The 144,179-nt window shown below is 35.4% G+C and overlaps 12 protein-coding genes, 1 non-coding gene and 2 pseudogenes across 15 annotated transcripts; 8 read left to right on the forward strand and 7 right to left on the reverse strand.

Annotated features, from left to right (window-relative positions):
- The first annotated feature begins 8,275 nt into the window (after positions 1-8,275).
- LOC106386151 (ethylene-responsive transcription factor 9) lies at positions 8,276-9,841 on the forward strand. Its single transcript, XM_013826040.3, has one exon. It carries the CDS (start codon positions 9,038-9,040, stop codon positions 9,617-9,619), a length of 582 nt encoding a protein of 193 aa, XP_013681494.2. The 5' UTR covers positions 8,276-9,037; the 3' UTR covers positions 9,620-9,841.
- An 18,274-nt stretch (positions 9,842-28,115) lies between these two features.
- LOC106384717 lies at positions 28,116-34,533 on the forward strand (annotated as a pseudogene).
- A 15,944-nt stretch (positions 34,534-50,477) lies between these two features.
- LOC106387391 (non-specific lipid-transfer protein 13) lies at positions 50,478-50,896 on the reverse strand. Its single transcript, XM_013827239.3, has one exon. The coding sequence runs from the start codon at positions 50,847-50,849 to the stop codon at positions 50,478-50,480; it is 372 nt and encodes a 123-aa protein (XP_013682693.1). The 5' UTR covers positions 50,850-50,896.
- Positions 50,897-54,573: 3,677 nt separating this feature from the next.
- On the reverse strand, positions 54,574-57,630 carry LOC106389904 (probable serine/threonine-protein kinase At1g54610). Its single transcript, XM_013830255.3, has 7 exons — positions 56,888-57,630; positions 56,538-56,822; positions 56,150-56,467; positions 55,865-56,092; positions 55,575-55,775; positions 55,139-55,477; positions 54,574-55,043 (listed from the first exon to the last, which is right to left on the reverse strand). Exons 1-7 carry the CDS (start codon positions 57,248-57,250, stop codon positions 54,906-54,908), a joined length of 1,872 nt encoding a protein of 623 aa, XP_013685709.1. The 5' UTR covers positions 57,251-57,630; the 3' UTR covers positions 54,574-54,905.
- A 3,981-nt stretch (positions 57,631-61,611) lies between these two features.
- On the forward strand, positions 61,612-65,617 carry LOC125581704. 3 transcript variants are annotated; one of them, XM_048747609.1, is made up of 6 exons: positions 61,612-62,305; positions 62,394-62,795; positions 62,896-62,994; positions 63,079-65,160; positions 65,244-65,249; positions 65,329-65,617. In XM_048747609.1, exons 1-4 carry the CDS (start codon positions 61,622-61,624, stop codon positions 63,262-63,264), a joined length of 1,371 nt encoding a protein of 456 aa, XP_048603566.1. In that variant the 5' UTR covers positions 61,612-61,621; the 3' UTR covers positions 63,265-65,160; positions 65,244-65,249; positions 65,329-65,617. The 3 variants fall into 3 exon arrangements, with proteins under 3 accessions (XP_048603566.1, XP_048603567.1, XP_048603565.1); XM_048747610.1 differs by having other exon boundaries at positions 63,079-63,126; positions 63,204-65,160; positions 65,244-65,617; XM_048747608.1 differs by having other exon boundaries at positions 65,244-65,617.
- A 29-nt stretch (positions 65,618-65,646) lies between these two features.
- Positions 65,647-66,884, forward strand: LOC125581705. The gene is made up of 4 exons (XM_048747611.1): positions 65,647-65,672; positions 65,800-66,053; positions 66,141-66,222; positions 66,344-66,884. The coding sequence occupies exons 1-4, from the start codon at positions 65,661-65,663 to the stop codon at positions 66,749-66,751; spliced, it is 756 nt and encodes a 251-aa protein (XP_048603568.1). The 5' UTR covers positions 65,647-65,660; the 3' UTR covers positions 66,752-66,884.
- A 983-nt stretch (positions 66,885-67,867) lies between these two features.
- Positions 67,868-69,464, forward strand: LOC125582403. The gene is made up of 4 exons (XM_048749087.1): positions 67,868-68,401; positions 68,512-68,739; positions 68,823-69,236; positions 69,372-69,464. The coding sequence occupies exons 1-4, from the start codon at positions 67,868-67,870 to the stop codon at positions 69,462-69,464; spliced, it is 1,269 nt and encodes a 422-aa protein (XP_048605044.1).
- A 1,759-nt stretch (positions 69,465-71,223) lies between these two features.
- Positions 71,224-74,131, reverse strand: LOC106407937. Its single transcript, XM_022706696.2, has 3 exons — positions 73,948-74,131; positions 73,130-73,305; positions 71,224-73,035 (listed from the first exon to the last, which is right to left on the reverse strand). Exons 1-3 carry the CDS (start codon positions 74,129-74,131, stop codon positions 71,224-71,226), a joined length of 2,172 nt encoding a protein of 723 aa, XP_022562417.2.
- Positions 74,132-82,949: 8,818 nt separating this feature from the next.
- On the forward strand, positions 82,950-84,822 carry LOC106407608 (probable tetraacyldisaccharide 4'-kinase, mitochondrial). Its single transcript, XM_013848482.3, has 7 exons — positions 82,950-83,234; positions 83,306-83,666; positions 83,732-83,881; positions 83,958-84,167; positions 84,242-84,301; positions 84,388-84,468; positions 84,586-84,822. Exons 1-7 carry the CDS (start codon positions 83,062-83,064, stop codon positions 84,745-84,747), a joined length of 1,197 nt encoding a protein of 398 aa, XP_013703936.1. The 5' UTR covers positions 82,950-83,061; the 3' UTR covers positions 84,748-84,822.
- A 15,150-nt stretch (positions 84,823-99,972) lies between these two features.
- LOC125582556 lies at positions 99,973-100,079 on the forward strand. The gene has a single exon (XR_007320013.1). It is a non-coding gene; the product is annotated as a small nucleolar RNA R71 (small nucleolar RNA).
- A 3,219-nt stretch (positions 100,080-103,298) lies between these two features.
- Positions 103,299-104,309, reverse strand: LOC125581707 (dormancy-associated protein homolog 2). The gene is made up of 3 exons (XM_048747612.1): positions 104,103-104,309; positions 103,789-103,978; positions 103,299-103,602 (listed from the first exon to the last, which is right to left on the reverse strand). Exons 1-3 carry the CDS (start codon positions 104,242-104,244, stop codon positions 103,566-103,568), a joined length of 369 nt encoding a protein of 122 aa, XP_048603569.1. The 5' UTR covers positions 104,245-104,309; the 3' UTR covers positions 103,299-103,565.
- A 592-nt stretch (positions 104,310-104,901) lies between these two features.
- LOC106389900 (late embryogenesis abundant protein 1-like) lies at positions 104,902-106,708 on the reverse strand. Its single transcript, XM_013830252.3, has 2 exons — positions 106,447-106,708; positions 104,902-105,895 (listed from the first exon to the last, which is right to left on the reverse strand). Exons 1-2 carry the CDS (start codon positions 106,600-106,602, stop codon positions 105,170-105,172), a joined length of 882 nt encoding a protein of 293 aa, XP_013685706.1. The 5' UTR covers positions 106,603-106,708; the 3' UTR covers positions 104,902-105,169.
- Positions 106,709-116,281: 9,573 nt separating this feature from the next.
- Positions 116,282-117,127, forward strand: LOC106389899 (SKP1-like protein 18). Its single transcript, XM_013830251.3, has 2 exons — positions 116,282-116,822; positions 116,966-117,127. Exons 1-2 carry the CDS (start codon positions 116,337-116,339, stop codon positions 117,047-117,049), a joined length of 570 nt encoding a protein of 189 aa, XP_013685705.1. The 5' UTR covers positions 116,282-116,336; the 3' UTR covers positions 117,050-117,127.
- An 84-nt stretch (positions 117,128-117,211) lies between these two features.
- On the reverse strand, positions 117,212-118,452 carry LOC106384715 (annotated as a pseudogene).
- Positions 118,453-118,688: 236 nt separating this feature from the next.
- LOC106389898 (tubulin beta-4 chain) lies at positions 118,689-120,538 on the reverse strand. Its single transcript, XM_013830250.3, has 3 exons — positions 120,011-120,538; positions 119,644-119,913; positions 118,689-119,564 (listed from the first exon to the last, which is right to left on the reverse strand). The coding sequence occupies exons 1-3, from the start codon at positions 120,402-120,404 to the stop codon at positions 118,891-118,893; spliced, it is 1,338 nt and encodes a 445-aa protein (XP_013685704.1). The 5' UTR covers positions 120,405-120,538; the 3' UTR covers positions 118,689-118,890.
- Positions 120,539-144,179: the final 23,641 nt, after the last annotated feature.

A 144,179-nucleotide genomic window follows, 5' to 3' on the forward strand; every position in this document is an offset into this window, starting at 1 on the left:
TAAATAGCAGTGGTGTGAGCAAAGTAATTGCTCGGTTGATTGATTGGGGTTTTGAAACAGATATGAAAGGCGTTAGACTTAGGGTTTCTATTCAGTCAATCATGATTATAGAGATATAGAGACTAAGTGTATGTTGGATATTCTAGAACTCAAACTTAAAGAATAGTCTATCAACTTCTGTATTTTTAGACTATCTATTGTCATATGTAAGACCTCAGCAATCGCTTGTTGGTTTTGAGAAAGTGTCGATCAATTCCAATTATGGATTGTCGATCAATACACTTTTCAGCCCGTCGATCGATGCAACTACTGAGTTTTCTATCGATGTTCCTTCCAGCAAGCTTTACCGCACGGGTTTGACTTTTTCACTAGGTTAAACTAAATCAGATGTTGATTTTTTCTAGCAATCCTAGCACAATGTAACTAGATCAGACAAAGGACTATGCTTCCTCTTGCGCCCTAATATCTATGGACATGGTCCTAATTAGCCACTCTATAACACATGCATTAAAGAACAGTTCAATTGATTGATATCCTAAAAACTTAGCAATTCTATATTTTGGGTTAATCCCTCATGAATATCTGAACCCTAAATATAACAGAGAACTACTCAGACATAGCTAAGCAATTCATAACAAGGTAATGAATAAACTGCATAAATATATAGGAGTAGAAAATCTTGGAGTTCCAATCACAAATCTCTGAAGGAGTTCTTGGATCTTCTCTCCAAACCTAAAACACTAAGTATTTTGCGGTAAAAGAAAATATGAAATCATATGTTGCCTAGAACAATGGCAGAGCACATAAATATAAGGCTAAAACTCGTCAGGGGCAATTTGGTAAATCTTGTGGGACTTGGGCTTTAAATCGGCTGGAACCAGATCCGGTATTTGCGCGCTTCGCTGTTGATCGACAACACAAGGTGTGTGTCAATCGATTATCATCTTCAATCATCGACCGCTGAACTGTTCAATGGTCAACAACAGGTCTTTCTCATTTTATCTCCAAAATGCACCAAAATCACCACTTTCCTCCAAAACATGAAAACATACTAAAAAGACTCCAAAAAAAACTACAATGATTTTAAAAACACCTATATACCATGGCTAAATATGGGTAAAATTCATGGTATATCATAGATACTTCTTCTGCCATTCCGCAAGATCATCATCCACCACCAACGAGGAGGGACCCACCAAAGGTGGAATCAAAGGGGCGTAAGACAACGGAGCCAGAGCCAAAAGGTCATGATCAAATTTGTCGTGCGGATCTGACGAACTATCGGATTTGGAGATAGGGGAATCCATTCTCCTCTTCGACTTGGCCTTCTCGCCCGTTAGAGGAATGGAAGAACCAGAGCGGTTCGACATGTGTGAACAGTATTCTGACCAATAAATTAGAGGATGAGAGAGGACAAAATTAACCTACGCACCTAAACGACTAGAAAACGTCGATCTACCTAATCCTAGTGAGAAAGAGTCAAGAAATAAAACCTAAAGATGAGGAAGTTAGGACCGAGCTGCATGATTATGGAGTGAGAAGAGAAATGAGGGTATTTAAAGGAAGAGTCGTTGATATCTTCTCGAGAAAACCGCTAACCTCGATCTCGGATTCAAAAAAAAAGAGAAAAAAGAACGGGAAATTTTGAAATTAAAATCAAAACCCCTTTTTTAGGAAAATTAAACGAAGAAACAGATTCGGCCGGTTTACAAATAAGGAAGGAAAATAAGAGACATTAAAGCTGAGTTGACCAAACCCCCGACTCGTAGAAGTAGAACTCCGACGGAGCGCATCCCTTCTGCATCAGGTCCAGGGACCTGGTCGCTGAACATAACAAACATCTTACGCTCATTGAAGTAGAGGATATTCTCCCAATGGGTCCTACGACAGTCTGAGAGGGTCATTCGAGTTTATAAACTTTGCATGTTAGTCATGTCATCCATTGAATTAAGAAACCAAGGCCCCAAGCCCTACAAGATCATCTCCAAACAGGTTCAGTACCTACGGATTCCTACTACAGATCCTCCGGTCTATCCAGGGGAAGCCGAATTTCCTCCAGGTTCAAACACGGTTCAGGCCTAAGAAGAACCAGGAAAAAGGAAAAACAGAAGTGTTGTCCTACCTAAGGGAAGCCTGCTGAGATAGAGCAACTCTGGTTGACTCAAGTGCACAGATTATCTCCCGAATCCGATGACGAAATCAAAAAATAAGGGAAAACTGTTGGGAAAAAATACTCCGGTATAAGAATTCTCCAGGCCTCGAGCAGGACACCGGCCTACAGGTTCCTACTAAGAGAAGACCTGGTTCCTACCCCTGCTTCCATCTCCGCCTCCGGGTAAAAAGAAACTTTCTACTTAAGGGATCCTTCCATATTTCTGAATATCGAAGAGTTAAACATGTCTAACCGACGTCTCCACGACTATATAAGGGGAGCCCATATCCTGAAATAAGAGATCGACATCTAGAGACTAAAAGATTAGAGCTAGACGGGTAGAACTAGGGTTTATACGCCAAACGTTATAGTTCCTGCTCAAATCATCAATGAAATCATCTTTAGTCTCAATTATAACTTGTCTTTCAGCTCTTCTATTGTTTCGTTGTACTCACAAAGATCCAACACAAAATACCCTAACACTCGCCAAACGAGTAAGAAAACACTCACGGCACAAAATGAACTACGAGACAGCTTGATCCTCAAAATGGGTAAGGCAACTCGCCGCAAGACGAGTTCAGCTGTCCCCTGTCAAAAAGAGGGAGGAGTGGGTATGTATACTCATATACTTCCACATTTTAAAATACTCGTTATTGTACTCGATATTTTTAAAACGTTTTTGATAATGAGAAAACGCAAAGTCTCTTTTTATCGCATGTTTCATCTCCTAAACTACTTAACGGCTACTTGAGCAATCCATGATTCGCTCAAAAAATGCCCAAGTACAAAGAAAAAAATAATGGTATAACCCGTAAACGGGAATATTACGCAAAACTAACTTATCACAATCAAATCCCGGATACTTTCGAAATATTTCGCGGACAGCATGAAAAACTTTCACAACACTAACTGTCTTCAAAACCTGCAAACGTTTCATCTTGAAAAGCGGTACATTAAGAAAAACGATTCCTAGCAAACTGGTTTGGCCGCGTCTTCTAGACCATATCCTTAAAAAACATGAAAATCAATTTACACAAAGGAAAAACATATTTTTAGAAAAGCGAAACGTCGCAAAACTTCCGAAGATATACTTCCGAAAATCAAACAAGTCACTAAAACAGTCCGTTCGCGACTATAAGCTAACAAATTCATCGATTGGCCCCGACGAATACATTAGCCGTCTTAAACAAACACAAAAAACCTTCCTTTTGCAGGATTTGTCACTCATACATCCGATAATAGCGATATAAAAGAAATCTGAAATTTTGGTCATCACTTCCAGACGACGTAGAAATTGTCTTTGGAGAGATACTTGATTCCTACTAGACAAGTCGTATAAGCCGAGAACTTATCGTGGACTTTAAATCGGGACAAATCAAGTAGAAATTGCATACGGGATACGTAAGTCGAAGTAGTCATTGCACACCTTAAAACCAACGGTAAACCTAGGTCTTACCATAAACCCATCACACTTGTCTCAAATATCTCAAAGCATAGTATCTAACCGATACGAGATCCAAAAAATTTGTCTCTCTGTATATTCCAACTTTCACGATTTTTTGCAAAAATCAAACTTTTCAAAATTCTTCGTCTAAAAACGAACAAGAAATACGACGATCTATCAAAGAGTTAGATATGAGATGACAACTCATATTTTTTTCCTCTACAACTATGAAAACACACGAACTCTTTAAACATAAAAGCATAGTTCATTTAATAAAAAGCCACCAAAGCGGCGGGGGTTCGAAGCCACATATGTCCAGTCTTGATAATATAAAACACGGCCACACTTGGACAAAATTAAACATAAAAACGGCCACACTCGGCCTAAGTAGAAATAGATCAAAAAACATAACATAAAATAAGGAACACACTCCCTCAGAATATCGGCTAAACTTCCCCATGCAAGGCCCCAAGGTGATGTATCCTCCAGATCAGGAAGAACCAGGCACAACGAAAGACCAACCCAGACAACCGCTCCGCCCCTGCACATGAGAGCTGGACGGGATGGGATCCTCTACGGTCGGCTCCACATCTTCCTCGATTGAAGAACCAAATCGCGATTGATGAAGCACCACTGCTGCGCGGACTCTTTTCGGAATGAAGTGACCCCAGAAAACCGGACCTCCATGTAGGATGTTTCCTATGACGAACAGATCTTCCGAGGATGAAGGAATGGGATCATAAACTGAAAATCAAACGTAAGTAAGATGCCCACAATTATAGAGTGGTAAAAATGATCTATCACATTACCTCTCTTCACCTATGATTGCCCAAAAACAGGAAGGCACTTTTCAGCAACCGAAGCTTCGTCTAGGTGAACGAAAAAAGAAGTAGTCCCTCCAGCAACGGTCGTTTGTAGAAAAACCTTTGACTATCTCCATATGATGGTGCGGCTTGAAATTGTACAAATGCTTGACTCCCGTCCGAGACAAACCAAAGAAACTTTCAAGGTAGTCGATGGTGAGTTCCATTCGCTCGTAGCCCATAACTAACGTCCCAGCAAGATGTTTTAGACCAAGGGGAGAAATCTGGCTTATCGAGACACTGAAACGGTTCAGAATCTCCATTATGACTGGCGGTAGGCCTGAGACTTTTATCTGAGATTCGGATTCGATACGAGATTCGATCCGGATCCGATCCGAAAATCCGGATATCCGGAGGGGCCGAATCCGGATCCAGATAGTAAAATGTTGGATCCGTCAAAGCCGGATCCGGATCCGGATACCTTAATTTTTCAGTCCGGATATCCGGATCCGTAAGTTTTATTAATAACTATTTCAAAAATAGTAATATCTATATTCAAAAATAAATTTATTTAATATATTTTTATTTTTATAATAGTATATATAAATTTAATGTAAATTTTGTAATATTATACATAGAAATAATTAAAAACATTATATATTTTTTTATTTTTAAATTATTTTTTAATATTTTTTATATATTAATATTATTTTTTATTTATTTTAAGGATCCAAATCCGAATCCGGATATCCGCCGGATATTACAATTTTTCAAAGAATATCCGACACTTGGATATCCGAGAACTCCGGATCCGGATACCTTAAAATTGCCCGGATATCCGATCCGTCTCAGGCCTAACTGGCGGTATGGGGAACCACATACGACTTTGAAGCATGTGCGCCTCGTACAAAGTAAAATAGCCTTGAGGGTCATCAGCCCTCTCTCCCTCACGAGGCAGGCGAAACACCATGTTTGTCGGAACCTTACAGAAACAACGTACGTACGTTGTCAAGGAATGGGTAGGTGCTCCTGCTAGGCATGCCAACAATTTTCTCGGCGAAATGTCGGATGGGACAACATGGCTCGGGAGGAGGAACCTTCATATTACATGTGGCAATCCAATACACATCAGCTTCATCAGGATCCAAAGAATGTGCAACAAACTCGATCTCCGGAACGGTCTCATCACCATGGATACGAGAACTCTCAGGGTCAGAACAAGAAGACAAAGCACTCTCTGAAACTCTGTGGCCTGGACATGATCAAGAGTAACAAAAGAAGAGAATGGGAGATAAAATTTCTTCTTAAAAGTTCTTGTGGAAGTGAGCAAGTGAACATCTTGAAAACTTACTCCACATACTTAAGGAAAGGAAAATCTACTATTCACCTTCGGACTTCTTGCCATTAATTCCTCCTAACTTGCCTAACCTACCTAACCGCATGCAAGAATCGAACTCAAAACTTGCGAGCTGGGGGGTAATATTGGGGTCAAAATCGGTAACGACGAAATCAATGTCGAAAAAATCCCGAGAAAACTTTCTAAAAAGAAAACAATAAAATGGAAAACTAAAACTTCGTATTTTTAAAAGTATTGCACGACAAGTTCCTCAGGGATCATTCAATCTCTCGGACAGACAATTCCAAAGCATCGAAGCAACTAAACCAACGTCGTCCGACCCGCCATCAGGAAAATTAGATAAACCACATCCAACTCGTGTTATGGCGAGTTGGATCGACAAATCCAAATCGCCATTGGGCGAGTTGGACGAACCACATCCAACTCACCCAATGGTGAGTTGGATCGACCAATCCAACTCGCCATTGGGCGAGTTGGATGAACCACGTCCAACTCACCTGATGGCGAGTTGGATAAGTCTTGTCCAATTCTCCATTAGGCAAATTGGATCAGTCCCACACCATGCAATCTCGTCTCCGGAACTCCCTCCTTTGGGTCTCGATCAAACTGTCTCTTGTTTCATCTCGCAGTTACAGTTGAAACTTTACGATAAAAATGACAAAAACTTATTTTCTCATATAAGTTTCAATCGATTGTATAAAACGATAACGTTTAACTTAACACCATAGTTATCTCGGCTATACGATTGGTTTCACTGTTTCGTGTAAGCGACATCGTACATAAGGCGATTTCTCCGATAGAAATCGTAAAAATGTTTTAGTCGGTAAATGGCCCAAAGAGTCTAAAACGCGACAAAAGGCCACTTACGATCTTTTACGAGAATCGGCCCAAAGCCACCATAAAGGTTTATCGAATATTTGCGAAAGAAGATAAATGTCAAGTCCGAAGATAAATGTCAAGTTTGAAGATAAATGTCATGTTTCAAAGGATAACTATGAAGATCGAGAAAAATAAAATATTTTTGGGAGAAGATAAACTTGACCCATGGGCGGAAAGGATAAGCTCAAACCGACCTAGGAGGAGTATATAAGGGATGCCAAGGCGAGAGGCGCAAGAGAGAGATAACTTTGGACACACAGCAAACTTAGCACTTAGAGCAATAGACAACTTTTCGGTTTTGTTATCGAGCTGCAGCTCAATTAGGTTTTTGCAGTCTAAGGTTCCTAGAAATAAGGAACTCGCCCACAGCTCTTGTGGCCAACGCTATTACCTTCTTGTACACTCTTATATGCAGATTCAGAATAAGACATCTTTGTTCTTTTTTCGTTTTTATTGATTTACTATTTTTGTATGTTTATGTTATCTGATTGCTTTACATTTGGCTTATTAGAAATCCGGGACCTTTGGAAAAATTAGGATTTTTTAGCTTTTCTAATTTAATGGAAATTGATAGTGTGAATTTCGGTGCTCACAATACTTGCAAGACTTCTTGGGCGATGGTTCAATGTCACAAATTAATAGTTAGGATAATACGGTTATAGAGGTACTCTTTTGTGTTTTATTCTTATGTAAATGTCATTCTTTTTTTGTATGGTTCAATAAATATGAAATTTCATTAAAAAAAAAAGCTCAAAACTAAATCAATTACATCATTTTGATCCATTCAACAAATTGTCATTGAAAATCAGAAACCTCCAATCTCCAAATTCCCATATTCCGTTTTGGAACGAATAAACCATCACGAAGTCTTAAAACTGTCTGTGTTTCAAAATTAATTACGTGTACATTTCTAGATGACATGTAAGATATATAGAGTGTGATGAATGGCAAGTTAGCGTAAACTTTTTTACTCCCAGTTGTGCTGAATTGTCACCAATTAGCTAAAATTGTATTTTTCTATATTTACTCCATTTACTGTTTACACAAGAGAATATACACACCTATTATTACGCTGGGTTATACTAGAGTAACTTTGTTTCTTTTACTTTTATTGTTTTTTCCATTTTCTTATTTACTCTCATTTCCACTTTTTATATTTCACCATTTTACTCTAAATATTACTAATCACACTCATAATTGAACTGTGTGAATGTGTGTGTCTTGCATATTATACTGAGATTCAAATACTATAAGAAAAAGTCTCTTGAATAAAATTGATTCTTGAACTGATAAAACAGGAATTTAGTGAAATCTACTAAAAATAAATAAAAGATCAGCCCATATATGATGCCTTTAAATAACAAATCGGAATCTTAGAGCAATATGATATGTGATATAATGACACTTTGATTTGATAGTGAAATGGATCCTTAAAGTACTTACCATTTTATTTAAAAAAAATTAAAAAGATATTTCAGCATACCTACTTAGCAATTTTAACTTTTTAATAAAATTTATTTTAGTTATTTCGATCTTTAGAACTATTTCTGTTATGAAAACTTTTAGTGGTATCCTAAAATATTTTCCAAAAGTAAAGCTTAGTAATGCGTTTTTAAATGTAAAAAGGTTCTCATATACATCTTCGGTTAATAAATATTATTATAAATACTAGGAGAGCGTGGAAGTCACGGATATTAACGAGGGAGCGTGAGCTAAAACAATCAATTAAATACGCAAACTCACGCCGCATCGAGACCGTCTCCGATGATTTACACTATTTTTTTCTTTAACACCGTATATTCTCTTATTTTTACCTCTAAAATAGAAGATTTCTATAATAGAGATATGTTTTGCTACAATGTATTTCTCTAAAATAGAAATCTCAAAATATAGAGCAAAATATAGAGGATTGCTATTTCTTCCTCTATAAATAGATGAAAAAATAGAAATCTCTATTTAAAGGTATAAATAGAGGTAGATTGGAGTGATTTTGTCTTTAAATGCTATTATAGATATAAAAATAGGGGAAAGTTGGAGATGCTCTAAAATAAAGTAACTTTATAATAGAGTTGGATGTTGTTTCAATGATACTCTATCTTAGAGTGATAAACAAAAATAAAAAAAAATATTCTATATATTGAGTAAAAATTAGTTTACACTATTATAGATTAGAAAATAGAATATTTTTGAAATATTTTTATTCTAAACTCTATTTTAAAGTGGTAAGTAGAATGGGGTAGGAGAAACTGTCCGTGAAGGCAAAAGGCCATCACAAACATAAAGCCTCACTGTCTGTTTTTGGGCGGTGCATTTCAGTCAAACCCTCGTTGACCCATCTCTCTCCCAAAATAAACTATTTTCTTTATAAATTTACCCAACATCACTTCTGGTTTTCATTACCAATGGCTCCTCCAAAACAATTGAACGCAAGTAACGCCGCCATATGTGAAGGTAGCGGCAGTGGATGCAAAACAATGTTGAAGGAAGTGCGTTTTAGAGGTGTGAGGAAGCGGCCGTGGGGGAGATATGCGGCGGAGATCCGTGACCCGGGAAAGAAAACCCGGGTTTGGCTCGGGACATTTGATACGGCGGAGGAAGCCGCTAGAGCTTACGACACCGCCGCTAGAGAGTTTCGCGGCTCCAAAGCAAAAACTAATTTCCCTCTTCCTGGTGAGTCTCCGACGAGAGACGGTTCCATCGGCGGGTCGGAGATGACAACGCGCCGGATAGAGATGGTGAGGAGATTCCCGTTTGCATGTAACCGGCAGAATAATGTCTCCAGCGGGTTACCACCGAATGTTGCCGGTTTTTTCTTCGATCCGTCAAGGGCTACTGCATTGAGGGTTGAGCTTTCTCAAGTCTATCCGGTTCAGTTTGATCCGGTTAATATCGAGCTGAGTATTGGTATTCCAGAGACCGTAAAGGTCAAACCGAGAACTGAACTAAACTTGGATCTTAACCTAGCTCCACCTTTGGACGTTTAGATTTGTTCTTCTTTCTCTTATTTTGTTTTTTTTTGTTTGCTGCAGGAAAAAGAAACGTTCGAAATTTTCTTCTGATACTTTTTTGTAGAGGAGAAAATATTTTTAGATTAATTTTTCTTAGAAATTTTTTATTGTAGTTTCTCTATGATCTTAATTTCTCTATGCTTCCTTCTAATTATATGTGGACGTAAATTATAATCAGATTGTTATCTATTTTCTCCCTTTGATTGTTCTTGTCAAATTTTGAAATTACATGGTGGTTGCCTGGTTGGTCCATCAAATGGCAGATGATATTACTCCATTAAATGGCTGTGGAATATGAAATCAAAGAAACATCGAACGTTTACATTGTCTGTCAACGTCAAACAAATTAATATCGGGGAGGTGTACAAAAATCATCGTCACACAATACTATTACACAAAGCAGTTGCCTTTTCATTAATGTTCTTCTCGTTATATTGAATTTTTGTTACACGAAGGGTTTCTAAATATTATTAGCTCGCTGTATGGAAAATCCCTTATATATTAATTAAGAAACATTACAACATTGTTTTGTAACTACGTATCATCGCGAGAATGAAAATCAGAATTTTAGAAAAAATAGTTGGTACATCTTAAATTATAATATACTTTTTATTAAACTAACTATTAAATTGATAAGTAGTGTACAAAAAAATATTCTCGCATTTTCCTTAAATAAAAGCTATGTAATTGCCTAATATGAATAATATATATGACAATCAATGATTATAAATAATAAATATTTGATAATAATTTTTCTATCTTAGTTCTTTTTTGTTTAATTTTATATTATTAAAAAAATTAAACAACCATATTAATCATATAATAATAATAATAATAAATTTTTATATGTTATATTTTGAATTTTTTAAACGACTATTAATTACGAAAAACGTTAAATGTGTCATACTAAAATTTTGTGATCAATGGTTTAATTGTTTTTGGTAACACGATACAAATGACCATAAATCGTATGAATATGAAGTCTTATTTACTAGACATTCATATTATTTATTAATATAGTTTAAAATTAAACTAGATAACATAGGAAAATACTTAAATATGATAACTTTTAAATTTGTATTAAAAATATATTGAAACCTTAATATTTTAATTTTAAAATTTGCATTCAAAAAATCACACATTAGAAATTTTGTGTTATCATATGAGTATGAATTCTCAATAATAAATATTTATGTTAAACTACACTATATATTTATGTTCATGTCATTGAAATTTAGTTATGTACCATATAAAATAAATAAAATAATTGTTTTAATTAATTTACCAAAAAAGTATCATAAATAAACAAGATGTACTGTTTTGATTTATGTCTTTACTCTAATTTAATTATATACATAATACATAAATGAATAAAAAATTATATTATAATGATTGAGTTTTTGCTCTCTCCTCAGCGCGCCACGTCAGCGTTTTATGGGCTCCACTTTTAAAAAGTGTGAAAAAGTGTCAAGGCTATGGCTCGAACCCAGGTTATTTAGATTTAAACACCAACATTTATACCACTAAACAAAAGGATACTTTGTACATTGATGGCCGAAACTAATATATTTTTATGAAGGTCGGAAACCCTTGGTTTTTCGGTTTTTTTTGTGGGTCAGGCCTACAAGTGTATTATGAGTTTCATTTTTAAATGCGATTCATCACGTTATATGGAAAAAGCAACAATTATAGTTTTTTCCCTTTTGTAAATTGTCTTCGTTTAACATGAGTTAGAGTTCTTTTTATCATTGTCTCAGACAAGTCTGAGTTACAGAGTTACGCCGTGTGTATGTTCGTAATCTATTTTTCACCGGTGAACTCTTCATCTCCCCATCTTGAATCGCTTGAGCATAAATGTTCATAATTTGTAGCCCTTCTGTAAACCCTATAAATATGATTCTCATCTTTGATGAACCCAATCTGCATCTCCACAAAACTCATTGATTCCTCTTAGTTTTAACCATCTTCTAAAACATGTCTCTCTCTGCCTCTCCTGTTCCTCAAACCGGCATCCCAGGCGTCCGTCACTCAACCTTCGAGTCTCTCCGTCTTGCTCGTAGTAGTCAGAGCATAGCCTCAAACCTCCTCGCTTCTGGGATTCCCTAAACTTCAAGAAAGACAGTGAGTTTATGGGAATCGCGGTTCTTTTCCTTGATGAAAAAGTAAGTTAATCTTTGATTTATCACACTTATTTAATATAATTGTTTTTAATTAATTTCCTGATTCTTTGTTGAATAATATTATTTGCAGATTCCGTGATTCATGGTTTTATTCCCGTCGGACGTGCTAATCATTACATGCCATCTTTGAAAACCGATTCCATTGTGAAAGTCGATCGATTTGAGTTTGTTAGGTGCTCAAGCATGTACAAGATAACTGACCATCCATTCCTCATTTGTTTCATCTCATCAACTATTATTGATGAAGTCATCACGGGTGCTCCTGAGATCAATCTCCAGTCATAATTAGACTGTTCGACAATTTGCAAGTGATTGCGAACACAAACTTAGAACTCCCAGGTATATCATCATATTGCATCTGGGTTTATATTATGTTTCGATATCATAACTGATATTTAAACTCGCAGATGTGGTTGGGCAAATCCGTTATGTCCAGGGCTCTGGTCTTACCAAAGAAACAACTCGAGTCGTTATCCGTCTCTTCATTGATCCGTAAGAAAAAATCAACACACAATTCCCTTTATATTATTATCTATATTGTGCTAACATCAACAATCAAAAATATTTCCTACCCAAAATATGTGTTCGTCTATTTATCTCTTTTACTTATCAAACTAATTTTATACAAACCTTTCTTTTATAATTTAAAAGAAACCACAACAACCCAAACAATCAAAACACCAAAAATTAGAATTCCAAAAGAGATGAATCATTAATGATCACCTCTCTTTTTTGTTTAATCTTAGAAATAAACTTCAAAACAAATATACCAAACCAATCACTTCAACTAAAATTCAACGACACATACATCGAGTCAGCTAAACAAATAAACACTACACGACCAGCTATTTAACAATTTACAAACTTACTTTCGCAACGAAGAAAACGACAACCAAGATCAGTGATTACCTAAACAAAAAAGGAGAGTAAGTTACGAATTCTGATAAATACAACTAACAATGATTTCTGTTTACATATTACCCATCAATAAAAGATAAACAAACACATGCACACCAGGAGATGCAAGAGACAATCCCGACAGACACAGAGGCGGCAACAACATCTCTACCTGCTCACTTATCTTGTCTTATAAAAATAGCTTACATGCCCAATGTCAAGAGGCCAATGTTATTGTGTTTTTATGAGAAATACATAAATCCGTTTAAAACCCATTAAGGCCCAAATACTCAGAACTGTCATTCATTTTATAGTTATTTCTACAAGTTTTCATGTATTTGTTTTAAATGTCCGGTAAGAGCAACAAGTTTAAAAATAAAATAAAAACATATAACAATAATAATAAGGATAGTAAAAATTATTACTTAATACATGCAACTTACACAACTAAACCAGAAAAAAAATATCCAGAAACAAAATGTATTCTCAACAATTTTAATATAATTTATGTTCTCTCAACAGTACAAAAAAACAAATTAAAAAGACAAACAAACAATAAGTCTCAGTGACACAACAAACAACACCACGAACTATATCAATCACATTACTAACACAGTTTAGTCCTTCGTAAGTGGAGAACAATGCATACACAGTTCATCATCACAACTCTAACCCTATAACAATAAAAAAAATTTGAAAAATAACTCAAAAAACAAATTCACAATTACAATAACCCTAGCAAATATTAAGATGAAACAAGAACTCTATCTACAACGCAATGCCCCTAGTAAATAATAATAGATAAAATTAGTTTTATATATAACATTAGTGCATTATTAAACTCCCTGTCAATCAATAGAAATGCCGAACTTTAAGATCTTTAGTGCATCCGCAATGAGAATCCTTAAGTGGGAGTCCTTAGAGAAAAAATAATTAAATAATTAGTGGACTCCACCAAAAGTTAAGGATTCAATCTTTAAAATTCTTAAATAAAGATTCTTTTTAGTGAATTTTTGCACTATTTACGGGTCCCCGCGACTACGTAGCGGCCCGTAAATGGTTATCTTTTTTTTTTTTTTAAATCCAAAATATCTAGGATTAATCCGAAATGTCTTTATCGCTAAGGACTCCAATGAGTCTCAACGTTGCGCATGCTCTTAATTTAGGAACATTTGAAAATCATGAATTTTGAAATGTCAAAAGATGTAAGGTAGAGGGATGGCATCATCTGTCCAATCTTCGAGTTTCGTGTAGACTGGGATGATGACATAAGTGTCAGGTGGGAAGCACGTGTGTCTTAGCCGTCCAACCAGGCGAGTCTTCTTATTTTTGTTTGTTCCGACTTAATCTAGGAAGTAGTAATCTAAAAAATTGCTTCACATTTTTGGGTATTTTAGGTTAATTCTAAACGTTAATAGGCGACCGTGTTCAACAAACTATTTCCGCGAGACCTACGGTACTCCACGTATTCTTGAGATTTAACCCTAGCCTGGATGACCAACGCGAATCGAACCTGCGGGGAGCGTATTGGTTCTGAGTCTCAACTACCACTAGACCAACCGCGTTGGTTGTTAATTCTAAACGTTGACAAAAATAGGGTTAATTCTAAACAAAACTTTATTAGCGGAACGGAATTTTTTTGTTTTTTTAACTTACATATTTGTTTAAGAAAAAACATTATTTTTAAAATTAAGTCTTGAATTATTATATTTATCACAACTTAGATATTTTATTTTAAATTGATGAAAGAAATCAAAAGATTTATTTTAAATCTAAACCTATAAGAATATGTTATCAAATATTTACCTAATATTTCTATGCAACAACATATAATTTTTTCTGTTTTTTAACTTTTATAATGACTTTAAAATTTAAAGAATTCTAAGTACGTGAAAGTAAATAAAAAGATTCATCATGATTTTGTAATTTTTGATGGATTAATTTGTTAAAATACGAAACAATTAAATCCAAAGATTTAATAATTTTTATTTAAATTTATTTATTGTATATAAAATTTAAAAAATAAATAAATAAATAAAATAACATCTTCTAAGGATCAGAGAAATAAATGTCACTAGTTTTTAATTTATTCAGTGTTTATTATTTTTCCTGTTATCATATAAAACTTGCAAATTAATATTTTATTTGATTTATATATTAAAGGTTTTGAAATTTTTCTAAATAAAAGCATAAAATTTAAAATAAAAATGTATAAAATTAAAAATTATGTTTAAAATTAATGTTATATATGTAATTATATATATATATATATATTAATTTCACTCATATATATTAAAATTAAAATATTCTGAAAATAGTTTCCTATAAATAGGAAGATTTTAATTTTTATAAATATAAAATAAGATAAAACATTTCTTTGTTTAAAAATACATTAAAACATTTTATTTTTATTTTATATCTTACTTTTTTTAGAAATACTGAGTTGAAGTATAAATAGTGTAAATGATATTATAGATGGTCAAAATATTATGCCATATTTCTTTAAAGATATTATGCCATATTTCTTTAAAGATAGTATGCCATATTTATGGTCTATTGGTATTATTTTGAGAGATTTCACATAATATATATAAAAGAGGATGAAATTCGGAAAGTATAGCCGTAAATATAGAAGGAGAATATAGTGTTCATTTAGACAAGGATTGAACGTTTCTGCCCCTAGTAAAACACGTGCAAGCGGTGAAGTATGATGACGTGGGTGGAGAATTGTTTTTGCTTAAGAGTGTGTATCTTATATATTAAAACCGAAATCTCAACCTTGATTCATGTGTGATTTTTTTAAAAATGAATCTAATGTACATATTCCTAAAAAGTCATGTTACATTTAATCTCTAATCTTATCATTTAAATTCTGGGCATACCAGAAATTTTTATTGAGCTATCAATAATTAGATTTAAACAATAGATGATCCATTAGATTTATAGATAGTATAAATTAAATAGATATAATTTAATGTTGTAATACTATAACTCCATATGTTAATTATTTAAATATTTATCGATGTTAATTTTTAAAATTATAAATATTTTTTTTTAAATAACAAAAATCATATTATATAACAATGATTAATCTTTACTACCTTAAACCAATAAAAACAAATGAACTATATAGTCTATTTTAAAAATTAAACAAAAACTAAATGTTTAATTATTTACTCGATAATATAAATCTATGAAGCGAAAAGTTTAATCTTTTAAAATCTTTCTAAATTTGTGAAATGTTACAATATTTTTGAATATGACAATAAAATAATATTTTACTAATCTATATATATATAGTTACGATTTTAATAATGAAATAATAATCCAAAAATATATATATAGAAGAAGATACAAATACATGTGAAAGTTTGAAACAATCTATTCAATGAAAAAATATATTGTATATTTATTATGTTTTAAAAATTGATTGACACATATATATTATAACATATACCAATTTAGAATTGAAAACAAAATGTTTATATAAAAATAAATGAAAACAAAAAACCGCGCGGTTGCGCGGATCGAGATCTAGTTGAATTGAAATTTGAAGTGATTTAATTTTAGTGAATTCTTAGATGATTTTAGGTGAATATTAGAATTTGGGGTGATTTTTGTTAAACACCACTAGAATCTCATCTAAAACCATGTGATTTGGATTTTTATTTTTATAACTATGAAACTCTTCTCAAACATCCTAAAAATATTTAAAGCACTCTAAAATCTCTAATTTAAATTGTTCAATAACAGTAGATTTCAGAGTATTTTATAAAATGAAAAGTTCAATAACACTGGATTTTAAAGTATTTTTTTTAATCTTCGTTTGAATAACAGTTACAAATCATCTGAAACTATTAGTTCATTCCTTAAGAATACATAGGTCGATGTTAAACAACCCTTGTTGGTAAGCTCTTAACCACACTTTATTTCCGGGTTTTTTGTTGACTATGTGCACGATTTCATGAATTTTTCTTTGATAAGCGTTTGCATATGAAATATACTTGCGTAAGTAACTCTTACTAGGGTTAACAGTGTTGAATATAAAAGTTTAAGGGGTGGTGACAGGTTTGTTGGAGAAGAAGAGTGAAAAAGAAAACTCTGATTGAGTTGATAAGAAAAAACAAACTCTTTTGTCAGTGTCTATTATCACTTAGAGATAAGGCCAGCATCAAATTATTTATGTTTGGTTGAAATCGATTTGGATTTTACATTTACTAACTATTATAAAATAGAAAAGAAAAGCTTTTAGTGGTGGAAATAATTGCAAATCTATGTTCAACCAACATAACTATTTGTTCTATTGCAAGAACTACTTACATTTTGTTTATTTTGTTAACATGTTTGGAAGAAACTCTTCGGGATAGGGCAGCTTGTGCGACCGGAGTTTGAGAAAGGCTAGGACTAGGCGCATGAAAGTTCATAACTGATAATACATAAGTGAAATACGATGTGGTGATAAAGAAGAATGAACCTACGACTCACTAATGATTCTGGTCCGCAAAAAGCATATGGTTGACATATGACTTTCTGGATTGGACTAAGTTACATGGATATTACATTACCACCCGTTGACATACTGAGGATGGTGATTTGGAGATTTTCATGGATGTCCTACTAGATTGCATGAAAATGAAAAAAAAATGTGTGTCTTCCAGACACGACGATGTCGAGTGTTACCAAACACAAAGAAGAAAAGACTACGGTGACGAGGAGGACGAAACAAGAAGTGTTGCACCGTAACCAATACTTTGGCATGGTCAAAGAATCATTGGTCATTATTTAGATGTTATACTATTTACATAGGTTATCGATTAAATATAATGGTTTTCTATAGAGAAAGGCATGAGCAACGGTGGATCCACGAGCGAGGAGGTTTTGATGGATGTCTGAAATGCTGAAGAAATTGAAGTGATCAGGAGGTCTTCACTCTGTTTGACTAGAGGTCAGGTAGCCCCACCTATAACATTTGGCGAGGAACAAAGTCATCAATTTACTCATCTAACGAACATGTGATGATGCCCTGGTCCCATAAATGGAATTATTTGAATCAGTGAGGTTGCTGAAGATGCTCCCTTTGACACAAGCATGACCTTACTGTAGGTATTTAAATGAATTTTTGATAGTTATTGTTACTCATAATAGATAAATGGATGGGCCAAGCAGAATATAGAGTTGTAAACTAATTATTCTAATGATAAAGAATCATGTAGCTGTTACTGTGGAGTAGTATGACGCCCCTAAGGAATTGACTGATAAGGGCAAAGGAAATATGATAGTTTAGGTCGTTAATGAAAAACATTCTTAACCTTGAGCTTGGCTCCATTTCGGGCGCTCCAACATTGCCTTTTACTAACACCAAAGCTTATGAAGTTGCGTATCAAGATTTTGAGATACTAGGTATAGCATTAATCCATGTGTACATTATGTTGTAATGTATACATTATTTATTAACGGCTATGCATGTATAGTTAAAACATTTAACAATATGTTTACTAAATCAGTTGGTGAAGATATGACAAACAAGGACCATCTGTGCGTGAGACAGGTGTTTGTAGACTAGGACACTTTCAAACTACATATGTCTCTTTATACAATAGCGAACAAATTTTGCTATTTAGTTAAAAGGTCAAAACCATGAAAGATAGTGTTCAAGTGCAGTAACGTGAACTTCAGGTAGCATGTGTACGCATCCAAAAATAGAAGGCTGCCCACGATATGAGATTAAAAGTATGGAGAACCCACATATGTGTATTTTTATGAACGTTGGAAGTTTTGAAGGCACACTACTTCATCCATTGTCGGGGACATGATGAGGAACAAGTACGTAGGTACGAGGAGCGGGCCACGACCGAAAGCATTGTGTGAGATGATGAGAAACGATCACAAAGTTCATGTATCCTATTGGAAAGCTTGGGGATCAATAGAAATTACAAAGGAAAATTGAAGAAAGTATGATTCAGATGCATACGGTACCTTCACTCATATCTTCAGCAGCTAGAAATTGCCAAATCATAATCAATAATTTTCCGTTGATACAACAAGAGTCACAAATAGTGAACATCGCTTCAAGTATTTGTTTTTAGCCATGAGTACAAGTGTTAAGGGTTACACCTTCATGCGCAAGGTTGTCATCATTAACGGCTGATATGCTCAAATTAACCTTAAACTACTCTTTCAAATAAAAAGTATGATGTAGCACATAAGAATTGAATCCGAATAAATCTAGATGGTAAATTATGAAATGAAATAAACAGCACTAGAAAACAATACGGTTTAAGTTATCAAGATGAGAGGTGTTAGACTCAGGAAAATTCGCAGGTACAAAGGAATTCAAACTAAATAGATTATCGGGATTTATTAATGAGCCGTTATCGAACTCAAAACTCAAAGAAATAATCAATCAACTATCGCTGAAAAGATTATATAATATCTAAATCCTAAAATTTTCAACTCACATTGTGAATCCAATTATTTCAGACCAGCTGTAAACTTAGTTTGATTTGTTCACTAAATACCTAAACCAACTCTTGTTGTAAATAGCTATTTAGTTCATCTAAGTACAGTTCAGGTAATCAACCATGCTCTCGCATATCTCAATTATTCTAAGATCTAGATTTAAGAGGATAACTCTTGAACTATCATTAGTATCAACTTAGATGAAGAAAAAAATGATTACCCTAACAGTACTATTAAGTTTAACAATCCATTTAGTAATCTTTGAAGAACCCTAAATCTAACAATTGAATTACTTAGACATAATTAGGAAGAAAACAAAAATAATATGTATAAAATGTATAAATAGAATAGAGTAACAAATGGAGTTCATAATCTTCTCTCTAAAAGAGTTCCGATCTATATATCCAACACTAATCTATCTTCTCCCGTATTCAAGCGTAAGATACAAAACTCTAGAAAACCCTAAGATAGTCTAAAACAAGTCTAGGGACTTCTCGAATAATTAATGGAATTTATGGGCCAAATCGTAATTTCCTTAATCATTATTAAACTCGTCATGTAAGAAGGGTGTCGAGCAACACAAGTAATGGTGTCGATCGATACACTACGCGAAACAGACTCCGACTTCAAGTTTTCAGTATTGTTTTCCTCAAAGCTCCAATATACTCCAAAAGCTTCACTCTCGTCTAATGAGTACCTAGATCTAAAAAGACTCTAAAACTACTCCACATGTACATAAAAGACTCTAAAAGGACTTATATAACGGCTAAAAACTAGTAAAAACTATGATATATTAAATCCCCTAGACTTATCTTTTGTTTACCCTCAAACAAAACAAAGATTAAACTTGTTGAATAGAAGCTGGTAACCAAAGAAGAGGAATAAAGTAAGTTTCTCAATAAAACATAATTTTTCCTTTTCAACTTTTATATAAACGATATATTTTTTATTGTTATAATGTTTATCCTCTTTGCAACTCAATTTCATAAGGAATACTAATACTTTTTTTGTAAAATTTATCTCTATATTTCAATTTTTTTTTCAGTACATAAAAAACTCTGATTTGTATTCATGTAATAAATTATAGATATTATTTTGTTACATTTTTAAATCCTTTTTTATTGGCTGACATTTCTAAAGTCTAGATAATATTAAGAGTGTTACATATACAGAAATAAGAAGAAGACTAGAGCTGGACCCGCGCGACCATGCATGTGTTTTTTTTTAATATTTTTTTTGTGATGTAATTTTATGTTTTTACACCCTTATATCCTCTATAATGTAATTATATGTCATATTGGCAACTAATGAGTGTATGTTTTTTTAAAAGAGAATTTATGTGTAACATAAGTAACCTATTAGTAGTCATGCTTTTTTAAAAAAAATTAACAGGTGCAATTGATAACACAAATTTGAAAATAGGAAAAAAATAATATTACAATTGTTTTAATTTATTGAGAAAAATTTGTGGGCAAACTTTGTAAACAATTCTAAACCAAACTTATATTACGCTTAAATATAGAAGTTGGGCCATATATCGGCTCAAATGGTCCAAGTCATCCAAACTCTTTGTTTTTGTGATTGGCAAGTTATGATCGTTCGTATTTTGAAAAAAAAATTGAATAGGGAAGTTAAAAAAAATAAAAAATCTATCCATCTTTCTCTGTGAAAAAAAGGAGCGATTACAATGGAGAAACTTTGTTTCAAAGCTCGAGATAAGTTGTTCTTTAATGGGATATCTGATTCCATGGGGCAATATTGTATTTGATGTTTCATTTATGGATGAATGTATTGAATTTTACATCTTCGAAATATATCTGAATTTTCTTTTTAGAATGTTTTTTAATGTGTATTTTACAATGTTTTAAAGTAAATTGTGTGTGATTACATATCCAAACATGCTGAAGTTGAGTGGTTGATTTGCGGGGTCAGAAAAGAGAACCGACAAAAATCAATTTTCTTTTTGTTCTGATAAAACCAGAGTTTGAGATCTGCAGTGAGAATTTTGATGTCTATCAAATGAAATATGCAAGGTTAGCTTTGAATTAAATACTCTCAAAATTTATGGTATCTAAAATAAAACTTTCTTGTGGTGATTTTGGATTTTTCATGTGTTTAGCTGGACAAAAACACCAACGTAGAGTCAAAAAAGAATTCGGACATAAGATGTGAACTCCACCAATATCTATAGCTTGACCTATTATTTCTGTCATAGATAAAAACACTCACGTTAGTTACAATTTGAAGTTTACAAAATATAAACATAATCTATAGTAATAGCATATCAAAATAATATACCAATTAGAAAGTAAGTATCAGGACTTCCTTTCAAGATCTCTTAGAAACTTGTTAGAGACAAAAAGTTGTTATCACATGGTGGTCTGAGTCTGTAAAAACAGTCTCGTTTGTGATAGTCATCTTGTGGTTAAGTTTTGTTGGTTTGTATTTGCCACCGGTATTAGACATCTTCATGTTCTCCGTAACACGCCATTTTCAAGGAAGAAGGTTTCGTTGAACACGCTTAATGTGAGTTCTCTTGCAAGTACACTGAATTTTACCACCCTAAAACAACAAATGACTGTATCCGAAACGAATAGAAAAAATATAGAAAATTGTCAGACTATAGAACTAACTGTTTCATCAACTAAAACCATTTCTAAGATTTCATCAGCGTAAGATGGGTTTTGTATCCATGAGTGACTCAGTTTCACTTGAACACACTACGCACTCTTATATGGTTTCAGATCTTTGAGCAAATGAAAACTTTTGTTAGTAGACATATTTTTTGAGAGGTGCAAAAGAAGTGAATCTGTAAAAAATGAGTACATGTTGGGTAGAATATATAGTGGAGATACAATATCCTAGAGTAGAGGAAATATCTTAACCACATTTCCAAGGCTTATCCTGTCGAAATAAATTTGTAGTTTTGTTTATTATGTGTTATGGTTAAAAGCCCATAAAATAGGAAAGACTAAGATTTGGTAGTTGTTAGTTCGAATTATGTGTTGAATCATATATTTGAATTGACTTCATTGTTATGAATATAAATAGGGAAGTCTAAGATTTTGTGCTTGTTCCGAAATTGTAGGCGTAAAAATGATAGAATACGCAAATAAAAAAATCAATTCGAATTCTTTGTAGAAGATTTAAACTAACGAAATAGGAAAGTCTAAGATTTGCTAACTTTTTGTGATTAAATTTCGGATCATACAACCCTGTGTTTAATTATATATTCTAATTGACTTGTATAACTTTGTGGTTATGATTTGAAATCAGGAAAGGCTAAGATTTTGCTTTACATCCCCCGAGATTGTAGGTCTCATCGAGTTGTGATCTGCCAAATTAGTACACTAAAGAATTAAATGTATAAGATTTTGGGTGGGATGAAATATAGAAAAGTAATGAATTGTACATATAAATTATGTATAATTAGCATATAATAAGTTTGTCACATTGGCAGATAGAAGTAAGAGATTATTCAAATCGATCCTTGTTATAAGTTGATCTTTTTCAACATGTTGAATTATAATTTACATAATTTTGTCGTTGGTGCAGGTTAAATAAACTTAGAGGAAGGATTATCATGATATAAATTATGGTTTGATAATGATATTGGAGGACAAATCATTTGGTGGTAAAGGAAAATATTGACTACCTATGAAAGAGAAGCATTGCCGTTACATTATTTGTTTCTGTCGTTTTTAGTTAGTTTTAATTATTTTAGGAAAACATTGATTACTTAGAAAAGACAAGTATTATTAATTGATTAGTTCATTTAATTTTCAGTGGCATGTGGTTGTAAATAAAAGAGAACTCTAAGAGTTATTTTATATGTGTACTTCTGTTTTAATAAAGTAGACCAGATTTTAAGAGTTTTTGTAGATTATAATCAGAGTTTGATATGAATTGATATTTTGAGAGTATTGTTACAAAATTGTATTGTACCAAAGTAGAGAATTTGTTTTAAATTATGTAATTTATGATTTAGATTATTTAAGATTTTGTATGTACATTTTTTACGCAACTATCTCTTAAGTCTGGACATTTATCTGGATCCAAAAACCGACCAAAAAACACAGGTTTAGTTCAGATCCATAGAAAAGTACATGTTGGGTATTTATTGGACCCGCGGTCTTGGTTCAAGTCCACATCCTACTCGATTCTATAATGTTAGATGACATGGTATAATATGTTGTATGATATATGCTTTCATTTTAATAATTGATATCTAGATATTATACATCCATCTTTGAGCATAGTATATGATGTATATAACGTTATTGAATAAACAACAATAACATTGGTCATTGGATGATAAGAAGAAAAATAATTAGAGAAATGTATTACACGGAATGAGAAATAATAATAGGATTTATTTAAAATATTTAAAGTATTTATAGTTATAGTAGTTAATGGTAGGATAAAAAAAGAGTTATATATAGATGCAACAACCTTTTTGTAATAGATTTTTAAAAAGGTTTTATTTTAATAATATAAATTTTCAAAATAACATCTATAATATATTCTTATCAAAAATATCCTAACAATATATTTATAATATATTGTTAAACTAAAGTAGGCAAAATTACCTCTAACAATATATTTGGAATATATTGTTAAAATAAAGTATGCAAAATAACTTCTTTTAAAATCAACTCAAAATTATAAGAAGTGTTAGTCAAGGAGAAGCTATGATGTATAAGCTTTGTAGATAAATTTTCAGAAAAGTCAACATATTCATTTTAAAAAACACATTTCGATCAACGAACAAATGATAGAGTGGTACAAAAAATGATAGTGTGAAATGTTGCAAAGTTGATGGCACCAAAGAACAATATAGTTTTGGTATTTAAATTTATCAGTCACGTTTTAGTTATGGATTCATGAGACACGTTTTGGTAAGATGATATTTTAGTATAATGTAGTTATGTATAAATCTTTGGTGTATCATAGTAAGTTGAGTAATAAATAAGAGCATTAATTATTTTATAGTTAGAGAAATATAAGATAATTGATTATTGTATAGTTAGAGAAATATAAGGTGAGACCAAAAAAATAGTTAAATCTAATGAAATGGTCCAAAAACTTTTCATAGGTAGATTTTTTAAGACTCATTCCCTTTTAATAGTATAGATTACAAACTTTTTATAAATAGATTCAAAAAGAAAAGTCCACCTCATTAATTTATATTGGGCTTATAATTCATATAAGTTAAGACTTTTAGACCATTTTTTAATTTCATTTGTAAAACATTAAATGAGCTTCAAACATATTTTAGGCTTGTAGTTTTGTGCCCGAATATATCCAATGTTTACAAATTAAAAAAAAAAATTGTGGTCTGAATAATCAAGGTTATCCAGAAGAAAAAAAACAGACAGAAAGTAATGTCTTTAGTAAGTAAAAAAAACAAACGAAAGATAGCAGCTCTCTTCGTCCAAATCGACGATTCTGGAAAAACTAAAGAAAACTATCCTTCTTTCAGTTCGTAGAAAGGAAAACAGTCGGTTAAGGATGGATTGAGAAGATAAATGATCAAATCTTTCCAGAAAGAGATCTTTCAAACATGAATCCTCTTGACAATCAGTAAGTTTTTTTTATTTTATTTAAGAGTTCTAATATCATCAGTTTTTTTTTTTGCTCTTACCCAGCTTAAATATGAACTTTTGGGATGCATGACAGCAAATGTAGTTTTGAGATGCAGGACAATCGGTACTCACCGCCTTTTTGTTAGTTTATTTAAAAATATTATTATAAAAACTGAGTCGTAAACTCTAAAAGAGCTACGTATAAACTTTCAAGAGTCAAAATAACTCACATTTCTTTCAATGCAGCACTCTCCTCTATTGGTGGATTGATCAATAATTGAGAGATTAAAAGCATTTGAAATTTGGAGTTTACCTAAAGAAATTATAAATCTATACTTCTAAATGATCCAACTTTTGCAAATCAGATCAAACATACAACCACTCCCAACTGTTCCTCTTCTAGATATGATTCCAAAGTATCAGCAAAGTTCCCCCAATGACAAAATGATATGCGTTCATCACTACAAATAAACAGAAAATAGTTAAGTAAAAAAACATTGCGATTCATTAACTATAAAATGTGACCACTTTCTTTGTTATAACTTACTTTATGTCTCTGAGAGTGAATTCAATCTTTTTTATTCTTTTCCATTACTACATTGGAGAGTTAACTTTGCTCCAATATCTATGGCTTGCCCCACAACATCTAGATAAAACCAAAACAAACAATATATTAATAAACAATAACTAAACAAACTACAATACAAAACGTTTAAAAACATACCAATCAAGAGATTGTTGTCTAGCTGTCCACTCAATATAGTTTCAAACTTCACTAAATCCAGAAACATATCGTTATTATTGTATTCATATGGATCAATTGAGGTGAACTTCATGAACGACAGCTTATAAATTGGTAGGTCGGTATCCACCTGCTGCTTGAGTTATCACAAAATTTTCTAGGTTTTTCCATTCACCCACAAGGCATTCCGCACCCAAACTAAGCAAGTACTTTTTTTTGCAAGATGCTTGAATTTTGTTTCCCTAAAATAATGAAAACAGGGTTTTATAAGTAAAAAATGTTTAATAATAATTTGTTAACAATCTGGAAATATTGTATATTATAGAGACAAAGAAGATCAAAATCGTTTACCTTCTTGTCAGCAAAAATGATTTCCATGGTTTCACCGGATTCAATGTGTTGTTTCCAGGTATGAAGAACCTTGACTTGGACGCACCATTCAGGTTTGTACAGCCTGATATCGGACATGTGAGATAGCTTTGGTGTAGCCTTCATTTTCTTAAGGTCTGTTTTTTTTTACCGCGGTGCAAGGTTGCTTATGTCGAGTATTAGGTAAAGGAATGAAATATAGAATGACTTGGGAATTAGGGTTTGTTATAAATTCGAAATATATTATCTTTGGATTCCGCCAATATGTTGGGATTGTGTTTTGAGAATATACTTTGAGAATATTAACTTGGTTGTTATTGTGCGAAGATATATTGGCCGGAACAATGCAAGATATTAAGCCAACTAATTAATGACGTATGTTGCGTCAGTGTCTGAGAGATGTCTGAGAGAAGATGCTTAGAAATTTTTGAACTGTTATTGTGTTGATAGATTTTAGATAACCGATTGACAATAAATTGAAGTGAGACAAAATAAGTTTTTATATATAAGGAAAAATGATTGCTGACTACATGAAGTATTGGTCATCACATGACTAACCATACAAACTAAACAAATATATACTTAGCTACACGGAGTATATATTATGCATGACAACATCCCTCAACTTTATGATGTTATGTAGTTGACATCACGAGTTTAATTTCATATCAAAAAAAGATGTGTATGTCAGAGACCGTTTACATCTCTCGTTACATCAATTAAAATGTGACGTATCTGACGGTAATTTGCCTAAATTAGATTTTGATCCGTATTTTAAAAGCGTTAAAATATTTCTAACAAAATCTAATTTACAAAATCAATATTTTTTATAAATTTTGATAAGTAGTGTTTTAACATTTTTATTTTAGTGTATTTGAAAACAATATAATTATATTATTTTTATTTATATAAAATATAAAAGTTATATAAGATATTTTTAATTCTTTTAATCTGCTTTGGTATGAATTTTTAATAAAATTTATGTAATTCATTTGATTAATTGTGTGATATATACTTATTTGATAAAACAATTTACTATAAAACTTCTTTGATGTCAATTTATTGACTCTAACATTTTATTTATTTAATATAAAATTATTAAGTTAATGAATTATTTTATATATTTTTTCATAAATAAAAAATTTCATTCAATTAAATTTAGTAAACCTTTCATATTAGATTCTTTTTCTTTGATTATTTTTATTCTTAGAAGTATATAATTTATAATTGTATACGCAAAATTATGTTTGGTTTAAGTTGATATCAAATAAGTTTTAAACAAATAAAATGTTAGAGTTAGAAAATTTACAGAAAATAAGTTTTATAATTAAAAAATTATCAAATAATTATATATCACACAATTAATCAGACGAATTACAAAATTTTTAGTAAGAGTTCATAACAAAACAGATTAAAATAATTAAAAAAAAACAGATTAAATAAAAATAATAGAATTATATAGTTTTAAAAGACACTAAAAAAATGTCAAAACACTGAAATAATTTTTTTTAAACATTACTTATTAAAATTTCATAACAAAACAAATTATATAAATAAAAACAATACAATTATATAATTTTAAAGTACACTAAAATAAAAATGTTAAAACACTACTTATCAAAAAAATGTTAAAACATATTGATTATGTAAATTAGATTTTGTTAAAAATATTCTTACGCTTTTAAAATGTGGGTCAAAATCTAATTTTAGTTAAATTATAGTCGGATCGATCATATTTTAATTGTTGAAACAAAATATTTAAAGGAACTCTAAATTCCACATCAGTTTTTGGATAAATGAAATTAAACTCGTGATGTTAACTACATAACATCATAAAGTTGAGGGATGTTGTCATGCATAACATATAGTTCGTGTGGCTACGTATACATTAGCTTAGTTTGCATGGTTAGCTATGTGGTGATCAATACTTCATGTATGCTAGTAATCATTTTTTCTATATATAAGCCCATAAATCGTGGAACATAATAATATTTTTATAATATTTAATAATTAATATGTAGTGGCAGTCTGCTGTAAATATTTACAAAGTCCAAGGGGATGTCAAGAAAACGGCCAGAGTTTTAATTGTATTGATAATATTAAGAGTCCAGTTTCAAAAAAAATATTAAGAGTGTGAAAATTGTGGTCACAAGTCCAGAAAGACGTATATTCGAGATGCAAGAGCATCAAAATTTCGATGTAAAGTTTTGTTCCAACCTACGTCTCATCTAAACAGAACGTGTGCCGGTTTAAAGAAGAAAAACAACTCACAGAACGTGTGTTTAAAATTATTTTTATATTTTTTTGTGTCTCTTAAATAAACATAAACGGCAAAGGAAAAATTCTAGGGAGAACGCAACGTCGCTGCGGATCACACTACCTCATCCGACTGATTCAACAATTAACAGAGGAATCTCAGAACCCCTCCGTGTGATCCACACAAGGTAACGTCTAGCTCAATCTCCTTATATGACGACTATAGAAATCAAAATCACTTGATGTATCGAATTCAATCAGATTTAACTTGCGATTCTGATAGATCTCCAGGGCGTAAACTTGAGGATGAAACTGTAGAAGAAGAAGAAGACTTTTGAAAAATGAAGCGTTTCGTATACATTAACGATGATGAAGCTTCGAAGGAGGTTTCTTGTGATAACCGTATCTCTAATACAAAGTATACATTGTGGAACTTTCTTCCCAAGAACTTGTGGGAGCAATTCAGGTGATGAACCAGTATTTTCTGTTGATTGCTTGCCTTCAGCTATGGTCACTTATCACCCCTGTAAACCCTGCTAGTACATGGGGTCCGTTGATTTTCATATTTGCCGTCTCCGCTTCCAAAGAAGCTTGGGATGATTACCACAGGTTTCTCTCTGATAAGATAGCTAATGAGAAACAGGTTTGGATCGTCAAACATGGGATCAAGAAACATGTATGAATGAATCTCTTTTGCTAGATTTTTTTTTTTTTTTGTTTCTTCTTTGGTGATAGTTTGGCTTAGCTGCATTAGTATTTTGCTTGTAGATCCAAGCGCAGGAGATACAGGTTGGCAATATTGTGTGGTTGCGTGAGAATGATGAAGTTCCTTGTGATCTAGTTTTGTTGGTCCTTCTGATCCACAAGGTGTTTGCTATGTTGAGGTACACTTCCCCTCATGCATGTAACTGATTTGTGCTACTATCAGACTTTTCAAATGCGGTAAAAAGTGGACTCATACATTGCAGACTGCTGCTTTAGACGGTGAAACTGATCTCAAAACAAGAGTCATACCTTCCGCATGCGTGGGAATTGATCTAGAGTTGTTACACAGAATGAAAGTAAGATGTCTTGTAAATAATCATGTTGTTTCGCATAAAAGGATTTGATGTTAAGCTATCTATATTTTCAGGGTGTGCTTGAATGTCCTGTACCAGATAAGGATATTCGAAGATTTGATGCAAACATGCGCTTATTTCCGCCGTTTATTGACAATGACGTCTGTTCGTTAACAATAAAAAACACTCTGCTTCAGTCCTGTTACTTGAGAAATACGGAGTGGGCATGTGGAGCATCTGTTTATACAGGTAATGTTTTCGTATAAAAGTGGCTTGATTCTGGTTCTTGAAATAAATTTCTAAGGTTGAGGACCATGCATTGTTACTATCTCTGGTTAGTCGTATGATTTCAGTTGATATTTTATAAGTCTTTAATGATTTTTCATCTTTTATAGGCAACCAAACTAAGCTTGGTATGAGTAGGGGTATAGCTGAGCCAAAACTTACTGCTATGGATGCAATGATTGATAAATTGACTGGAGCAATATTCGTTTTCCAAATTGTCGTTGTTCTCGTTCTTGGTGTTGCTGGAAATGTTTGGAAAGATACAGAAGCAAGGAAGGTTAGATTCCTCATACATTGTCATGTGCATAATAGATCTTCAACACTTGTTTTTGTATAATTGGGCGTTCTGAGCTCTTCGTACTTGGTTGTTGTGTTTCAGCAATGGTATGTGCAGTATCCAGCGGAAGCCCCCTGGTATGAGCTGCTTGTAATCCCTTTGCGGTTTGAGCTTCTATGTTCCATCATGATACCCATCTCCATTAAGGTAGTTATAACTTCCTTGCTATACTATGTTGAGATCTGGTAACATCATTTCTAGCTCTCGAGTGACATATATAATGCAGTAAGAGACGTCTTGGCATGTGAAAGAGATATTGGATTCTGAATCGCGGCTTGATGATTTATCTTTTATGGAACAACACTGGGTTTGAATCATATCTGGTTTGATGTGATGTGGCAGGTATCACTAGATCTGGTTAAGGGACTTTATGCAAAATTTATTGAATGGGATGTAGAGATGATAGATCAAGAAACTGGTACAGCATCTTATGCAGCAAAGTTAGTTCAATATATTGGCAAACTACCTGATATTCACCCTGCGAACACCTTAATCTCACGATTTGTGTTTGCATTTATGTGTGGCAGCACAGCAATAAGTGAGGACCTTGGGCAAGTAGAGTACATTTTGACCGACAAAACTGGGACCCTGACAGACAACAAGATGATTTTTAGAAGATGCTGTATTGGTAGCATTTTTTATGGGAATGAGAATGGAGATGCTTTAAAAGGTTTTCCTGGTGTATTATGTTGTCAATTTTATGCGTACCCGATTTGTGTCAAAAATAATTTTGTATACATCATTTAGAGCCTCTGCGTCAATGAGTATTGTTTCTAAATTATTCTGATCTTTATAAACAGATGCACACCTTCTTAGTGCTATCACCAGTGGCTCTACAGATGTCATCCGATTTCTTACAGTTATGGCCATCGGCAACACAGTTATACCTGTGCGGAGGTAATTTTCAACTTCTTTGTGAATGTTCTTCAGATTTGCATGATGTCTGTTTTTCTCAGTCAAGTATGGGAAAGAAACTTCACAGATCGTATATCAGTTGTGCATATTTATTCTATTACCAAGGAATTTTCATTTCATAATGTTTTCTGGGGATTTTCATCTGATAGCAAAGCTGGAGATATTGTATACAAGGCCCAATCTCAGGATGAGGAAGCTCTTGTAATTGCTGCGGCAAAGTTGAATATGGTATTTGTCGGCAAAAATGCCAATCTTCTAGGTAACGATGATCTTATTTCGGTTTGGCTCTCCTTAGAATATGTATCTAAAAAGTAATTCTCATTTGTTGTTTGCCCTCTTTACTGAACGCAGAAATCAGGTTTAATGGTTTGACGATTCGTTAGGAGGTACTGGAAATTCTTGAATTCACTTCAGATCGGAAAAGGATGTCAATGGTAGTGTAAGATTGTCAGAATGGGAAAATTATTCTTTTGTCAAAAGGTGCAGATGAATCAATCCTTCCCTATGCGTGTGCTGGTGAGTTGACGTATCTCCTATCAATATGAGACGAGGAAGCACTGTACTTCTGAATGTGCTCAGAGCTGATGGCCAATTTTCCTACTGCTATTAGGTCAGCAAACCAGAACTATTACTGAAGCTGTAGAACACTATGCCCAGCTGGGGCTCCGAACATTGTGTTTGGCTTGGCGTGAACTGGAAGAAGATGAGTATCTAGAGTGGTTAGTGAAGTTTAAAGAGGCTAGTAGTGTTCTGGTCGATAGGGAGGTAATTGAAACAATTCTTCTTTGTTTCGGTTGTTCGCTTAAAGCAATTATGAAGTATGCTCAGTTTTGCGTAATTAAGTTTTATGCACTTGATTGCCTGTCAAATTCATGCTTTTTTCATGTCACAGTGGAGAATTGCTGAGGTCTGTCAAAGGTTAGAACACGATCTTTATATTCTTGGGGTCACTGCGATAGAAGATCGCTTGCAGGTAAAAGTGTAAATGTCGAGGACATAGTGGTTCACAGTGTACTATAATGTGGCATTATAAGTAGGAGAGGATTGTCTTATAAACATTTGCCTGTTTTTTTTTAGGATGGTGTACCAGAGACAATTGAGACACTTAGAAAAGCAGGGATAAACTTTTGGATGCTGACTGGAGATAAGCAGAATACAGCTATACAGATTGCTCTTTCATGTAATTTTATCTCCCCAGGTAAGCTGGGATCATTTCCTCTCTTTGTCATTTGTGTTTGCCACTTGTCATGCCTTTTAACCATAAATAATCATATTTGTTTATATCAGAGCCTAAAGGTCAACTTCTATTGATTGATGGAAAATCTGAAGAAGATGTTTCTAGGAGTTTGGAGAGGGTTTTGCTTACAATGCGGAATACAACTTCTGAACCTAAGGTTTACCTTCTCTTGAATTTCTGCAGTCTTTGAACAATTTTCTATAACCTGTATGTATGAGAGAATAATTTTATGGGCTCGAACAGGACGTGGCATTCGTTATTGATGGCTGGGCTCTAGAAATTGCTGTGAAACACCATCGCAAGGATTTTGTTGAACTAGCTATACTTTCTAGAACAGCCATATGTTGTCGTGTTACACCTTCACAAAAAGCTCAGGTATCCCTCCCAACGTTAGGTGCTACTGTTTCTTATTATTATATGATAGTATAATTCATCCTGTTACCAAGTGGCCCTTTCAATGTTTTTCTTTCCTGACCTTACAGTTGGTTGAAATATTAAAATCCTGCGATTATCGAACCCTAGCAATTGGTGATGGTGGGAATGATGTAAGAATGATACAGCAAGCTGATATTGGGGTCGGCATTAGCGGAAGAGAAGGGCTGCAGGCAGCAAGAGCTGCAGATTATAGCATTGGAAGTAAGAGCAGTAGCTAGATCTTTGTTTTCTTCCTATCAACTTGAAGATGCATAGCATTTACAGTTTTTCCTCGGACTGCTTCTGAATTGGTTACTTAGTTGATCAGACTTTTCTAAAAAAGGCAATAAGCCCAAAAAAATAATTATATAGTAATTTTGCTGTACAGATAAAACTGTTTTAGCCTGTCAAAGCAGATCTAATTGGTTCTTGTTGGGCTGATATTTGCGTGCAGGATTTAGGTTTCTGAAAAGACTAATTCTTGTTCATGGGAGGTATTCATATAACCGAAGAGCATTTTTGTCCCAGTATTCCTTCTACAAATCATTGTTGATATGCTTCATCCAGATTTTGTAAGGACTGATCTCCTTAGATATGTTTTCACTTTTCAGTACATAGCATCCATACCATTCCTGAATACTGACAATAGAATCTACCCAGCTTCTCGTTTATTTCAGGAGTTTCTGGAACCAGTCTTTTCAATTCGGTTAGCTTGATGGCTTATAACGTTTTCTACACCAGTGTTCCCGTCCTTGTTAGTGTAATTGATAAAGATCTTAGTGAAACGTCAGTAATGCAACACCCTCAAATTTTGTTCTACTGCCAAGCTGGAAGGTACGCGTGGTTTGATTTCCTTGAGGGTTTCACTTAATGTGAAGCTAACTGTTCATACGCTAATGCATATCTGTGGTTTTTCTCCCAGGCTTCTTAATCCGAGCACATTTGCGGGGTGGTTTGGTCGATCCCTTTTTCACGTGAGTAACATATAAATGTATTTTTTATACTCCACACACTGAGTGAAAATGGTTAAAGTACTTTTTTCTATTCTTTTAGCTCATATTTCCTTGTATAAATCTGGAATCTGGACTTTTGTAATTGCAGGCAATTGTTGTATTTGTAATAACTATTCACGCATATGCTAATGAGAAAAGTGAAATGGAGGAGCTTGGAATGGTAGCTCTCTCTGGGTGTATATGGCTTCAAGCTTTTGTTGTGGCTCAAGAAACCAAGTACATACTCTCTTTTTTTTTACACACATCTGGACTCATGCATCCCGTTTTTATATGTGCATGTTCATGATACACACACACAGATGCTTAAATACTTTTCCTTTATTTTCGTATTGCTGTTGGATACAGTTCCTTTACGGTGTTGCAACATCTTTCAATTTGGGGAAATCTGGTCGGTTTCTATGTCATAAACTTTCTCTTCAGCGCCATACCATCATCGGGAATGTACACCATCATGTTTCGCCTCTGTTCTCAACCTTCTTACTGGATAACAATGTTTGTGAGTATCAGAAGAGCCATCTCTCGTCATCTGTCTGTAACAAACATCGATTAAGGAATAATATTCTTTTTCGTGTTTTCTTCTCTTGTGCAGCTCATAGTTGGAGCAGGGATGGGTCCTATTTTCGCATTGAAGTACTACCGTTATACATACAGACCCAGCAAGATCAATATACTCCAACAAGCTGAACGTACGGGAGGACCAATAGTGACTATAGGAAACATAGAAACGCAACCAAGGACCATGGAGAAGGAGGTGTCTCCATTATCCATCACTCAGCCCAAGAATCGAAGCCCGGTCTACGAGCCTCTGTTATCAGAATCTCCAAACGCAACACGACGCTCATTTGGACCTGGAACTCCGTTGGAGTTTTTCCAGTCACAGTCAAGACTATCATCATCATCTGGTTATTCCAGAAACTGCAAAGATAACTGATTAAACGAATCATCTTTCTTTACCACAAAGTTTTACATTTCAATGGCATTTGTGACTCTAAACTCCACTGGAAATGCAGATAAAAGCAGAAAAGGAAGATTGAAGGATGGAAAAACAATAGAATAGGTGTATATACTTTACTGAACACATTCTCTTGTTCTGCAAAATGGATCTTATTTACTTATTAGTGCAAGGATCTGTTTTGAAGAAAACAAATGCGTCTCTGTAGCCTACAGTCTTTTGATCTACGTATAAACCTCTTCCCATGTTTCCTCTTAGACCGCCCGGTGGTTTCCGACAACTTTATATCCCAATCCTCGACGTTCTTGGGGATTTAACCATCAAACAAGATTTGGCCAAGACTCCAGTAGGCTTTAACAGTGTCATTGGTTTGACTAGTGGACAAATGAATCAAATCTTTGTTTATGTTCATCTTGTCGTTGCCCACGTAGTAACCAACTGTGCTACTAGGTACGAAGAAATGTGATAGAGCACGACCTATCGAAACACACTGTATATTGATGTAACACGAACCTCTTACTCATACAAGTACAAGCAAGCCCAAACCCTAAGGTTTACACCTCAAGATCCCAAGAACTCTTTCCCAAAAGCCAACCCTCTAACAAACTCTTAGACTCCATATATATAGTCGAAACTATACAGCCCAAGACTCAACAAACTTTCCCGCCTAAAGTTGTTGCTCCCCTCCACGTCATGGTTCAGCTCAACCTTGGCACGTATCAAAATGTTCTGTTGTGACAAGTGGAGTTCCGTTGAAGCTCCTGTTATGACCAGAAGGTTGATTTTCCAAAAGCTTTGAGTTGGCTCTGATAAAAGGACGCTGTTTTTTAATGTCTTTTGCAAATAAACGGACGCTGTTTTTGCAAGAACTCTGAATCTCTGATACAGCAGCTTTATAGTCGACTTGATTATGCCAATAATGACCTGAAAACAAATGACATTATGCATATATGTATGTTTACTCCGATCATAAAGAATTTAATTTGGAGACAGTGAACACCACAAAGTTTTTGTATATACTATATACTAACTAACAAAAATGAGGATAATTATTCCATTTAACGAGTTTACATTTCCTCCTAGTTCTTGGAGAGGTGTGGAGAAATTGTGTATAAGGAGCGAGGTCATCGTTTTCAAAGCACAGAATGAGATATGGAACTCTCATGATCTGCAATATTCAAGAATGCAATGAGATGAAATGTAACAACCGAGACCAAACTCATCAAGGATTTCATAATATGTAAAGAAAACATAGGCTGCTTACTATAGTAGAGTAAAGAGTCTGCCCGAACGCGGTTCGCTGTGATTCAAACCTGTTGAGGAAAACATAGTTGAGACTCGAAGCATTACTGTTTGATCCAAAAACGGTGTTTATGCTGGTGATGTTTGTTGGAATCAATCAATAAAGAATCTAAAGACAAAAGATTAGATTCTTGAGGTTTAGGAGAAATCTTGAAAGAATCAAATGAGAAATGAACATCAAAAGGAGTTTATTGATCAAAGATTGTATTACAAGAATAGTTTCTAGTGTAAAGTAATCTAAGAATCCATAAACCCTTTATAATAAGTGTTTAATATGTCAAATGGGAGAAGATAGCCCTTTTCTCATAAGGAGGAGCTCCTTATTTATAGAAAGATGAAGCCTAGAGCTTCCTAGCAATATGAGCCTAATTATTGTCTAATGGGCCTTGAGGTTGATGTAAAATCCACCCCCAACAGTAAGCCCCCCATGTTCGTAGAGAGAGATGAAGTCGATCTCTATGAATTTTACGAATAGGGTTTATTAGACAATTAATTAGACACGTATGCATATGACGATTTAGGCGAGTTTACTTTGAATCTGTGCCTAATAAAAGGCGAATTTGCTTTAGACTCGTGCTTAGCAAAAGACGAGTTTACTAAACTCATGCTGAGACAAGGGCGAGTTTACTGAGAACTCGTGCCTAGTAGAAGGAGAGTTTTTGTAAACTCATGCCTAGCCAAAGACAAGTTTTTGCAAACTCGTGTCTAACGATAAGCGAGTCAACTGCAAATTCATGCCTAGTAACAAGCAAGTTCAATTTAAACTTGTGCCTAAAATACATGTTTACCGAACTATTGCCGACCCGAAGTCTCGTGTTGAGATCGTGTGTGCCGAGCAAGTTGTTGGCTTGTATGTTCGTCAGGCTGTGGTGACGAGAAAATTCTGGCTTGTTCCGCTTGTGCCGCTTCCGAGAAGCTCGTAGCTGAGCCGTCCTCCGAAGGCATTCTGCCTATGATCTCGAGATGGTTTGCGACAAGATCATGCAAAGACCAGTGCGAGGGGATGGACAAAGCTTCAAGAAAATTAAGTCTTGTTAGCAACCACATGTCATGAACATTGATATAATCAAATACAGTGACTTTGAACATAAGTCAATACGTTGTAACAACCATTATCGCTTCTTTTAAATATTTTATTATCGTGGTTAGATAATAAATTATTAAAGAAGCAAACTACAACTTGACTACATCTTAAAGCTTGTAAATCCGTAAGGATAATAATGATTTGATAAGGTTGTTAGGAAAACTTATCTTGTCAATTAGTAGAGCTTGCTTGATGAAGAAGCAAGAGCTCTATGCTATGAAGTTTGCGTTCGTAGCAGAGTTCGGAGATGAGAGCATCGAAGTCTTGATTTTTCCTCATCACATCGCTTTTGCCAAAATTGCATGAAGTCTTGGATCGAGAAGGGAGCTCTTGATCGGCACTTAACGAAGAAGTGGATGAGAGGCCTCCAACTTGATGAAGAGACGCAGACGGTCATGACACGTGAGGTAGAAGCATGAGCTTTACGGAAGTGCGGTGACGTATAAAGGTGCAGGTAAAGCCATGTCTCATACCTCCAGAGCAAGACCAGAATTGTATCTGTGATGGCAAGCTCGGGCTTCTCGGTGACGACTTCCTCAAACCTTTGAGCTGCTCGAAAGATCGTGACTGAGCTTGGGCTTGTTCCCATCTGCGAGCTAGTGGAAGAGCCGTGGGGAGGAAAGCTTATAAATTTCAGCAGCAACCCTGAACCGCATGTTGTGGAAGGAAACGATCCTAACTCCAGGTTTTGTTCTTATCAAACTCTTCTCGTCTCAGGGTCGTCTCTGTTCATCGAGCTCACTACTGTCCAGGGTCTCGTGCGGATCAAGAAGAGACTCGTACGCTTTATTCTTGACATCACAAGACAAGACCGGAGCTTTATTTGAAACTTCACTACTCCACATCTGACTCCAACTCCCTCACCGCGACGCCTTTGGTTGTGGTGGACTCGTCGTTGAGCAGAGAAGCTCTGTCAAACCGATAGCGAGCTGGTGTGGTGTCGTTTGTAAGCTCCACCAAAGTTCGAAAGCAGCAACTGTTTGATCCACCAATCGGAGGTGACGATGCTCTCCGCTAAAACGATATCCAGAGCTGACGTGACCACGCTTCTTCATCTTCTTCTTCAAGTCATGACCACGCTTCTTCATGTTTGATGAGATCGTGCAGAGAACTCAGGATCGAGATCGGTGTGGCGAGGTGAAGATTGAAACGAACTCAAGTTCGAAACTTTACTCCTCTGGTCATGATGAACTCGTCGTCGGGCAAAGAAGATTTGCTTCTCCGGGATCTAATCATGGTCGTCGCCATCGATCTTGGCTCAGACACACTTGAGCCATCGATTTGTCCTCTTGCGGAGATATCCTCGACAGCAGCAGATGACGATTTGGGGTGGGCTTGGAGCTTCGTTTTAATCGTAATCAGGAACTCTCCGCGTCAAGGGTAGGTGATGACTGCCGCGAACAGATTCGGCGTCAGTCTTGAGGAGTCCGCGAGAATGTCTCGAGGCTGAATCATGGTCGCCGTTGAATCCGAGTATCGTCTTGTTCGTTTCCCAGAAGTGACCGTCATTGCCAATCGTCGTCCCTAGCCGCCGAAGACCTTGTTGTCGGCGATCATGGAATGGAACTCCGCCGATCTGAGTTTTGACCGGCCTCTCCTAGATGAATTTTTGGTGGGCTCTTGTGTGGCTCCGTCGTCCAAAGCAAAGCTTTGTCATTGGTGAAGAAAGCTTCGACCTTTTACCCATATCTCTTCTCCGTCGAACCAAACCCGTGTGTTGGTGAAGAAACAAGACGATTTTTTTTTTCTCAAGTTTGATAGATTTCAAGATAGTTCTCCTTAGCCCCCTCCTTCTAGCGCCAACTGTTTGATCCAAAAACGGTGTTTATGCTGGTGATGTTTGTTGGAATCAATCAATAAAGAATCTAAAGACAAAAGATTAGATTCTTGAGGTTTAGGAGAAATCTTGAAAGAATCAAATGAGAAATGAACATCAAAAGGAGTTTATTGATCAAAGATTGTATTACAAGAATATTTTCTAGTGTAAAGTAATCTAAGAATCCATAAACCCTTTGTAATAAGTGTTTAATATGTCAAATGGGAGAAGATAGCCCTTTTCTCATAAGGAGGAGCTCCTTATTTATAGAAAGATGAAGCCTAGAGCTTCCTAGCAATATGAGCCTAATTGTTGTCTAATGGGCCTTGAGGTTGATGTAAAATCCACCCCCAACAATTACCATTCGTTTCCCGTACAAATGGTTTAGGTGGTTTAGACATTCTGGGCGTAGTTGGATGAACCGGTAGAGCGCTCCCAAGTCGCTGGTGAAATCCACAGGACATCAGTCATAGATAAACTCTGAGATGCAGTTTCTAGCCCATCCTGATAATACATAGAGAGATGAAAAAAGCCAAAGAGCATTACTACACATTAACTAAGACTCATCGTTGACAAGAATGACATATGATGAAGTAACAAATACCTTATTTAATCCTGTTTGGCAAATCCCTTCAAGTATATGCATAAAGCTATGTATATACAAATGGATCTGAGTTTTTTTCTTCTCTAAAGACATCATCATCATATACTCAGGTGGAGTAAAGATGTATATTCATGTGAGCGATTATTGGACTAAAGATGGTATACATATTTGAGAATATCTTACTAAATTTACATATAGTTCAAATTCAGTAAGGTATTCATAAATGTATTTAGGAAGAATTAATTATAGGAAAAAATCAAATGAATTTGTTAGTTTTTCTCTCACAAAAAACTCTCCCAGGTCCACGTTTTGAGCAAGGTCTTTAGCCTCCGGTCCCTAGTCTCCAACCCTGCCACCTTTCCCCAACTTTTCCCTCTCCTAGGAAAAAGGCGGTACACCTTTTAGAATCTTTTTCAAATTATTGCTACTTTGGGTTATATCCATCAGACTTTTGGAGGAGCTGAGACAATACTCACCGGGTTCTTTCCCCCGACCCGGGTCGGAGGGACCGCCGGACGTGATCTAACACCGCAATGGCATCTCCTCCTCCCTTAAAACCCCTCTTACAACTCATTGTACTGGAAGCTAAAGATACCTCAAGCTGCTCGATTTCTCAGATCCAACATCTTGATACATTTACCGCTGCATAGCTACCTTTTTCTCAAAACTCTCTCATTAACGTGAGAAGAACATTTGCACCTGCTGTCACCTGAAAGCCATACTCTGTAAATCCTACTTGGTAAAGAAGCTTCATCACTTACTCCCCCCCTCCGCTAGAAGGATGAGCAGAAGGCTCTCATATGCAGAGAAAGGAAAAGCACCGGTGACGGGAGGCGACCCTCCACGTACTGCAAGAGTCAAAGTCCCCTCCGTTGATAGCTCTGAACTTATCAAGAAACACTCACTCACACTTGTTGGAAGTCTCACAAACCCTAAATACCAAAGGATGTGGTCTCTTATCCCCTTCCTGGCAGACCTCTGGAAACTAGAATCCAGACCAATCGGAGCAGATCTAGGGCAAGACTGCTTTCAGTTCCAGTTTGCTTCTGAAAGAGACATCTTAAGGGTTTTGGAGAACCGACCTTACCATTTCGCTCACTGGATGGTAATCATCCAAAGATGGGAGCCCTCAATCTCTCCTACGTTCCCAAGCCAGATCCCTTTTTGGATCCATGTCCAAGGAATCCCCCTCCACCTTTGGTCTGATATTGCTCTCGCCGGGATAACAAGAGATATTGGAATCTTGGACAAAGTCGAAATCACCTCAACCACTGCAAAAATAAAAGTTGAGATAAATGGTCTCCAACCTCTGATAAAAAAGTCCACACTTGAGTACGACAATGGGGACGAAGTTGTTGCTACATTAGTGTACGAAAAACTTGAGAAGCACTGTGGAGCCTGCTTCAGCCTGTGCCATGAGACAGACCTCTGTCCAGAAAACCGCAGAAACCAAGAGAATAACTCCCAAGCACCGCATAGAAACAAACTTGAGAAAGGGGGAAATACGAGGAACCTACAAATCCAAAGAGACTCCAGACAGCACAGCGCATCCAACCGTTCAGCTCAGTACCACCCTACTACCCAGCGCTACCCCCTCACAAACCGTGAACTGCCCAGAAGATCCCCTTCCGATCTTTACCCTCCCAACAGAGAAGGAAACTATCATAGAGACGATCAAAGGCGTGGGGCCTCACATCTCTACAAATTTCCTCCCCCGCCGGAGAGAACCGTGGCCAGCCGATACACAAATAGTTACCATCACAGAGAAGCTAATTCTCAACACTCTGCTGATCATACACACTCATACCACTCGAGAGAGTACAGACGCCACCCGGTAACATCTGATGTCTCTCACTCTGCAAACTCGGGATTTAAAGGCCTAGCAAGATCAATATGGGTGGAAAAATCTCCACAGCAAAGAGAACCCCTTCCACATAACGCAGAACCTCTTGAAAGATCCTCCTCGTCAAAATCTGGAGCTGAGCTGCATGAGCAGAACACCCATCCAGTAAGTGAGCTCCCTACCGAAGCTATAGATGTGGCGCTGGTTGAGCTCATAGACGTCATGATACAATATACTAGCTGCCCTGATCCTACTGAGAGTGCAGCTAGAAGGGAAAGAATGAGACAGGCTGAAGAACAAGGTGATTTTGAGGAAACAGCTGCAAGGATGGTTAGGGCCTCTTTGGACAACCAAATTCTTGTTCCACAGTCTCCCAACAACCCCCAAATCTCAACTCATGAAAGGATCTCTGCTCTCCAAAGACTGGGAACATCAAGGTTGCTCATTTCAATTTGGGGAAATCTGGTCGGTTTCTATGTCATAAACTTTCTCTTCAGCGCCATACCATCATCGGGAATGTACACCATCATGTTTCGCCTCTGTTCTCAACCTTCTTACTGGATAACAATGTTTGTGAGTATCAGAAGAGCCATCTCTCGTCATCTGTCTGTAACAAACATCGATTAAGGAACAATTTTCTTTTTCGTGTTTTCTTCTCTTGTGCAGCTCATAATTGGAGCAGGGATGGGTCCTATTTTCGCATTGAAGTACTACCGTTATACATACAGACCCAGCAAGATCAATATACTCCAACAAGCTGAACGTACGGGAGGACCAATAGTGACTATAGGAAACATAGAAACGCAACCAAGGACCATGGAGAAGGAGGTGTCTCCATTACCCATCACTCAGCCCAAGAATCGAAGCCCGGTCTACGAGCCTCTGTTATCAGAATCTCCAAACGCAACACGACGCTCATTTGGACCTGGAACTCCGTTGGAGTTTTTCCAGTCACAGTCAAGACTATCATCATCATCTGGTTATTCCAGAAACTGCAAAGATAACTGATTAAACGAATCATCTTTCTTTACCACAAAGTTTTACATTTCAATGGCATTTGTGACTCTAAACTCCACTGGAAATGCAGATAAAAGCAGAAAAGGAAGATTGAAGGATGGAAAAACAATAGAATAGGTGTATATACTTTACTGAACACATTCTCTTGTTCTGCAAAATGGATCTTATTTACTTATTAGTGCAAGGATCTGTTTTGAAGAAAACAAATGCGTCTCTGTAGCCTACAGTCTTTTGATCTACGTATAAACCTCTTCCCATGTTTCCTCTTAGACCGCCCGGTGGTTTCCGACAACTTTATATCCCAATCCTCGACGTTCTTGGGGATTTAACCATCAAACAAGATTTGGCCAAGACTCCAGTAGGCTTTAACAATGTCATTGGTTTGACTAGTGGACAAATGAATCAAATCTTTGTTTATGTTCATCTTGTCGTTGCCCACGTAGTAACCAACTGTGCTACTAGGTACGAAGAAATGTGTTAGAGCACGACCTATCGAAACACACTGTATATTGATGTAACACGAACCTCTTACTCGTACAAGTACAAGCAAGCCCAAACCCTAAGGTTTACACCTCAAGATCACAAGAACTCTTTCCCAAAAGCCAACCCTCTAACAAACTCTTAGACTCCATATATATAGTCGAAACTATACAGCCCAAGACAACAAACTTTCCCGCCTAAAGTTGTTGCTCCCCTCCACGTCATGGTTCAGCTCAACCTTGGCACGTATCAAAATGTTCTGTTGTGACAAGTGGAGTTCCGTTGAAGCTCCTGTTATGACCAGAGGTTGATTTTCCAAAAGCTTTGAGTTGGCTCTGATAAAAGGACGCTGTTTTTTTTATGTCTTTTGCAAATAAACTGACGCTGTTTTTGACAAGAACTCTGAATCTCTGATACAGCAGCTTTATAGTCGACTTTATTATGCCAATAATGACCTGAAAACAAATGACATTATGCATATATGTATGTTTACTCCGATCATAAAGAATTTAATTTGGAGACAGTGAACACCACAAAGTTTTTGTATATACTATATACTAACTAACAAAAATGAGGATAATTATTCCATTTAACGAGTTTACATTTCCTCCTAGTTCTTGGAGACGTGTGGAGAAATTGTGTATAAGGAGCGAGGTCATCGTTTTCAAAGCATAGAATGAGATATGGAACTCTCATGATCTGCAATATTCAAGAATGCAATGAGATGAAATGTAACAACCGAGACCAAAGTCATCAAGGATTTCATAATATGTAAAGAAAACATAGGCTGCTTACTATAGTAGAGTAAAGAGTCTGCCCGAACGCGGTTCGCTGTGATTCAAACCTGTTGAGGAAAACATAGTTGAGACTCGAAGCATTACCATTCGTTTCCCGTACAAATGGTTTAGGTGGTTTAGACATTCTGGGCGTAGTTGGATGAACCGGTAGAGCGCTCCCAAGTCGCTGGTGAAATCCACAGGACATCAGTCATAGATAAACTCTGAGATGCAGTTTCTAGCCCATCCTGATAATACATAGAGAGATGAAAAAAGCCAAAGAGCATTACTACACATTAACTAAGACTCATCGTTGACAAGAATGACATATGATGAAGTAACAAATACCTTATTTAATCCTGTTTGGCAAATCCCTTCAAGTATATGCATAAAGATATGTATATACAAATGAATTTGAGTTTTTTTCTTCTCTAAAGACATCATCATCATATACTCAGGTGGAGTAAAGATGTATATTCATGTGAGTGATTATTGGACTAAAGATGGTATACATATTTGAGAATATCTTACTAAATTTACATATAGTTAAGGTATTCATAAATGTATTTAGGAAGAATTTTTTCATAAATGTATAGTTCAAATTCAGTAAGGTATTCATGAAGTTCTTCCTAAATGCATAATTAGGAAGAATTTCATGATATAAGATTGTCTCAAAAGTGTTGTGCCAGAGGCTGAGGAATTGCCTAACGAAGTTAATCTCGGAGACCCAATCAGCCTATGTCGCGGGATGTTTATTTTTGGATAACATTTTGATAGCACATGAAATGTTTCATCGATTAAGCACAACAAGTCATGCAAAATAAATCTATGGTAATCAAAACGCATATGAGTAAAGCCTATGATAGAGTAGAATGAGCATTCATGCAGGCACTGCTCACAAAAATGGAGTTTGCTCCGCAATTGATTCAGTGGATGATGGAATGCATCACTTAGGTGCAGTGAAAAGTTTTACTGAATGGAGAAGCAAGAGGGCACATCCCTTACAGGGGATTGAAACAGGGAGATCTACTCTCCCCCACACTTATTTATCATGTGTAGAGAGGCTTTGATCACAAATATCCGGCAAAGCAGAGAGAGGAAAAAAGTTAACGGGTTTTGCAGGTGATAGTCTTTTCTTTTGCAAAGCGCAAAAGGAAGAATGTCAATCAATTCTACAAATCCCAAAAGACTATCAAACAGTTTTTAGTCAGCAAATAAGTTTTGCAAAATAATCCATCCAATTTGGTAAAATCATCCATCCAATTTGGTCATATCCAATTTGGCCATAGGATTAACGAAACAACTCGTATGGAGATGCACATGACATCTTAGGGATTCAAAAAATTGGAGGGAAGAGACATATTTCGAAAATCCAGAGAGTTTTATAGGATCCAAGAAACTCAGATTTTTGGGTTCTTACTAGGCATGTTCAGGTCCGGTTTCGATTTGTTTTTTTTGGTTTATGGGTATTTCGGTTTATAAAAATTAGCTACCATATTGAAACCATATCTAATTAGGTTTGGTTCGGTTTTTATACTACCGGTTTTCGGTTTATTCAGTTTTTGGTTTGGTTTCATATTATATGAGTTTTAAAGATATGAATGTTAAAGAGTCATGTTGTCAAAGCCATCATTTTTTTTTAAATCCCGGATTTAGCATCGACAGAAGGTTCTGTTAGTTTCTTCCTCTTTTGTCCTGAATATTGGTCTTATTAGCCATAGAATCTCCCATCTAAAATAAGTATAAGAGGGAATTAGTTGATTATGAAAAAGAGAAACAAAAAAAACGGTCAATGACTCGGTTTTTTACAGTTCTTCTTGTTCTCCCCTGTTTTTCCAAAGAAATTTCATGTTACTATGTAATTTCACAATTTCTAACAGCTTGTAAATTCAATCAAATCTAGATAATAGTTTAAGAAAAGAAAAAAAATTTATTATGACATACTTTCACTCCCAGTCAATAAAAGGAAGCAAAAAAGGTAAAAGAAGAAGGAAACTATTCCAAGAGAATAAGAAGTTTAGAGCCTTCCGATGCGGTGAGTTAAGTGTTTTTCAAATTAGGGATTATTTAATGTAAAATATATGATATTAATTATTAACAAGAAAGCTAACTTATATAACAGATCAATTATCATGTATCGTTATATAATGTATATATTTATATGTTTTTATTTTGATCAGTTTTGTTTGGTTTATTCGGTTTAAGGTTATAAACCTAACCATATCCATATCCTACAGTTTTTATAAAATCATAACCATTCGCTTTATATGGTATATACCAAAATTTAACCAGTCTATTTCGGTTCGGTTTAGTATTACCATATTGAATAGGTCTAGTTCTTACAGGAAATAATGCATAATAGAGTGAATCGATGGACAATTAAATTTCTTATGCAAGGCAGAAAGGAAGCAAATCAGTGGCAACAACAATGTCAAACCATGTGATGTCTTCGGTTACCAAAAACAAAGCATCAAAGTTAACAAGCATTGTATCTCAGTTATTGTGGAATTCAGAAGGGAATGGAACAGACGTACACTGGATTCCTTTGTGATAAGTTATGCCTACATAAAGATGATGAGATAACAGGAATTAGGACTTTGATGGACTTTAATACGGCTGTGTTGGGAAAACAATTTTGGCGCCTCATAGGAAAACCGGATTCATTATTTGTCAGAGTACTTAAAGGCCGGAAGGAAATTTTTTATAATATTGAGTATAGTTATCATTTATCTTTCTAAAGAAATATATTTTGCTCATTTTGACCTTTGAAGGCAAATTTGGAAACAAAAACTTGTTTTGGAGCTATTTGAAGCAATTTATCTTTAATTTATCAAAAAAAAATTATAAAATGTAGCACGAAATTAGTTAAAGTTATAAATTAGAATTTGATTTTGTATTACATGCTAGTTAAGATGATGTTATTTGATTTTGTAATCGGATTTTGAGTTATGCTAATTTGCAGAATCATATATCATAAGTTAAAAATACCGGTTACAATACTAGTAGTGATCATGTGAATAATAGTGTTATAAGTTATTTACGTGTTTACGCGAATGTTCTCAATGTTTTCCTGAAAGGCAACTGAAACTATGGTATTATGATGGGAAATGCAGTTAGGTTGTTTAAACAAAGGAGTTTTTGCAAAATTGACTGAAAACTAACCATGACTTTTTCGGATTATTCATTCCAAAAGTTTGGATTATTCACGAAAATGCCATAATTTTTTTTTTTTTTGAAAATACTTGTTTACTCAATCATCCTCATCTTCCTCTTTTATTTACAACATTATCATTATTATAAAATACACCAACCACCATGAACAACCAATTTCAATATCTAAATGCACCTAAAATCAACATCTACATCTTCATATTCTTATTTCTTACACACACAAACCATTTCCCTATCATTTCTTCGTCCTAAAATCCCAACTTTTTTTTTATTTCAAAAGCCTATAAGAGTTACTCAAGTTCATGATTATTGGTCAAGAATAAGTGGGTAACTTTCATTAAGAAATGATGTGTAATTGGAGAAGTTAAACATGAACCTCATTCGATCTAAGAATGATTTTTGAATTTTTTTCGGATCTGTTTGTCAGAGAAGACTTCCGTATAAGTATTCTCGCCGTAGAAGACTTATATGAAAGTTTTATGGTCAATGCATAAGTTAGTTTTGGAATTGACTTTATGTGTGTGTTTTAGAGACGAATTCCTGTAAGTCTTCCAACTTTTCTTTGTTAACAAAAAAAATCTCAAAAATACCAGAGGAGACTTACCGGGAAGTCTTCTCGGATAAACATGTTAGTTTTGAAATTGACCGAATTGTGTCAGAAATTTAATTTTCTCTCTCTACATAAGACTTTGATGGAAGTCGTCTCAACTGCCAGTGGAAGTCTTCTCACACTCGTTAAAAGTCATTTTAGATTACTTATGCAATTAAAAATTAAAATTAAAATATTTAATTTATCCAGATCTAGATTTTTATTCCGAGATTCTGGTCATACCTTTAGTTACGACTGAAGACTTCATGGAGGTCTTCTGGCTAAAACTAAATATTTAAGTTTTAATTTTCAATTGCAAAAGTAACCTAAGACGACTTTCAGTGAAAGTGAGAAGACTTTCACCGACAGTTGAGACTACTTCCATGGAAATCTTATGTAAAGAAGACTTTCATGTAAGTCTTCTAGAGAAAGACAAATTTCTGACACAATTCTATCAATTGCAAAACTAACCTTTTTTATCCAAGAAGACTGCTTCTCTGGTATTTTCGAGATTTTCTTAAAACAAAAGTAAGTCAATATTTACAAAGGAAGACTTCCACAAAAGTCTGATGTAGAGTAGACTTCTCTAGAAGTCTTCCTTTGTAAATTTGCAAATACAAAAGTGACCTACTTGGAATACTTCGTAGAAGTCTTCTACTGGAAGACTTCCTGGAAGTCTTCTACTGGAAGACTTCCTGGAAGTCTTCTACGTCAATGTGTAATAAACTTTCATTTTCTCTAAAATTAAAAAGACTTTTTAATATTTTCATGTTAATTCATGTATATTAGTCCATATTGGGGCTTTTGAATGAAATTTACAACTTAATTGGTGATAATTATGAGGTTACCAACATTCATGTTTATTAATGTCTCTAGCTAATCCTAGAATGTTTATTAAGAAGTATTCTACGTTAGTTTTTGTAAACTCGTATTTTTAAGAGTGTTAAGTAATTTTAATGGAATTTTTTAAAAATTTCAAAAGCGTTAAGTAATTTCAAGAATATCAATTCATGTGGTTTAATGTGTCTTCTTAGATCGTAAAATATTCATAAGATTTAATATTTCAGTTTTCACTTAAAATTTAATTTTTTCCGCTTAAATTTTAATTTTCCGCTTAAAATTTTCTGTTTATATTTTCAATTCTCGCTTAAAACTTAAGTCTTCCGAGAAGTCTTCACAGAAGACTTCTATTGAAAGTTGTATATGTTCTTTTCTTATGTAATGTTTGATTTTTTGTGAATTTAACTATGTTTTTTTAAGTCTTCTCGCTTAGTTTAGTAAATTTGACTAAATTTTTTTGTTATTGTGTTTTGCTATTGAAGTTGTATATAACTTCAATAATGTCAAGTACTTTTGACCAGATAATATGGTAGATATGAACATATTTGCCAATTTCTTTTCATTAACATCTCTTCAAATTTACAAAAAGAATCCACAACTAAAACAGTACACACACAAATCACATAACAAACCATTAACAAAACTATTATACTTAAGTTAGAGATCATTCCTCCACATAAATAAGCTTGGACTGCACTTGACATACACATCGTAAACTTTGATAGTCCTCTTGTTTCAGGTTTTTGAAGACTTCGTGGAAGACTTTCAGGAAGTCTTCTAGCTCATTATATGTTAGAATACTTCTGAGAAGACTTCTCTGGAAGTCTTCCAAAGTCTGACTCAGATCTGAAAAATATGCATATTCCAAAGCATTCAAATGGTTTCAAAATAAAGAAAATTTTCAAAATAAGATAAAAGTTTTAAGCAACAAAAGAATTTTTCAAAAGGTAAGAGCTTTAAGCACCAAGAGGTTACCAAATAAAGAAAATCATATTTAAAAATTTACTTTTAAAAGACTGGAAGATGACAACCATGTAATAAAAAAACCAGTAAAACAAGATAAATCAGTGAGAAAGACATGAGATAAAAATGAAAAAAAAATGATATAAAGTTTGGTGTTTTCAAGTTCAAAAAGATTACAGAAAGGTTTCAGAGTTTCAGAGTGAGGAACATTATATTTTTGTTGCAGCCGTTTAAGAGGAAGAGATAATATATAAATTTTTACATAGGGAGACAAAATTCAATAAGATTAAATATTTTCGATTCATAAGTCTTTTAGAGAAGTCTTCTAACCTAAAAAGTCTTATAGACCCTAAATTTACTATTCCCCAGAAGACTTCCGCATAAATCTTCTAGTGCATTATTTATTGGAGACTTACTTAAACCCTAAACTCAAAATAACTAACTAAGTAGAAACAAATACTTCATTGAAATTAAAATCAACTTTAAAGTGTTTAATATATACAAAACTAAACACATTGGTCAAATTTAATATTTTAAAAAAAAAATTAAGCTTCCAAAATCTAACCCTAAAAATACAAACAATACTACAACATATGTTACCAAACCATAAACCAAAGAATATTATGATACACTACATTCACTCATCTATGTTGAAAATAATTCAATTTTACTAGATGTTAATTTATATCATTTATTAATGTTTATAATTACATGATTTCAATATTTAACCCATCAAAATATTTTTTTATAAAATTTCTAAATTATTTTTAGGATCTAATTCTTGAGAAGACGACTTACAAAAACCACAGAATACTTACCCGAGTTATATTCGTAAAAATACATTCTGTTTTTATTTGTTTTTTTTAGTCATAATGAGTTGGTTGTAATTTCACTAGGTGTTTAAGTTACTTTTTCATTTGATTGTTAGGATATACTTTTGCATTTAAAATCAAGTTTTTAATCATTTTTCGAATTCCCATTAAACAAGAAGTTCTTTTTCCTGGATTTGTTCATGAATATTGGTTACATGGCCGGCTCGCATGAAACAAAAGTACTCTATGGTTTTCTTTCACTTTTCTTCCTAACCAAGTTTTGCATTCATTAGGAAAGAATGATATCTTTTGTATACATAATAAGAACATGCAGTATGAAAGCATCATTAGTTATAATATTTTGATTTTGATGTTTTCTGATTCAAATACTAAAATTTAGAAAACTGGGAAACATATTTGATTCAAGTGTTCCAACATATATGTTGTTTATAGATGTAGTCTAGTTTTATAAAAAGACTTAATTCAAAACTGAATAAAAATTACACCAAGACTAAATTCAATATATAATTTGGCAGTCACATTCTCTAAACGAAACCTTGAACCAAAATCAATTAGAAACAAATAAAACTGAATACCCATACACATTTTTGTTGGACCTTCCAAAACAAATTAGCCACTCAACCTCTCTAAAACTTAAACCCTGCATAAAAAGTACCAAAGCACATGGTATATTAGTAAACGTTTAATTTTGACTATATACTTTAACTAATTTCAAATTTTCAGAAGATGTTTACATCTTTAACCAAACAAATCCTAATACCGATCGATAACCCCCCGGACTTTTTTGCCATTTAAAATAAAAAGTAATGTTGTACACTTACGTGGAACAGTCCATGCTAGAGGAGATAGGGAAGCTGAGATGTGTGTTGCAAAGAGGAGGAAGCTCTTGGATCTTATCAGCCAACATCGGAGGCGTATAACCTCTCGTCATCATCTCAACACAATTACACAGAAGTCTCGGATTCTCTTTTTTGTGCTTGGCAATTATGTTAAGTTTTGCGATATGGACACAACATTTCTTACCGGGTTTGTAATAATTGCCCGTGAGAAATTCAAGACAATAAGAGAAATAATCATATGTGTATGCACAAAACGGTACGTACGAGTGAACTCGAATCATTAGCCTTGTATGATCGGAGACCACGAGAAGTAGTGAAAGTACGACTAATGTTGTCGTGTGTCTATTCATTTCTAAACTTTGAATTGATGTAAATGAGACACTGTTAGATTAGTTTATTATATAATTAAGAAGCAATATATGTATAGTGTTTAGTATTAGTCACATTTATTTCATGAACTTTTGGTTTTGCTGATGGTTAGATCATCGTTGACGTATATGCCATTGAAAACAATACAAATCGAATGAACTATATATAGAGGGAACGATAATTACTTGTATTATATTCGTAGTCTCTTTTAGCTCTAGAATATACCAGTACGTTTAGCATTTTTGGGACAAAGTTTATAATTCAAATTGTCATAAAGCCTCCAAAATATTAGAATTTTGAATTTTTAAAATTATGTGAAAATACTAAAGTTGGTAAAATAAATATACTCCTTCCAAACGCATATAAATTTACATACAAATAGCATTAAATCAAATTTTTGTTCAAAAAATAGCATACAATAGACAAAAATAAAAAAATAGCATTAATTAAAATCACTACAAGAAAACATATTTATTACAAGGGTCATATTTCTTGTTAATTCGTTGTAATAGAAGGGTTACAACGAATTAACAAGGAATAGCGTTTCGTTGTAAAACGTCCGTCGTAATGCAAGATTCGTCGTAACTTCCATGTAACATTTACGACGAAATAAATTCGTTGTAAAAGCGAAAGAGAGTATTTTTGTCGTAGTTTCGTAGTTACGCTTCATCGTAAAAGACTCGTATAGTTTCCTTGTAAAGTCGTCTTTAAGTACTTGTACAATTTACGACGAATTTACAAGTCTTTTAATGTAAAGTCCTTGTAATATTTACGAGGAATTTACAAGTATTTCCTAGTAAATTTTCCGTAAAGATTACGATGATTTTACAAGGAAATACTTGTAAAATCCTCGTAATCTTTACGAGAAATTTACATCTCATTGTCATATTATTGTATTATTATGAAATATTCAAAATCAAAATATATAATTTATAAAATAAATATTGAAAATTAAAATATTTTTTTAAAAAAATATATAAATATCATAAAATAATATTCAAATTAATAATAGAAAACAAAAAAATTGAAAAAAAAAAAGCTAAGGGAGAACGCCGTCGAAGTAGTTGTTGGAGGTGTTTCTTCATGGAGAGTCTCGTACTTCATCTATGGGTTCCGTCTCGAAAAGTAGGATGAAGTCGTCCTTGTGGCTTCATTGATGAAGCATATTCATACCGTCAGTTCCATCTTTTTAGGAGCCACCTTGAAAAAATAAACATATTAATATAATTAATTACATAAAATTATAAGAAAATAAAATATGTTTAATTTAAAAAAAAAATATCTAATCAGTCGTTTAAATGCCTCAACCTAATATTTGAATATAGTTTTGTTACCTAAAATTACCACCTAAACTAACCACCTAATCTAATTAACTAAACTAATCACCTAAACTAATTACCTAAACTAACCACCTAAACTAACCACCTAAACCTAAATTAATATTAAAAACAACATACCTTTGAGAGAAGGAGAGGAGTGGTTTGAGATGAATGAAGGACGCATTCCTCATTCATGTGTCGAGTTTATATAAGAAAACAACATTCCTCGTAAAGTCGTCGTAATTTTACGAGGAATCTACCAGGCCCGCGTTTTTATTGTTACGAGGAATCTACCAGGTCTGCGTTTTTTGAATTACAACGAATTTACAAGGAATATTTACGACGAATTTACAAGAAAAATTTTACGACGACTTTACAAGGAAAGCTTTACAATGAAATTACAAGGAAAGCATTACAACGAATTTACAAGGACACATGTATTACGAGGAATCTACCAGGCCCGTGTGTTTTCTATTACGACGAATTTACTAGGACTATATCTGAAACCCCGAAAATCAAATCCCTAAACCCCAAAATCACTTATCTATTTACACCATACCCTTTTACCACATCATCCCCTTTATCATATTTTTTCTTAAACCCTAAACTCCAATTGAATCCTTAAAACGCAAGTTATAAGTACTATAATCAAACAACCACTTGATAGCAAATAATCAAATTATTTTGTAATCTCTAAACCGAGGGTATGAAATGAAGTTAACTTGCTTGGCTTGAGAATGCTTACAACAAAATCAGTTTGGTAAAACAGCTTAAACACGTTTTCACCAAAAATAATGGTAACATGTTTCGTGAAAAAAATCCTTGTAAAGTTACAACGAATTCATAAGGAAAGCATTACAACGAATTTACAAAGAAAGAATTACAGCGAATTTACAAGGACACATGTTTACGAAAAATCTACCAGGCCCGCGTTTTTAGAGTTACAACGAATTTGCAAGGGAGCATTACAACGAATTTACAAAGAAATCTTTACAACGAATTTACAAGGAAATGATTACAATGAATTTACAAGGACACGTGTATTACAAGGAATATACCAGGCCCGTGTTTTCCATTACGACGAATTTACTACGACTATATCTGAATCCCTAAAAATCAAATCCCTAACCCCCAAAGTCTCTTACCTATAACCTCATATCCCTTTTACCCCATTCCCCAATTCTCCCATTTATCCTATTTTCTCTTAAACCCTAAACTCCAATTAAATCCTTAAAAGCCAACAAATAATTATTATAACCAAACAATATACACTTGCATTAAGTCTTAAACTGATTTATATATTTTTTTAAAATATTTAAAACATATATTACATCATTCTGAATCATTCGAGTTTTCAACAATATCAGTACAATGATTATCATCGCTTGCATCGAACTCTTCTTCACTTTCTTCATCCGTCATATCGTCGAAAAGATCTTCATATTGACGGTTATCCACATCAATTAGAAGGATGTCATCAGTTTGTTGTTCAGATACTTCCACTTCAGTGATACACACTTCTTCTTGCAAAAGTGATTCTTCTCTAGCAACTATTCGTTCACGAGGTGTAACTTTGATAGCAGCTAATCAAGTTATTCCAAAATCTCTAAACCGAGGGTATCAGTTTGGTAAAGCATGCTTAAAATACGTTTTCACAAAAATTAATGGTAACATGTTTCGTCGTAAAAGCCTTGTAAAGTTACAAGGACTTTACAACGAATTTTCTCTTTCCTCGTAAAATCGACGTAAATTTACATGTAAATTACCACGAAACATTTTCCTTGTAACTTTACTACAACTTTACGACGAAATTCAGTTTTGTCGTAAAATCGTAGTAATTTTCTCGTAAAATCGTAGTAATTTTCTCGTAAATTTACGAGGAATATATTTTCTCGTAATTTTTCCTCGTTATAGGCATGTTTTCTTGTAGTGAATGTAAAAACAAACATATTTATATATTTAAGTTTATAATTTAGTGATTAGAATTTAGGATTTAATAATTAAGAGGCGGGATTGTGGTTAATGGTTTAAGATGCAGGGTAATTTAATGTTTTTAGTGATTAATAAATGATATTTTGGGTTGTCAAAAAATGATATTTTGGAGATTTTTATTCTTTTAATGCTATTTTTTGAGAAAAGATTTAAGAAAAATGCTATTTATGAGATTTGTCCAAAAATTTACTTGATTTGTCTGTCACGTTTGACAAAAATATCCCAAATAATTTGTTAATATGAATTGATTAAGTAATATATTAGAAATGTTAAATGGGTCATATTAATAAATGGACTGTTCAAATCATTATCCAAAAAACATTTTTTTTGTGTAGAGAGTGTAATATAAAGTCTGTATTGCCTCTGATTAAATGGATTTCATTCCTTGGCAGAAGAACAAATAATGGTTTCTTAAGTAATCCAAATCGTTTAAACACACAGAAATGTATAACATGTATGTATGTACACATCTATAATATATGAAGAAATGTACATACATGTATGTACTACACAAAGATCAAACTCTATCATGAGTCTGTATACATGTTCTATATAATCACAGAGCTGCGCCTTTTTATAAAGACAGCGACTTTAAATCTCTATTACAATTTTTTTTTTCAAGAAAACTCATCAGACTCTTCTTTGATACAACAAGACTCGAACTGGTTCTCTGTTTTTGTCCATTCCGGGCAAAATAAGCAAAAATCATTCAGACACATTATGCTATCAGCTTCTGGAATGTTTTGCTTTCTGTCTGGTGAATTCCTGGAGCTGCCGGTCGTGTTCTTCCAGCATCTGATCCACTTTTCTTGGCTGAGCCAGCAATGGACCCGACATGTACATTTTGTTATCCCCAGCATCATACTGTATGTAAAAACAACATAAACAGAAAGAGATGTAAAAGACAGTTTCTTGTCTGCAAAAGTAAAGGAAGAAAAGAATCTGTGAGAATAACTTACCCAAGACGGGTCATTTGGGATTTTGATTTGCCTCTTACTATTATCCATAGTGTCAGCTCTGTTGAATGCTCTCAAATTCCTCCTTTGCTGATCCATGATTGTTTGATCTGAGGAGCCAGTTGTGTCTACACGCGAACCGCTTTGTCCTGCTAAGTTAGCCCTGCTTGAAGGTGCTGCTGCATTGTCCTTCATGTAAGTAAACCGGCTGTGATTCCGGTTCTTCATCATGGGACCCGAGTGAGAGACTCTCCCACTCGTTGGATTGTTGCTGGTCATGTCCTTTGTAATCTGCATTTGCCTCGCCGAATGACCAGGAACACATTTTCTTAGATAAGGGTTCTGTATTGGACCAACAAGTATCTTTTTTTTGTTAATATTCTGATGGATCAGAGGCAACAACACCAAACCATAGCAGATCAAACCAATACTCTGTTACCTCCATAGCCGCTGTGAGTGATGGATTAGCTCTTAGCGGCGGGATAAGTTTTCTTTCATGTGATTGTCTCGTCTGAGAGTCTTGTCTTTCGTTCTTCTCTTGCCTCTTAGCATCGTCGCGGAGTTTAGCATCGATCTCTTTGCTTGGAGGATATTTCGGTAGAGAGGATGGATCACAAGCAAACGGCTCTGTGTTAAAGTACTGCTCCACAACAGCAACTATGTTGTGTTATCATCAAATCACAATATACTTGAATGATCACAAAAGTACATTAAAGTTAAAAGCAGCACCTCGCTCTCAAGAGCTTTAGCTGCAGAGCCTCTCCGGTCAGGATCTATAGAGAGTAAAGCCTCCAGAAGCGAGAGTACATTAGTAGGCAAGTCCTTAAACATCTCAGCTACACGTCGTCCGTAAGGAAGCGCGGGTCTAAACGCAGCTGAAGGTGGTAGCTTCAGTTTCCTCCAGTAATCTTCTGTTGGTGAACCACACAGCTTGAATATTTTATGCAGTTGCTCCACCTACAAACAGCTTATGAGAAATGAGTTCTAGATGGATTCAAGATTGTTTTATTCTACCTCGGTTTTGCCAGGCAAGATGGGTTTCCCAGAATATAGCTCGCCTAAGATACAGCCAGCGCTCCACAAATCAACACCAACACCATAATGACAAGCTCCAAGAAGAAGCTCTGGTGGTCGATACCATAGAGTCACAACACGGCTAGTCAAGGGAACAGTGTTCTGCGGGTCGAAAAACGTTGCTAACCCGAAGTCTGCTATCTTCAAGATCCCATTACTGTCGATAAGTAGGTTTGATCCCTTTATATCGCGGTGCAGAACACCGCGACTGTGACAATGATGAAGCCCGCTTAGAAGTTGTTTCATGTAACATTTAACCTTACATAAGAAGAAGAAGAAGTTTGAGTTTGATGAAAAGAACTGTGGTAGCGAGTTAGTGAGTTAGTACCTGAGGCTGAGAGAAGTTGATACCGGGAATGGAAGCAAGTCCAACGAGATCATGGTCCATATACTCGAAAACCAAGTAAAGAGAAGATGAAGCAGAGGCAGTGATCAAGCCTTGTAACTTGAGTACATTAGGATGATCAAGCCTCCTCATTACAATGATCTCTCTAGCCATAAACTTAACACTCTCTAAATCGCTGAGATCAAACCGGACTCTTTTAAGCGCAACAATCTTGTTATCCAAGAGATCACGAGCCTTGTAGACACTGCTGTACGTACCTTGTCCAATCTACAAAGAAGAAAGAAACATTCATTAAAACAAAGTTCACCATAGGAGCCAAATTGTATACTTACTTTCTCCAGTTTCTCAAAGGTGCTAGCACGACGTGGAGTCCAACCCACAAGTGCTTCACCAGCCACCGAGACTAGCCAAGCAGGCCATCCTGCAGCCACCTCTGGTTCTTCTTTAGCAACAACAGTACTAGGCTTTCTCTTTAGTTCCTTATCCTTGTCTTCGTCTTCATCTTCATCCGTGTCACCAATCTCTGCAATCTCCGGAGACAACCTAGTTGAACTGAACTTGGATCTGTCTTGTTGCTCTTCTTTACTCTGGCTCGAATCATCAATCCTCGAAGAAGAACGCTTCTCCGATGATTCTTTCCTTTGATGATGATGGTTTCTCTTTGGAGACTTCTTCTTTGAGATTATGCAACCCATGAGATGAGCCCCGATTCAACTCTTTATTACTTACTGTAGATACCCTAATTCATCCTTACCAAACTCAACTTCATTTTCCCGGCACCATCGAATCGAAACCAAGAACCTGATGTTTAACTCAATCCAAAGGGACCAAAAAAAAAAACGAACTTGAGTGGAAAAATCAAAACCCAGGAACCCCAATTTGAATTCAGGCTAAAGTGAAGATGAAACTATGTGAAAGAGGGAGAGAGTAGGAGGAGATGTGTACGCAAGATTTGGATTTTTATTTTTCTTCTTTTTTTTTTGAGATTGGTATCATTTGACCAAAGAAGACGCAGAGACAGAGAGATGTGTATAAACTATGTATACATACATAATATATCAAAAATACATATATATGTATTATTGATGTGTATTATTTTACATATTTATATGCCAACAGCTAACACCGTCTTCGTCAACGGAAGGTGGGACTTTCTCTCTCACTAATTTTCTTGCCTAAATTGTAAATTACACCTTTTTCTTTTGTGAATTATGCATAATTGATTCTTACTAACTTTTTTAAGGGGTGAACGCGGATCAAATATCCAAATTTTTGGAGTTACTAGGGATTAACCCGGGCTACGCCCGAGATTTTTTTTTTTTTCTAATTTAAGTTGTTAAATTATTTATATTTAGGTTATGATATATATTTAGTTAAGATGCATGTCATAAGTAAACTTTATTTTTAAATTTTAACACGTTAAATTAACATTTTTTTACTATTTAAATATTTTTTTGTAATTTTGTTGGCTATATAGTTATCATATTTAGCAAAACTATCTCTTGAGTGTTGCAATAAATGTTTTAGATATTTAATTAAACTGCAGAGTATTTTCGGATCGACCACATGCTCAACAATCGATCGATCCGTAAAAAGATGGTCGATCTCCTTGGCCAGGTAAGTACAATTTTAGCAAAAATATATTTGATTTTCAAATATTAAGTATATAATTCTTTTGAATAATGATTTTTTGAATTGTATTTTTTGATTAAATTATTGTATTATAATGTTTATGTAAATATTTTTTGTGATGTTTGAATTTGTGCTGTTAGTATACTTAACCTAGATGATATTGATGTTTAACAATTTATTTTTTTTCTGGAAATAGAAAATAATGATATATCAAAACATATCTAATACTTGTTAAATGATAGTATAATGTAAATTACATCCATTATTTGAAAATAACCATTTGTTGTTTTTATTTTTTTTAAATCAGAAATTATTTTTATTTAAAAACATTATTCATATATAATATAATAGTTTAAGTTTGGAAGATTAATCTCTATATATAAATTATGTATATTTTAAAAATAATAATAATTTAAGATATTATATATTGAGTAATTGAATAAAAGTTGAATTTATTATCTTGAAAATGGAATATTTATATTTTTGTCTTCATGTTATACTCACCAATCCAGCATTGATATTTATAACTCAGTATGTTTTAAAAAAACGTAGTTTTAAGTAATAAACGAATTTAATAAATTAAATTCATCACCTATAATGTTTTGTAAACTATATTTGAAAACTCTCTAAAATTATATTTTAAGCATAATATTACTATTATTTAATTTAAGTTATTTTAAGCATAATATATGCTAAACCAAATTAAATTATATTTACAATAGGACCATCCTAAACCATTAATAAACCAAAAACAAAATACTAAACCAACATGAACCAATACCTGATTCGGCGAAGAAAGAACTGTTTCAGGATAAACGCTTGAATGGTTATTAAATGTAATGGTTTGATCATGAAAGAGTTAGTATGAATATTAACAATAAAATTATGGATTAGATTAATTTAAATTTGTAAGAATACCTTTGAGTCTATGAAAACCAATTCAATTTTCATGAATAAATTTGGCTTTTGTAAGTTGCGGGTTTTCCAACAATGAATCCACCTAACAAAAAGTTCGTTGTTATAAAAAATCTCCTTTAAGGTCATTAAAGGTTTTTGGGACGGCAAGAGTTGATGGTGAAACCATTTTTTTGCTCGAGTGCTTTGAAGTTTTCGTTGATAGTGTGAGGATGATGTTGATGGAATAATGAATTTTATAGGAACTTTCTTGATGTAAAACTATACATTTTTTTTTGTTTAATGTGGTATTTTCATTTTTATATAATTTACTACCATTTTAAGATAAATGTACATTTTAAGATAGATGTTTAAATCTTAATGTACATTTTCCATTTCTTTAAATTATATATTTCCATTTGTTATACTTTCTATTTACGTAATATCTATATTTTAAAATTTAAGATATATTTTTAAATCTTAATATAATTTTCCATTTTTAAATTGCATATTTACTTATATTATATATTTACTTATTATTTATTTTTCTTTATATCGTGTATTTCTATTTCTTATACTTTCTATTTACTAATAATTTTATATTTTAAGATAGATTTACATTTTAAGATTGATGTTTAAATACTAATGTACTTTTTCCATTTTTTTAAATTGTGTATTTCCTTTTCTTATACTTTCTATTTGCGTAATATCTATATTTTACACTTTAAGATAGATGTTTAAATATTAATATATTTTTTCCATTGTTTTTAAGTTCTGTATTTCTTTTTCTTATACTCTATATTTACTTAATATCTATATTTTACATTTTCAGATAGATGTTTAATATTTAATGTACTCTTTCCTTATTTTAAAAATTGTGCATTTACATATTATTGTATATATAATTTATATATTTATAATATTTACTTATTATTTACTTATACTTTATGTTTAGTTAATATCTATATTTTATATTTTAATATAGATGTTTAAATCTTAATGTAAAACATCAATGTTTAATAGAAGAACTTGGACAAATAGTCAAATAGTTATATTTATGTTTTTTTTATAAAATGGTAATGTTACATTATGGAGATAAGCCTTTTTTAGTGAAAAATTGTAATATTACATATGTTTAATGTAGTTTTTCTATTTTTTTATGTTGTATGTTTACATATTATTGTTATTTTTAAATGTAAAATGATAATCTTAAATATTTTTAATGTAGTATTTCCATTTTTTTATGTTGTATGCTTACATATTATTTATTATTTTCGAAATTATATATAATGTTTTTTTACAAAATAGCAATGTTACATTATGGAGATAAGCCATTTTTTTTAGTGAAAAATGGTAATCTTACATATGTTTAATGTAGTTTTTCCATTTTTTATGTTGTATGTTTACATATTATTTTTTAAAAATAAAAATGTAAAATGGTAAGGGCAATTGTCCAAAAGAACACATTTCAAGTTTATGTCACAAAAATGACACCAGGAAATGAAAGTCACAAAAATGACATTCATTAAAGGGCAAAAGGTCACTACTACCCTTGTGTTATAAGAATAAAAAAACAAACAATTCATTTCCTTCACTCACGACTCTTCGAACCGTGTCGTCTCCGGCTCGGGAATCTTCAAACCCTCACCGGCACTGTCGTCTCCGGCTCGCGAATCATCTTCTCCGGCTCGGGAATCATCGTCTCCGGCTAGGGAATCATCTTCTCCGGCTCGCTAGTCATCTTATTCGGCTCGCTAATCATCTTCTCCGGCTCGCTAATCATCTTCTCCGGCTATCTAATCATCAGCGTCACACTCTCTACTCTCAAAATCGGACACAAATCACTATGTAACTTTTTAAAATTAGGGTTTTTGAATTAAAATTTGTGAAGCTTGCGTTTTGATTTTGATTTGTTTGTTACTCTTTCTTATTACCAGCGAAGCAAATAAAAGACTTTTGAATTGTGGGAACACAAAGTTGTTGGAGCATAATTCATCTCTTTGAGGTATGTTGCAGATTCAACCTTCTGTGTGTTTGTACAAATTTATAAAATAAAAGTTTGTTGTCTCTTGCTGCATCTATTGAATGTTTTTAGAAGATTTCCAGAAAGCATTTGTTGCTGCATCTATTGAATGTTGAATATTGAAACTCGTATGGTAACACATTTTGAAACTTTTTTGCTTAGAGTCTTGTTTTGATTAGGAATGATGATATTTTTGATAGGTTCTTGAATTTGCTTATGAGTCTTTTGTTGCTTGTGAAACTGTCTAGTGTTTATAATAATTTCAAGAAGCATTTGTTGTGTTATTTCAGGAAAGCCTTCCAGAAAAGTTTGAAATTTTTTTTCCTTGTTTACGCAGGATAGAAACAAGATGGGAGATTCAGTACCTCTAAAACTAGCACTGCCAGAGCTGAAGTATCCTATTGGTTCACAGCCAAAGCAAAAGTCAGCAATCAACCAATATTCCGGCTCAGAGTATATCTCTATCGTTGACAGCATCCTAAAACCAGATGAGATGATAAGAGTCCGAGGATCATTTATGGGACCTATAATGAAGCTCAGTGAGAGAGGATTGAAGTTATCAGCAAAGATGGTCTACGCCATTCTCACTAGAAGCATCGTTTCTGTCAAGGAGAATGAAGCCTGGTTCCATTTCGGTGCGCAGCCAATGAGGTTCTCTATAAGAGAATTTCATATGATGACAGGCTTGAAATGTAGCGGTGCATTAGAAGGACCACGAAGGGAAACCGATAGATTTAATTGGGAATTGCTAAAGGGGCGTAGTCATAAGTTAAGTGACGTGGTGGAACAGCTCAGAAACACAAGAGAAGATGCTTCTGAGGAGAGAGTATGCCTCGCAATGCTCATCCTGGTAGAGAGCATATTATTGCGGAAGAGCAAAGGAGGGAGTTTTGCTTTGGAATATGCAAAAAATGCACAGGATATGACATATCCATGGGGGAAAGAGGCTTACATTGTGCTCCTGAAGTCAATTCAAAACGCTGTTGTGAATCATTTGGAGAATAAATCCAAATTTGAGTTGCAAGTTTATCCTCTAGTATTCCTTCTTTGGATACTAGAGTCGATTCCTTTGGTAAGGAATAAGTTCAGTAAGTGTGTACCAACAGTTGAGGTTCCTGGGCCGACTTACTTGTGTGAAAAATACACTGAGGTAGAGAATCCATCACTTGATAGGGTTTTACAGGTTGAAGCTGATACAAAGGTAAGCTTTTCCAAGTATATGTTTCTCAGTTTATTTGGCTTCTTCTTTTTAATATGTTTCTCATTGGTCTTTTTTAAAATACTCTCAGCTGAAGGTCCATTGCATACTACCTTCTATTCCTCATGATCCAGAAGATGATATCTCCATTGAAGACAAATATAGTGACGAGCTGGAAACACTGAAAGATGTAACAAAGAAAGGGTACAAGCTTACAGCCGATGACTGGGAAAATAGGTGTGTAGACACATTTGAAACATTGGATGCTCTTATTCAAATGATGGCAAATAAGGAGACTGGCCAAGCTTCTACTCCGATTGATGAGGATTCAGTAAATGAAAAAGTGAACAGAATCATCGAGGTAATGGAGGAGAATCTGAAGAGCATGAAGGATCGAATGTCATTACTGGAAGAAGAAAACATGCATCTTAGAGCCCGTGTGTCAGAGTTGGAAGGAAACAACAATGTTTTTCCCACTAACGTGACACAACAGGTAAATTCTCAAAACATCTTCTTTTACATTTGCATTTTCAAGTATTTTTTGGAAGATCTTGTACATATTCTTGAATGCCTTCCTAATATTTGACAAACAGCGATCCAGTGGGACACCTTTATCTCCAATGTCTCACACGCAACCATCGAGTGAGACGCCTTTATCTCCAATGTCTCAACAGCCTAATTTGACACATGAGGTATGTAACAAATAAATATTGTTGAGTTTTGAAGTAATATTTGGAAGCTTTTGTACTTCTTGAATGCATTCCTGATTTTTGCAGGAGACAATGATTGAATCAGCTGCATCTCCAAAGTCTCAACAAAATGAGGTATATGCTCAAAAATTTTTAAGAAAATATTTGGAAATTCTTGTACAAAATCCTGAATGCCTTCCTGATTTTTGCAGGATTACACGCAACCATCGAGTGAGACGCCTTTATCTCCAATGTCTCAACAACCTAATTTGACACATGAGGTATGTAACCAATAAATATTGTTGAGTTTTGAAGTAATATTTGGAAACTTTTGTACATATTCTTGAATGCATTCTTGATTTTTGCAGGAGACAATGAATGAATCAGATGATGACACTCCTGCCCTTGATACTCAAGTATTCTCTCCTAATCTGACAAAAGAGGTATATGCTCAATGATATTGTTTTCACAGTTGGAGTTTACAAATTAGTTTTGGGTGATTTTTTTTTACATATAAAGGCTTTTTTGATTTTTGACAGAAAGAAACAAGTGAGTCACCTGCTGAGAGGCCATCCAATCCTAATCAAGATGGCAAACCAGATGATGAGGTAATATTTATTCTAGAAATTATAGTTGAATGTATTCATGATGGCCTTTCCTGATATTTTTTTGCAGATTGTGAGAGAGAAATTAACAAGGGAGTCACCTGCTGCTCAGAGTCAAGTTTCGCAGAAAGAAACAGTGGAAATGAATGAGACACATTCTTCTCCAATAGCTCCAAAGAGTATTGAAACTCCCGTTTATACTCCAAGTCAAACTCAGCAGGTACATGGTAAAAAAAAATCTTGGATTTTTAAGTTAATGTTTGGAAGCTTTAGAACGTACTCTGGATTGCCTTCGTGATAATTTTTACAGATTGAGAGAGAGCCATCGGATGACATGCCTGCCCTTGATAGTCAAGTTTTCACTCCTAATCTGACAAAAGAGGTATATGCTCAATGACAGTTGGAGTTTACAATTAGTTTTGGGTGATTTACATATATAGACCTTTCTAATTTTTGGCAGAGGGAAACACAAACCTCTACTGATGAGACGCCACCCAAAGCTAATCAAGAAGAAGGAAAAACAAATGATGAGGTAATATTTACTCTAGAAATTATAATTGAATGTATTCATGATGGCCTTTCCTGATATTTTTTGCAGATTGTGATTGAGTCACCTGCTGCTCAGACTCAAGTTTTGCAAAAAGAAACACTGGAAATGAATGAGCACCTTCTTCTCCAATATCTCCAAAGAGTATTGAGGCTCAAGTTTTTACTCCAATTCAGAAACAGCAGGTAAATGCTCAAAAAATCTTGGAGATTTCAAGTAATGTTTGGAAGCTTTTGTACTTGTTTTTGATCCCCTTCCTGACTTTTTTTGTTTTTTTTGCAGACGGTAACAGAGGGAACGTATGAGGCTACACAGCCATTGACTGAGATCATTTCAGCAAACAGTAAAAAGGTAAGCATAGAAATGTCTTTCATAAGTACAACTTGAATTTTAAATTGTAGAAACTTCTTCATAACTACCTCTTTTATTTTATTGTTATTACAAGAGGATACACATGCTGTGCATCACACACCTTCCTCTCCATTGTCTTCACTAATTGCACTAGTTATTGAAGAAAATAAGAATGCTTTGGTAAGAAGAAATATTTAAAATGTTTATGTAATATTTTTCTATTCAACTAACTCTTGCCATTTATTTTTGTCTTATAGAGTGAGACAGAAACTGTGACCCAATATTTTTCTCTAAATGAGGGAGAGGAGACACAATCAAGCAGAAAGAATCAAGCAGAAGAAAATCTCAAGGATACTACAAAACATACAACTGCTAGTTTCCACAGATGTTTCGAAGACACAGCCTCTTACACAGCTTCTTACACAGCCTCTTACTCAGCAAACACAGCACCTTCAGACAAGTGAGGGAGAGCAATCCGATGAGACACCATCAAAGCAGAATCAAGCAGAAGAAAATCTCAAGGATACTACAGAACCTACTACTGAGCTAGTTTCCACAGAGCCTACTACTGAACCTACTACTGAGCATGTTTCGAAGATACCGCCTATTACTCAGAAAACAGAGCATCTTCAGACAAGTGCTATAGATTTTTCAGAAACAAACGAGGTATGCATCGAGTATATTTGATCTTTAATTATTATTCTAACAATTTGAAACCGCTGATGTTACTGAATCTTCATTTTTCATAGGTTGAAGTAAGCAGGCTTCTAGCTCACTTTCAAATAGGCGCAGAGGTTGAGATTTTGTGTACTGATGACGAAATATGGTATCCAGGAAAGGTTGTTGATCTTAAACTGTGTGAAGGACTAGAGGAGCTGACAGTTGAGTACACGACACTCTTCGCAGACCAACATAGACTTCAGAAACTTCAGGATACTATCACGGCTGACAAAATACGTCCTGCAACACCAACTAGTGACCAAAAATCCTTTGAGATGATGGATAAGGTAGAAGTCTTTTACAACAATGGCTGGAGCAGCGGACAAATTAGCATGGTACTTGGTGATAACACATACTCGGTGTGTCTCTATACTTCTATGGAAACTATTCTATTCAAACATTCAGATTTACGAATTCATAGAGAACGGAAAGATGGAGTCTGGAAGATGGCAGATAAGGTAAATCATAACTTGAATTATACTTTTGTTTGATATACATACATTTTAGTTTCAGGAATGGTTTCCAGAAATTCCGATTGCAACAAATTTGATAATATTTTGCTTGGTGTCTATTGTTTGATTAAAGGTGAAGCCTGATAAGAAAAGGAAAGCTGCTGCCTCATCACAAAATTCAGGAATGGATAATGTTTTCCTAAGAAGGAGCGAGAGGGTGCCTAAACGATCTAGAGACACAAAAACTCCATTCAAGTCTGACAGAAATCCGGCTTTAACTGTAATACCTAAGATTATACCTGCAGTTGATCCGTTTTCAACTCCTGTGGAACATAAGCTTTCAAGGCTTCAAAATTGGATGACATTAAAGCCCGGCATGCATGAAACGTAAGCATGTTTCTGTCGTTGTCTATATATTCTTATATTTATGTATAAAAGGTTTAGTAATTCCTTTGAATCTTTAATCGACTGCAGGTCCCTATCAATCAATGATAATAAGATAAGGAAATCTTTCTTTCAAAGCATGGAAAATGCAAAAAAGGACCTTAAGAAAGAGGTAATTTCTTTACATATGTTCTTGCCTTGAGCTTTTTTTTCAAAAAAAATTCAGGAAGGATTTGTTTAGTTTCAGGAATTAGATAGTAACAAAATAGATAATGTTTGCATTTTTTTTGCAGCACATTGATGGAGCCTTTGCAATGCTAAATTGCAGAAGAAATGAGAATGCTACTTGGTTCCACAACTACAAGATTCCAAAGGCGTGCTTCCTACCTATGGAGTTCTTGCATTGCTTGCTCTCTCATGATTTGGCTTACAAGAAAGAAAAGGTCAAAGGTAAAAAGATTTTCAACGATTTATTTAAAGATATTGTAAGAGGGAAGGTATATCCAGAGAAGACATGGGGAGAAGATGTTGATGTTGTGTATGGGATTACTCTTGGAATATTTCTTGTCAAGATTCTGGAGTGCCAGTCATTGAAGATAGGAGACATGACAAAGATTAATGATGACAATGCATTGGAGCTAAGGAGAACCTTGTCTTGTGAGATCTTCAACCAATTTGTGGATGAGAGCTTTGGGAAATGAGAATGATGCATCAAAACATTTTTTGTTTTAGTTAAGACTCGGTTTTAGTTATGACTGTTTATTTTGTTATGTTGTTGGCGTCTGGTTACATAAGAAAGATTGGAAGGATATCAAGTATTTTTTTTGGGTATCATATATCTTGGAAGGTTAAATAATGTTTCTGGATGGGTTTCCAGAAAAAATTGTAAGCTTAAAATTGTGATGTTTACATACAAAAAAAAAAAAAAAAAATTTAGATCCAAAAAGTATCGAACCCAGAGGGAGAGAGTTTGCGTATTTGGATAGTGTGGGATTTTAGCCACTAGGCAAAGAAGAATCATCTGTTAATGGATTACATTTAATTGTATTTAACTCCAAACTGTAACAAAAAAAAAAATTAAAATTGATTTTGAATCCACCACTTATCGAACCCGGGGATAGAGAGACTTTTGTGTTATGAAATGCCTCGGTTTAACCGCTGGTCTGAAGTGAATCATCTGTTAAAGAATATTACATAAGCATACTTAAACCAATTAATATAGGATAGGTTTCCAAAACCAATACATTTCGATTGGAAAAAGACAAAACTCTTACCGTCTCAACACTCTCGCCATTTCAAACTTCTAGAATCTCACTCGTCTCCGCCTCTCGAATCTCTCTCTCATCTCCATATCTCTCGATCTCCGACGAAAACCCATCTCCAGAACTCTCTCTCTCTCGATCTTTTACGCGAGCTCTCTCTATTCTCCGAGAAAAACCATTTCTAGAGCTCTATCTCTTTAAGGTATGTTGCAGATTCAACCTTATGTGTGTTTTCTTTCTGAGAGATTGGTCTCCTGGTTTTTGCTTTTGTATAGGCTTGCTCGTTTTAACCTAATATGATTGGTAGAATTCTAGTTCATGTGAAAGCATGTGTATAGACTTCAGGAAGGATTTGTATTGTTTCAGGAAACCCTTCCTGCAGATTCAACCTTATGTGTGTTTTCTTTCTGAGAGATTGGTCTCCTGGTTTTTGCTTGTGTATAGGCTTGCTCGTTTTAACCTAATATGATTGGTAGAATTCTAGTTCATGTGAAAGCATGTATATAGACTTCAGGAAGGATTTGTATTGTTTCAGGAAACCCTTCCTGAAACAAGATGGGAGATCCATTACCATTAAGACTAGCACTGCCTGAGCTGAGATATCCGATTGGATCAGAGCCAGAGAAGACGATATCGATAAACCAACACTCGATAGTTGCTTATATCACAACTGTTAAGGAGATTCTAGGAAATGATGAGTTCAACAGAATAAGAGGGACGTTTTTGGGACCGGTGATCAAGCTTGGAGAGAGGTCTTTGAAATTATCAGCAAAGATAGTGCACGCAGTTCTCACCAAAAGCATCAAGACAGTGAAGAGACACGAATCCTGGTTCCATTTTGGTGCTCAGCCAGTGAGGTTCTCTATAAGAGAATTCCACATGGTGACTGGTTTGAAATGTAGTGGTGAAGCAAGAGAACCACGAGAGGAAACCGAGAGATTTAAGTGGGACTTCCTAAAAGGGCGTACTCATACAGTAAAGGACGTGGAGAAGCAGCTCAGAAACACAAGAGAAGATGCTTCTGATGAGAGATTCTGCCTTGCAATGCTCCTCCTGAGAGCATACTACTACAGAATAGCCTTCTCGACGGTGGCACAACTTTTACTTTGGATTATGTGAAAATAGCGCAGGATATGGATGTCTTGATGACATACCCATGGGGGATAACATCTTATAATTTGCTGTTAAAATCACTTCAGAGAGCTGTCGACAAAAGCCTCGACAAAAACAATTATGATTTGCAAGGATTCCCTATGGCATTTCTTATATGGATACTTGAGTCAGTACCTTTGCTACAGTATGCATTCAGTCAAGTGGTTCCTATTCTGAGCGTTCAACCGTCTACCCCAATATTTTTGTGTGAGAAGTACCTTCAAATAGCTTCTCCACAGCTGATAGATGTTCTCCTAATTGAAATCAAAGATCATGTAAGTTTTTACATTATTTTTTTCTTGTTTCTGTTTTGCCTTATGATTCTCCATTTAAAAGCTAATTATTTTTATGGTTTCAGCTTAAGGTCATATGCATCCTACCTCCTATTCCTAATGATCCAGAAGCTGATGTTTGCATGGAAGACGAAGCTAATAAAGATCTGGATGACATGGCCGATTTATCCAAGAGAGGTTATAAGTTTAAAATTAGAGATTGGCGAAACATGCCAGTAGACCTATACGGTGCTAATGAACAAATAAGAAGAGCATCTTTACTGTTTGGGAATGGAGGGATGAGTCAAGCTTCTTCTTCGTATCAGGAGGAGTCTTTGGAATCAAAGATCAACAGAATCAGTGAGATGGTGGGAGATAATTTAAGGATCATGAACGGTCCTTTGTGTTTGATTGAAAAAGACAGGAAACAGATTAAAGAACGTGTGACAAAACTAGAGAAACTACAAAGAGTTACTTCATATGAAACTCCAAACAATGAGGTAACTTTTTTTTCGAAAATTAAAATTAATGTTTATCTAGTTCTTGATTCAGTCTTTTTTTGAGTTGTCAAGTAATTTTGGAAGATGTTATACATATTTAGGATTGCCTTCCTAATTTTTGTTGTACTTGCACAGACTGACACAACTCCATTTCATGAGACGGCTTCCAGACAAGGTGAAGCCAATACAGATCAAGCATATGAACAACTTAACAATGAGGCAACTTAACTCGATTTGGGAAGCAATGGAATTTGCTTTGCTGGCTGCTTGATGCCATTCAATTTCAGATAGCCTGTGTTCGTTGGACAAACGAAGAAGAGCCCTGTAACGTTCCACAGTTTCCGCCTTTCCTTTGTTGAAACCATCGGAAGCATCAGATCCGTAAACCTCCTTTATGGGACGCTTCATCATCTTCTTTGACCCTTCCATTGAAACTTGATGAATGAGAAAAGAATAAACACAGAAGAAATGAAAGTCAGTAAAAGAGAGATCTGATATCTTCCCTTGTATATATAGAACGAAAAGTAACCCTTCGATTACTATAAAATGGTTTAGAAAGCAACCTTTCGATTATTGAACGGTTACTGAGATAAATGATGTCTGTTTTAGAAAGGAACCGTTAAAAAAAAAATCTGATTCCAAGGGGAATCGAACCCATGTCGAGACAAGTGTATAAGTTTTGAAAGATAGGTGGTCTAGCCGCTAGGCCGAGGAGAATCATCTGGTAGATTTTTCCACATAAACATATTTAAGTGTGTTTCAATCGTTAGGTGAAGTAAGTAACAGAATATATTTCTTTTATCTGTATTCAACTATAATTTTTAAAAAAAATCTGATTCCAAGGGGTATCGAAACTAGGTCGGGACAAGTGTTTCAGATTTGGAAAGATAGGTGGTGTAGCCGCTAGGCTGAGGTGAATCATCTGTTATAAGTGTCCACATAGATGAATTTAACCGCAAACGTTATATTATAAACCTAGGTTGTATATTACGAAAATCAAATTTTCCATCAGCTTTGATAATATCTTCAAGCAACTCGATGTCGTTTGGAAGAGACTCTTCGATTCCTGAGATATATGCTTGAACAAAAAAAAAAAAATCAACCATTACTCGTAGGAGAGTCGAACCCGGGTCGAACAAATGTTTCGGTATCATAGGTTTGGTGGTTTAGCCGCTAGGCTGAGGAGAATCATCTGTTAGTTGCTTCCACATAATTGAATTTAGCCATATAATTTATAGTATAATACATTGGAAAGATCTTTGATAGTTCAGGATGGGCTTCCAGAGTATGCATGAATAATATACATGAATATTAGTGTGCTTCTTTCTTAAACTAGAAAAAATGAAATGAGATCAAAACTAAGGATTAATATCTACATATTTGGAAAATTTGATAATGTGATTTGCAAATTTTGGAGGAAAAAAAATATTTATATAAACATCTACTAGGATTCGAACCCGGAGATGACTAGGAGGAAAGAGGGAATTAAGAGTTAGTAGCCACTAGGCCAAGTTGATTTCAGTCATTACATGTTGTAAGTAAAGTAATATATTTCTTTTATTTTTATTCAACTTAAATTTTTTTAAAAAACTCTGATTAGTATGGGCATCGAACCCGGGTCGAGTCAAGCATTACAATTTCGACAGATAAGTGTTTTAGCCGCTAGACCGAGGAGAATCATCTGTTACACTTTTCCACATAAATATTCTTAACAGAAAATGTTGTATTATAAACCTTGGAAAGGAACTCGGTATTTCTGGATGGGATTCCAGAATAGTTGAATATTACTGTGTTTTTTTCTAGCAAAGAAGTTTAAACTAAGAATTGAAATGAGATCAAAAGATAATGTTGTATATTACAAAATTTGGAAGAAATCATACTTATTCGGGATAGGGTTCCAAAAGAAAAAAATGTATATGGTCTGGTGCATATCATGTAACCATCAAATAGCCAACATCCAAATAATAATCAATAAAAATGTAGATATTCATCCTATAGGCCTCTCGCATGTGCTCTTGTTGTGCCCTCCTGTGCCACATCTGCTGCACTTGTGGGACTGAGATTTAGATCCAGGAACCCCAAACTCGCCAACGGATCTCTTTCTCTTTGTAGGAGGGCGTCCACTTTTCTTTTTGGTAGCTGGAGGTGGGCAAGACAGTTCATCAATATTCTCTGGATAGGTGGACGTTGACAACTCTCCACCAGGATGTATGCTTTCAGCATAAGCTTTAGCCCACGTTTCTGTCAAGTGAGAAGCATCAACAAAAAGGTTTTCATCTCTCTTGATATGCTTAGCAGCAGCGATGGCATGGATGCAGGGGATCTTGTCAATGTCGAAAACATTACATGTGCAATGCCGCTTCTCCAAGTCAACAACAAACTTCATTGTTTCATTCTTCACCTCAAACTCGCTTCGATCAACTTGATACACATTCAACAACATTGCGGCCCCTAACCTAGATACCAATTTCTGCACAACTTTTGGAGTAACCAGGTGCTTATGTTTCACAGCCGCTTCGCGTCGCTCAAAAAACCAAGTGGTCATCGTCAATCTGATAGTTTCAAGGAGAGAGATAATGGGCAACTCACGAGGCATCCTCAACATAGAATTGAGAGACTCTGCAATGTTGGTAGTCATGATATTATACCTGTTCGCAGGCGCATAGCTTCGTGCCCACTTCCTAAAATCAGAATCTTCCAGATACTTAGCCAATTCAGGACATTTATCCTTTATGTCATTGAAGATTAACCAAAACTCGTGACACGTATAGGCATCAGCAGCGCTTTCCACCAGAGGTAGCAACCCAGTCTTCGCATATGTAGGAGTGATGTTGCGGAGCAGATGGATCCTGCAAATTCCATGGTGAGATAAGGGATATACATCCTCCAACGCTGAAGAAATGGAGTTAGCCCTGTCTGATACAAAAACAAGATCCGAAGCGTCTGGGATCTTCTGGCTCAAACCTCTAAAGAACCATTTCCAAGAGGCGCCATTTTCCGCGTCAACCACTGCAAAGGCGAGAGGATATTGATGATAATTCCCATCTTGAGCACAAGCTGCCAATAAAGTCCCATTGAATTTTCCCTTCAGAAATGTACCATCTACTGCAATAACTCTCCTCATCAATGAGAATCCCCTTATCGAAGGACCAAAAGCCACAAATGCATACTTGAACTTTCCTGTAGCATCCACATGTTGATAAGTCAAGGAATCAGGGTTTGTTTCTGTGATTTTATACAACCACCTAGACAAATTGTAATAGCTGTCTTCAGGAGTCCCTCTAACCAAAATCTGAGCTTCTTCTCTCACTCTCCAAGCTTGTTTGTAATTGATGTGAACACCATGCAGCATCCTGACCTGTTCAATGATCTGTTTCGGTTTGAGACCTTCCTTTTTTTCTCCATAATTGCTGCAAATCAAAGAACCCAACAACTTTGCAGATGCTTGTCTGTGGTTGGCTTTCCTGTGTGTTGTATCGCATGTATGCTCATGAACATACTTTTCAACAACGAAAAAATCTGAAAGAGGTAGCTTGATAGCACGCATCCTCCACGTGCAATTTTCATCAACACAGCTCAAAAGCACTCTTGACTTGTTAGAAGAGACAGTCTTGTACTCAAACTTCCACTCTAAAGCCCATTTCTTCATCCTCAACATCAACTCTCTCTTTGTCTTAAAATAGCTATTCACCTTAATATCGCCAGCTCCTCTCGTGGTTGGTGAAAGTCCAATATGGACAGGGCTAAAATCCGGAAGAGCATTCAGAGGAACTGCAGAAACACCTTCATATAGAAGACTCTGCAAAAGTCGAGTAGTTCTGTAAGGCATAATACTTGATTATGAAGCATATCATGCAAACACAAACAGAAAAAGGGAATTAGGGACAATGTACCTGTTTTTCTCTCTGCACAGTAGAAAGAATCATTGGATTGACATTCAATGGAACAGGAGAAGCAAATGTATCAGAAGCTTGAGTGTTACAGCTAGCTGGATCAATACTAACCTGCAAAAGTCCAATATGGACAGGACTAAAATCCGGAAGAGCATTCAGAGGAACTGTAGAAACACCTTCATATAGAAGACTCTGCAAAAGTCAAGTAGTTCTGTAGGGTATAATACTTGATTATGAAGCATATCATGCAAACACAAACAGAAAAAGGGAATTAGGGACAATGTACATGTTTTTCTCTCTGCACAGTAGAAAGAATCATTGGATTGGCATTCAATGGAACAGGAGAAGGAAATGTATCAGAAGCTTGAGTGTTACATCTAGCTGGATCAGTACTAACCAGCAAAAGTCGAGTAGTTCTGTAAGACATAATACTTGATTAGGAAGCATATCATGCAAACACAAACAGAAAAAGGGAATTAGGGACAATGTACCTGTTTTTCTCTCTGCACAGTAGAAAGAATCATTGGATTGGCATTCAATGGAACAGGAGAAGCAAATGTATCAGAAGCTTGAGTGTTACAGCTAGCTGGATCAGTACTAACCTGCAAAAGTCGAGTAGTTCTGTAAGGCATAATACTTGATTAGGAAGCATATCCTGAAAAGTCTAAGGAAGAAAAAAATCATACAAACCTTAACACACAAACGACAGGTTCCATCAAATGCTCTAGTCTTGGAAATGAAAGTTCTGAGCTGACGAGTATTACCTATCGAGAGTGGGGGGAAACTTTCAATAATACATTTCATATCCAATGAAATACCATAACTCAAACTGATTTCTTCCTCTTTAACACTAAAATCTTCAGAGACAATCTTCATCAAATCTTCATACAGTAGATCTTCTTCTATGGAAATAATTGATGCATTCCTCTTCAAATCAACAAGAAACTCCCACTGGAGATATTCTTTTGAGATCCATTGTCCACAGATGCACAAAACTTCCATTGTTCTACAAAATCAACTTCAATTCATCAACAAATGAATAATATATAACAAAAACTAAATAATGTATAACAAAATGAAATAATTCAAACCTTAATCAAATCAGACACACGAGAGAGAGAATGAGATGAATAGACGTAGAAACGACAGATCAATTGAGAAACGACGACGACGACGATAAATGAACGGAGAGACGACGACGGATCAACGGAGAGGCGAAGACGACGACGGAGAGACGACGACGATGACGACGACGGAGAGACGACGACGGAGAGACGACGACGGAGAGACGATGACGACGAAAGACAGCGATGAGGAGAAGAAGAAGCGATGAAACGGGGACGGCGACAATTGATTTCAAATTTTTCTTTTTAATTACTGAAAGAAGAGGGCATAAGGGTAAATTACCCCTTTAGTGAAACCTATTTTTGTGATTTCTGATCCTGAGTGCTAGTTTGGGGAGGAAAACTTTGTTTGGTGTTCTTTGTGTCATTTTCTCAAATGGTAATCTTACATATGTTTAACGTAGTATTTCTATTTTTTATGTTGTATGTTTACGTATATTTATTATTTTCAAAATTATATATAATGTTTTTTGTTTTTTTTATAAAATGGTAATGTTACATTATGGAGATATGCCGTCTTTTTTTTAAGTGAAAAATGATAATTTTACATATGTTTAATGTAGTTTATCCATTTTTATGTTGTATGTTTACGTATTATTTTTTTTAAAAATAAAAATGTAAAATGGTAATCTTACATATGTTTAATGTAGTATTTCTATTTTTTATGTTGTATGTTTACGTATATTTATTATTTTCGAAATTATATATAATGTTTTTTGTTTTTTTTTATAAAACGGTAATGTTACATTATGCAGATAAGCCGTTTTTTTTAAGTGAAAAATGGTAATTTTACATATGTTTAATGTAGTTTTTCCATTTTTTATGCTGTATGTTTACATATTATTTATAATTTTCAAAAATTAGTAATATTAAAATATAAAACTATATTTTATGCCATGTGTCATCTTTCGCGAGAAGTTTTTTTTGCTGATGTGGACGCTCTATGGAACCTCAAAAGGTCCATTTTATTAGTAAGGAAAATTATATATAATGTTTTTTGTTTTTTTTTTATAAAATGGTAATGTTACATTATGGAGATATGCCGTCTTTTTTTAAGTGAAAAATGATAATTTTACATATGTTTAATGTAGTTTTTCCATTTTTATGTTGTATGTTTACATATTATTTTTTTAAAAATAAAAATGTAAAATGGTAATCTTACATATGTTTAATGTAGTATTTCTATATTTTATGTTGTATGTTTACGTATATTTATTATTTTCGAAATTATATATAATGTTTTTTGTTTTTTTATAAAACGGTAATATTACATTATGGAGATATGACGTTTTTTTAAGTGAAAAATAGTAATTTTACATATGTTTAATGTAGTTTTTCCATTTTTATGCTGTATGTTTACATATTATTTATAATTTTCAAAAATTAGTAATATTAAAATACGAAACTATATTTTATGCCACGTGTCATCTTTCGCGAGAAGTTTTTTTTGCTGATGTGGACGCTCTATGGAACCTCAAAAGGTCTCTTTTATTAGTAAGGATTCTATTTTTTAAATAATAATGCCACGTGTCATCTTTCGGTAGAAGTTTTTTTTCGCTGATGTGGACATCCCATGGAGTTTTGTATTCAGTTATTATTTTATAGATGTTTAATTTAGTTTTTTTTATTTCTCAATTATATATTTACTTATTCTAATTTTTTTTGTTTTTATATCAAATGATAATATTATGATAGATGTTTAATGTAATATTTCTATTTATTGTATTGTATATTTACTTATTATTTATTTTTTTCTTATATTGTGTATTTACTTATTATTGTTTAATGCAATGTTTCTATTTCTTATATTGTTTATTTACTTATTATATATTTTTTCCTTATATTGCAAATTTACTTATTATATATTTTTTATTTTTTCAAAAAATAATGTCACGCGTCATCTTTCGGTAGAAGTTTTTTAGCTGATGTGGACCTCTCATGGAGCCTCAAAAGGTCCCTTTTATTAGTAGAGATTACTTATTATTTATTTTTCTTTATATCGGGTATTTATATTTCTTATACTTTCTATTTACTAGTAATTTTATATTTTAAGATAGATTTACATTTTAAGATAGATGTTTAAATACTAATGTACTTTTTCCATTTTTTAAATTGTGTATTTCTTTTTCTTATAATTTCTATTTGCGTAATATCTATATTTTACATTTTAAGATAGATGTTTAAATATTAATATATTTTTTCCATTGTTTTTAAGTTGTGTATTTCTTTTTACTTTATATTTACTTAATATCTATATTTTACATTTTCAGATAGATGTTTAATATTTAGTGTACTCTTTCCTTATTTTAAAAATTGTGCATTTACTTATTATTGATTATATTATTTATATATTTATATATTTATAATATTTAATTATTATTTATTTCTCTATATATTGAGTATCTCTCTTTCTTATAATTTATATTTAGTTAATATCTATATTCTATATTTTAAAATAGATGTTTAAATCTTAATGTTTTTTTTTCCATTTTAATGTAAAACGGCAATGTTTAATAGAAGAACTTGGACAAATAGTCAAATGGTTATATTTATGTTTTTTTTTTATAAAATGGTAATGTTACGTTATGGAGATAAGCCGTTTTTTTAGTGAAAAATGGTAATATTACATATGTTTAATGTAGTTTTTCCATTTTTTTATGTTGTATGTTTACATATTATTGTTATTTTTAAATTTAAAATGGTAATCTTACATATTTTTAATGTAGTATTTCTATTTTTTATGTTGTATTTTTACATATTATTTATTATTTTCGAAATTATATTAATGTTTTTTTTTACAAAATAGCAATGTTACATTATAGAGATAAGCTGTCTTTTTTATAGTGAAAAATTGTAATCTTACATATGTTTAATGTAGTTTTCTATTTTTATGTTGTATGTTTACATATTATTTTTTAAAAATAAAAATGTAAAATGGTAATCTTACATATGTTTAATGTAGTATTTCTATTTTTATGTTGTATGTTTACGTATATTTATTATTTTCAAAATTATATATAATGTTTTTTGTTTTTTTTATAAAATGGTAATGTTACGTTATGGAGATATGCCGTCTTTTTTTTAAGTGAAAAATGATAATTTTACATATGTTTAATGTAGTTTTTTCATTTTTTATGTTGTATGTTTACATATTATTTTTTTTAAATAAAAATGTAAAATGGTAATCTTACATATGTTTAATGTAGTATTTCTATTTTTTATGTTGTATGTTTACGTATATTTATTATTTTCGAAATTATATATAATGTTTTTAGTTTTTTTTTTTATAAAACGGTAATGTTACATTATGGAGATAGGCCGTTTTTTTAAGTGAAAAATAGTAATTTTACATATGTTTAATGTAGTTTTTCCATTTTTTATGTTGTATGCTTACATATTATTTATAATTTTCGAAAATTAGTAATATTAAAATGTAAAACTATATTTTATGCCACGTGTCATCTTTTGGGAGAAGTTTTTTCCGCTGATGTGGACGCTCCATGGAATCTCAAAAGGTCTCTTTTATTAGTAGAGATTCATAATCTGATTTTTTTTGTCATCAATTTATACAGACTCATAAATACTCTATAAACCAAACCGGTTGATCTGCATCCATGTGAACGACGAAAGACGGTTGCACCCTAGCACTACGGGCTAGACTATCTGCCATTGAGTTTTGCGTCCTTGGGACATGGATGATTTATGCTTGGAGAAAACTTTCTTTCATGGACTTGATGTCTTCCAAATAATTTGCAAAAGCTGGTCATTCTTTTGGTTCCGAAACCATCTTCACCAATTGAAAACAATCTGTTGCAAACGTAACCTGAAGTTGACGTAAATTTCTCATGCATTCCATTGCCCAAAGTAGCGCTTCTATTTCCGCATGAAGAGGAGAGAGGCTAGCCCGAACATTCCTCGCCCCCAACAGTCCATCAAATCCTTCTAGAGTGCTGAGCCAACCTTGTCCGAAAAAGATATCATCCTCTTTCCAGGAACCATCTGTGTAACACCATCTTCCTAGAATTGGCGGCAGAGACGTAACCGCAACTTGTGGTACTGTCCTCTGCTCATGCAATATATGTGCTTCAGGCCATAATGTTGATTTTGTTTCTGCCAATTTAAGCGTATCCATGGGATCAATGTCCATATTACTGAAAACTTCATTATTACGACATTTTCATATGTACCATAGAATCCAAGCAAACTGATGATCCTCCATCTGTGGTAGAACTCTCCAGAAGATATGATCCATATTTGTGAATAGAGAACTAGTTGGAAAAATTTCTGGATTTGATGGTATCTTCGAGAGAGCTCAAACCTGAAATGTTGGAGGACATTCAAAAAACACATGGTTAAAAATCTGATTCATATTCACAATCTGATCCATATTTAATCTGATTCATTTTGTACAAATGATCAGTTATCCAATTTGATTTGATCTTTAGATATTCGGATATTTAGTATTCTAAATATCTAGAAAATTTTATATTTTTAACCGGATATCCGTTTTGATCCGTACAAATAAAATAGATTAAAAATCAGATAAAAAGTCTATAAAGATATTTAGTTTTAAAAAATTCTAATAACTAATGTAAAAAATTTAATAAATAAAAGTATTGTAAAATTTATATAAAATACAATATTTATATAAATTATATACAATTATTTATATATGTCTATATATATGCATATAACGAATCGGATTGGATATCCTTTCTTAAAAATACTAGTATTTGTGATTTGCTTTGTTTCTTACGAATATAATGAATCGAATCAAAAAATTTGGATATTTTGCCTAGCCTTATTTTTTCTATAGTTTATTGCTTTCCAAATTTTTACTCATTTTCGTTTCCTCTTTTATTAAATGACAATATGTGAATTCATGTTCTTAAAAAGAAAAAATATATTTCTTATTTAACTTAATTTTATTTGACAACAAGAAAACCATCATATTACTTAAAAAAGGATTATTTGAATAATCAGACTGGAATAATAGTTCCCTATGGAAACATCAAGCAGTTCTACCTAAATAATCTATAATTGCATTTAAGGGATCGAGGAATGTTTAGATCTTGAAGTGAAGAAGTCTTCTTTGCAATACCTCTATCTCTTTCAGCTTTGTGGAAAGGTTTGGCCATAGATGAGATTCTTTAATAATTACTATCAAATCCTTGCAATTTGCTGCGAAAACTTAGCAGGTATAGTGATAGAGCATACCTTCCATTGACCAACAAGTGTTTGTAGTCCCGAATGCAGCGATGATTCTCTCCTTCGATGATTTCTTGTGCGCATAAGTAGGATTTGTCCGGATGTATCTTTCCAACCTCTTACACACCCACTAAATTGTGATGTCGGGCTCAAACAACCATCCACCAGACATATGTTCTGTAAGAATATGGCTTGAGAATTAATATTATCTGGTGTTTGTTCCTATATAGAAGCTGGTGCATTTGCTCGAACCAGGCTTGGCATTCTCCTTTGCATGTCTGATAAAGTCTTGTGTCTTTATCAATTCCTTTGATTAACTTTATCATTCCTAATTTTTTAGATAGATAACAAAATATCTATGGATAAGAATATCTATCAAGATCAGAGTCTTTGATATTATTTTCCAATCAAGTCGGAGTCTTCAATACTATTTTCGCTAGAAAAATAGTCTATATTTGTGTAAGCACTGGAAACCGGGAAAATATATGGATGTAAATGTGTTTTTGATAAGGCCCATTCCTGAGTAGATGTTAGGCATTAGAAGATAGCATGAGTACAGACTCATCGGGTTTTCCACATCTTGGACAATGATTGTCACTTCGCATATCGCGACAAGTCAGAGTTTTTGTTGCAGCTACATGTCCTAATACCAACTACCATATAAGATAGTGAATCTTCTGAGGAACATGTATTTACCAAACGAAGGCTTAAACATTTGTAAACAAAAATAATGTGATTATTAGAATACATAAAGCACATCAAATTTATATATCTTAACATATTTTGTCTATTATTAAAGACATAATTTTGATGATTTATCATATTCTTCATGATTTTAGAATATTATACTTAATAACTTATGTTGAATCATTAGTTTTCACAAATAAATTTACTGAATTAGTTGATGGTTTTTATTTTCTCCATAATTTTATGATTAATACTCTAGATAATCAAATTAAATATCACATGAACATTAGTTCTGAAATCTCTGGTAAGCCACGCACTTCACCTCTAATCCTTCAGAATAAGTCAACAGGCACTTCAGGATCATTCACTTGAGTATCGAAACTCAACCCTGTCAGAAATCCTAAGATTTGGCTTCTTGGGAGGAGGAGGTATTGATCACTATGCGAGCACACATTTTGCGGCATAAATTATCCTCTCCATGATGAGATCGTTTGCTGCATTGGCAGTGTCTTCCTCGTTATGAGAAGGAGTAGTGGAAGGCTGAGTAGGTTCCTCAGTGGGTTTCTCTACATTCTACTTGGAAGACTTGTATGCGTTCTCCGGCAGACTTATCGACATTCTTCTTGGCAGATTCCGCATCTTTTTTTTGCTGACTTACCTGTTTTAGCTTTTTTGCATACTTGGCTTTCTTCTTCCACTACAAGAAAAATAGGTTTTAATAACGGTCAAATAACGCTATCGTATCGATAGATAACGGTTTATGAAGCGTTGTGTCATCGCCCGTCATAGTAGGTCAGGCAGTGGGGACATGGATTGTTGAGGATTATGACGCCATTCCATCAAGAATATGCATTTGGTTCATAGCGTTGAGATCCATCTCTTCTCCAAGTTGATCAGCGTAAAAGAATGTTCTTCTTGACTTTGCCCATATTTATCTTCAGAACTTTTGGTCTTTTTCCTCAGTCGCTTGCCCAAAAAATATTTGATTCCCAGTCAGCTGAACGAGTTTACACAGTTCTGTAAAGAAATGAGTACAAGGAGAATTAATAGAGGACTGACAGAAAATGGAAAATCATTAGAAGAGATGTCACAGAAAATACGAAGATACAACTTCAACTATCTACCAATTTTAGGATTCCACAACACTGAATAAACGGTTGGTGGTTCCTCAAAAGCTACTCGGTTCATATTGATGTAGAAATAGTGACGCAACTGGTTGAGAGTCTTTGAGGGATGATAGGTCAGGATATTAAGCTTGTATTCATCTTAGTATAAATATATCCATTTTGATTCAGTTGGAATTGAACCATCTCTTCAAAAACTCTGACATTCACTGATATGTCAATCTTAGCGGCCAAAACCATCAGTGATACAATGATCCTGATTGATCCAGTCATCAGTTGAGATAGATCAATGCCTTTTCTACTGCAGTAAGCTATGATGAGTCGAGTAATTAGGAACCATAGCTTGGAGTCCTTTGGAAACCAAGACTACACACAAGTTCATCCTAGAGTAGGAGTCCACAGCCGTTGATCGGATCTTGGAATAACAAATGTGAAACCAGGAGAGACGGTGGGTATGCGTATAGATAAAACGTCCATTTCAACTACAAAAAATTGGGTGAACCTTATTCTGCTCGAAATATCGGATTCCCTTTTTGTCGCTTTCTAGGTTGGAACCAATAGTAGGAACCTCTTCCATGCGATCATCTTTTGCCTCTTGACCGTTCCCATCATCTCTGAATATTTCCTAATCATGACAAACTAACTAAAGCTGATTAAAGTCTAATCCGTTAGTGTCTCTTAACACGCTTTGATGAATCCTAGCCACGTCGTTAACAAGACTGGACATGTCGCAGACATACGGATCCGCACAATTGGGGAAGAGACTCTCTCCTTTCCTTTTTTCAGACATCTACAAATTGGTGACATCTTTTCCGAAGAACAGTTAAAGAACATGAGGCAAACCGGAGAAATTAAGCCAATTTGAAGTAAAAAATCGGAAAATATATAGTAAAGAGTGATGAAAAAGAGGAGATGTTGAGAGAGAACTAACCTTGTATCGTGAAGAGAAGTGAAGAAATGAAAGTGAGATCCCTTATTCATAATGTCAATGCACGACAACCGAAGAAACATCATCATTAGGTCTAAGAGACCGGTTTATGATTTCAATGGTAAGGATAATTTAAACCGAGTTTAGAATGGTTTATTGTTAACGAGACTAAAGTCTACTAAAATTACCGAGATGGAAGTCCGACGTCATTTTCAAAAACAGGTGCATAGTTATTTACTGTTAGACATATTTTTACAAATTCATTGACATCGACTTCGTATATCATAATAAATTGGGGAACTTATTATGGGAGATGGATTACGTTCTCTGGTGAAACCCATCAAGTTAACTAAACTCGGATCAATTGCTCAAAGAGCGATCAAAGGTTACACCGACTTAGAAGCGAAAAGAATGTGTTCGAGTATAAAATGTGAGAACTGGAAATCAGAAGAAGACATTCACAAACACACGCATTTAGACAAAAGATTAGGATCTTCATATTTTACGATGTTCATACCTAGTTGATCATCTTTTGATAGAAACTCGTCTTTTCTCTTATAATCCATCTTTCATCAGTCAATAAACTCTTTCAAATAGCTCATCATCAAATTCGTTGATACATCATATATGTGCTAAATTCAGATTAAACAATATGTAAAGTTTATATTTAATCCGCGAGGTCACTTGTGCACAATTTTATTTATTTTATGCCAATGGCATTTTATTTTATTTTTAAAATAAATATAAATTGTTTTGGTAAACCGGGAGGCTGGATTGAAATTGAAAAACGGTTGAACTGACTTCATATGGTCTTGGTCAGAGAAGCCGCCGCTAAAGAGCTTCCGTTTCTAGATTACTCCGATGGAGAAGCTGCGGAAGGTAGTGAAGGAGATCGCCTACACGAGAGACCACACTAACTCCCCTGCACTTCACCGCTCACTTGTTCCCTTTCTCATTTTCGCTTCTTCCCTCTACGGAGTCGCCCTCCATATCCGCCGCTCTCTTTACCGCTCCTCCTTCTTCCATCAACACCGGTGAGTTTCGACCAATCAAAAATGAGTGCTTTTCACATCTTCTGAAATAAAAATTTGGTGCTTGGTGAAAGATTGCCGGTTCCGGTGATCAGCGTAGGGAATCTGAGCTGGGGAGGTAATGGGAAGACGCCAATGGTTGAGTACATCACGCAGCTGCTCCTCGATTCTGGCATCTCTCCGCTTATTCTCACTCGTGGTTATGCTGGTGGTGATGAAGCCAAAATGCTTGAAAGACATCTCCAAGGTGGGCCCACAAAGATCGGTGTTGGACCAAACAGGGCAGCTACTGCTGCCTCGTGTTTTGAAAAGTATGGCTGCGCAAACCCATCTAGCATCAGGACATTCTTTGATCGCTCCTTACTCCATGAAACAGCCAAAGTCGAGACCTTTTCTCAAGAAATTGGGGCTGTCGTTCTAGATGATGGGATGCAGGTACGTTCTACAAGTTACACTATTAGAGTTTGTCTCGTCACTTAGCTCTACTGTTTTGGTTATAGCATTGGAGTTTGTGTCGTGACCTCGAGATTGTGATGCTTAATGGGCTGAATCCGTGGGGAAATGGTAACTTAGTTCCCCTTGGACCTTTACGGGAGCCTCTTCCAGCGCTTGACCGGGCAGATATAGCTGTAGTACACCACGTGGACTTGGTAACGTTTCCGTTAATTGTTTCCTTTCTTTATGATGATGACTATTTAAGGTTAATGGCTTTGTTGGATCATACAGATACCTGAACAAAGCCTCAGAGATATTGAGAAGACGATACATGGATTCAAAAACTCCATCCCGGTTTTCTGCTCCAAGATGGTGCCTAAATACTTGGTCGATGTTAAAAATGATAGGTCACATGTAGCTTTAGAAGCATTGCACGATGCAACTGTGCTATGTGTTTCCGCTATTGGATCCGCTGACGCATTTGTCAAGAACATTGAGATGGTAAGTTGTTTAGTTACTGTTATGTATGTAACAAAGATTCAGTTTTTGTATATGCAAACTAATGGGCTTGACAGGTTGGAGCACGTTTTGTTGATAGACTTGATTTCAGTGATCATTATTTATTTGAAGCACAGGTACAATGCTATTAAGCTGCTAGAAAGTGGATATACCATTTACTCGATCAAACTGGCAGTAATCAAGATCATATTGATAAGCGCAGGATGTTGAAACTATGAGGAGGAGAGCAAAGGGTCTAGAGAACAGATCTGATTACAAGCCTATTATCGTGGTGACCGAAAAGGTGAAGACAAGTTTCTGTTTATTGTTGTTACCTGGTGGACGTTATTAAGTTTCAAGTCCACGAGACATGCATCTAATTTCATTTTGCTTCTTTTTTTCTGTGTGTGGGGGAAGCTAGGATTATAACAGGGACCCGGAGATTCTCAAAAGTCTGGACCCATACACAGTTTTGGTTCTGTGTTCCATGTTGCAAATAACTCCTTGTAGAGACACTAATGTGGATGACTTTAAATCTACACTTTGTAAAATAATAGCGGCTAAGTTTTGTATTTCTAATTAGATTCAGTGTTAACTTACTGCATTCCTTTGTTATAACACTATTCTTTCTAAATTAGAATTTTTGAATTTGAGTTTATTTTTTAAAAAAATGCCATATAATATTAGCCTTCAGTGAATTTTATTTTCGAGGGTTGCCATTATAAATCCAAAACCAAATGAAAGAGATTCAAGTTCCCAATTGGTTATCTTCCCATTTGCTACTTAAGTCCCTCCCTCTCTCTTATGCGGGAAGAGTATAGTTATTATTGCCTCTGTTATTTAGGGATAATTAATGCTACCAAAAGGTTGTATCAAGAAGATTGTATTGTTGTTTGCATGAGCATGATTCTTCTTTGGGTAACAATGTTAAGATGTTAAACACACACTCAATTCTAACTATGCAGGGACTAAAACTGTAAGCTAAGCATCAAAAGCAAAAGATACAAGACAAACTGAACTAACACTTGCCACAAAATGAAACCCTCAGTGATTCTGAGGACTGAACCCGGTAGAGTTTGGCATGCCTGATGATCAGTCCTTTATGATAGGGCTCTTCAGAACAGCTTATGCAAGCAACTTGCCTGGCAGCCTTCACGGATCAAAGCCTTCACCCGCAGCCAAGGCATCCACGCAGACAAGGACGAGCTTTATTTGGAGAAGGAGCCAACAAAGCTGCCACGTACCACCGAACCTGCATCAAGATGACAGAGAGAACAAGCTCCGCCTTGAGTCAAAGCAGCCAGGAGGAAGCCCCTGATACTTGCAATCCCGCACGCGCCGCAGCCGAGAAGAACAGCCGTGGTTGACAAGTCCAACGACTGGCCTCCTCGCACGCTCCCCCGCTACGGAGAACCTGTAATGGATCAACCTGACTGGAACCGATGGCAACACCGACGAACCTCCGAGAGACCGATCGACCGGCTTAAAACAACGGCATCGACGACCACTGAAGAAGCATAAGAGACACCGCCTCTCAGCCACCCCGAAGACACAGAAACGTCACCAGCCTAGCGGATCGACTCACCCAAGCCGAGAAGACAGAACGAGGAGGCAGAGGAAGAGAGAGAACCCACCACCGAAATCTAGATCTGACCCAGATCTAGACCACCACCACCACGAACCATCAGAGAGGAGCCTCACATCCATTCCCCCGCTGCGATTCTCCAGAGATCCGAATCCAAACGCCAGATCTGAGCCGCGGCGACGCATAGCCTTAGAACTCCAAGAAAGGAACCGAAGGAGAAGAGGGAGAGGAGAGACGAGAGAGAAGAAGAAAATAAAAGGGAGAGGGGGGGGACCGGCGATGGAAGAGGAATGGAGGCGCCGCCGGCCATCCTAACAGCAAAGAGGAGCTAGGTTTTTTTTGGGAGGATTTAAGAGAGAGAGAACTCAAGTGAGAGAAAAAACCATGAGCATGATTCTTGTGGGAGACACTGAAAAGCTTAATCTCAGAAAAGTTCATTGGTTATGTATACCTAAAAATAAGGACGTTAAAAAAAGTCCCAACTTAGCACGGTTAGAACATCTCCAAAAAGAGACTTTATTTTTAAGTTTCTAAAACTCTATTATGAATGGTGACCAAAGAACGACGATGAATTTTTTCTAAAATTCCTAAAAAGAATCACCATTCATAAGGAATAATTTTTTCTTCTCATTCCCTACCATTCCTTTTTTTTGTAGAGAAATAAAGAACAAAGTTATTCCTTATTAAATATGAGATGGAACAATCATTCCTTTTCATTCATGCAATTTTATTCCTTTACGTTCCTTTCCTATTCGTTCTTCTTGTTTGCAGAATGGTCACCAGTCGGACCCTATATTTGAAGTTTAAAAGTGTTCTTCTCCTAAAGCAAAACTTCTAACTTAACTTCAAAAATATTTATATTTTATCTTATGGTCCTTATATTTGTTATAATTAATTTAAATTCATAAGAGTTTTGTAAATAACTAAACACATATATAAAATATTACAACAGTATTAACTAATAAAATGTTATATTAAAATACAAATTTTAAATATAAATAACATAAATTAATATTAAACTTCAAGAAATATATCATATTATTCCATAAACTATTTTCGTAATGCATATATGATCAACTAGTGTATTTCAAAGTAAAAAACTGACTCTCATTATTTTTAATTTGTAGATCACAAACTAAAAATTGTTGAAATCAAGTGATCTTAAACTTGTAAATACATTAAATCTAAACAAGAAAGTAAAAAGGAGAATAAATATTGTTAAAAGACTTAACTTCTATCAATGATATTAAAACTCAGTGAATACATTTGATCTTGTAAAAAAGAATCGTACGAAATAGACATCAAAACAACAACCATCTTCGGTTACACAAAATTTGTTTGGCCAATATTCTGGAGATTTTGGAGGTTCTGGATCAAATTTACATGACTACTAGTGTTGTAATATTTAAATTTGTGTAATAGTTATGTCTTCATGTAATTTTTGAAAATATTTTTTGTTGTTAAGTTTTTTTTGTATTGTTGTTGTCTAAATCTAGTTTTAAAATATTTTAAATCTTATTTTAAAGTTGTATTTAATTTTATGCGTAAACTTAGATTTATAAAAAAAAATTGAAATCTTTATGAGATTTGAATTTTTTTAGAATTAATACAATAAACGAGAAAATATTTAAGAATTATAAATGTGATGTGTAATTGTAGGGACCAAAATGCAAATGAAAATATGACATTTCAAATTTGAAGTTTTGAGTAGTAAAACTTCAAATATAGAGTTTCACTCTTCAAAACTTCAAATTTGAAGTTTTGAAGTTTATTTTTGGAGAGAAAAAAACTTCACATTTGAAGTTATAGAGAGTATTTTGGAGATGCTCTTAGTGAAGGGACCGTGTCTAAACCAATTTCCGCAGTCAGACTTGGATCATTTTCCAAGTTTTCTAGACTTAAAATTATTTTCGCATTTTAATTCATTTCCACACAAGTGAAGAAGTACAATAAGATTTAAATAGATAAAATGAGGTTTGAGTTAACAAATGAGTTTGCTACATAAGCTATTACAAGTTAAATTTATTATATATATATATATATATATATATATATATATATATCCAAATCCCTCATCTTTCCTTCTTGCCTTAGTCCCATGATCATGCTATATCTTTACCCTTTCGGGTTTGATCCTGACTTGCATATACAAAGGTGGCATAAGCAATATATTTTCTTAGTGAGAGTGGTCATCATGTCCCACTTAACCATAGTAAAGCAATCGAGTCAATTCAGTGAATCATTTAATCGGACTTGCTTATCATCCAGTCATTTAATCGACATAAGTACATAACCTTCCAAGCTAAAGATCCATCTCACGATCCAGTCATGCTTTAGCAGGCCATAAGTCTCTAAGCGCGTAGATGATCCATACACATTAATGGAAGGAACATATTACTCGATCCAAGCCAGAACAGTGCAGATAATTCAAATTAGACAAGCAATCAATACAAAATAAACTCCTACCATTCCGACTACGATTCAATAGGTGTTATACTAGGGTCACACACTCACCTTTGTCTTAGAGTGCATATGTTTCAGCTTGATTCGGTCTTCATGGCACCTCTTGCGCAGTTTTTCTCGGATCTCTAGAACGTTCCAGCAGTCGGAATCACCCAACAGACGATCGTTCTCAGCCAAATCTCGAACTTTCTCTCTTGATCGGACGATTTTTCTCTAGCAAAAAATACTATTAAATGAGCAGTTGAGTGGTTTAGGCCCGAGAAACTATCAAGTAGCCCTTCACGCTCATTTTCCACTCGGCCAAAGGTGATAACTGTTTGTGCCTAAATGCTTTGCCAATGCGACTTTTCCTTTTTTGGATTCTAATTGTTCCCGTCAATTTACTTAGGTGAAAATTAAGCTCAAGCTGATTGTCCAAGACGCCAAGTCTAACTGCTCTAACTAACTCGAACCGGCCTTGTCTGAATCCAACCATTACTACCTGAGTCAGCTCATCCCAGTTCGGCAGACAATGTCAACCATTTTTCTTGATTTTCGACAATCGTTGTCCAGCCGACCAGCTCAACCGTTATGTCCAAATCCACAAAACGTGTCTGAATTCTGACCAATGCTGTCCGAAAATTCTGCATTGTCTTAACAGCTGTCCAAACACTTCCAAAATTCGGGGACTGAACTACTTAGCCATACCGACTGAACAAGCTTAGAATGGCTCAGAAACAGATCATATAGTCGCTTTGTTCAGACTATGGGTTCATCCAATCTGATCCCAACCGACATCGATCCAACTCCTCGTCCACTTTCAGTCAATCCTTTCAACCTTGGCCAGCTCTTTCTAGCATCTTCCAACCCGAAAGCTCAACTAAACGGTCTAAGCCAAATATATAGTCCTTGAATCATCTTATCTGCAATCTGCGGATCATGGACACTACAATTACCTCTGTTTTTTATAAAAAAATATTTAACAATAATTGATGATAGGAGTTTCAAGGCTCCTAATCAAATGTTGTAGAATAAAAGATGTCAAACCAGTTCTAAGTGATTCTAAAGCAAAGGGAATGCAAGACTATGCTTAATCTAAGTGTTATCAACTGGTGAGATGATTTTTTTAACTAGAATGCTACTAAATTGCAATAAAGGACAAAACTTTTTTTCTTATGAGATAAGAGAACTAACGGGCTAAAAGAATTGACCTTGGGTGATCAAGTTTCAATCTAAAGATGTTAACTTTTAACCAATCTATCTACCTTAAACCTAGACACCATCTTAAACAAACTCTATCTCTAGATGAATGTTCATTTACTAAGATAACTCAAGCATCAAATCTCTTTGGTTGAATGTTATCTAAGCAATCATTAATCTCAAGTCTACTAGCCATCTTAGCACCTTTAGCAACAAATCTCTTTGGTAAATAATGTTAAAAGCTTAGGAGAGTTGGTTCAGGCATTTCATCAAACACCTTTCAGGCATGAAATGCCTAGAGCTCAACTTTAGAGAGGCCAACTCTAGAGTTGCATTAAAAGCACTCTACTAGCAAGGAACAAGATGAATCTATACTAAAACACCTTAGATCTAGCTTAATCACCCTTAGTCTCCCTAACCCATGAATCCAAAAATGACTACTCACTACTCTTCATGATGAGCCCAAGAATCAATGATGATTTGGTGCTAATCATGATTAGTGATCCCAATAATCAAGCAATCACAAGAGAAAATGATCAAGATAAGATCTTTCACCTAAAAGTTCTTTGTGATTAGAGAGAAAAAAACCAGATCCCCTAACTTTAGGATTACAAGAGTATTTATATGTATTTGGAAAACCTAATGGTTTTCATTAAAAAGTCTTAAAAGCCCTTAAAAAACATTAACATTTCAAATAAGATAATGCGTCGACGCGGGTAGAAATGGACGGGCACATCCCGCGTCGGACCGTCGTCGAGACTTCTCCATCATGCGCGCGGGTAGGCGATCCCGCGTGGCTCCGTCCCGCGTGACTCTATCGATTCCTTCTCTTCGTGACGCGGGTTGAGACGATCGACACCAACCCGCATCATCCTCCCCGCGTTGGACCTTCGACGATGCTCTTTCTTCGTGCGAGCGGGTGAGTGATCCCGCGCTGCTTCACCCGCGTTACTCCTCGACAAACACTTTGGCAATGCGGGTAGGGGAAGATGGGGATCACCCGCGTCGCCTTTCCCCGCGTCGGACCGCAATGATTCTTCTAGCCCGTGCGAGCGGGTACTCGACCCCGCGTGATCCTTCCTGCGTGGCTTCTCGAGTTGATCTTTTGGCGACACGGGTCAGTGGACTCGGGGTGCTGCTACCCGCGTCGATCGCCTTATGATTGATCAATCTCCATTCTTCTTCTCTTTTTGGATCACAATGCTTCTAAACACCTCTGATTGCTCCATAGGATACTCTTTACCTGATTAAGACATATGAATGCAAAATGGATCCTAAAGATGCTAAACTCCTAATCTATATGGTCATTATGTACAAAATGGAAGTTTAAAACAATGTAAATATGCAAGATATCAAATCCCCCAAACTTGTTCTTTACTTGTCCTCAAGTGACTTTGCAAGAACTCATAAGGGAAAGAGATTTGAAGGTGGGAACTCATAGCCAAAAGTAACACTTCCTAGTACTCAACTTAACATCCTAAGGAAACATAGCAAATAGCATGAGCAACTCCCTTATTATACTCTAGCTTCTCTAGGCCTATCAATACTCCTTATGCCTCTACACAAGTTGCAATACTCATCAACCAACAAGTTCTTTAAACCAGCTCTCACATTGATTCACACACATACACACATGGTGAGTTCTCACAAATGGGCACATGATCTCAATCATTTGGCTAGGTAAGTATGGTCTAGTATGAATAAAGAGAGAAGGGTTCAAATGTCATCATTTCAAGGTGGCTATCACTCAAAAACAAGGAGCTTGATCATTATGCAAAGTTTATCTAAGATTAGAAGCAACTCATGCATACATAGATTTATTCTCAACATACTACCCCCTTTTGTTATAAGTAATCTCAAGTTCTACCCCCTTTTTATCATCATCTCAAAATCAAAGCAAACCCCTCACATCACCCACCCAATGAACAACTCTTTTTTTTTTTGACTCAACTTCTAGAGATTTTAATTCACTCTAACTCTTTTTCATTCCCTTCCCCAACTTCTCTCTGATTTTTTTTTTTTTTTATTAGGGGAAGGTTCTTTGTTGCATAATCAAGAGCTTCATATTTTCTTTTTATCCCTAGAGTTTTCATTTCTATTTAATCTCTTTTGCTCCTCTCTCATCTTTCTCACTCTTCAAAACCCAAGATATTAATATTTAGAACACACAAACCCCTCTCACCATGCCCAAATGCTAGCTCATTTTGCTAGCAAGAGATGAGAACAAATGTATGTCGCCTCCAATACTCTCAAGATTTTGCACATGACAAGCTATCAAAAGAGGCCTCACTCATGCAATTAAATGTTTGGTCTCAAAGAATGGCTAGGGTTGTCGGGTATGGAGTGCCATTTGGGTTAACAAAGATTGGTATATAAAGGAATAAGATAACCCAAATGTGTATGAGATCCATGATCAAGTATGCAAATGCCCATATGTAAGAGAGATTAAGTTCATTCAAGCCAAGTTCGGGTTGGAGCTGTCTCAAGAACAATGCCAACATCAAGCAAGCAAACAAGTTTCAAGAAGAGTTTTCAAGGCTCGAAGCGTGCAAGGTTTTCAAGAGATGCTTAAGCTACTTGATATGTTTAACTAGGATGTCATTTTGAGTTCTAGACAAGGGTTCTTTGCAAGGCATTTTAAATCATTGTTCTCAATGCAAGTGAATGCAACCTATATGTTCTAGACTCAATCCTAAAAGTGCAAGTGATGCAACTACATGTTTCTTATTTTTGTGTGTTTTTTTTTATGCATATATGTATGTACAATGCAATGCATGAGACTCAAATCATCAAAGAAAATGTGATCAAATACTTGATACCTCCCCCAAACTTAGTTCACACAGTCTCTGTGTTAGGAAGTTGAAGGAGATATCGAAAAGAGAGATAAATGCAAAGAAAAACTGGTATATACAATGGAAAGTGGTAGAGTACCTCTCTATGAAGCGTGGGAGGAGGCCGATGCCTCATCCTCGGTGTCACCTTCCTCATCTGTAGAGGCAAGGGGTGGAGATTTGTTTGCTGAGTCGGACTGTTGAGCTGGTGGGTTTCTCTTCTGGCGGAGCAGCTCTTTCTCGGTGGCAGGAAGTCTGAGTGCTAAAGGACCAATTGAAGGCTGAGGCTGGGGGGGGGTAAGGAAGTCAAAGTCTGATGATGAACATCCCGCTACAGCTCCTCTAGTCAGTAGATCAGCTACCTTCTTCGTGAACTGAGCTGAAGCTTCTGCTTGCCTCTTCACAGTCTTACTCAATGCCTTACACTTGTCTTTGAGCTTGAAGATTGTTCTGTCCTGAGCCTTGTTCCATCGTTGGAGTTTGCTGATATGCTCATGAGCCTGGCGAAGGGGTCCATGGGGAAGAGCTCCCGGATGCTGCTCAAAGTAGTAACGAGGAGGGCCATAGAGGAGCTCAGAGTTTAGACCGGAAGCTTCTTCTTGGAACACACCACATTTATCTGCTGTCTTCTTCCTCTTGGGAGATCGTATGGGGCCTAAAGGACCTTGGGGACCAAGGAAGTGCTCACTCCCAATATCAAAGCTAATAGCTCCAGGCCTAGTCAAGCTTGTTAGGGCGGTGTTTGGGAGAAGCACTTCAACCTCTCGTGTAGACTGTATGTAAGAGTAGACACAAGTTCCATTGAACCTTCCACTGAAGTACAGAGCTTTCTTCAAGTAGCTTTCGTCTAAGAGGGCGGGACCAGTTGGATCATCTTCTAAGGGTATATCCTTGAATCGAAGCAATGGGGTTATCAAACCACCAATGCCAACCTGAGGCTCTGAGTCACTTGTTGTCCAAGCCCATTCCTTGTAGTGGACGAGGCGCTTCACAAAGAATCCCACCATTCCAAAGTTCTTGTAGAAATCAGTATCGACAAAAGGCAACTGAGAAGGATGAGCATAATGTTGAACAGTTTGGTGAAGAAGTTGTAGCTCCTCATCATTAACAGTGCCTGGTTCCTTTCCTGGAAAGATGGTGTGGACAATTAACCGGTGGAGGTAGCGCACTGAAGGGTGGCGAATGGAAGCATTCTTGTCACGGCTTGGCTTGCGAGTCTTCCCCGCCAACACCTTCCAAACCATTCTAGCAATGCTCTCCTCTCTAGGGGCATCATATAGGATATGGATTGATGATTCCTCCAAATCCTGAAGACCAAGGGCTTGTCCAATCTCCTTGAAGGTCATGTTGTAAACCTTCCCATGGATCTTGAACTTGATCTTTCCTCATCCTTGCCTCACATGTTTGGCGGTGTGAAAAGTAGCCACCAATGATGACAAGAATTGACAAGACTCATCTTCGTAGGTAGGTAGGCCATAGTGAAGAAGCTTTGCATGTTCATGTGCTCCAACATTTGCTTGATGTCGTCACCTATCTCCAACTCTTCCATGATCTTGATATCTACAAATCGAGTTGGAGGCCACAATACACCATTCTTCAAATGCCCATATAGGTCATCTTCAGTTGGTGTCTTTGTTCTATCCCTCTTAGTGTCGACCTTGTTCCCCTTAGACACTTTGGCTCGCTTGTGCGGGGCTTGGTCTTCTTCAGTGATGTCTTCATTCTCCTCCTCTTGGGGAAGAGCTACCCCCTTGCCTTTCGGTTCCTTTGACCTTTAGGAATGGGCTGACCTTCTACCACCAGCATCCACACTCGCAGCAGCGGCGACTTGCTTGCCTTCTCTCTTCTTTGCAGCCAATACTTGCTGCCTGGAAGTTCCTCCCGGCGTAGATACTGAGGATAGAGACTTCCCATGTCTAGCAGTCTCTTGCCTTGCAAGCTCTTGTTTCTCAGCTTCCATTTTATGTTGGTCCTTTCTCCCCATATGTACCTTGCTTTGGATGAAAGGAAATGTAAATGTGAAACAAGAAAATAGACTACAGGGGCGAAAGCTTTGATTTAGGAAGAAAAATGGATTGATTTGGTGAAGAATTGAGTGAGATATGGGTGATTTGGTGAGGGAGGTTTTGATGTTTTGTGAAAGTGAGATGAGGAATGGAAGAGAGAGACGCGGGGTAGGGTATTTTTAGGGGTGAAACGGGTCAGGTTTAGGGTTAGAAACCATACCTGAGCGGGTTAGACCCGAGTGACGCGGGTAGAAGGAAACACCGGGACCCGTGTTGCACTCCCCGCATGATAATGTCTTCGATCGTGTTCGTCGTGCGAGCGGGTAGAGCAACCCGCGTGACTCCACCCCGTGTCAAGCCATCGACGAAGCGACGCGGGTAAGGCAACCCGCGTGGGCTAACCCGCGTCGGAACGTCGTCTCCGACCAAATTCGTACGAGCGGGTGAAGGAACCCGCGTCATTCCAACCCGCGCTGAGCCATCGAGGAAGCTACGCGGGTAAGTAACCCGCGTGACGCCTACCCGCATGGGATCTCTATATCCGACCAAGTTCGTGCGAGCGGGTAGAGGAACCCGCATGGCTTCTACCCGCGTGAGATTCAACCCACGTTTCATATTATTATTATTTATTTTTTTTTAGTATGTACAAGGATAGACATGGGACTTCCTCCCAAGTGAGCTTGTTTTAAGTCACTAGCTTGATTTTGCTTCCTTTTGGCTAGGCGGTGATGGGGTCGGAGAGTGAAACCGAGATTCTTTTCTCCTCTATTGTGGTTCCCATGTAAAGCTTAACTCTTTGTCCATTGACTGTAAAGTCTCCACCATTCTTATCCCATAACACAATTGCCCCATATGGCCTAACTTCCTTGATCTTGAAAAGACCGGACCATCTTGACTTGAGTTTCCCGGGAAACAACTTCAGTCTAGAGTTGTAGAGAAGCACTTGATCTCCCGCACTGAACTCTCTCTTCAAGATCTTCTTGTCATGAAAAGCTTTGGTTTTCTCCTTGTAAATCTTTGAGTTCACAAAAGCATCCAGTCTAATCTCATCAAGCTCATTGAGTTGGAGAAATCTCTTCTCCTTGGCACTCTTGATGTCAAAGCTCAGTAACTTAACATCCCATAATGCCTTGTATTCAAGCTCAACTGGTAGATGACAAGCCTTTCCATACACAAGGTTAAAAGGTGTGATTCCTAAAGGGGTTTTGTAAGTTGTCCTATAGGCCCAAAGTGCATCATCTAGCTTGATAGACCAGTCTTTCCTTGTAGTCCTCACAGTTTTCTCCAAAATGGACTTTATTTCTCTGTTGGAGATCTCAACTTGACCACTTGTCTGAGGATGGTAGGGAGTTGCAACCTTATGCTTCACACCATTCTTCTTGAGAAGACTTTCAAACAATTTGTTGATGAAGTGGGAGCCTCCATCACTGATGACAACTCTTAGAACTTCAAACCTTGGAAAGATGGTGCTTTTGAACATCTTGATCACCACTCTAGAATCATTGGTAGGACTTGCTACAGCTTCTACCCACTTTGAGACATAGTCAACAGGTACAAGGATGTATTTGTTGCCAAAAGATGGGAATGGTCCCATGAAATCAATACCCCACACGTCAAACACCTCCACTTCTAGAATTGGGTTTTGAGGCATCTCATTCCTTTTGGTGATGTTCCCTCTTCTTTGGCATGAATCACACCTAGATACAAAGTCTTGAGTGTCCTTGAACATATGAGGCCACCAAAACCCAACTTGTAACACCTTTGAGACAGTCTTGAAAGTAGCGAAATGACCTCCGTAAGATGATCCATGACAGTGTGTGAGAATCCCTTCAATTTCTTCTTCAGCTACCTTCAACTTCTTCTTCAGCTACTACTCTTCTATAGAGTTGATCTCTACAAAGGATGTAGAGGTAAGGTTCATCCCAATAGTATCTCTTCACATCTTTGTAGAACTTCTTCTTGGCATATCCGTCAAGACCCATTGGCTCTCTTCCACAAGCTAAGTAGTTCACCTGATCAGCATACCAAGGACCTTTCTCTTCAGTTGCCTTCGCCTCTTCAAACTTCTTTCCAGTTTCACAAACCGCTACCACTGCTCCAATTGCCATGATCTGTTCCTCTGGAAGCCCTTCATCAATAGGGATCCCACTATCAATTTTCAGTCTAGACAAGTGATCAGCTACACCATTCTCGACTTCTGGCTTGTCTTTGATCTCAAGGTCAAACTCTTGTAGAAGCAAGATCCACCTCAACAGTCTTGGCTTAGCATCCTTTTTGGCCATGAGATGTCTCAAAGCAGCATGATCAGTGTAGACTATGACTTTTGACCCAACCGAGTAGCTTCTGAACTTCTCAAAGGCATAGACAATGGCTAGCAGCTCCTTCTCAGTTGTAGCATACTTCATTTGGGCTTCATCAAGAGTTTTACTCGCATAGTAGATCACATGAGTCTTCTTGTCCTTCTTTTGACCAAGAACAGCTCCCACATCATAGTCACTAGCATCACACATGATCTCAAAAGGGAGATCCCAATCTGGTGGCTGCACAATGGGAGCACTAACCAGCTTGTCTTTCAACTTCCTGAATGCTTCCAGACATTCCCAATCAAAGTTGAATGCAGCTTCCTTGCATAAAAGCTTAGTCATTGGCCTTGCTATCATTGAGAAGTCTTGGATGAATCTTCTATAGAATCCAGCATGACCAAGGAAGCTTCTAATGTCTTTAACCGTCTTTGGTGGAGATAATCCAATCATCACTTCGATCTTGGCCTTGTATACCTCAATCCCCCTTTCTGAAATCTTGTGTCCAAGCACAATCCCTTCCTTAACCATGAAGTGACATTTCTCCCAATTCAGCACAAGGTTTGTCTCTTCACATCTCTTGAGGACCCTGCTAAGATTGGACAAACAACCAGAAAACGAAGATCCGTAGACAGAGAAGTCATCCATAAATACCTCCAAAACATCCTCTATAAGATCAGAGAAAATAGACATCATGCATCTTTGGAAAGTGGCTGGAGCATTACATAGCCCAAATGGCATCATTCGATAAGCAAAGGTACCATAAGGGCATGTGAAAGTCGTTTTCTCTTGATCATTTGGATGTATGGGGTTTTTCATCGTTTTCTCTTGATCATTTGGATGTATGGATATTTAGAAAATATTTAGAAAAACCCTGAATACCCATCAAGAAGACAATAATAGGGATGATTTGCAAGTCTCTCTAGCATTTGATCAATGAATGGCAATGAAAAATGATCTTTTCTAGATGCTGAGTTAAGTTTTTGATAATCTATGCACATCCTATGTCATGTTATTGTTCTTGTTGGTATTAGTTTATCCTTATCATTTTTTACCACAGTAATTCCTCCCTTCTTTGGGACAACATGCACAGGAGACACCCATTTGCTATCCGAAATAGGATATATTACTCCTGCATCTAAGAGTTTCAGAATCTCTTTCTTAACAACATTTTTCAAGTTGGGATTCAACCTTCTTTGATGTTCTATAGAAGTCATAGATTCATCCTCTAGATGTATCCTATGCATGCATAAAGAAGGTGATATCCCTTTAATATCATCTAGTGAGTAGCCTTTTGTCTTTCTATACTTTTTAAGTTCATTCAAATGTTTAGACAATTCATCTTCACTAAGCTCACTACTCACTATGACAGGGTAAGTTTCATTAGGGCCAAGGAAAGCATACCTTACACCATGGGGAAGAGGTTTAAGCTCCACTTTTGGTGCCTTGAGTTCACTCCAATCATCCTCTTGGGGGTTCTCTTGTTGAGTGGCCGAGGAAGCATGGTGAGCCTCATATGTAAGCTCTTCATTCTGACCTTCAACACTAATCTCCTTGTGAGAATCCAGCATTTTCACATAGGCATCACTTTCCTTGTTCTCAATCACTTGGACTTCTTTCTCAATTGTTAAAGCATGCTGTAGAGAGTCTTCAAGTGCCAACTCCTCTAGAAGCTCATCAGCTAGAGCATCCATTTCATCAATGTAGAAAACTTGGTTCTGGATGGTTGGCTTCTTCATCACTTCATTGATGTCAAAGTGGAGAATGTTCTCTTGTCCAAGATGAAGATCAATTTTTCCTTGTCTAACATTCACAATAGCTCCTGCTGTGGCTAAGAATGGTCTTCCAAGGATCAAAGGGTCTTGGGCTTCCTCCCCCATCTCCAACACAACAAAATCAGTAGGGATCTCAAAGTTACCAACCATCAGGGGAAGGTCTTCTAAAATACCAACATGAATCTTCACTGATCTATCAGCCAACACCAAAGAGAGTTTACACTTCGTGTATTGAGTAAATCCAAGCTTCTTTGCAATAGACAAAGGCATCAAGCTGACACTAGCCCCAAGATTGCACAGACACCGTTCAAACACCATGGGTCCTAGAGCACAAGGTAAGGTGAAACATCCTTGATCCACTAGCTTCCTTGGAACATCTAACCTCTGGATAATGGCACTGCACTCGTGGGTAAGGATCATCATGCCCCCAATCTCTTTCTTCTTTGCAGCTACAACATCTTTCAAGAATTTGTTGTATTGAGGAACCAACATAAAAGCATCATTGATGGGCATTGTGACCTGAACTTCACTCATTTGTTTCTCAAAGAGTGCCTTGTACTTCTCCAATAGCTGTCTTTTGAATCTCCCAGGGAATCGTAGCTTTGGCTCATAGGGAGGAGGAACAAAAGAGGATTCCTTTGTTGGAGTAGCAGTTTCACCATGTTTCACTGTCCTCTTCTCTTCTCCAACCTTTCCTTTACCCTTAGCTTCAACAATCTTTTCTAGAATTTATTCATCAACCTTCTCATCTACAATCACCACTTCATCATCAATGTTGATAGCCACTTCCCCACATTGCTTTTCACCATCCTTGGTGAGAATTCTTGGAGATAACTGTTTACCACTCCGTAGGGTGATTGCTTTCATAGTTTCCTTGGGATTTTGCTCTAGCCTTTCCAGGTAATGCCCTTGTTGGCGACTTGGTTGAGAATTCATTGAAGCAAACTGGTTCTCCAAATATCTGATCTTGTTGTTGACCTCATTGTAGCTTCCATCAATCTTTGAGTGAATGTTCTTGAACTCATACCCCATTGTCTTCTCATTCTTTGCCTGAAAATCCAAAAGTTTTTTGAACATTGCATCCACACTTGTATCTGAAGCTGGAGCTTGGGAAGAACTTCCTTGAGCCTGAGTAGACTGATTGTTGTTATTGTTAAAACCAGGAGGGGTGTTTTGTCTAGGTTGATAGCTCCCTTGCTGAGTGTTTTGCTTTTGTTGGTATCCTCCTTGCTGGTTGTTAGAGTAGGACCTTTGCTGGTAGTTGTTGTATTGAAAGTTAGGCTCCTTCCTGTACCAAGAACCATTGTTGTTGATGAAGCACATCTCTTCTTAGCCTTCCAAACCATCAACCTCATTGATCTTGGGAGGAACCTCTTGAATAGGATCACCCACAAAGTTCATCTGCTCTTGCTTAGCTTGGTTGGAAAGAAGCAAGTCCATCTTCTCTTGCAAGGACTTGATCTCTTTCTTTGTCTATTGATCATCACTTCTGTTGACCCTATCATGCTCCTCACGGTAGACCGAGTCACTCTTAGCCATGTTCTCTACCAGTTCCTCTGCCTCTTCCTCGGTTCTCCCCAAGAAGAAACCATTGCTGGCAGTGTCAAACCTGTTTCTGCACAGTGGTAGAGCTCCTCTGTAGAAGGTGCTAAGCAAACTCTCCTTGCTGAAACCATGATGAGGGCACTGAGACCAATAGCCCTTGAACCTCTCCCATGCTTCACTGAAACTCTCTAGACCTTTCTGTTGAAACCCAGAGATTTCGTTCCTGATCTTAGCTGTCCTTGAAGTAGAGAAGAACTTGTCTAGGAAAGCTCTCTTACACTCTTCCCAAGTGGTGACAATGTCACTTGAAAGAGTCTTCTCCCACTGGTGTGTCTTGTCTCCCAAAGAGAAAGGGAACAACTTCAACTTGAAGGCATCTTCAGAAACACCATTTGTCTTGGACAAGCCATAATACTTATCAAACTTGTACAAGTGATCAAAAGGGTCTTCAGAAGCAAGACCATGATACTTGTTGTTCTCTATGGTGTTGAGCAGCCCTGACTTGATCTCGAAGTTGTTGTTCTCCACTGGTGGTGCTCTGATTCCTAACCTATGACCATTAATGTGAGGTTAATCATAGGCTCCAATGGCGCGAGCTTTGCGCGGTGGATGTTGTGGCTGGCGCTGTAGTCGAAGGTGATCATCTCTTGGATCAATGCCTCCTTGGGCATCACCATCTTGAGGCAGATTCTCCATATCAAACCCCAACCTTTGCAAATGAGCTTGTTGCTCTACTTCTCTTATCTGTCTTGCAATCTCCCTCTCAAGTGCTCTAATGTCGTCAACTCTTGGAACTAGGTTTGTTGGACCTCTGCTCCTTGTGTTCATACACCTGAAATCCAAAGGGAGAAAAAAGAAAGAAAAGCAATAACACAATTAAACAAAAATTGACTTAGTCTCAAGCAGATGACTAAATCCCAATGTCACAATCAACTTAGAATTTGGCAACGGCGCCAATTTGATGATAGGAGTTTCAAGGCTCCTAATCAAATGTTGTAGAATAAAGGATGTCAAACCAGTTCTAAGTGATTCTAAAGCAAAGAGAATGCAAGACCATGCTTAATCTAAGTGCTATCAATTGGTGAGATGATTTTTTTAACTAGAATACTACTAAATTGCAATAAAGGACACAGATTTTTTTCTTATGAGATAAGAGAACTCGTGGGCTAAAGGAATTGACCTTGGGTGATCAAGTTTCAATCTAAAGATGTTAACTTTCAACCAATCTATCTACCTTAAACCTAGACACCATCTTAAACAAACTCTATCTCTAGATGAATGTTCATTTACAAAGATAACTCAAGCATCAAATCTCTTTGGTTGAATGTTATCTAAGTAATCATTAATCTCAAGTCTACTAGCCATCTTAACACCTTTAACAACAAATCTCTTTGGTAAATAATGTTAAAAGCTTAGGAGAGTTGGTTCAGGCATTTCATCAAACACCTTTAAGGCATGAAATGCCTAGAGCTCAACTTTAGAGAGGCCAACTCTAGAGTTGCATTAAAAGCACTCTACTAGCAAGGAACAAGATGGATCTATACTAAAACACCTTAGATCTAGCTTAATCACCCTTAGTCTCCCTAACACATGAATTCAAAGATGACTACTCACTACTCTTCATGATGAGCCCAAAAATCAATGATGATTTGGTGCTAATCATGATTAGTGATCCCAATAATCAAGCAATCACAAGAGAAAATTATCAAGATAAGATCTTTCACCTAAAAGTTCTTTGTGATTAGAGAAAACAAAACAGATCCCCTAACTTTAGGATTACAAGAGTATTTATATGTCTTTGGAAAACCTAATGGTTTTCATTAAAAAGTCTTAAAAGCCCTTAAAAAACATTAACATTTCGAATAAGATAATGCGTCGACGCGGGTAGAAATGGACGGGCACATCCCGCGTCAGCCAACCCGCGTCGGACCGTCGTCGAGACTTCTCCGTCATGCGCCCGGGTAGGCGATCCCGCGTGGCTCCGTCCTGCGTGACTCTATCGATTCCTTCTCTTCGTGACGCGGGTTGAGACGATCGACACCAACCCGCGTCATCCTCCCCGCGTTGGACCTTCGACGATGCTCTTTCTTCGTGCGAGCGGGTGAGTGATCCCGCGCTGCTTCACCCGCGTTACTCCTCGACAAACACTTCGGCAATGCGGATAGGGGAAGATGGGGATCACCCGCGTCGCCTTTCCCCGCGTCGGACCGCGATGATTCTTCTAGCCCGTGCGAGCGGGTACTCGACCCCGCGTGATCCTTCCCGCGTGACTTCTCGAGTTGATCTTTCGGTGACGCGGGTCAGTGGACTCGGGGTGCTGCTACCCGCGTCGATCGCCTTATGATTGATCAATCTTCATTCTTCATCTCTTTTTGGATCACAATGCTTCTAAACACCTCTGATTGCTCCATAGGATACTCATTATCTGATTAAGACATATGAATGCAAAATGGATCCTAAAGATGCTAAACTCCTAATCTATATGATCATTATGTACAAAATGGAAGCTTAAAACAATGCAAATATGCAAGATATCAATAATCCCGAATTTTATAACATGACTAAAAGTTAGTAGGATATAATTAACTTTTGGACTTAACAAGGCTCAAACTTAGCCCATTTATTTTTTTCTTCACACAGTTTTATACATCACTAAAAGATAAACTAAAACTAAAAGTCCACCACCAAATCGGAAAAAATAAGTTATCCCACCAAAACAAAAATAAAATTGCGAAAATTGGATTTGCCTTCAAAACTAAATAATTATGCTTTTTCCGTTAAAGCCACACAAAAATTCATGCAAAAACCACGTAGAACGAGTTTTTCTACTAAAACCGCAAAACTAAGTTTTTCTATCAAAATCGCAATAAAAAAGAAAGATTTTTCCACTAAAATTGCATAATCGGGTTTTCCTACCAAAATAGTAGAACAGAAAAAACGCAAAAAATGAGTTTTCACGTCAAAGCAAGTTTTCTCGCTAAAACCACAAAAACGAATCTTCAACGAGTTTTCCATCAAAATAACAAAACAGAGTTTCCCGCTAAAACCGCAAAAATGAGTTTTTCCACCGCAAAAATATGTTTTCTCGCCAAAACCGGAAAGTAAGATAATACAAACGAATTTTTTCACAAAAACTACGAAAGCTTGGGGGGGGGGGGCATGAGCAGCTTCAGTTTCTCTACAATATTTTTATTTCAGATGCTTTCAATAAATCGGAATGGCTCATTACATTCCCAAGAACAGACGAAGCTGTAAACAGGCACTTTACCACAGTTCAAGTACCTAGAGTCTAAGGACATTTATAGTTGGTTTTTATGATGCTATACAGAAAATTTAAACTGGACCGATTAGATGACATCCTTTTCGTAAGACCCTGTTTTCAAACCTGAGAGACGTTTTTGTATCATCAAATTTAGAAAATATAATCATGACAAAAAAAAAAGACTTTTGTATTATAATTCATGTCAAATATGCTTGTAAATCGTAAAACGTTATTGATTGGCTTGACATATTTGGTGTTTTGATTTTTATGTTGAAAAGTAGAGAGGCAACATTGCAACAACGCCAAAAAAAAAAAGCACAAAAGCTTTAACAATTTATTTAAACACCAATCATATGGCTAACTCAACTGATTATTAATCATCTTGAAATAGTAACCACTTAATTTTATGAGTCTTGGCTTATTTTAATTTGACGATCCGTTGATAACAGCAAGCTTTAACGGTGCTTGCTCCTGGTTTCGCTGCTGTACATCCTGTACATGCAACAACATACAACCACAAGGTCCACAACTATGTTATTTTTCTAAGCATTCAAACCGAAACCAACGTATGCTGGAATATCTCCCAAAAATTGTAATTCTAATTCTTTGCTCGTACAAGGAAATCAAGATCGTTAACAAATTGAATTTAAATTATGAAATGTTACTATATTTACTTACCAGTCGTAAACTGTGGGAGAATTAGGATGAGAAGGTTTATCAAAGACATTAGCACCAATCTCCCTTGTGGTCACATTACTTGCCGGATGAAACACACTTCTCCACACGTCCACTTTCCGCCCAGAGCTCGGTGTGACTGGAGTACCCGGACTCGCCGGTAAAGACACCGATCCGCCCGCCATTGTTCCTTCTAAGAACACATATAAATAATAAAAAATATATATATATATATATATATATATATATATGTATATGTATATGAGAATTATAAAACATCATAATATCATACTCAAATCTCAAATGTTTCAATTTACCTTTGGTATTGTTCAGGCCAGTTAAACCGGTGGAGATTCGCCTGAGATGGCCACGGCCACGGGCTTCAGGTTGAGGACCAGCCACGACGTCGTCCCAGAGGTTTTCAAGGACGCCCATTTTTATTTTGCTTAGAGAGATCATATGTTCATGTCCCTCCTTTAAATACTTAACACGATCCGGGTTTGGTGTTATTTGAATTGGTCAGGTCAAAGAGATTGAGCTCATCCCTTTGGTTTATTGAAATGTATAACTATGAGAAGTGAACCACCATATCAATATTTTATTGATATTTTTCCTCCAAGATTTGCACCAAAATAACCGGTGTTACACTGACACAAACGGAAACCAAATCAGTTATCCACCAGTTTAACTAACCAGTCTTAACAACTTTGGACACGTGACAATCAATTCAAATAGCAAATTCGCGAGCTGGTCTCTTGCGAAAATTTGTCCGTTTCCTTTGGATATAAGTGAGACTGAAGCTTTCAAGAATGTCAAAAAAGATTTTGTTTCCACTTTTTTATATATATTCTTTGCATATACAACAATTAAAGATTGCCTTTATTTTTATCAGAACAAAATATTTTCTTATTTTATTGCATACATATTCCTTGTTCCTTAAAGTAAAATCAGGAAGAAGCATTGCTCCATCTTGAGAGAGAGAAAAGAAACATGAAATGCTAGAGGATGATTGTTTGCAGTTTTTGGATTGGTTCTTGGTTTTTGTTTTAATAAAAGGAAAAGTTCAACAATTTAGAGGTATATATTTTCCCTTAAATCTACAAGCCAAGACCAACAGAACCAACCACACTTGAAGTTTCTTTACTTGGGTGTAAAGTAAACATGTAACAACAGTCAAATATTATTCTCTCTTATTCATGACTCCTTAACCTATGAAGTAAGATTTAGACCCAGTCTTTGACGATCACATGATTTTCTTTACAGATCAATCTCAAACCTAGAACAGCGCTGTAAAAGACTCTAAAAACATACTGTCAAAGTTCTGAAACAGAAAACTTTAAACACAAAGAGGAACACTTTTAGATCATCATATATATTGATGATCTTAGAACCCCTTTAGATCATTATCATCGTCTTTCCAATTTTCCTTAGCTTTTTTCGACAAATCTTCCACGCCCTTGTCAACATCATGCCGTGCCCTATCCGCCTCCTCACCGGACCCAACCACTGCCTCTGTGACCTTCTGAGCTGTGCTCTTAGCCGTCTCCCACGCATCTTTCACGGTTTCCATAGTCTTTTCCCCAACATCTTGGGCCTTTTCCTTAAACCCCTGAGCCAAATCCACTGCTTTCTCCTTTGAATCCTCTGCATATTCCTTGGCTCTATTTTTAGTCTCTTCCGCTTTATCTTTCGTTTTCTCTTTCACATCATAAGCTTTGTCCTTAACCTTCTCTTTCGTCTCGTAGGCTTTATCAGCTGCTCTGCTCGCTCCTTCGTTCACTCTATCCTTGGTCTCTTCAGCAGAATCTTTCGTCTTCTCTTTCACATCATAAGCTTTGTCCTTGGCCTTCTCTTTCGTCTCGTAAGCTTTATCAGCTGCTCTACTCGCTCCTTCATTCACTTTATCCTTACTCTCTTCCGCATAACCTTTCGTCTTCTCTTTCACATCATAAGCTTTGTCCTTAGTCTTCTCTTTCATATCATAAGCTTTGTCCTTAGCTTGCTCTTTGCAAGCCTCTAAGTCTTCGCCAGATTTATCTCTCCATTTCCGTGAATCATTAGCCAAATCAGCCCTTGAGTCTCTTGCTTTCTCTACTGGATAGTTTCTTCCCTGTAAAACCAGAACAATCATTCTTGAAAGTTTCAAGTTTCACCTTGTGTTAATAACGATAACTCAAAGATACGTCTGATAAACGAAGGGGGAATAAAATCATAACTACTGATTAACCGTTAAAGTATCTACAACTTGATTTCTTGTAAGTAAAGCCTTATTCAAAAAATAAAACCTTCATTCTTGTAACACAAGTTAACCTAATTGTTTTTGGAAACCTAATTGTTTGTGTAAATGGGAAACGGGAATCATTAACGGTGACAAGATATAAACAATTTCCCGTACATGATAACCTAATTGTTTGTGTAAACCTAATTGTTTGTGTAAATGGGAAATGGGAATCATCATCGGTGACTAGTTAATGATTCCCATTTTCTATACGATTTTTTTCACAGAAATTTTTTTATATCTTAAGTTGTGTGAATCATTAACTAGTCACCAACTTAAGATATAAAAAATTTCTGTGAAAAAAATCGTATAGAAAATGGGAATCATTAACTAGTCACCGATGATGCACCGATTTGTTTTATATGTGTATATGTAATAATTACCTTAGAATGGTTATTGACCGATGAAGCAAAAATGACACGAGAATTTTTCCGACCAATCACCACCGCAGGAGTTCTGGGAGGAGCTCGGCTCTTAGGGAAAGCTCTAAAGAGACCGCAAGAAGCTGTGCTCGACAGTTGCATAGCCGCCATATTCATCAATCAGAGAAACAATTTCTTCTCAACAACAATTTCTTCTCAATTTAGCATTTGAATATATTTTTGTTTTGTCTGAAACTTTCGAAGTGTCGTCGTTCTCATCTTTCGCATATGTCTATAAGTTTATAGGGCCAGTAAACACAGCTGGCGGCACGTAGTTGACATATGTCACTAAAATAACACGTGTCAACTTGTTTTGCGTTTTCTCTTGAGCTCTTCTATGCTTTGACCGACCTTTTCTCTCCTTTTCATTTTCTTTTCTCTTTTTTACCAGTAACGAAGGTTGTTCCCTAGCAGTACGGTTAATCGATACCTGACATAGATCCACGCATCCGCACGGATATTTGTTTTTATATTTTCTGGAAACCAAAATTCGCATTGTCGATTTCCGTTTAAATTAGGAAATTAAGAAAACTCTAATTTCCGAGAGGTCCCGGAGATCTGTTAATACCACACGCCAAACAATCAGAACACGAGATAACAACGAAAAAATATAAGAAATCGTAAAAAAATAACAAAGAGAAGTCTTATTCCGGTCGCTACGTAGCTACCGAGCTTGGTTCGAGCTCGGTAGCTACGTAGCGACCGGACAGCGTGCATGTGCGGTAGTTGCGTAATGACCGAGCTTGGTTCGTCCGTATTCTGATCGTCATACTCAGACCTATCAGTAGCTGGTCTGGGTATATTTCCGATGGCTTATGTTTGATCTAAAAAGAATTCGAACGAAGCTTTATCTCGGGAACATACGTTGTGACGTTTTCTTGACCGAGCAAGATTTGTTGCGGAAAGACATACTTGTATTCTGCGGAGATTTGGACGTTAACTTCGTCGTAACCGTTTTCAACCCCAACACATTTTTATTCATTGACATTTGTTTTTCATAATTAGCGTCATATATTTTAGATGTGTCATAATATAACTAATTGTATTCATAAGACCTAGATCGAATCAGATAATATGATTATTTTTGGTACAAATATCCAAACTATTTTCAAATACATTTGTTATTTAGATATTTTTAGGTTCATATACATCAGAACCGAACTCGTCCAAATCCAGAAGGACCCAACTCAAAACTCACACATAAATTTACAATATTTTAAAACAAAAAACACGATACCCGAAATAAACAACATGTACCTCAATAGATAGCCAATCTTCATGCCTAATTGATTTTATAAACTAATAAAAAGATTTTTTTTGTTTGTGTTTAGCTGAATTAAATGAAATAGAAAGAGTTTTTTATTTAATAAAATAATTATATGGAGTGAAAATTAAGTGACAATAAATGTAATACATTTTTATTATTTTGATTTAAGTTTTATTTTATTCACAAAAACATTTTTTTTGAATTATATTTTTGGCTATGTAATTTTTCACTGATTAAAACTTAAATAAAAAAATTTAGTAAAACAAACTAAACCGAACATTTAACCATATGTGAACCCGAGTTATTTTAGATTTTTTATTATATAATTGGCACAAAGTTAATGTTGATTAACTAAAAAATTAAAATATGTATTACTATTATTATGGTAATATAATTATGATGTGATGTATTTTTAAGGTAACATAAATAATGAAATTGTTAAACTGAGTAAAATATGGAAAGATAATTAATTTTATTATATTAATGAAATTAATAAAAAGAGACATTGTACTTTTTTTTTTACTGCTATCAATGTTTTCAAAAAAAAATTCATTTATATTGCTATCCATGTTTCCAAATAGTACCAAAAGGTACTTCAGTTTTAATAATATAAATGATGTCCCACTGTATTACACATTTATTCTTTGGTCTGGACACAGAGATCCAAAAGTTCAAATATTCGTGATTTTTTTAGTTATTCGCAAATTATCCACTCTACTTCGTAGAAAAATGAAAATTAATAATTATCACATATTTTATAAATCATACAAACATATCATCAAAATATTACAACATATCAGCAGGTTAACATCTGCTCATCTTTTTCAAATAGTTTATGTACATCCAAAAAATCACTAAAAGCTAATCATCAACTAATCTTTTCTATGTAGCTTTTCAAAATCAAAAATTTTCGCAAAAACCTAAATATCCACTTATCTCTTTCTTTGGAACCTGCATACACAAAACATATTCAAATTGAAAAGTAGAGCATAACATATATATAAATGAACCATAACTTGGTAAAATTAGTATTCAAACCTGTTGTTAGAATCAGTCATCGACAACCATGTGACAAGATGTTATATTTTCCAGCTCCAGCTCTAAACAACGAGGATTATATAAAAATTAGAATAAAATAACAATAAACTATAAGAATATGGATTGAGAAACTAGATATTAAAACAGAACATACCAGCTTCTAGTTCTAATATATCATCCATGCTTTCCTCCACAAGAAGAGCTTGATTCTCACGTCGAATCCAGTCCTGTGTGCACATGAGAGCTTCAGCCATATTCGGACTCAGTGAATTATGAAAAGAATCAAGTACGCAACTTCCAGCACTAAAAGCAGATTCAGACGCAACTGTTTACATCGGGACCGCTAGAACATCTTTTGCCGTTAAAAAGAGTACTTTGTACTTTGATCTTGTAGTCTTCCACCAATATAAAATATCAAAACCATCATCCTCATCATTTTCACAATCATCAACCAAATATCTTTCCAATTCTGATTCAGATGGTGCATGCCCTTTACTTTCTTTATGTTTTTTGTACATTGAAGTCATCCAAGAGCCAATCTTCCCAATCGTTTGAACATTAACTTCATAAAAATTGTCATCTCTTTTACTAGAAGACACCACATTTTCAGGAATGATAGTCTTGTAGTGCTTAAACATCTTCTCTAATGCATCATCGATCTTTGACAATAGATAAACAGCTTCTTCTTTTGAATAGATTTCATCAATCAACCATTTAACCCACTTCCTCTTGTATCAAGGATCAAGTATAGTTGCAACAAAGATGATCATGTTCATGTTATCAATGTTACCCCAATACTTTTCATGTTTTTCTCTCTTACGGAATTAGTTCCATCCATGCCCCTCTTCATTATCAGTAAAGACAAACCAAAGATCTCTTTCGTGTAAGCATTTGACGTGATGTAAAGAGATCCAGAAATCTTCACAATTGTCTCATAAAGTGATTGCAGGAATGGAACGAGACCCTCAGTGTAAGACCAATCAACATGTGATGGTAAGCTATCAGTCATTTCATGTTTATAAGCTCTGTCTTTTAATTCCAAAAAATAAAAAGCTTTTCTTACCTTAATGGCAGACTCAAACATCAAATAAGTATAATTCCATATAGTTTTCACATCCAAGCAAATACCACAGTTCGTAGGAAGCTTCAGTTGTTCCAAACACTCCTTAAACTTTGACAATCTGCTTGGAGGAGATTTTACATAACGAACAGCCAAATGGATCCGATAAATCACAGCTTCTACATCTTTTAATCCGTCTTTAACAATCAGTCATAATATGTGTACACCACACCGCATATGAAGAAACTCTCCATCTAGCACACAGCCTCCTCTTGATCAGAGACTTCTTCGCATATAACGCACTCCTAAATCATTTGAACTTGTGTTATCCACTGTAATGGTAAAAACTTTGTCGATTACCCAAAACAGCAAACTCTTTTCAATTGTTTTTCCTATCATTTCATCTGAATGACTTGAAATTTGGCAGAAGTTAAGTATTGAATTTCTTCAGCAGCCCAACACTAACAAATAGTAAATTAACTTATTATACACTTATGATATATATAAATATAATAACTTATTTATACATAATTTTATTACAATTTACTACGAATCGGAGAGGATATTTGACATTTTTAAAAGTGATATTTGCTATTTGATTTGTTTCTTACGAATATTAGATATTATTATTTTCTTTGCTTCGAAGCATAACAGATATCCGGATTTTTTGAATCGAAACGAATAATGGATCGAATCAAATTTAACGGATAATTTGCCCAAACCTATTATCCTAGCAGTCTTTTCTAAACGGTCTATTTCCGCAAGAAACTTCCTAGGCACATAAGAAAACTTACTCTCACTCACATGAACAAGTTAAGGTGCTGATGTTTATCACGTGAGTGGTAACTGAGACATCAAATCACATCACACCTTATTATTGGCTTTAGTAGTACTAGCTTCACTGTCCTAGGATTTCTCTATTCCAATAGACTTAAGGGTATAATACAATGCTTTGGCATCCCCTTTGAAGATTACTGGTATAGACTTTAGTTTGTATATCACACATATCAATTCTCAAGGGTGGCAGCCGTAAGGCTATTGCTTCATATTCCAATAGTGAATGTGTCTTCTATGGAGGAATAATTATGGAGTAATTGTCTTCTACCTCTTTGTGATGAAATTATGGTTGCATTTCCATAGCATCCAAAACAAAAAAAGTTCTTCAACAATAGTAATTATTATTTGTAGTTGCTTTACTTCCTTCAATCTCTATAGTATCCTTGGTTCGTAACATGATGAATGTTTTCTTGATTATTTTGAATAACAACTTGTTCCTCATTTTCCATGTACTTCATTCTTAATCATTTTAGAATGATTAACAATTAAATGGTCTAATTGGAAAAGAAATTGCATAGATTTTTAAATTCTGCAAAACCGAAAATTTAAAGCCTATTTGGGGCTAAACTTTTTTGGCTCCGACCAGTAACAAAGGAACGAAGAGGAACATTGAATTGTTTATCATTCCTAAAAAAATATACCATTCACAAAGAATATTTTTTTCTTCTTATTCTTTCTCATTCCATTTTTTGGACATGAATATAGAACAAAACTATTCCTTGTTAAATTTGAGAATGAACAAATAATTTTTTTCATTCATACTATTTTATTTCGATTTTTTCTTCGGTTCACCCTTTAAGATGAAACTGTAAGTTCACCAGTCAATTATAATTTTCCACTTCACGTTCAGTTTTTCTTTTAAGAAAAAAAAATAGTAGCTTTCGCCAAAAAAAAAAGAAGATAAAAAACAGAAAATGTTGTTAACGCCGTCTTCGGATTATTGTAACCCTTGTTTTGTAAATCCTCTTGAACTTTGATCGTATGAAACCTGCTCCCAAGTAATTCTTAACGTGATTAACGGTTCGAGCTACGTTTTGCATTGTTACGCTGAGCTAAACTTTTATTCTTTTTCAAGTTTTTGAATTGATGTTTTTAGATCACGTCAAGTCGTTATAGAGACATAATTAACATCAATTCTGATTATTGTTTGTTATATATCTCACCATATAATCATAAATTTAGAGTTCTTAGATTTTTTATAATTACGTCAAATTTTCAAAAACTAATGAATTCAGCAAAAATATTTTTGATTTCATCTCTAACAGATACATCCTTGGATTCGTAGGTTACGTTTATGTGGTTTTCACATTCTTCCTTGACTTTTATCTATTATTTTATCCTGGTTTGATCATAGAATTTTATATTATTTTGATGTTATGTGTTTTACTAGATATTGTTTATTTAGGTTAAGTCTATTCTTTTATTGAAAGATGAGGTTGGCTCAAGAAAACATAGTAAATTTAGTAAAGATTTAGGTTACATCTCTCCTATAATATAAATATAATAATATTAAAATGGTTAGTGCAGATTGCAATGGAGAATAATCAATTAAGTGGTCAAGAAACTGTTTTTGGTGGTCAGTGTGGATATAGTTTACAAGTCTCAGGTGATTCCAGTTTGTTAAATAAAGAGTTAGTTAAGTTTTTGGCCGAGGAAGACGATGCTTAACTCAGTGAAAACGACACTTCAGTCAGTGAATTTGAGGAAGAATATGAAATAGCCAACACAAAAGATCAACTTGAAACCAAAGATGTTGATCCTAGAAGCAAAAAAAATGAGAATGAAAAGAAAGATGAATTTTGTATCAGAATGGAGTTTAGTTCTGAAGAGACTCGCATATAGCTTATAGCAAGTATGCATGCAATCATGGTTTCAATATACTCTTTTGAGAATACATAAAGAGTTCATGCTACATTTTTATCATACATTGACTTAACTTCCATTAGTCAAACGTTGAGTTGTTGTTAACCGGTAATAGAAAATCGGTTAATTCCTGCATCAACAGGGACCAATGATACATATCAATACATAAACACTTTACTTGTGCAAAAACATACATCAACTAATACAAAATTTAAATTCAATAAATGAACTTTTGAAATCTGGTTTTAACATACGCTAAAGCTTGACATTTACCTAATTTCCACTAGTCAAATAATATCGAATATAAATTTTTTGTCACGTATTGATTAAGTAAGGTTTTCATTGTATTATGTGGTAATTAAACTGTATTACGTAGTAATTGAATGAGAAAAATAAATCATGTAGGTAAAACGATTTCTTTCTCGTATAATTCATTAGTTAGCTTTTCTCTTTAATTTTTTTCTTCAACTTTTTCGACAACAGAAAACACTAACACCGAGAAAACGAAAGAAGACAAAATTGAACAAAGAGAAAATGGATTGTCTTCGATAAGCTAAACATTCTCATTTCTCTGTCAATTACTACGTACTATGGTTTAATTATCACATAATACAATAAAAAATTTACTTAATCAACAAGTGACAGAATTTATTTTCGGTATTATTTGACTAGTAAAGATTAGCTAAATCTATTTTATTAAATTTAAGTACAAAATAAAACTAACATTATTTTCAACAGATTTATTACATCTTTTGTTTCCTTATTTTCGCTCAACTTAACTACTTTATTAATTGCATTTTTTCAAAATAATTTGACATCATGTCTTATATAGAAATATAAAACAGAATTTACCTATATTTAAGTGTTTTATTATATCTTTTACCTTTTTTTATACTTCTTAACTACTTCATTAAGATATGGATATCAGGTATACGGTTGGGTATGGATTGGTTCTTTCGGACATCGAATTTTTTATGGGTTTTGAAATTATGCTTTGTTCGAGTATTATAAATTTTCTGGTGGTTTCCAGATCCTGGTGGGTTTGGTTTTTATATGCAGGAACATAAAAATGAACAAAATTTTATATATTTAGGAATGTCACTAAACAATTTATAAAAAAATTAACAACAAATATCCGCGCGGATGCGCATGTCAAGCTTTAGTGTATGTTAAAACTAGATTTCGAAAGTTCATAGGTGATGTATGTTTTTGCACAGGTGAAGTGTTTATGTATTGATCTGGACCATTGGTCCATGTTGATGTAGGAATTAGCTGATTTTCTGTTACTGGTTAACGACAACTCAACGTTTGACTAACGGAAATTAGGTCAATGTATGACAAAATCAAATCTTGAAAGTTCGCGTATGAAAATTAAATTTTGTACTAGTTGATATATGTTTTCGCACAGGTAACATGTTTATGTACTGATCGGGACCGTTGACCCTTGTTGATGTATGAATTAGCTGATTTTCCCCTACCAATCACAAGGTGTGGTTATAAAGTTCGTATGGTTTGCTACGTTCGGTGTACCGTATAATATAAGATTGTGTCTTTCGAGCCGAATCATAACCATGACTTAGTGAGAACACTTATGAAACATTTTTTAAAGGGAAATCGAGCAATAATTATCTCTCAAAAATAACATGTTGATGATGCCAAGATGTCAGGAAATTCAGCAAAAGCAACCGTTAAAATGATGATCATGGAAGTTGGGGGTAGCGAAAATCTGGGTTTTTTTTAGAACGATTATTGCAATTACATATTCCATAAGCGGATGGAAGCAATGGTAAAGGGAGATGCTGGAGCGGTTTTGGAATACTTTCAGAAAAAGAAAGAAGATAATTCATCATTTTTTTATTCAAAGCAACTTGATGAGGACGATATGATCACTAATATCTATTGGGCAGATGATCAGTCTATAAGCGATTACAATCTCTTTTGGAGATGTTGTTTGCTTTTACACAACTTATAAGACCAATGATTATGATAGACCGCCTGCTCCATTTGTCAGGGTCAATCATCACAAGCAAACTGTTGTGTTCGAAGTTGCTCTTTTATAAGATGAAACCACTGAGTCTTTTAAGTGATTTTTTGAGACTTTTCTCGGAGGAATGTCTGGAAAACAACCCAAAATAGTTTTTACAGACTAATCTGTAGCAATGGTGAATGCAATAGTGAAGGTGTTTCCAGAGACAAAACATAGGTTATGCGTTTGACATACTTATCAAAATGCTGCAAAGAATTTGAATCGTGTATTTCACGAACAAGACCAGTTTGGCATGGATTTTGGAAAATGGGTATATGACCATGAAGAAGAAAAATATTGGTTATTGGCATGGAGTAAAATGGTCAACATGCATAAATTGACAGAGAATAAATGGCTGAAGAATTTGTTTGAGACGAAAGAAAAATGAGCAATGGTATATTACGCCATACTTTTACAATTGATATGGTGAGCCCACAACGAAACGAATGTATGAATAGTATTTTGAAAAGATACTTGAAGCACATGTTTATACTCAACTTCAACCTTCTTCTCAATTTACCTTTTTGAATTGAAACATTGACAATTTTTATGCTTTAGTTTCGGACACTCTAAAACACTTGAAAAAATCGCAGTATTTTATTAGCCTTTATGTTTGGTTTAATGTGGAAGGTGAAGATTTACAAAACAAGGATTGCAATAATCCGACCGCGTTAACTTGGCAAAAATTAGTATTTTTTTTTTTTAGAAAAAAAATAAACGTGAGATGGCAAATTATAATTGGTTGATAAATCCAAAAAAAAACTTTTTTTTTAATTTCTAAATGTTTATTTTCTATTCGTTCTTTCTTGGCCCAGTGGAAACCATGGTGTTTTTGTTGTTTCACTTTTTTTTTTAATTTTCCTTATTGTTTTGGAAAATAAAAAGAGCAAATCTCTCTGTTTTTGGTTGATTTTCCTTATTTAGGTGATTTTGTTGTGTATCAATAAAAAAGCAGAGCAGTTCTTCAAGTTCTTTATTTATCTATGTTTTTGGTTGATTTAATAATATCCGAAAAGCTTCTTCTCTCGTTTTTCATTTTGAAGTATTTGTGGGTTTACCGGAAATCATCGTATCCCGGATGCTTTTCCAAAATTTCTTTTCTCTATTGGTTATCCTCAAATCTTTTTCCCTGATAAAATCATTCTTTGTTTCTTTGAAATTTAGGCAAAGTATTCTTAGGGGATAAAGATTTGAGTTTTTCATGTTTGTCTTCACAGTTTGGTCCAGCTCAAGAAGAGTTGAAGCTTACTATAGAGTAGGTATTTCAATAACGGCTGTATTAAATTGGTTGAAGCTTCTTGCTATATGTCACATCCAATGAAGAAGATGGAGATTTTGAGAAGCGATGGTGAGAGGAAAGCAATCAAGTGGAATCAAGCTTCTGAGGGGATTAGCTCTGGTCACCAGAGAGTGAGTCGGTGCCGGTTTCTGGCGACTCTGCAACCTCTTCCCTTCGTGCAACACGTGGAGTCCACGAAGGCAGCCTTAGTTCAAGACACGTTAAAAGACAAATGTCTTTCTGTTGATCCATTTAGATTTTCTCTGTTGGGCTTAATATTGGGCTTTATTGTAAAAGGTTTAGTTTGGTTTCACTTGTAACTGTAATGCCCATTGGGCAATGTTTCCATTTAATGGAAATTGGGTTGACAAAAAAAAATCTCGGTCTTTCCAATTTATCCGAGCCTATTAAATAGCTAGAGAGAAAGAGAGCAAATCTGTCATCATTTCCTCATTTCCGTTCGAGAATCTTCTAATCAAACATGGCCCAGAATCTGGTCGGCTTAACCGAGAAACTAAGCTTGTCTTCGGGCAAGATTGTGTTGACCAGCTCCGACGGCGATTCTTTCGAGATCGACGAAGCAGTAGCTCGCGAATCCCACACCATAGCTGAAATGCTCGAAGCCGGGTGTGCCGGAACAATCCCGCTTCAGAACGTCACCGGAAAAATCCTCGACAAAGTCATCGACTACTGCAAGACCCACGTCGAAGCTGGTCCGATTGATGAAGACGAAGAGGCGAAGAAGAAACTGAAGATTTGGAAAGCGGAGTTCATGAAAGTAGATCTGGACACCATCTCCGAGCTCATCCTGGCTGCTAACTATCTCAACCTCCCAGGCCTTCTCGATCTTTCATGTCAGACGCTTGCAGATTACATTAAAGACAAAACACCAGAGGATGTTCGCGAGATCTTCAAAATTCAGAACGATTTCACGCCCGAAGAAGAAGCAGCTGTTCGCAAGGAGAACGTATGGGCTTTTGAATGATTCTAATTAATAATTTCTTTGATCTGTCTACTTCGTGAAACCATAGTGTGTGCTATTCACTTTGGCCTCTTTAGTTTTCAATGCTTATGTCTATCATCTCTTTAATTTCAATGCTTTATCTCCAGGCAAATTCTCCGCAACTGTGGAAGATTGGCGTCGCCGCCGTTTTCATAATAGGATTAGGTTTTCTTTTAATAAAGAAAAGGTAATGTGGACCAAGGCCACGATCACGCAAATATTGTGTGTACTATTTGAACTAATGTTATTTTCTCAGATAAAAAAACAAACCAGCAAAGTACCCGTTTTAGCTCTTCAAAAAGAGCACTGCTTTGGAACTTTAACTCAAAACAGCTCTTTGGCATTTACCATAATCAGGCTTGACCTTCACGCTTCTTATCCTCCCCAGCTTCATTATTAGAAGAAGCTCCATTAGACACTGCTCCTGCTCCTGCTCCTGCTTCAGCATTGTTGTTCTCCTCAGGTGGCTGAACCTGTTCATCATCAGGGAGAGGCTCTTCCACATAATCATTCTCAAAAGCATCAGCTGGAACCTCGTAAATCCTAACTTCAGGCTTCGAAGGATCCTTCACCAAAGCATACTTTCCTTCACTCAGCTTCATACACAGATCAACAATCGACTTCACAATACCCCACATGTTTGAAGTGTTGAGATAAATCTGCCAGCGAAATCCTTCGGCCTATACCCCCAAAACTGATAATATCACAATGTTAATATGATCACGAGGATGAACCCTAGAAACGAAACAAATCTTCATCACACCCGCATAAGCCAAAAGAGCATGTGCAGCCCATTTAGCTAACTTATTAGTTATTACCATTGTTCTTCAACTTATTAGCTAAAACCGCACCTCTCTGAGTCTCAAGCTTCTGTTTCCAATCAACACCAGAGTATTTCGGATCAAACTCGTTAAGAGCACTCAAAGAGAGGAAACACTTGTGGTTATCTAGTTCAACAGTGCTCTGTAACTCGCACCTAGCAACTAGATACATATTATTATCATCAAGTTTCCATCTCCTATACCTATAAAGCAATAGAGAAGCATTCTCTTCCCCTTCATTAGCATTTAGGATTGGCTCATCAAGGGTTTCCCTTTTTCCATTCTTAACCAAAACCTGCTGAGCAAAAAGCTCTGGTTGATGAAAGCAGCCTCCACGCCTAGAGAATGAGCAGAGTTGATATCGTCTTTGCCTTCAGGAAGTGGCTCCTGAGAAGTCTCGTGAACCGATAACAAATCAGGCGGTGGCCCATCTCTCTTATCAAAGAATAACTTGTTCCCAACACGTTAAATGAGCGCATATAAGAGCAGCGAGGACATCATCAGTGGCGAAAATAGTTGCTTCATCTTCTTTAGCAAGACGTCCAATAACAAGATCGTCACTTCTAGGGAAACGTGGCTTAGGTTCACATACAGCTTCATAACTATGGAATCGCAGAGCACCATTATTGGTTGGTGACAATTAACGCATATTAGTAATTTCACTGCCTACCCGAGTTGAATTGGTTGATAAGAATGGACCCTGACAATAACCTAGCGATCTTCCTGACGCGTATGGATAGAATCCTGAAAGCTAAATCTCCGTTTGAGGACATAAGGCTGTCTCTAGGGAAACAACGGAAAGATGAACCGTTTTACATGTGTATCATAATCCACAAGACTTTGTGAGAAGCAGGACTTAAGATAACTCATCTCCGAGCTATTCTTATGCAAGTTTAATTAAGGAAAAGTAGGATCTAGTTGGAACTGGTAATTAATCAGCGAACGTGATATACAGACCCCGGGAGTGTAATCGGGAGTAACAATAAAGCACCAAACTTGAAAGAACAAAAGCAATAATATTTTTCATTTGACAAAAACAATAAAGCAATACACGCAAACGTTTTAACAATCAGAACGAGTTTGTGTTTCAAGGACAAAGCAAACATAAACCGGAAGGAAAAAAAGGAGATATTTAAAGAAGAAACTCAAAGAGAAGAACGCGACTGCAACTTACACAGCTTATGAATCAGACGAAGGCATTGAATAGCATCTCAAGCCTCATCGTACTCCTCTTCTTCCTCCTCGTACTCTTCTTCACCGGCTGTAGCATCCTGGTACTGCTGATACTCTGCAACAAGATCATTCATGTTACTCTCTGCTTCCGTGAACTCCATCTCGTCCATGCCTTCTCCTGTGTACCAATGAAGGAAAGCCTTTCTCCTGAACATAGCTGTGAACTGCTCGCTCACACGCCTGAACATCTCCTGGATCGAAGTTGAGTTTCCGATGAAAGTCGACGCCATTTTCAAACCCGTTGGTGCAATGTCACAGACGCTGGACTTGACGTTGTTAGGGATCCATTCAACAAAGTAGGATGAGTTTTTGTTCTGAATGTTCATCATCTGCTCATCGACCTCCTTAGTGCTAAGCTTCCCACGGAACACAGCGGACGCAGTTAGGTAACGTCCGTGACGAGGGTCAGCAGCGCACATCATGTTCTTGGCATCCCACATCTGCTGGGTCAGTTCAGGGACACTCAAGGCACTGTACTGCTGTGATCCTCTTGACGTCAAGGGAGCAAAACCAACCATGAAGAAGTGGAGCCTCGGGAAAGGGATCAGGTTCACAGCAAGCTTCCTAAGGTCGGAGTTGAGTTGACCAGGGAAACGAAGGCAGCATGTGACACCACTCATGGTAGCCGAGATGAGGTGGTTAAGGTCACCAACTAATGAATCACAAAGAAAACAAGTCAGGAGACTCAAAACCACATTACAAGAATCTGTAAAATTATAGAATTGACTCACATGTGGGATTAGCAAGCTTGAGGGTACGGAAGCAGATATCGTAGAGGGCCTCATTGTCCAAAACCATACACTCGTCAGCGTTTTCGACAAGCTGATGCACAGAGAGAGTTGCATTGTATGGCTCAACAACAGTGTCAGAGACCTTAGGAGAAGGAAACACAGAGAAGGTCATCATCATACGGTCTGGATACTCCTCTCTTATCTTAGAGATGAGAAGCGTCCCCATGCCAGATCCAGTACCTCCACCCAACGAGTGACAAACCTGGAAACCTATTATACCAAAGAGCCAAACCAACGCATCAACAATATGCAAGAAATCAATCTTAACCTAGATCGAGATTCAAAACCTAATGAGATATCTTCTCACCTTGTAGACAGTCGCTGTTCTCAGCTTCCTTCCTCACAACATCAAGCACGGAATCGATCAACTCCGCGCCCTCCGTGTAGTGACCTTTCGCCCAGTTGTTCCCGGCGCCGGACTGCCCAAACACGAAGTTATCGGGACGGAAGATCTGTCCGTACGGTCCAGATCTGAGCGAATCCATGGTGCCAGGCTCCAGATCCATGAGAACGGCGCGTGGAACGTACTTTCCCCCGCTCGCCTCGTTGAAATACACATCGATGCGTTCGAGCTGGAGAGGAGAGTCGCCTACGTATTGGCCGGTGTGATCGATGCCGTGCTCTCCGCAGATCACTTCCCAGAACTTGGCACCGATCTGGTTTCCACATTGACCGCCTTGGATATGGAGGATCTCTCTCATTTTTCTCCTTCGCTTTGTTTCTTGAGAGAGAGAAAAGAAAAGGGAAGAGCTGAGATGAGAAAATGGCGACGAGCGGAGGATTAAAAAGTTAATCTGCTATATATAGTTTTTTTATTTATTTGCTTACAAATGTGCCCTTGTTCTTTATTTGGATTTCTGATTGGACCCCTAGATCTTTTATATGTTTAATTTTCCTTCTCTTGGCTGTACGACAGCGGAGGATTTCAAATACCTCTCTCCCACTTGTCCTCCACAGATATTTTTGCTATTTTAAAACAAAATATTAACTAATTTAGTTTTTTTCTTCTGCCGAACAGGTTTTGTTCTTATTATGGATAAGTACAATAATTAATATGCATAATCAAATCAAGGTTGTAAAAATAATCGAAAATTCTATCTTTATTCATAACATAGATGTTCCTTATATAGGAGATTTCACCGTCATAGATTTATGAAAAGATTACAAATCATAATCTTTTGGTTATGATCCATCCACAATCTGGTTCATAACACTTTCTTTTGGATGTCATAACCGTTTAGAGCTTATAATGTGCTTTAATGTTGTCTCATTAAAACCTTATTAGGAAAATCCAATTGGGACAAAACCAGAGTGAAAAAAAAGAGTACAACACACATTACTCCCCCTGATTTGGACATTACTGAAGGTCCCTTGGACCTCTCCAATTTTCTGCAATCTGTGGGTGATGAAGATCTTAGGCAGAATATGCTTCGTCCTCGAACATGATAGTTGGTTCTTCTTTACCATCGGCCATGCCACAATCTAATCGAATATATTGAGTCATCGACCTCAAATACACACACACACGAAATCTTGGATGATGTTGATGTGATATGCGTGTACCACCATGTGTAAAACATAACATGTCTGAAAACAAATCAATAAAACCAAATAACCACTCTTTGGGCTGGTTAGTATAAAATAAACTAAAATCAAAGGCTTCTTCATCGTCCTTCTTATGGACCAATCAGATCAGTGTCTAAAACCAAGACTTATTCATCGTCAATCTCAGGACTAAATGGACTTCTTTATCGTCCACCTTTGGACTGAATGGATCAATGTCCAAAACAAGTGATCTCACGCCCATGTACTAGATAATGGGTGAGACTGGTCCATATTAAATCTTTTGAGTACCCTTTTCTGTATATACTATTTAATGCACAAGGATTTCATTGTTAATGTACTCAAGCTGTAATCCCAAACAAAACTTTGTTTTTCCAAAATCTTTCATCTCAAACTCTTTCTTGAGATATTCTACTATTTGGGAATTTGTATCAAGAGGTTTCTAGGATATTCAGATCATATACTTTGATGATTATCAATATTGTTCTCGAGAACTTGCTGTACTTTCAGCTCAATACCCTCTAGTACTTTCATTATCCAGTGGACTATATAAATATGCAGTCACTACATCAATTTGCTGCAAGTCTAATTTTCTCTCTTATATAGCCAGATTTATGAGAAATCTAAAAGTAGTTGCATCCATCACATGGGAGTATGTCTCCTCATAATCTATTACTGGTCTTTGTGAGAATCCTTGTGCAACATCAGCTTTATATCTCACGATTTCTATTCCTCACAAGACCCATTTATATCCACTTGTTTTAACATCATATGGCGTCTTAATCATATGGCCAAATACGTCTTTCTTCTTTAAACTATTTAACCCCACGTTTCCATTCAATCCAATCTGTTCTACGAGTGCGCACTCTTTTATTGACGTGGGTTCATGATCCTCGCTTATATTCATAAATTCAAGTGCTACCTTGTATGCAAATAAATCATCTTATGTCGACATTCCTTATTGGTTCCATTATGTTCCAGACATGATATAATCGATTGAGATTCATTATTATCAGGACCTTTAATACTTTGCAGCTTGGCGTCCCAAGCTACATTGTTTGGTACCTGTACCTTAGAGCCGGCCGGCCTTATCTCCATGTTTGGGATGGTTTCCTTAGTAACCTCGGATTTGGATTTTGATTATCATTCTCTGCACCTTTCTTTTGTTTCCGAGGATTCTTATCTTTTGGAACCTATTGGTCTACCACGTTTCATACGTTGTCTAGACTCTGTAGCAACTTGACTGTGTCTCTTCTTGGACATCAAATTCGTTGGTGTTTTACAAGCTGGTTTATATATGACTTAGTCATTCTTTTTCGGGTCAGCAAATGTGTCTGGCATTTGATTAGCTAGCTTTGTAAATGTATAATCTTTGGACGTCTATTTCACATTCTTTAGTTCGAGGATCTTGCCAAGACATTGATGGTTGATTCCATTCTATTTCTTTTACCAGCTTTATTATTTTTCTCCTCCTGGTCTTAAAATAATCCATGTACCTGGCCTCAAATATAATCACCCATAGTTGGCTCAAGGTACTTTATTATTGTGTGAGAATCATATCCAACATATATCCTCATCCTCTTTTTGAGGTCCCATCTTAGTTCTCTGTGGTGGAGCAATTAGTACATAGACAACACATCCAAATGTCTTATGATGGGGTATGTCTGGCTCTTGACCCGTTAATAATTGTGATAGGGGATATCTATGCTCACTAAATGGCTTGATGCGTATTAACTTAGGTGCATGTAAATTTCGTGTGGCCTAAGCTGTGAATGAGAGCTTTGACCTCATAAGTTATGGTCTATCAATCAGCTATTTGCGTTTTAAAAGATTTCGGCCAAGCCGTTCTTGGTATGGACATGTATCACAGAATTGTCCACACTTACCCCATGGACATACCATAATCATTTAAACGCTTGGGACATGTATTCACCAGTATTATCTAGACATATAGTCTTGATTATGAAAAAGGGGTTCGTAGCTGTTTTACTGGTGATGGCCTAATGAGTTTCCCTTGAGTACATGCTACACACGTGAGATTCTTTGGGATAACTCTTCTTATCTTTTAATGTGTGCCTTTTGAATATCAATTTTCGCATCATGTTTGGACCAGGATGGCCAATCCGGTCGTGCCATAAAGTGTATATTTTCGCAGGCTTTTAGCCTCTATCATACTGATCTATGCATAGTCTAGGTCAGTAGAGAATGCAAATATAGTATTTAGGACTTATTATGGCCTTGGGCGATTTTATACATATATCTGAAGGAACTCTTTGTTTCCTTCACCCATTGTTTCAATATGGAAACCATTCATTCTATATCTTTAAAACTCAATATGCTGCTCTTGCTCTTAGAGCTGAGTGAATATAAGGCATCACTGATTTCTAGATGCATACCCTTAGGCAATAATATATTAGCATAGCCATAGTCTTCTTTCAGACTGGCGATACCTGCTTTAGTACTTATATTGGCGTTTTTCAGTGTACTCATATAGAAAATCATTCATTCATTTAATCTAAGCAGACAATGTAATAGAAATAATTTCAAGGAGATAAAAATCAGAGAAAGCATACAAGCAAAGCAATCACACAAGTTTGATGTCGAAATCAGATTATCAACTTGATTATTTTAGGCAATCATAAGTCTCATATTCCATAAGATCATCTTGATCATGTTCGAAATTATTTTCACCATCTTTATAGACCAAGTGGGTTTCAGGATTCTTCCCTTTCAGACTCTCTTTGATAGATGTCACATAAATGTTTGGGAGTCTTTCATATCTTAGCCCAATGGTTCCCCATTTCACATCTATGGCACACTGATTTGGTCGAGCTTTGTGGTTTAAAGGATATACCACGGCCACTGCCTTGACCATGGCTCAAATTGGGTTGATACCCACGGCCTCTTCCATAGTGATTCCCACAGCCAAATGTGTTATTGTGGCCATGACCACGTCTTTTCCACCCTCCACGGCTATGACCGTGTGGTATATCATTCTGGACGTGGTTACCTTTTTTTCTTATGCTGCCTTATTGATATCAGGTAATGGGGTTAATCCAGGAGGTCTCAATTCACTGTTTCTCATCAGTAATCCATTATTTTGCCCAGCTAACAATAGACTCATCCACGGACTTATAGTCCTGGATTCTGAGATTCCTCCAATCAAATAGGGCATTTGGTAATAACACCGTTCTTTGGTGATCATATCTCGATTTTTTAACTCTGTCCAAAGGTCTAAAGGATTCTCTATAGTCAGATACTGATCTTTGAGACTCTTAATAAGATGATGACTAATAATTAATATTGCCATGTATCAATCTTTCTCATTTGGCATTATCGCCTTTTGTGATTCATTCACCAAGTCCTTTGACTTTAGGATAAACTCAATATCCAGTGCCCATTTCAAATAATTATCTCCTGAGAGATTTAGGGCAGCAAAATTCAAGTTGATTGTTGACATCTCAAATCATATATTAATCAATTTTAGATCTCATAAAATATTTAACATACGGCCATAAACAAGACATGTTTTCAAGTCAATACATTTCTAATAAGCAAACAAGCCACACAGCCAAAGGTGATATAATGCAATAAGGCCACACGGCCAAAGTTATATATGATACATAATAAGTCACACAGATTTATCAAGCAAGGGTATCGACCAAACAAGCAATTTCTATATGTTTTCATGCGGTCATATGGTTATAATGCAAACCTAGCATACTGATTCTATATGTACAGGAGTGGAATTATGGAACCTCAATTTAAAACAATCAGATCATGCAAATGTGATAATAATCAGATCATGCGTATAACATAAACATGTTGGTCAGGATGATATATGATGCAAACTGGCCACACGGCCAAATAGATATGATGCACTCAATCTTAGCAATCGGATTCTATATGTGCAAGGGTAATATTAAAACATTTAATCAAGGTTTAGCAATTAATCAATCAGTTTCAGGTATGAGATTTAGCTAGACTAACAATCAGATTCAATTAGGTTTTATCAAGACTAGCAATTGGATCAATAATCAAAAATAATCAAACGGATTCAAGCATTACACAATTTAGGGTTTCGATCCAAAAATAGGGTTTTAATCATGAAAAACCAAAACAATCAGTTTCAATGCTGATTCTATCAATTTTATTAATCAGTTTCAAGGCTGATATTTATCAGTTTCAAGCAATCTGATTTTAGGAATACGCAAATTAGGGTTTAGGGTTTTAATTCAAAATTAGGGTTTTATCAATCAATCAGCTTCTAGCAAATAATCTTAAACCTTAGAACAGTTGATTATATCATGAAACTATCAACCTAGTATAATATGAAACCTCAAAACATTCAATTCGGATTATGCAATACATGGATTCTATTTTAGGGTTTATCAATTCGAATTAGGGTTTATATTATAACAGATTCTAACATGCAATATTAAATCTCAAATCATTCAATCAGGTTATAAAAACTATCAATCCTAACTCACACGGATTTAAACCTCAAAGAAACATTCAATCAATCAAATAAAACAATCCATGCACACGTAATTTAGGGTTTACAGATTTTAGGGTTTCACTTTGAACATTATTTCATTCGATTCTGGGTTCTTAGAGTTTAGGTATACCTTAAACCTTTGATGGGTTGAATGGACCACCAAGAGAATGAGCTTACGTGGACTGGTACAAACTGGAACCTTACGCGGACTGGTCCAAACTGTTTCCTTGCAGTCCGCGAGCTGAGATCGGGTACAAGTTGAGATCGAAAGTGATTAGGGTTTATCGATAGAGAGAGAGAGAGAGAGAGAGAGAGAGAGAGAGAGATGGAGATTCAAATAGAGATCGAAAACTTAGCTTAGGTTGAGCTGATCGGGATCGTTGGTACGCGAGCTGGTACTTGCAGTCAAAGAACTCGTAGATCTGGAACAGTTTGATCACAGACTGGAACAGGCTGATCGTACAATCTGGAATAGTTGAAGCGTACTGAAACTTGCAGAGATCAGTCCACAGATCGATCTTGTTGAGATCAGTGGTCGAATACAGATCAGGGTCGTGATCAAAGAGAGGTGATCGATCGAGATTAGGGTTTTAGCAATGGAGAGAGTTTTAGGGTTTATGGTCGATATTTTAGCTTAGGGTTTTAGAGATCAATCGTACTGATAACATGTTGTGAAAGTAATGGAAAAGTCTCTCTTTATTCATAACATAGAGCTTCATTATATAGGAGATTACACCGTCATAGAGAAATGGAAAGAGTACAAATCATAATCTAACTAGGAAAAGGAAACATAAAGACATAAGGAAAAAGAAAAAATGGCCAATTTTTTTTTTTTGGGCCGCCGATGGTATAATCTCTTGGTTACGAGACATCCACAATATGGTTCATGACAAATATTAACTGATTAGTTTTTTTTTCTTCTGCCGAACAGGTTTTGTTCTTATTATGGATAAGTACAATAATTAATATGCATAATCAAACCAAGTTTGACTGTACAAGAAAAATCATACAGAAGTGGTGGGACTGTAACGGCAGGCTCGAATAAAAGTTGGGCCTTTCTAAAATTTAATAAGGCTCGGATAACTATAGTGTCAATCTATCTACAATGATATTCCATTACTTTTTCTTGATTTTTTTAAAAACAATTTACGGATAATTTTCAACCAATAGAAAATAAAATTTTTTAAACTACACCAATATATTCCTAACAATATATATATATATATATATATATATATATCTTTTTTTGTGCAAACATATTCTCCATTAATTAAACTTGAAACTCCCTACAATAGTTCAGAGCTTTTACAGCTCCATTAGCATTACAAACTGCTAATTTGGTGGCTAAACAAGAGTTTAAAATACTTAAGATAGATAAACCACATAACTTCAATTGCCAAGCTTTATGAAGGATCATGTAGAGACCAATGTGATTGTTGAACGAGATTTGTAGCATCACAGACGGCGTGAGCAACTCGAATCGGCTATAGAACTCAAACCGATTGGCTGAGGTCGTTGAGGACTCCGTATAGGAGGAAAGTGATGATAAGTGTCTCTCCATGAAGGAGGAGAATGGTGATAACGATCCCTCCCATCCTCGGTGGGAGGAAGTTTATATAAACTTTTCCCAAAAGGATAAATCTACGAGGCTTAATCTTTCAAGCTTCCCTACAGGCAAATATGAGACTAGATCTGGATTGAAGTTTTCACTTCTTGAACACAAGTGAAGATGCTACAGAAACTCGATGGTGGTTGAGAAACTCTCCTCAAAGGATAGTTTTATAGGGTTGTTTGTTACGAGCTTTAAAGGTCTCAGGTTTGTAGATGAAACTGAGCGATGTCTTGAGATTAAAGAAGTTAGCTTTGGACGACAGATGCACATTGTAAGCTAATGCCAATAGCTGTTTACAGAGACACTTCGAATGTCTTGTAAGGACACTGAAAGAAATCCCAAAGGAGGAAGAAGCATGGTCTTCACACCGGCGGATAGAGAGATGGGTTTGAGACCAAATTCCGAGGGAACGAGCTTTAATTCCATGCAAGGACTACCAACTCCAGCATTACCATGATGAAGCTGTGGAGATTTGATGGAGCCAAAGCCGAGCCTTTGGTTGTTGTGGTCTAGCAAACTGAGAAAGAGTGAGCGGTCGTTGGTATGAGCAGAGCCACAAAAAAACTTAGTTATGGCAAGATCTAAAACAAGGCTACTGGGACTTTTGTCTTCACGCAATAATAAGTTTGAGCAGTTCTTCCCCGTAGGGAGAGTGGTTGTCGAACAGAGAGTCAATGATGGTGGTACATACCAGTGAAATAGTAGATCTGTCCATAGGGAAGACCATAAGAAAGAGAATCCGACAGAATCATCCGGCAGTGCTACATGAACATAGAGATCTTGGTATGAAACAAGAAAGCTACGCGAAGGAGAAGAAGCTTCGAAACCCATCAATAAACGTTGAGCAAAGGTTCGTGAGTATATATCTTCGAGGCTTTCACTCGAGAAGCAGTTGTCAGACATGGAAGGACATGAGATTGAAGTCGCCGAACAGAGAAGGAGTAGCCAAAGAGGAAGCGTCACAGCGAGCAATGGATTCATCCAGCTTTGCTTCCGCCTCCTTCGCGAGCACCAATGAGGACTCCAGCCACCACAAAGCAACATGATCAGAAACAGACAGAACATACACGAAAGGTTTGAGAAGAGCAAAGAGACAGCAGAGACGAAACGGGAAATCTCGGCGCCAGCGAGATCTAGCTTCACCGGCGTCGGAGAAGGCGGAGATAGGGTCTGCCTCGATTATTGTGTCTGAGAGCGGCTTCCTAACAATATATATATATTATCCATTTTTTTGTTACCATTCGCCTGACCTATTTCCATTTATTAGTTTACTTCTGCAAATATAATCATATATATATTATTAAAAGAGAAGTACCCATTAAAAATACTCCTTAGTTTTTAAATTTAATTACACTTCCATGCCACTGAGAATTAAATTGAATTTCCTATTTTAATGTTTGTCCTTTTCAGTTAGATTAATGTGTTTTCCTTAATTAAATTTGAGTTAAATGTAATTAAATCAACTTTAAAATACACCTATATTAACAAACTATCGAAACAAATATTAACAAACTATTGAAACAACCTAAACTATGAAAAACAATTTAAAAGTTAGCTTCCACGCTTTTGGTCTTATAATACGTATATATTACCATATATAAACAAAATTAATGCTTATTACTATAACTTACCAATAAAAAATTTTGCATATATATTAGCCGTGATTCACTTATGTTCAAACTTTTTTTATTATAAACATTTTGGAATATTATCATCAATTTTTTTAATAAAAAAAGGAATATTCCAGCAATATCAGCTTCATATTTTGAATATAAAATTAACTTTATTCCTATGATTTTAGTTAAAATAGGCGGGTGAATTTATATCCCTTCCAATTGGGATTTTAGAATAGTTGTAACTTTTGACCTAAACGCATAATATACTAATAATACATTTCAATCATCTATATTATTAAAAAGAAGTACCCATTAAAAATACCCCTTAATTTTTAAATTTAATTACACTTCCATGCCACTGAGAATTAAATTGAATTTCATATTTTAATGTTTGTCCTTTTCAGTTAGATTAATGTGTTTTCCTTAAATAAATTTGAGTTAAATGTAATTAAATCAACTTTAAAATACACCTATATTAACAAACTATCGAAACAAATATTAACAAACTATTGAAATAACCTAAACTATGAAAAACAATTTAAAAGTTAGCTTCCACGCTTTTGGTCTTATAATACGTATATATTACCATATATAAACAAAATTAATGCTTATTACTATGACTTACCAATAAAAAATTTTGCATATATATTAGACGCGATTCACTTATGTTCAAACTTTTTTTATTATAAACTTTTTGGAATATTATCATCAATTTTTTTAATAAAAAAAGAATATTTCAGCAATATCAGTTTCATATTTTGAATATAAAATTAACTTTATTCCAATGATTTTAATTAAAATAGGCGGGTCAATTTATATCCCTTCCAATTGGGATTTTAGAATAGTTGTAACTTTTGACCTAAACGCATAATATACTAATAATACATTTCAATCATACAATTAAATATGAAAGAAATGTCAATATAAAATTTGATCAAACATAGTATATATATATATATATATATATATATCCAATATTTTTGTATATTTACATAACTGCTCCAACACACATTTAATATATATATATATATAACACGATACATTAACAAAATATATGATATACATAAATCGTTACATAAACATCTGTGCGGTCGCACGGATCAAGCTCTAGTTTAAAAGATAACATTAGACCAGTAATATAGGGGATATCGAATATATAGTTCATTGAAAAAGAGATTTCTATACAATCTTATAACAATCGTATTAACTAGTATAATATATCTTCATAAAATAATTAATGAAATTCGTCTACCGGAGTTTCTATGTCAAGCACTCTACTCAAATACATCAGGTTCACCAATTTCTATAATTTTTATGAACTAAATCACAAGATCTACTCCATTGACAGTGAGTATACGGCGGACGAATGCTTTAAAGCTTTCATCGGGGCATCTAAAAATGAAGGTAAACGTTTCTAGGTGTCTTCCTGCACCATGTGCAGTAAAAGAATTTAAAATATTTTTTAACAGATAAATATAAATTATATTTTAAAATAAAATTTTATTGATATTGTAAATTTTCTTTTTTGTATAATATTTTAAGATAAATTTTATTTAATTAAATATAAAAATTATATTTAAGAATATTCATGTATATATTTGAAATTATAATCTTAGATTTTTCTATCTATTTATTTTAATTAAATATATTAAATAAATATGTAAAAGTTGCATAATTACCAAAAAATAAAATAAAATAATATTTATAAAATTTGTAGATATATAAGAAAATAATGATTTTACGATTAAATTTTTATAATTTTCTAAAAAAATTGTATACATTTTTGAAAATTTTAGTAGCAAATTGTATAATTTGAAAATATATAATTAAATTATATTTCAAAATTTATAATGTCATATTTGAATATATTTATTTTAATGATGATTTATGAGTTATTCACATATTCTAAAAAAAAAATTCAAAAATGTAAATTGACATTAAATGTAATATATGAGTTATTACCTTATTTTAGAAAGTTTACCAAAAATATAAATTAACATTAAATGCAATTGTCCATGTCATATTAAGCTATAAAACATGTCATCAATTTCAGTAGTCATGTTATATTTGTTTTGTGAAATTGATTGTAGAAAGGACATGTGGCAAAATCACTTCGCAAATATAGTCTAGGAGATTTTTTGGAACCCTCGTAGTTTCAGACTAGGTGGTGCGCGCCTTGCGCGGGATGAATGGATTAAAAAATTTTGAAAATTTTAGTTAGTAAATATTAAAAAGGTAATAAGTCATAGTAACAAATAATACATATTACACAATGCTGTAACATTTGATATACAGATCAATGAAAAGCAATATGACGGGTTTTCAGATGAACTGGACTATCCGGGTTCAACGAAAATAATTAAACTAACGGTAATATATCGAACTGTTTTAACTAAGCGGTTTAACACACTTGTGATGACTAAGATCTTAGCTTAGTATGATATATATATATATGTATATATTCACAAGATATGAGGTTTATGCGTGTTTTATTTCAGTGAAATGAATATATTTTCGCCATAATTCAATCATAAAAATCTCTGATTTTCAAATTTTGGAAAGTATTATATGCAAGGGAAACAAAATAGGAAACAATATACTAACCATGATATTTGACCATAAACTTAACCATTCAAAATTTTCAAATTGACTCATAATGTCCATCACCATTTATGATGATTTCCTAATTACAAAGTCAATGTGCTGTTTCAAAAACAAAAAAATATACAAAGTCAAGGTGCTTAAATTAAGGGATTGACTGAGCCTTTATCACCCATCTGATTTCCCGAAAAACCTAATTTTTTTTCTCCCAAACCTTTCAACCGTCGTCAAACTTCTTGGCGAGATCCTAGCTTCTCCGGCGGTCGGCGCTCCTCGCCATCGCCAGGAGAGGCTCTTGTCAGCCTCATCTATTCTGGTCTGATGAAGGTTGTTGTGGAGTAGCACGATTAGAGCGATTTGGTTGAATGTTCTTACCTTGGTCATAAACTTCTCTGATATGATGATGGAGGTTCCGGATCTTTTGATCAACGGAGTAGCTAGCCCGCTTGTCCACTTGATATCATAGATCTAGTTTCAATATCTTGGTTTCTAGGCCGTGTTCGGTGTGTCGTATTTGCATCGGAGCTCGCTTGTGTTGTTTCTCTCAGTGTTTTTGTTGTTTCTCTGTCGGGTATCAACCAGATCTTGGGGGCTTGGAACAGAGGATGTTTATGGAGTTTAAAGACTGTGTTCTTCTCTGGCCTCTACTCGAGCAGATGGTGATGTTTCGATCCTAAGCCATGGTGCATCTCACATGATGCAAATGCTGTGTTTCCAGCCTGTTTGAGTCCATTCATGGTGGTCCTGAAGTTGGAAGTGTTGGGTTTTTCAGTATTACTAGAGCAGTGTGTCTACTATCAGATTGTTTTTCGTGGTCTTTGGCGTTTATGGAATTTCATTCTCTTTTGTTAACAAATTGGTTGGATTAACCTCTTTGAGATGAATCTTTATACGCTAAGCTCTTTTCAAGCCGCTAATGTGGATAAAAGAAGAACCAAACAGTTTAAAGGATTCAAGTTCATGGTTTAGAAAAAAACAAGAAGACATCAATTTTGGAAATTGTCCAATGCTTTCTTGATGAGTTTCCATTGTAGAGACGGTGAATAATTTCAATCCTTAATTTTTGCAGAAGCACTAGCCTCTCCTGCAGCCTTCTATTCGAACGCACACCATCATGAGACTACTGTCTTCGTATGTGTGAAGTGCGTTTATGTTTCCTTGACATATCTATTGGTATGGTTTTATGCTTTGATTTTTTGTAATATTCTGGATTTTTTGTCCATGTGGCTCAATAAGAAACACAGTGTTAAAAAAAAAGACTGAACCTTTATATGGACTTTCTTTTTGAATGAAATCGGAGAATCAGTCTCGATTTTGTGGGACATATTCAAACCGAAACGATTATATCCCCTTTATACGACATATATCATGAAACAAACTATATTGTCCAGTCTCAATGGATTATGACGTATCAAATAAAATCAAATAAAACCAATATTATTTTAAGTAAAATAAATGATATGTATATAAGTTGTATAAAAACAAACATTAATACAAACATTTTATATTTTTCCGGTTCAAATAATAAAAAGTCTTGTATAATAGTTTTACAATTTTTTTTTTTTTTGCTAACCGAGTATCCTGGCTCCACCGAGGTGGTCCAGACTAGAGACCGAAGTGAGCATGGACGCTGCCAGGGCGTCACCTTGTGGCTCACCGTGTAACGGTCTTCGGTCTCGGATGTTACAGTCCACATGTAAATTTCCGCAGTGGCCAAGGTTCGAACCCAGGGACGGACACTCCAGCTGAAGTTCATATACCACTAGACCAAAGCAACTTGGTTAATAGTTTTACAAAGTAACATGAATATGCATAAAATATAATGCAATATAAGAAAACCCTCTTAACTTTAGGTTAACTTTTCTACGACATGAACTTTTTGGACCAACGAACATAAAAAATAAAATTAACATTGCCAATATACAAAACTTCTGATCTTCACGTAAATTTTGTTGGTTTCATTGACTATATCAAACGAGTGACAATATGTTTGTTAATCACACATGGGGTAAGATTTATTGTTAATAATGCTCTCCAAATAATATAAAGGGAATTAAAACCATATTTTTATATATGTTCACAAAAATCTTAGGTGGAGATCGAGGTTGAGGGAGAGGTACGTTAAGTGTGAGGGGCTCTCATTTGTTGATGACTTCGAGAAGCTCTAAGTAGCTACTACTATTATGCCTAAGGAAGAATATAACAACGGTAGCCACATAAAATGGATATTCGAAGTCAACAGGTTCATCTAGGTATACGACCGACTAGAAACGCTTTTGAGATCAAGCTTGAGAATAAACATCTCAAAAGGTGTAGGACTATGCCCATTTATTTAAATCGTAAAAATATTAGTTATCAAATATTAAACAAATAACCTTATAATTAACAAATATTTATTTTTAAAATTTATAGGATTCTGCCATTACCTTTTAAAGTTATTTACATTGATATGTCATTCCCTTATTTAGATTTATAAATAATTTTTGCCACATATTATTAATCCAATCAGTTGTTCCTCTTTTAAACCATTAATTTTTTTTTGCAAATAAAACGTAACGTGGGTCTTGGCTATTTTTTTACTAACATAAATATGAATTTAAAATCCACCATTAAACACATTTTTCTCAAGTAATTGTGTAGGGTGTAATGCAAAAATCACATGGTAAAAAATATATATGAGTATTTTTTTTGTCAAACAATAGGTATAATTTATTTCTCTGTATTTAGAGGGCCATTGTATTTATATGTTTTAAATTGTATAGATATCGTCATTTCTAATATATAAATACATGTAGCTATATAATGACTTCTTATTTATATTATTTTATATACAACTTTGTTTTTAATTATCTTTTTAATGTGCCTTATTAAATTTTGTCAAAAAAAATATTATTTTTAATGAGATATATTGCTAGAAGACATGTGTAAGTATGATAAAAAGGATCATAAATTACTAAGAATTAAAATTATATTAATACTTACTATGAAATTGATATTTGTTATGAAAATGTTTAAATACATTATTTTATAAATTTAAAACCTAATTACCAAACCATAAATATATAGTTCGATTAATATAGACGTAAAAGATCAAATTAACTTAGAAATCTAGTTTAGAATTTAAATGGCTAAGAAATGAAACCAAACATTGAATTACTTAGCATTCTTATAAAATCAAACATTGAATTACTTAGCATTCTTATAAAATCACACTATTTATCTCTTTTTTTTGGGTCAAAAATCACACGATTATCTAACTATATATATCAAAGTGTCGATTTAAATGTTCAAAGGACCCACATATCCAACATTCTCAAGCCTAATTATTCAATTTGTGTTCGATTTATATGTCAACTTTCTCAAGCCTAATTATTCAATTTGTGTTCGATTTATATGACAACTTTTTTATATGACAACTTTTTTAAACAGTTTTATATCAATTTTTCCAACATACAAACGATTGATAATAAAGAAAAAGAACACCACCCAAATCTGTAAACTGTGTTTGTATATCAAACCTAAATCGATAAAATTAGATTGAGAAAAAAATTAAAAAAAATAGCCAGAGTTAAACCTGCTAGAGAAGCTGCCACGTCAACTAAGACCACCGCTACGTCGCCAATCATATGTAAAACTGAACCGAAGCATGCAAGTATAATAAACTTGACCTAAATGAAACACATAGGGATAAACAAGACCCCTATCACTCCATCATCCCCACCAACAATATAACACGAGAAAACAACAGGTCGAAAGACAAGAGAAGAAGGGGAAAAGCGTAAGACATGTTACGCCTTACAAAACATAAGAGCTTCTTCGGTTCAGAGAAGGCATTTGCAAAGATTACGATCTAACCCCACAACTTTCTCACTTCCACTCCACCGGAGAATACCGACTCAAACACTCCACATGCATCCTCAACACAGGCTGCAAAGTGAGAGATAGACCCCAGTGAATTTGAATCTGAAACTGAAGTCTGCACCTACGTGTCTATTCTTACCGGATAGTCATAGCCATAACGCCGCTAAAAGAAAGAAAGCTTCATACGGCATGCCTCCAACGGCAGAAGAACAAGGCACGACTAGAGGGCACAAACCATAATCCAGCCCTCACAGATCTGGGTCGTGCTATCACAAACCACAACACCGCGGATGACTACCACTACACAACCAATGCCACATATCTACGCCATCAAAGGTCAAGGAAGAGATTTCTCACCACGAAAACAACTAATGGGTAAGAAGAAATAAAAAGAAAAGCAAAAAGAGAACCATCTCGCAACACCAAAAGAGTGTTAGTACCAAAGAGATGGAAAAAATTGCTTATGAGAAAAAAGAAAAGATCAAAAAAATCAATAGGTAATAACTATGTTATCATTTTAGGTTTAATAAACTATGTGTTATCATTTTTGGGTTTAATAAACCACTAGGTTAAGATCTACGCGCGGAATGAAATTTGTATATATAAATTATTTTACGTATTATTATTTATTTTGCGTTTACTATAAAATAATAAATATATTTTTATAATTGATAAACCAGTAACTATTATATATATACAAATAAATATAAATTAGTGCGAATAGTATTCGGGTCCTAGAATTTTATCGGGACCTGGGCATCCGGGTCCTCGGATCGGTTTCGGGTCGGGTCTTATCGGGTCCGGGTCTTTCGGGTCCTAGAATTTTAGACCCATATAGGTTCTTAAAAAATTTCGGGTCGGTTCCGGGTCAGGTCCTATCGGGTCCGGGTCGGTTCGGGTCCACTTGTCTCGTACCTGTTAATACCCGAAAAATTTCCGGGTCTTTATTGTGCCGGGTCGGTTCCAGGTAGTTCGGGTCCATGTTCGGGTAAATTTCACATTTTTCGGATCGGTTCCTGATATTTTGGGTCAGTTCCACATATTTTCGGGTATAAATATGAGTTTCGGGTCTAATTGTACCCATGAACCTGCAATACCCGAACATAAAACCTTTAATTTTACTCGAACATAATACAATATCCATGACAATAAAAACAATCTGAAAACCTACAGTAGTGCAGTTCACCAAATACATTATCCATTCTTTTGCTCACATAACACTTGATCAAGTTTCCATTCCAAAACACAAAAAAAAAGCAGAGATCATCATTATACTCTTAATCACGACAACAAAAAGCAAGTCAAACTTGTAAAAGTCAAGTCAAAGTCGAACTACATAATAACTTAATTATAAAGCAAGGCACAACAAGAACAATAGTTACAACATAATCAATTCACGATCAAGTCAAAGTCGAACAACATGGCGAACTTGAACAGAAAACATAAACAAACTCAGAACAAAAAAATATGAACAGAACAAAATTTTGAACAACAAACAATAAGAACAAACTCGAACAACAAACAACACATCAAGATCAAGTGAAAACTAGAACAATAAACATGTAATTATACGCAATTACACATCAAGTCAAACCCGGGATCGATGTCTGGACGTTTCTGATGGAGGAGAAACATTGGATTCTCTTATTCCAGTTTGTTATTTGCTTGATTTTCGTATTTATGGGTAGTAAATCCCAATTTTCTTTTCTCAATTGTTTTTTTGGGGAAATGGAAACGATATACAAAAGAAACGGAAAGTGTAAAGGACTAAAGGGTAGGTGCATCGGGTTTCAAGACTCATTAACTCTAATATTTTCGGTTCCAAAAATACCCGATCGGGTCCCGGGTCGGTTCTGGACCCGAACCTGTTACTCACGGGTCCTCCATCAGTAGACCCAATAGGGTAAAATTCTCGATTCCGGTTCCAGACCCGAACCTGTATTTTTGGGTCGGTTCCGGGTCGGGTCCTCGGGTCCGGGTAAAATGCCCAGCCTAGCGAATACATAAGAAAATTAATCATTCTTGTTTATTGACAATCATTTTATGGTAAATAAATCAAAACAATTAATTTATATATTTTATATGGTATATAAATAAATTTAAATGATATCAACAAAGAAATATAATATATTTTTAATATGACTAACTATTAAATGAGTTTTCATAATCATATGAGTCATATGTTTTTATGATTATGTGTATTTTATTAAAAAATTCTTTAAATCATTGATAACATAATTCTCAATCTGAGACGCTTAATAGTTTTAATAATATAACCATTTTAAAAAAATCTGTGTGAAGTTAAAAATTAAAATATTTATGTATATTTAATTGGTACATAGTTTAATTTAATCGTTTTTAAAATATTTAATTTGAATATCATTAAGTGAGACTTTCTACTCCTATGGTTTTATAATTATGTTTATCTTCTTATAACAAAAAATTTAAATTATTGATGACAATAATTTTAAAGTGAGATTTTTAATAGTTTTAATAACTTATAATCGTTTTTAAAAATTAAAAATATAATTTACACGAAAAATATTAATTTTTATTATATGGTTAATTTGATTGTTTAATTTATTTTAATAATATAAATTTTCAAAAAAGAATATTTGATACATAAATTTTTATCAAATCATTATTATTCAGAATCATTAATTTATTTATATATATATATATATATATTCTAATTACATTAAGAAATTTTGTACTTTTTATTTAAGAAAAAACGAAGAACATTAATAATTCATTTTATGGTTAGTTTAATGAAAAACATAATATATGTTTAGATACCAACCTATTTATTTAAAAATTGTAAGAATCATTATACGATGATACATGGTATATCTCAATTGTTGTAATGATTATAATATATAAAAGATGTGTTATATTTAGAACTATGATTGGCTGTGGATCTTAAAACCTAAAACTAGTTACTTTTTAGATGTTATAAGATCAAATTGACAATCGAGCAAGAGAAAATAAGAGATAATTGAAGGCTGAAGTGCTAAAAGTGCGCAAAACCTGTATGTGTATTTAGGTTTATTTTTCTTCACAGTGCTTTTTTGGTTTATATAGCTCGTTTTCTTGTTATTCTCACGTGCTTCGCTTACTTTAGCCGATCTCGTAACGAGATAGATTTCCTTAGACTTGTTCCACGTGAACCTAATCATTATTGTTAACTCGCAGTTTGCAGCTCACTAAGACGGGCCATAATTGGGTCAACGTGGACTTTGTTGAAGTCTTGAAGATTATAGACTTGTTGGATGCCTTTGTTGGGTTTAGGACTTATGACGATTGATTTAGTTGATCTTTATGACGATTGATTTAGTTGATCTTTGATGCCGGTTACGAACTGGATGTAATACTAAATCCAGTTTCAAAAATTAATGTTGGAATTGCTTTTAGAAAACTGTATTCTTACAAATTTAATTTTAAAATAAACTGTATATTATATAACTAGGGCAAATCTCCAAAATAGCACATTTCTAAGTTTATATCACAAAAATAGCACTCAAAAACTAAAATGACCAAAATAGCACCTTTCTAAGTTTATCCTTTGAAAATTTTAATTTTTCTTATTTTTCAAAATTTGAAATCTTATCCCCAAAACCTCATTTCTCAACTCTAAACCCTAAACCCTAAACTCTAAACCCTAAACCCTAAACCCTAAACCCTAAACCCTAAAATCTAAACCCTAAACCCTAAACCCTAAATCCTAAACTTCACCCTTTAACTTTAAACTCTAAGTTTGTGACTTTTGATAAAACATTAAGTGCTATTTTTGTGACTTTTGACCTTGAGTGCTAGTTTGGGAACATAAACTTGATTTAGTGCTATTTTTGTCTTTTTCTCGTATAACTATGTATAATACTAATAATTGATCGATTTTGATATACATATATAGTATATGATTACTAGGCTTTTGAGCCAAAAAGGAGGAAATGGCTTAGGCACTTGGGTTAGTGGCACCCACTAATATGCTTCAATTCCACCATGCATAGGGATCAACTCTAGACAAAGCCGGGCTTGTGGTTATTTGTTTGAAACATTACAATGGAGCCCCCTACAAAATCATATGTAGATTATAAATATGTGTATTTATGGTATAATGACACAAATTTTTAAATGTAAAATAACAAAGTGAATATAAAATTTAGTTCAAGAAAAATAATTGTAAAATATTATGTGAATTTTATCTTGTTATGATAGATGTGAATTAATTATATACTATAAAATTATGACTTTTTAAAACAAAAAATACTTGTAAAATTTGTAAAAACATATCAAATAATTTATAAATATTTCCATTTTGAATAGGTACCTGAAATCTGAGGATCTGTTCTGACTCTTGACTCTAGGATCCTTGTAATCTGAAGCAAATAAGCTTATGTCCCAAAGTTTTTATGCTTGATATTTTTTCTAATATATATTATATTATATCCCAAAGTTGTAGAGAAAATTTATTAAAATAAAAAAGCTTTTGGACCCAGAAAACATTATGTATACATACAACGAACCAGGTTAGGCGAACATACGGAAACATTTTATTTTCCCGACAAAAAAGAGCAAAAAGACAACAAAAGAAGAAGCAATTATATTATATGCACACTGTGTCTCTCACTAGTATAGACAATGTAAAGTGGATTCTAGACATAATATTACAACTTGATATTATGTCTAGATTTCATTTGACTAATACATTATTTACACTATTCTTAACCCGCATGGGATATGAAAACATTCAGCGATTTCATGCAATATTTAGTATTTATTTGGCAAAAACTACAAACAACTAGTTTACTATTACATGCACAATGCAACCCACAAAAATTGCTTATTGTGTGAACTCATCTCTAAAAGATCAATGTAATTATTTTTATTTTGTTGTAGTCTTCAATTTACGGTTCAATGCATAGTAAGAGTCCAAATTTTTTTTATTTTGACATCGAAAGCTCCATATTTTATTAAGAAACTGCCAAGAGAGTGGCCTCTAGAACCATCCAGCTTGGGAGCTGAGAGTTTACATGGGACAAACATATACCTCGAGATCGAGCTCCTTTAGCAAAGCGATCGGCTCGGAAGTTCATAGTATGAGGAATAAAAGATATGGAGCAGAACGTAAACATAGAACGAATAAGATGAAACTCATCAAATTCAGCCAACAAAGATGGTCAGTTGTCTTCTTCGAGTAGATTAACCAGTTGTAGGCAGTCTGTCTCAAAGGTCATTGAGCTATGATCCAACTGAATAGAGGATTTCATGGCCCACAGCAGAGCTTGGAACTCCGCGTGCAGGGGGGTTAGGACTTGCTACTAGCAAATGAACCGGAAGTCGTCGTCCCATCATCGGTCGTTAGGACCATTCCCCCACCAAAAAACTTGTCGTCTTTGTGCCAGGAGGCGTCGATGGAGCATACAGGGCCAGCGGGTGTGGTCGTGGTGGTGAACGGGGCGGCTCCATCGTCTTCGTCATCATGGGTTTCTTCTATGGTTTGTGCTAGACGCAAGCTTTCGGCCTCAAATTTAGCGATCTGAATAGTCTCTAGCGGGGAGGTGTCTTTGCCGTTGAAAGCATTGTCGTTTCGGGCTTTCCATATGTACCATATTACCCACGGGACGTTGCTCATAGTAGTATCCTGCAAACCATAATCTTTAGCTCGCCACAAGACATGATCCAGGTTACTAAGTATCGAGATGCACATAAATAAGCCCGAGAATGTGGTATGTCAGCCAGAGCCCACGCTTGTACGGAAGGCGGACATTCGAAGAGCAGGTGGTTACGCGTTTCTTCCTCCGCTCTGCATCTCGGGCAGTTTCGATCATTGCCGCAATGCCGATCCGCGCGTGAGTTGCAGACTGGGACGTAATTGGAAAGTGCCTGCGAAATGAAATGCTTAATTTTGCTTGGAAGTTTTAAGTGTCCAAACTCTAGCCTGCAGAGCCGTGGCGCTTGGTTCTAGAACGGGAGCAGGTTCTGAAGCTTCCATTGTTTCCATGGCCAAATCGTAGCCAGATTTTACATAATAGACGTTTGACTTGGTGTGGCTCCAGCAGTAACTGTTTACACGAGGGGATCGTGTAGGTTTGAGGCTCTGGATGAGGGGGATATCCCTGGGGACCACTATCTCTGGTAGGAGGTCCAGCTTCCAAGCTTTTGAGGTCGGGTCTAGCAAGTCAATAACGCGAAGGGCAGGGTTGAAAGAGGGGCCGCAAGGCGTGGCTGGACGCGCCGGGGTTGTGGGAAGCCAGGGGTCAGCCCAAACCAGAGTACTATGTCCTATTCCGATCATTTACGAAGGCCTGCTTTGAGCAGAGGTTGCGCTGCCATAAGGCTTCTCCATACGTATGAGGGATTTCTGGCTTTGCTGACTTCAACCGGGTTTGAGAGGCGATAGTATCGTCCCTTGAGGACTCTTGCCAGGAGAGAGTCTGGATATTGTATGAGTCTCCATAGCTGCTTCACAAATAATGCGAGATTAAAGTTTTTAAAATCTCGGAAGCCTAGTCCTCCCTTTTCTTTTGGGAGGCAAATATTTTTCCAAGCGATTCAATGGAAACCTCGATTATTATCCTTCGTGCTCCACCAGAAGCGAGATATAGCACTTGTGACTTTCCGAATAATCTCTTGTGGCAAGAGGAAGCATGACATAACATATGTGGGGAGTGCCTGTGCCACTGATTTTATTAGTACTTCTTTACTGCCCTTGGACAGGAGTTTTGCAGACCATGAGTTAATTCAACTTTGGAGACGATCTTGGATGAAAGCGAAAGCTTGCTTCTTGCTTCCGCAGATCTTTTCCGGTAGGCCTAGATAGACTCCCATACCGCCTTCCTTCACTATACCCAAGGTTTGTTTGATCTCTAGTTTTACTTCCGGTGGTACCTTGTTATCGAACAAGATAGAAGATTTATCAACATTTAATTGCTGACCAGAAGAGCAGCCGTAAGTGTTAATAATCTTCATAAGCTCCGCACACTGTGAGACGTCGTCTTTACAGAAGAACAGGCTATCGTCGGCGAAGAGGAGATGGGAGATTGGTGAGCTACCTCTCGCTATTTTCAGACCAGTGATCCTTCCTTCCCTCTCCGCTCCTTGTATCTGAGAGATGAGTGCTTCCGTGAGAATTATGAACAGGAAGGGTGAGAGGGGATCACCTTGACGGATCCCTCTGGATGGGGATATACTTCCTTTTGGCTCGCCATTTAAGAGGACTTGGTAGGACACAGACGATATGCACAGTTTGATCCAGGAGACCCATTTGGGTGAGAATCCTAGCTTGAGAAGTAAAGCTTCTAGGAAAGACCATTCAACTCTGTCAAAAGCTTTGCTCATATCCGTTTTAATTGCGACAAACTTAGATTTGCAGCTTGGATTCATTCTCAAGGCCTGGAAGACTTCATGAGCCACCAGAATGTTATCTGTAATCAGTCGTCTAGCCACGAAAACTGATTGAGTCACTGAAATCAAGCTGGGAAGGCAGCGTTTAAGACGTTTACTCAGGATTTTTGAGATGATTTTGTAGCTTACATTGCACAAACTTATTGGGCGAGATGCACAGTTTGATCCAGGAGACCCATTTGGGCGAGAATCCTAGCCTGAGAAGTAAAGCTTCTAGGAAAGACTATTCAACTCTGTCAAAAGCTTTGCTCATATCCGTTTTAATTGCGACAAACTTAGATTTGCAGCTTGGATTCATTCTCAAGGCCTGGAAGACTTCATGAGCCACCAGAATGTTATCTGTAATCAGTCGTCTAGCCACGAAAACTGATTGAGTCACTGAAATCAAGCTGGGAAGGCAGCGTTTAAGACGTTTACTCAGGATTTTTTAGATGATTTTGTAGCTTACATTGCACAAACTTATTGGTCGGAATTCAGTCATCTCGCTAGGGTGGTCGGTTTTAGGAATGAGACAGATGTTGGTCTGGTTCAGACGGGGGTCTAGAACATTGTGCTGGAAGAAATCTTTTACTGTTTGCCGCATCACTTCCGCCGTTATACCCCAATATTTCTGGAAAAAAAGACTCGTCATCCCGTCGGGTCCCGGAGCTTTATCTGGATTGATGTCAAAACTGCTTTACGGATCTCATCATCTGATGGAATTTGTGTTAATGCATCATTCATGGCCGGGGTGACCTTGGCAGTGATGTACTTTAACGATTCTTCAAATTCTGAGGGATCAGATGAGGTGAAGAGTGTTTGGAAATATCTCGTGGCCACCTGCTCAAGTTCGTGTTCTGTTTCCGCCCAGGTCCCATTCGTCCTTTTAAGTTTTATAACTCGGTTCCGGGCTCTTCTCTGGTTTTTCGTGGCATGAAAAAATCTTGTATTCTGGTCGCCTTCTCTCAGCCAGTTTGCTCTGCTCTTCTGTTTCCAGTATAGTTCTTCATCCCGAAAAGCGGTACAGAGGTTCCATTTAAGATTGAGGATAGCTTATTGAGTGAAGGTGTCGTCCACTTGAGCTTGCTCCAGTTGGTTCTTGATTTCTTAGAGGGGTTGTCACGTTTCCATCGGGAGATAAAACTGCAGCAGCGAGCTATTCTTTCAAGGAGATCTTCTCAGCGGAAGAGAGAGGGATCATTCCATCCGCGGAGGATTGAGTCGCGGAAACCATCTTTCCCTATCCATCGTTTGTCGAACTTAAAAGTTCTTTTTGCGAGTTTTTTTCACAGAGAGAAAGCGTGTTAGGATCGGCCTGTGTCACTATCCCATAGCCGCAAAT

The sequence above is a fragment of the Brassica napus genome, chromosome C2, assembly GCF_020379485.1.
Source record: "Brassica napus cultivar Da-Ae chromosome C2, Da-Ae, whole genome shotgun sequence".
In the NCBI taxonomy this organism is placed as follows: domain Eukaryota; kingdom Viridiplantae; phylum Streptophyta; class Magnoliopsida; order Brassicales; family Brassicaceae; genus Brassica; species Brassica napus.

Excerpts from the sequence above, each read along its gene's own strand:
- LOC106386151 (XM_013826040.3), top strand. The coding sequence starts at position 9,038 with ATGGCTCCTCCAAAACAATTGAACGCAAGTAACGCCGCCATATGTGAA.
- LOC106387391 (XM_013827239.3), bottom strand. The coding sequence starts at position 50,849 with ATGAATAGACACACGACAACATTAGTCGTACTTTCACTACTTCTCGTG.
- LOC106389904 (XM_013830255.3), bottom strand. The coding sequence starts at position 57,250 with ATGGGTTGCATAATCTCAAAGAAGAAGTCTCCAAAGAGAAACCATCAT. Across the intron at positions 56,093-56,149 it reads TCTTGCCTGGCAAAACCGAG|GTGGAGCAACTGCATAAAAT; the intron begins GTAGAATAAAAC and ends AGCTGTTTGTAG. Across the intron at positions 55,776-55,864 it reads CTAAAGCTCTTGAGAGCGAG|TACTTTAACACAGAGCCGTT; the intron begins GTGCTGCTTTTA and ends GTTGTGGAGCAG.
- LOC125581704 (XM_048747608.1), top strand. The coding sequence starts at position 61,622 with ATGGGACCTATAATGAAGCTCAGTGAGAGAGGATTGAAGTTATCAGCA. Across the intron at positions 62,796-62,895 it reads CCACTAACGTGACACAACAG|CGATCCAGTGGGACACCTTT; the intron begins GTAAATTCTCAA and ends TTTGACAAACAG. Across the intron at positions 62,995-63,078 it reads AGCCTAATTTGACACATGAG|GAGACAATGATTGAATCAGC; the intron begins GTATGTAACAAA and ends TGATTTTTGCAG.
- LOC125581705 (XM_048747611.1), top strand. Across the intron at positions 66,054-66,140 it reads AAGCCCGGCATGCATGAAAC|GTCCCTATCAATCAATGATA; the intron begins GTAAGCATGTTT and ends AATCGACTGCAG. Across the intron at positions 66,223-66,343 it reads AAAAGGACCTTAAGAAAGAG|CACATTGATGGAGCCTTTGC; the intron begins GTAATTTCTTTA and ends TTTTTTTTGCAG.
- LOC125582403 (XM_048749087.1), top strand. The coding sequence starts at position 67,868 with ATGGGAGATCCATTACCATTAAGACTAGCACTGCCTGAGCTGAGATAT. Across the intron at positions 68,740-68,822 it reads TAATTGAAATCAAAGATCAT|CTTAAGGTCATATGCATCCT; the intron begins GTAAGTTTTTAC and ends TTATGGTTTCAG. Across the intron at positions 69,237-69,371 it reads ATGAAACTCCAAACAATGAG|ACTGACACAACTCCATTTCA; the intron begins GTAACTTTTTTT and ends GTACTTGCACAG.
- LOC106407937 (XM_022706696.2), bottom strand. The coding sequence starts at position 74,131 with ATGGAAGTTTTGTGCATCTGTGGACAATGGATCTCAAAAGAATATCTC. Across the intron at positions 73,306-73,947 it reads AGAAATCAGTTTGAGTTATG|GTGTTTCTACAGTTCCTCTG; the intron begins GTATTTCATTGG and ends TTCTATATGAAG. Across the intron at positions 73,036-73,129 it reads CTGTGCAGAGAGAAAAACAG|AGTCTTCTATATGAAGGTGT; the intron begins GTACATTGTCCC and ends CGACTTTTGCAG.
- LOC106407608 (XM_013848482.3), top strand. The coding sequence starts at position 83,062 with ATGGAGAAGCTGCGGAAGGTAGTGAAGGAGATCGCCTACACGAGAGAC. Across the intron at positions 84,168-84,241 it reads TTGTCAAGAACATTGAGATG|GTTGGAGCACGTTTTGTTGA; the intron begins GTAAGTTGTTTA and ends TGGGCTTGACAG. Across the intron at positions 84,302-84,387 it reads ATTATTTATTTGAAGCACAG|GATGTTGAAACTATGAGGAG; the intron begins GTACAATGCTAT and ends TGATAAGCGCAG.
- LOC125581707 (XM_048747612.1), bottom strand. The coding sequence starts at position 104,244 with ATGATCTCTCTAAGCAAAATAAAAATGGGCGTCCTTGAAAACCTCTGG. Across the intron at positions 103,979-104,102 it reads TGGCCTGAACAATACCAAAG|AAGGAACAATGGCGGGCGGA; the intron begins GTAAATTGAAAC and ends ATGTGTTCTTAG. Across the intron at positions 103,603-103,788 it reads TCTCCCACAGTTTACGACTG|GATGTACAGCAGCGAAACCA; the intron begins GTAAGTAAATAT and ends TTGCATGTACAG.
- LOC106389900 (XM_013830252.3), bottom strand. The coding sequence starts at position 106,602 with ATGAATATGGCGGCTATGCAACTGTCGAGCACAGCTTCTTGCGGTCTC. Across the intron at positions 105,896-106,446 it reads CGGTCAATAACCATTCTAAG|GGAAGAAACTATCCAGTAGA; the intron begins GTAATTATTACA and ends CTGGTTTTACAG.
- LOC106389899 (XM_013830251.3), top strand. The coding sequence starts at position 116,337 with ATGGCCCAGAATCTGGTCGGCTTAACCGAGAAACTAAGCTTGTCTTCG. Across the intron at positions 116,823-116,965 it reads CAGCTGTTCGCAAGGAGAAC|GCAAATTCTCCGCAACTGTG; the intron begins GTATGGGCTTTT and ends CTTTATCTCCAG.
- LOC106389898 (XM_013830250.3), bottom strand. The coding sequence starts at position 120,404 with ATGAGAGAGATCCTCCATATCCAAGGCGGTCAATGTGGAAACCAGATC. Across the intron at positions 119,914-120,010 it reads GAACAGCGACTGTCTACAAG|GTTTCCAGGTTTGTCACTCG; the intron begins GTGAGAAGATAT and ends TTGGTATAATAG. Across the intron at positions 119,565-119,643 it reads CAAGCTTGCTAATCCCACAT|TTGGTGACCTTAACCACCTC; the intron begins GTGAGTCAATTC and ends GTGATTCATTAG.